The sequence below is a fragment of the Mytilus trossulus genome, chromosome 3 (assembly GCF_036588685.1).
Source record: "Mytilus trossulus isolate FHL-02 chromosome 3, PNRI_Mtr1.1.1.hap1, whole genome shotgun sequence".
Classification (NCBI taxonomy): domain Eukaryota; kingdom Metazoa; phylum Mollusca; class Bivalvia; order Mytilida; family Mytilidae; genus Mytilus; species Mytilus trossulus.
This window is the reverse complement of record NC_086375.1, coordinates 24,474,855-24,596,750: the sequence shown is the minus strand read 5'-3', so window position 1 is coordinate 24,596,750 and position 121,896 is coordinate 24,474,855. Positions and strand designations below refer to the sequence as shown.

General features: G+C 31.2%; 4 protein-coding genes across 11 annotated transcripts; 3 read left to right on the top strand and 1 right to left on the bottom strand.

Moving 5' to 3' along the window:
* The first annotated feature begins 10,490 nt into the window (after positions 1–10,490).
* Positions 10,491–15,801, top strand: LOC134710835 (uncharacterized). Of its 2 annotated transcripts, none has more exons than XM_063571238.1 (2): positions 10,491–10,887; positions 11,726–15,801. In XM_063571238.1, the coding sequence occupies exon 2, from the start codon at positions 12,146–12,148 to the stop codon at positions 13,433–13,435; it is 1,290 nt and encodes a 429-aa protein (XP_063427308.1). In that variant the 5' UTR covers positions 10,491–10,887; positions 11,726–12,145; the 3' UTR covers positions 13,436–15,801. The 2 variants fall into 2 exon arrangements, with proteins under 2 accessions (XP_063427308.1, XP_063427307.1); XM_063571237.1 differs by lacking the exon at positions 10,491–10,887 and adding an exon at positions 10,939–11,293.
* An 11,508-nt stretch (positions 15,802–27,309) lies between these two features.
* LOC134710564 (muscle-specific protein 300 kDa-like) lies at positions 27,310–55,850 on the top strand. The gene is made up of 20 exons (XM_063570940.1): positions 27,310–27,517; positions 36,292–36,410; positions 37,055–37,262; positions 38,156–38,482; positions 39,077–39,197; positions 39,886–40,091; positions 40,608–40,750; positions 41,619–41,808; positions 46,224–46,529; positions 46,904–47,227; positions 47,583–47,732; positions 48,339–48,512; positions 48,970–49,182; positions 49,674–49,790; positions 50,075–50,257; positions 50,707–50,850; positions 51,234–51,379; positions 52,609–52,789; positions 53,236–53,544; positions 55,434–55,850. The coding sequence occupies exons 1-20, from the start codon at positions 27,440–27,442 to the stop codon at positions 55,848–55,850; spliced, it is 4,056 nt and encodes a 1,351-aa protein (XP_063427010.1). The 5' UTR covers positions 27,310–27,439.
* A 1,457-nt stretch (positions 55,851–57,307) lies between these two features.
* LOC134710833 (nesprin-1-like) lies at positions 57,308–108,624 on the top strand. 7 transcript variants are annotated; one of them, XM_063571230.1, is made up of 41 exons: positions 57,308–57,608; positions 58,218–58,526; positions 59,336–59,932; positions 61,374–61,520; positions 63,466–63,630; positions 65,956–66,138; positions 66,728–67,237; positions 67,874–68,080; positions 68,353–68,625; positions 69,272–69,484; positions 69,731–69,832; positions 70,364–70,384; positions 71,810–71,956; positions 72,472–72,642; positions 73,024–73,496; positions 73,919–74,081; positions 74,493–74,819; positions 75,154–75,495; positions 75,963–76,295; positions 76,653–76,786; positions 77,408–77,600; positions 78,061–78,693; positions 79,081–79,407; positions 79,803–80,123; positions 80,590–80,904; positions 82,697–82,863; positions 83,293–83,455; positions 83,926–84,113; positions 85,033–85,183; positions 85,616–85,936; positions 87,417–87,614; positions 94,691–95,072; positions 95,441–95,643; positions 96,461–96,575; positions 96,947–97,152; positions 97,588–97,611; positions 100,179–100,508; positions 101,110–101,328; positions 101,861–101,995; positions 103,824–103,879; positions 107,111–108,624. In XM_063571230.1, exons 1-41 carry the CDS (start codon positions 57,429–57,431, stop codon positions 107,328–107,330), a joined length of 9,864 nt encoding a protein of 3,287 aa, XP_063427300.1. In that variant the 5' UTR covers positions 57,308–57,428; the 3' UTR covers positions 107,331–108,624. The 7 variants fall into 7 exon arrangements, with proteins under 7 accessions (XP_063427300.1, XP_063427305.1, XP_063427303.1 ...); XM_063571235.1 differs by lacking the exon at positions 59,336–59,932; XM_063571233.1 differs by lacking the exon at positions 61,374–61,520.
* A 6,359-nt stretch (positions 108,625–114,983) lies between these two features.
* Positions 114,984–116,282, bottom strand: LOC134710805 (tubulin-specific chaperone C-like). The gene has a single exon (XM_063571204.1). It carries the CDS (start codon positions 116,193–116,195, stop codon positions 115,203–115,205), a length of 993 nt encoding a protein of 330 aa, XP_063427274.1. The 5' UTR covers positions 116,196–116,282; the 3' UTR covers positions 114,984–115,202.
* Between the last annotated feature and the right edge of the window lie 5,614 nt (positions 116,283–121,896).

Genomic DNA, 121,896 nt, shown 5'->3' with positions numbered 1-121,896 from the left:
TAAGGTTTTTTGTTTTGGTCTTTTTTTATACTGTATGCATTAGGTTTACTATATTTGGTGTATGGAATGATTGTAAGGTGTACATGTATAGCTGACAAGTGTTTTCATGGTTCAGTGGTCAAAGTTATGTTTATGAAATTTGGTCTTTTTATCAACACTATATGCTATAGGTCAACTATTTTTGGTCAATGGTATATTGAAATATTTTATTTGACCTTGACCTCAATTTTAATGTTCATTGCTCAGTGTTAAGTTTGTGTTTTGGTCTGTATTTCCTTAACTATAAGCAATAGGTCTACTATATTTGTTGTATAGAAGAATTGTAAGCTGTACATGTCTGATGGTTCATCTGACCTTGACCTTATTTTTATGGTTCATTGGTCAATGTTTACAGATTTGGCCATACAGTGCAAGACATATGGACGATTTCCTGCAGTTTTGTAAACTATTTGTGTAAAACTTTACATTTCTGAAGGAGGTGTAAGATCTGGATACTCTCTACCTTGAATACATATTCCTGATGTTCAAATGCAAGTCGGTCTTGACCTCATTTCTGCAACTACTTTCAAAATTGATAAAATAACAATATTTGGAATGAGGGATCCTTGTCAGGTCTTCCTGTCCTTCTGCCATTTGTACTAATTATATTGATCAATGATCAAAATTAAATTTTCAGTGTCAAGACCATATCACATAAACTATTAGCACTATGTCAACTATATTTGGTGAATAGAATGAATTTAAGATGCACATATCTGACTGGCAGGATTAGTTTTAAACATATTTATTTATAGTGGATTGGGAAACAAGTTTTACAACTTATATTAACCCCTTTCCACTTTGCAGGTGCAAGTGCTGCCTTGTAGCGGCATTAGCCTTCTCTTTTTCGAAATCTGCAAGGGTGTCTTTTACATGCAAGATATATGGGCTCTCTTAAAATGGATCAGCCATTTATCGTCCCCTTCCAACAGACTATCATCGTTTCCTCAATACCATACTTGCAAATGGTTTCAAGGGAGAGCTGAAAATTCAATCCCTTAAAGGGAGTCAAACCAGGAACCTTTGTGTTAGTAGTCTGATGCACTAACCACTACAGCACGGCAGGATTAGTCTGACTGTGATCTGATTTTCAAATTTCATTGGTTAATGTAAAGTTTTAGTGGTTTAGTCTATACCATATAGGGTATATCTGGTACTATATGCAATAGGTCAAATAAATATTTGTGTATGGATAGGATTTGACATGGTTCATCTAACCCTGAACTCATTTTCATCATCATTAGTTTATATTAATTTTATGCAATTAGATCAGTTTCTCAGATACAATAAGCAATAGATTACCTATATTTATGGTATGGAACTTTTTTTATCAGTTCATGTCAGTCCAGCAGTATTCATCTGACCATGACCTTATTAAATGGATAGCCAATAATGTTAAGTTCATGTGATATTTATAGTAAAATCTTTATCTTAAAAGACTTAAAATAATCATAATCTATAAAGCAGGAAAGACCTGAAAGTGTGTGCACTGTTGTTGATCTGGTAGGTGTTTGTCTTTCCAGAAATGAATGTATAGCAAATTCTGGGCTGTTGTCTAAACTTTTCTTCCGTTTGACAATGGTACATATAGCTATTATAGGTCTGCATATCTCGTATTATGATATGGTATTGTCCCTGGTATTGTCTTGCATGTTCTTATATGAACTATGTAACTGTGTATCTATTTACATTGGCTTTTGATACTTTGCATGTTATTATATGGTCTTAAGACAATTTGTCACATACCATTGCAGATGTTCTCTGACCTTGATCTTTCTTCTCAAGCTTGAATAAATGACTTGTTGGAACTTTTGTATCATTTAAAATTGGCTTTGATATTTGGCATATGCAACATCTCAAAACACTTCATGTTTCACAGTGGCGGATCTAGGAATTTTCGTAAGTGGGGGCCAGTGATCTGGAAGGTTTTTTTCACTATGGGCCCAGGGCCCCTCAAAAATAAATTCAATGGGCCATTTTAAAAGATAAGATGTTGTCAAATGAGTGGGCCATTCGAATTGACTTATAAAAAATAAAAAGTATCATTATTTTCTCATGTTTTGGAAAAGAGGTGTTGGTACAAGTTTACCTTTATGATTTTAAATAATATTGTTCCTGTGATTCTGTAATTTCAATGAATATACAATTACTTCTTCCAAAACGGACAATATTAAAGATAAACCTTTATTTACAATGTTTAAACTGTTACTGTTGCCTTGGCTTGTTCATGTTCATGTTTTTTTAACATTAAATTTGGATCTTCGTCGATACCATACTCATTCCAGACGTTCCGTATTAGAGGTCATTTCAGGAACGTTCTCTGCATTTCTTGTATTATTATTATTACTTCATCAAGGTTCTATTATTACCATAGGAAAACACCCCAGACGTTAAACCGCATGGTTCTATTACCATAAGAAAACACCCGAGACGTCCTAAAATATATAGGTGCTCCTATGATTGGAGGAACATTATACAGTTGTGTACACACACATGGCGGCACGGAACACGATCGGAAAACTATTTGACGATATCTAAACGTTTCGAAACGATGTGAAAAATATCGTGCGCCACGTGGGCGCTTACATTTGTCACTCTATGCGCCATTTCTGGTGAATATGCGCTGTAGGCGCAGGGCGCACGTCCTTCCTGATCACTGGGGGGCCCACTGACTGACCTAAGAGGGGGCCCACTTCAGTCACGCTTCAGTGATTCCATATATAAGCAACCAAATTTTTTCCCAAAAAGGGGGGCCCGGGCCCCCCCTAAATCCGCCTCTGTTTCATGTCAAACACTTTCAATACTAGAATGTCTTTCTTGTGCATTTTCTTTTCTTACGATTGATAATTTGCTGAATGGGAACTATATGGAGAGTCCTTAATGAGTAAATAGGTGAATTATATTTGAATTGTCAAAGGTGAGCATGTCAGATTTTATACTTTCATGGTTCATATTCTATTCACTGCCTCTGTTCTGATAGATTTCAAATGCTTTGCATTTGATTTAGTTTAAAATATTTTAAGTGTATTTTCAACAACATTGTAAATTTCAGTCTTATGGATGTTAAAGACCTTGGCCTTATTTTGAAAGTCTAGTTGTCATGGTGATACACATATTACTCTATTAGTTGAAAATATTTGATGTGAAATTTCAACGAAACATGTAAAATTCATTCTTGTGGATATTATAAAACTTGGCCTTATTTTGAAAGTCTGTTGGTAATGGTAATAGAAAAAGTTGGAACCAAACTTAGATATAGTGTCACATAGAATAATAGGAATATTCCTATTCATTGTTAAACAACTGTGTCCATGGTCAAGGTTACAAAACTTTACATGGGATTAGAACCAAACTTGCATATATTCTAGTAAGCAAATATAAGCTTAAAGGAAGATTCATATAAGTTCTTACAGTAAGATTGTAATTAATTACTGATCATAAATATAACAAACTTGGATATGTGGTCACCACAAGAAATCATTTGAATCTGGAATAATTTTGAACTCTGGAAAATTGATAAGAAATGCATATAGAAAACTAGCCAAATTAAGGAGAGTTAGCATTGCATGCATGGATATGTACTGATTGTTATTTCATACTGAAATATCAGTGAAAGTTAACTAATCTTTTATCATGTGTATATGGTTAACCCTTCATAGTTGGGTTAGTTTTCATCATACATTTCTTATCTATTTTCCAGAACTCAAATTTATTCCAGATTCAAATAATTCCTTGTTTCACATATCAGGAAAGGAAATCTTGATTGTGTAGCTCAATTAATTTGAAGGCAAGATCACTTAAACTATAAATTAAATGAACATGAACAATAGGGACATTACCATTCAATGATAGAAACTTCTGATTCATTTCATTAATTTTCTAATATCCTCCTAAGCAGAAGTTTGAATATCAGAGTTTGCCTCTTTTTGGTTGGATAATTTCCTCACTAAGGTTTATATACCCTGCCAACATAATTGAGAGATGCATATTGTTTTTGAGCCTGTTTGTTGGTCAGTACGTTCACATTTTTATGTCTTGTATATGATTAAAGGTTTAGGAAAAGGTGGAATCATGATGTGAGCTTTTAAAGATATATGCCAAATTGATGTTTTGATCTAGATTTTGTGGTTAACTAAATATGGAAATGAGATCTATTCCACCAATTAAAATCTGCAGTCAATTATTGAAACTATGTTACCTAGATATTTTGTATTTGAGGTTTCTATTTCTTTAAGCTAACAATACCCTAATGCCAAAATTGGTTTAAATACAAACTATGCATTGTTTACTGGTTTAATTACTGGTACCCTTACTGTCCTATAGAAATTTGGTTTGTAATGATACTAATAAACATTTTATGTGAAATTTAAAATAAACAAACACGAGATAGGATATAGTTTTAATTGTTAAAAATGGGGAATAAGTCCTCAACGAGGAAACAGAAGTCTTCTACAAAATTGAAAAAAGTGGGGTCTGGAAAAGCCTCCAAACATCGTAAAAAATTAAAAAGATCAGTCAGCTTTCAGGTAAGAAATGAATGTCTGAAAAATGAAATCACAAATTTTTATTTAAAAGCATTTAACCTTTGATGAAGGTCAAAGTACCATATTGTATGTCTTTGAATAACTTTGAATTGTTATTTGCACCTTTTTTTAGCCCAATTATTTGTCATTTTGCCTTATTGTACAAGGCTAAATATCTTTCTTGTTATTTTTTTCTTCTCTTGAGAATTTTATTTAATTATTTATTGTCTTTTATAGACACAAGGTAAGTAAAGCTTATATTGATAATCAGCTAAGCACTGTTTAAAAGACCATTTGTCAATTTTCAAGATGCATTTGGTACTAAAAAATAAAATAGTTCGTTGTTGGCACTTTTGTTTTTCATAGAGTTAACTTGGCTATGAAAAATATACTGTGTGAAAACAAAACCCTAGAAAGCATTTTGCAAAAGTTACAAATCCCAGTTTAGCATAAATATGTTATATTTAAGGTGGTACCCAACACTTGCACTAAAATTAATTTGGCTTGTTTAATTTTCATAAAATTTTACTTTGACACTTTAACAAAAATTTCAAAATTTCAAAAATTTTGAACCAACCGTTTTGTCAGAAAAATTACACTGGTTATATAGCAGTTTGACAAACACCAATTTTGTTCATTGAGAAGCTTAATATTCCTTTTATAACACAACGTAGTTAAAATGTTTAGCTGACATTACAGAGTTATCTCCCTGTAGTGTAAGGTACCACCTTAAGGAAAAAATAGGGGAAAAGGAATTCAATGACCAAATTAAAACATGATGTGACAGAATTTAGTGTTTATTTAGTTTTTTTTCTGGTAGGTCAATGTCATTCATAACCCCTGTACTTTATCTGTGTCAGAACAGATCTGTAATGCCAAAAAATGACAAGAATAAGCTAATTTTAAAAGATAAAATAATAAAGGTAAACTGAAAAAGAAGGAGCAGAACAGAAATGCTTCAATCTCCCTTTCTTTTATAATGATTTTTAAAAATCATACAATGGTGGCTTTGTTAATCAGAATGCTCTTTTCTTTCTTTAGAATCGACTACAAGATGTTCTACAGAAATGGCAGGATTACAAAGACCTACTGGACAACGACATGCAATTCCTTACTGGAGAATTCACCCAATGGATGGCCGACTGTGATAAAGATGTTCCTGATAATCTACAGGAAGCTCAAAGAAAACTGGATAACATTAAGGTGAGCTATTCTAGAAATTTTGTGCAGATTTATGCAGAAACACAGATTTATGGAGATATTTGACATGAAATTGGGAAAGGAAATGGGAAAGTGTCAAAGCAACAACAACCTGACCATAGAGAAGACAACAGCCGAAGGCCACCAATGGGTTTTCAATGTAGCGAGAAACTCCTGCACCCACACAATGCCTATTTTTTAAAAGCGTTGTAAATAGTTACTGATCTTTGATATGGGTATTGGTGAGGAATGGGTATTTGCATCATATGGGTTGCTGTTCTCTTTAGTTTTTTGATAATTTCTGGAATTATTGAAGGATCAAATAATTTTTGGGATTCTTTTTTCAGATCTTTTTTTTTTTACCTTTCTTAGTGAAGTCAAACAAGGGGAGGGGCATTCTTTTATTTGTTAGTTTGTTGATCTGTACCGATTTGTACATTTAATTCTAAGCCTCGGAAGGGAACTGAAAGAAAGTGGACTTATTTCATTTTTCAATACAATAATTTTAAAAGTCTACGAAATATATATGTAAAATAAAAGATATGGTTTGAATAGAACAAAATTGTTATCTAGCTACTTGCTGAAATAGACATTTTAAAATTCTCTGATTTTAATTAGGCTATGTGGGAGAGGATGTCTGGTATGAGACAAGAACTGACCAATGCAGCTCACCGATGTGAGAATCTGGGTGGAAGTATGGAGAACCTAAGTGAAGAGGAAGCCCAACAAGAATCTAATGTCAACCAACAGGCAGAGAAAGTGGAAGACAAATTCAAAGAGGCAAATACTGAGGTAGGCATTGTAAAGTAATTATAGCAAGTGATATACAGTGAATCATGTCTAATCTGAAACTCATTTGGGACAAAAAATTGTTTTCTTCAGACTAGACAGTTCTAATTACACAGGTTAAAATCACTGGATAATATTCTCTGTATTTCCTGAAGAAGAGTTCAGTTTATACAGGTTTGCTCTCAGGTTCCATTAAGACAGATTTTATTGTAGATGCATTCTAATACATTAGACCTTCATGTAATGTATTTCTGGCAGGAGTTTGTTTTCATTAAAAAATAGTCATATGGTAATTATGGTTAGTTTAAGTTTTTTACTTGGAACTCACAATTTTTCCCCCCATGGATTTCATAGGTACAGTTGAACCATGAATCTTCAATCTTTTAACAAATTACAAATTTTCTATATGCTTTTTATACTTATGGAATTTGCATTATTTCTTGTGCTTGATTTTTTTAATAAATTTCATGTTTATTTGGTATTATAATGTTTTGAGCGGTTCATAAAACTTTCCTTTCAATGTATTTTGTATAGATAGTGTTGTGCGCGGCACAGTAAAGTACAGAATAAACATGGAATTTCTTTAAAAAAAATTAAACACAAGAAATTATGCAAATTCCATAATTCAAAATAATTTTTTATTGATATTTTCAATAAGAATACCTTCAACTTTGTAATTGTTTATCAAAATTTGAAAAGGATACCTACAACATAAATATATTTTGATTTACAGCTTGAGAAGAGAATGGATTCCGTACGAGACACCATTCACCAGTGGGAACTTGTTGACAGAATGAGAGGAGACTTACGTAACTGGTTACATAGCAAACAGGAAGAATTCCAGGAAATGGAAGAAAAGCCCGCCAAACTTCACGCTGAAGCTGCTGAAATTGAGATAGCCAACCTACAGGTATGTGTATAGTGTGTGTGATATGTAGAATAGAAAATGTTTTTCTAGAACTCTTAATTCATGCAATATAGAAGAAATTGAAATATATAACTTTCAAAGATAGAAATTTACTGTTCTTTTTATAAGAAAATAAATTCAATCATTTCTTAGTATAAGATAGAAAAATCACTCTCTTTTGATCAGATTTATAACCTAGAAAATATTCACTCATTTCTTATTGCTCAAAGAAATTTAACAGTACTTTACTTATGTCTGCTGAAAGTGACCAGGTAGTCTTTTCCTAAACAAAAGAATGTATGCAAAATTTAACTTGGCATATCATGCCTTTATTTGGATGTTTTTCTGTCATTTGTATTCCTTTCTTGGTTTTATTTTCTGCATAGATAGTTTATTAAGCTTTTATTTTTATGTAGTTAGAGTTATCTCTCTTTGATTAAAAATTACAATATGAAGTTAGAAATGATGTATTCATCTTTCAAGTGTTTTTATGTTAGAATAAAAAATTACAATTTGAAATTGACATATTTTATTTCATTCTGGATTAGATGTGTAAGAAAAGAACTTTAATGACTTGTAATAAGTATTTTGTTAAATGTACCTTGTATACCATCAGAGAAGAAAATGTGTATAACTTGCACCCCTACATGTTAAATTTTTAATCCAAAGCTTTTACTTTAATATAACCATGTAAAAAAGAAATCAGAGATATTTACTAGTCTGATTACATGTATATTCTAAATTTGTGCTAAAATTTGAAGCTTCTATTGTTAGGATCAGCATGAAATATATTTTTATTGAATTTAAACATCTTTTGTTGTTGATTAACCAAAAAAAATAACTACATGTATCAATAAATCGATCAAACACTAGTTACAAAACATAACGGTAGAAATGTTCTCTGCTTCTCTGAAATCTTTTACATACATCTCAGGTTAGTTTTAATTATATTTTAATGAAAAAAATATTTTCTGTATAATTTATTTCTTAACTTTCTTAATTTTAACCAAAATATATACAAGAATTACAAATATTAATTTTAGAGTAAATTTTTCATGATTATTCAAAGCATTTTCTGTAGAAATAAGCTCCTTATGCAATTGTATTAAAAATTAAACAAACATTTTGAATTATAGTCAATAAATTAAATAATTTGTTTATTTAAAAGTCGGGAAACACAAAATATTGATATTTTGAAATCTAATGGAAATCAATTGAATATTTATGTAATTGGAAAAACAGGTACTAAGGACCAAATTTCTTTTTAAATGAAAATAGTTGAAATCTCATGATTATATTTAAGTATTTTATGAATAAATGTATGAGTTAATTTTGGTTTCTCAATGAAATTTGTGCATGTTCTTTTTTTTTTAATACAATTTTTTCATTTTGAAAACAAAAGCTGAATAAAAAATTTGATAAATTTTCAAGTAGTTCCTGCTGTTCCATTAGTCAAATAATCCATTATTCCACAAAATGAATTCTAAAGAATAATAATCAGTACTTGCAATTGTGACGAAACAATTTTACATGCAGTTATATTATTTTGACATCTGAATTGCAGAATAATGCACAAGGATTTATGAATAACTAGGTGGAAATCAGTTTCCGCTACATTTAGTTTTCAAAATTTGGATGAAATGAAAAGTGGAAACATTTTATTTTTAACCAGAGACAGAGAAACATTTTTCTAAGCCTTCAAAGATGCAATGAAAATCAACGTTTTTTCACAATGTTTTAAATGAAGCAAAAACCTCATAGTGTCTTTATCCTGTTCTTAAGTCTGGTTTTTCTTCTTAAAAATGATACCACAATATGAAGGACACCCTTTATTTATAGGCTCTGAGAGAGGAGGTACAAGCTAAAGGCCCAGCCATTGATAGTTTCCTAAACAAATACAGAGACCTGACTCAACATGACCCGTCCCTTGTGGACCCTGTTATGAGAGCCGTGAGAGAAGACTGGGAAGAACTCCTCGGTCAGATAGAAAACCTACTAGAGGACCGTGAAAACAACCTCCAGGCCAGCCGAGAATTACAAGAGGCCCAAAATACCATGGATGATGACCTTGAGAACTATGTCAAAGAATTGGAAAGGATAGAGAAAGAAGATGTTGCAGTCCAGGAGAAGTCCCTACAACTCAAGGTAAGTCAGACATTTGACCTTTGTAACCTTCAAATATCTCAACTTATACCGAAGTCATCAAATTCGAGTCACTAAGGCTTTTGGAAGATTATGATATTAATTGAAATACTAAGGAGCTATAGACTTAACAAATTGAATGAATTAGATTGTGTTTAAGTAGGGTGATTAGTAGTAAATAATTGAATTTAACTTTCGGCAATATTTAAAACACTATTATAAGATTATTATATAATGCCATAGTAGACTAAAACTAAGGTCATATTTTTTTGCTTACTAAGAAATTTTTCATAACTTTTTATTTCAAAACGTTTAAACTGACACTTTATTGTCTCATGTTAACCAAGTCTGTAAGGTCAGAACATTAATTTGAAGAAAAAAGTAAAGAAATAAAAAAATCATAAAATATAAGAAAAAGGTAAAAGATAATAAAGAATGAAAGAAAAATATAAAAGAATATAAAAGGGAAAAGGGAAAAATTTCTGAAAGGGATAGAAAAAATAAATATATGGAAACAAAAAATATACATGAAAGAAGAAAAAAAAGTTGATAAAAGAAAAACAAAAAAAGAATTAGAAATGAAATAAAAGAAAAAGGACAAAATAGGTTGAGATATTGCAGTGAATGTAGTGTGTAGCTCTTCTAATATCTTGTGGTTTGTAGCATGTAATATTGTGTATTGTGTTGGGTCACTGGTGTAACAGAAAATCATCTTCACAGTTAAAAACTAAAAACAGTAAGGTCACATGTACTTTTAATTCACAAACTTTTTGAGAGAAAAAGAATTGTTGCCCACTTGCTTTGCATGCTCTAAAAGCCACAAAATGTGTAAAAAAAATTAAAAAGAGTTTCTTATTTCAGAATAATATATATATATGTTCTCCTCCAACTCCAAGGTATTTTTTTTTAGAAGGCACTGTATTGTAGAAGGCACTTTGTTCCAAATCTGTATTTCCTTGCGGCTATGCATTGTAGTTTTTTTTCTAGTATTAAAAGACTATCAGCTATTCTGACATGCCAATTTGAATTAAACTTTTCTATGGGATTAAGAATTTGTAAACACCTTGGCTCTGATTAAAAAGAAATTGCTTACCTAGGTTTTAATAAACCAATAGAAAAATCTGCGGTAAACAGGCCGTGTCATGTCTGACTGGGATAACCGTTTATAAACGTGGCCATTTAACGTGCTATCGGACAGCTGTTTATATATATAAAATTAAACCGGTACAATCTGGAGGAATTGGCAGATATTAAGTTATACACATCAGATTTTTACGTTTTAATAATGTAAGTATGTATACTATTCAGATTGCTATCCTATGTATAATGTATTAACTCCCTTTGTTTTTCCCCTGTTAACTTCCACTGTCTGTCTATCTTTTTGTAGTGCTTTCATTTTTCTAACCCCTGTATATGTACGTTAAAAAATCTGGCGGGATTTTATACATTACAGGTCTATACACGTCTAATAAATCAATGAAGAACTCTACTTGTTTTTAAATACCTGGCTCTTTAAACTTTTTGATGAGATCACTATAAGGTTATTAAGAACTACTGTGTCAATAATTGCTCTCCTTTAAACAATACTTTACTATGTAGTTATCCCAATACTAACATTCTAAGCTAGATCTTCTACCTGTGCACATCATATTTTTACCTGTGCTGTTTTAACGGTGACCTCTGATTTTTGCAGGTAAATTTTAACTTCTTATTTGGTTTTTTTATTTTTTTTCCACTTTTCTCTTATTGATAATAACTTCAGGCTTTTTCATGCAAAGCAAGTCAGCAACCCCATTTATCTCCATGGTTTGTCTGCTAACTTGGCTAGCTTGTTTGTGTGGCTAAAAAAAGTGTGACCTTTTTAAAAATAGAGCAATTACCGGTAAATGACAATTCCTTTTAAATTTTTACATAGAAATAAACATTAAATTAACAACTCATCCAAACGATAACAAAACATACATTTGTAGCTCTTTCTGACTATATTTATTGGTTTTTTTTGTATTGATGTGTGTGGCTATAAGGGGTTGTGTGATTTTATGCTAGTTTTTTTGGTAATTGGTGATTGTTTTTATAAATGATGTGGTAACATAATTAACTGCCATTCCTCCCATTGTACCTACAGACTGAGTTGTTTAGAAAGCCCTGCAGATCTACACAGACACCCAACTCATCAGCCAGATTTGGTAGTCGTCGTAATTTGCTTGGACTTGGTGGATCAGACGACAGTGGTGACGATGATGACGGAGATGACAGTGTCTTCAAATGGCCTCATTCCAGACATGGTACATCAAGGAGTCAAAGTCGACAGTCATTAAATCATAGTAGACAGTCACTTAATCATAGTCGACAGTCACTGAACCAAAGTCGACACTCACAGAAAAGAGGACCGAGTAGTTCTCATCCTCGTACATTTTCACCAAATCCTAGATCAAGATCTCGCAACAGTCGACATAATCAATCTAATGATGATTTGAAGAAAGGTGCCGCTGCAGCTCTTGAGTCGGAAAGTGAGGAATCTGGATATGGTGAAACTTACTATACTATGCACGCATCGAGTTTTGATAATGTACTAGAAAACGAAACAATCGACACAATGAGAGGCACACCACTTGGATTAGATATGACTCGTTATTCCGATAACGATTCAACTGTTAGTTACATAACAGGAGAATTCCCTCAGGCCAACCCTGAGGATCTCCGTAATACTATGACACAGACACCAGGTCATGCTAGAACCCAGACTGAGCCTGATAATGACTCACCAAGAACAATACACACTCAGACAAGTGGACTAGCTAGGAATATGTCCATGCAGACATCCCGCATGTCCATTGCGTCCCAACGATCCACTGGATCTCGTGGATCCCGTGCTGATTTATTACGTAGTATTCTGATGGATGTAAAAGAAATAAAACAACAGAGAGGGTTAAATGATAGCCCAGGACTATCAGAGGATTCAATGATATCTAATACATCAATGAAGAAAAACATGTTACAAACAATTCAGTCGGATGTTCAAGCTCTCAAAAATGAGGGCAGGCAAGGAACTGCAGGAACACAGACTATTTCTGAACAAGGAACTCAAACTGGAATAAAATTGTTCCCAGAAGGGGACTCCGCCCGTAATTCCCGTCATGGACGTCTCCGTGACTTAATGGATGATGTGAAGAATTTAAAGGGAGGAAGCCCTGATAGTCCTAACGATTTAAGATCTCGCCAGAGTTCTCGTACTGGTACACCATATGAAAGGCGACCAGTGTCAAGTGTACAAAATCGACCATCCCCCGTTCGATTTTCTACACCTGGACCAGCCACCAATGGACCAGTACAGAATGGTGTACATGAACAAAACGGATATGACTATCCTCAACAACCTTACATGAGATCGTTACCTGTGCCACCCAATCCTCAGCCACAGATGAACGGATATCCTCAGTATCCAGGCAGGATGGTGACACAGGATGACATTAATGCCATCAGTGATAGAATTCAACGATTATCAAACTACCAGCTGCCACCAAGGCGTACGCTTCCACAACCTCCTCCCCCTCCTCAGCCACCTCAGTATATTGTACCAGTGTATACAGCCCCTCCACGACGTGTACGCATCAACGAATTTCCTCAATCATATAATGATGAAGATGGATTTATGTCTGATGAAAGTGAATATGAAGGTGGTCATGCCCCTAGGAGAGGGAGAAGGCGTCGTAATCGCTTAGATCATTTAGACATCGAAGATGCCTTAGACGAAGCTGTCAAACAAGGTCGTCAGCTGAAAAATATGTCAAAGAAAATGAAAGATTCTTTGAGAGAGGATCTTTTAGATTTATAGATATTTTATTTATTTATTATCGTCTGTGATTTAGGATTTTTAAGCCTACTGTGATATTGAAATATTTGTACGCAAGGTGTAAATGTGTATGTTGTGAAGATATTTGACTTTTCTCCTAAATGATTTGTGCAGAGATGTGCAAAATTTCAAGCCTTTATATGTGTGCAAATGTGTGTAAACATTGACATTTTGAAATTGAATTGGTAATTCATGGAGGTGCTTTAGAAATTCTAAATGGATCACTTAGGAGAAGTTTTTAAATGAATATTTTACCTCTTTACATTATTCATTTTCCATTGATAATTTTGTTATTGAACGAAATTTTATTGACTTTCAAACAAACCAATTTAAATATGGAGCTAATCTGCTATTTAAAATTTTTATTTTACTTGGCTCAGTTTCATAAGAGTTTGTATAACATATTTTCAGATCAGAATGGAAAAGCGAGATAAGATTTATCCTGAATTTGATAAATTCTATGTCAATATCATATCAAACATACAGATTTTTAAATCCAGGGTTTATATATGCATTTATTAATGTTTGTCTCGACTTGTGAGTTTTTCATTTCAATTTTTTTGTAAACGTTAAGCGTTATTTATTTATTTAACAGTTATACTGTATGACTTGTTTTGCACATCCACTAAAAGACAATCTAAGAGATATATAGAATCTTGCCTAGAGACCATCTGTCCAATACTCATTCAGGGATTTTTCATTGATATATGAATAAAAGAAAGAAGAAAAAGTTTCAAAATTAGTTTGTAATTTTTTTGCAGCATCTCAAAGCTAGCAATTTTTGTGCTTTTAACCAATGTATTCTGAAATGTTCAAATCACTTCAATTTATGTACAAAAATTTAATCTAAAATTTATTTACCAATATTCTTATTAAAAGGAGGTAGTGGGTCAATCGGCATCAAAGGAAATTATGTTTTTGATTTTTCTTCAGAACATTAGATTGGTATTGCCCATATAAAGATAAACTTGTAAACAATTGTAAGCAAAAGACTAATGCATATTTTAATGAGAAATATTGGATTCAATTTGATTTCAATGAATTGCTTTGAAACATCTTTGAAAAATCCCTGAAACATTGATGATCTCAATAAGAAAACTTTCAAGATTAATTCATAAAGTATCAGGATCAATGAAATCTACCGGGTTTGTGAGAGAGATAAAATAATGTATTGATTGGTTTATGTTAGTTGTTGAGCGAAGTGGAGTGCAAATATTAACAGTATTGATTGTAAAAATATGAAATTGCATTTAATTTTTATATCAATCAATAATATCATTTTTTTGTACTTTTTTTTGTACATTTTTATGTGATAACAAATATTTTTATGTTGCTTTTGCAAAAAAGAAATCCATTATTTTCATTTGAAGTCGTAACTTGTCAGATGATAGGGTAGATTAGTTCAAAATAAGATAAACTGGAATTATATAGGAGCTAGGATTAGAACAAAAATTCAGTCCATTGGTTGTACTAGTAGAAGTTTTTTTTATCAATATCATATAAATTTTAAAGTATTTCTTTTCATTTTATGATCAAAGTCAAATTTGAAAATCCTTCACTAGTTGACTCCACACTAAATTAAAAAAAGTGTGGTACCAGGATGAGAAAATAAGAAGTTATCTCATGGCAGTTAAAACAACACTTTATGTGCTTTTTGGGTTACTTTTATGTTCTTTTGAAGTAAAATTAGAAAAATACCTTGTTTTTGATACTTTTAAAGTGAATTAGTGGTAAGATTTTCCAATCTGTTTTTAAATTGTCAGCTCAAAAGAGGACCAAGTCTCCATTTTTTAGCATTTTCTACATATAAATTATTGAACATGTTGAACACTTTGCTATAGTTCTAAGAGTTTGCTTCGAACACTAAACATATTTATATATTTCCTGTTAAATGTATTATTTGAAATTTGTTTACTAGATAATATATTTAATTAACAGAACTACACATTCCATCCAAATTTAAATTTTTCTACGAATTTATATATTTTTTATCTGTGATAAAATAAGATTGAAGATCTGATATGGTTTTACAGGGAAAGCTTTATATTTATGAGATGAAGCATTTATATGTGTTATTTTCTTGTCTTAATATTTATATATATATATTTAACATATTTCAATTTCTTTTTATACTTTTTTAATGTTTTTAAAGTTTATTCCATCCAATTTTGATTCCTCATGTTAGGCATTAGAGATGCAACTATATATAGTAACAAGTAGTGCATGTGATATCAAAATCATGTGATCAGTGATTTTTAGTGAAAAAGTCACATGATAAATTTTAGTTAATGACTGCAACTAGCAGACGAGCATTTATATTGTTATGAAAATAAATTATTTATTATAAACTTGTATATTTTCTGCCAAAACCAGGAAACACATTGCAAGTTTTCAAAAATACACATAATTTAAACTTCAACACTTACACACAGGAGAGTGAAAATATTTTTTTTCAAAACTGTGCATGTAAAAAACACTTAAAATCTCTATGAATTTTGTCTTTTCACTGATGTGCATGTTACAGGGCTATAGCTTTACTTCTTGATCTCTTTTGTCTTTTAATAAGTTTTTGGTTTTTAAAGATTTTGGCCTCAAGCATCTCTCAAAAAGTGCATCAGGTGCAGAAAAATTGGTAATGTTAATGTTATAAGAAATTAAGAACAGATAATCAACACAACATTGAACAAAAATTTGCAAACAGGGTCTTCTGTAAATAAAAATGATCTAGGATAAACAGAAAAGAGACAGCAACCCAATTTATAGTAAGCTGAAATGAAGATCTAGAGAATCACATGCTTCAACAATAGGAAGTTGTACACAAATAAGTTACTTAAAACGCAACCCAACAACACAAGGAAAACATCTTAGGGTCATAAAACATTCAAGATACAATTGGCTTTGTCATGTGTGAATGGTTGCTATGGTTCTCTGCCATGATAGTCCATCTTTCTTTTTTGCTTTCTGCTGAAGAAAAAGTAACATTTACCAAAATCTACTGAAATTTGCTTAAGGTACCAGCATATGCAAGGAAACACAAAGTTATCTGTGTTAAAATGAAAAAAAAGGGATAACAAATAAATTTTACAGCAGAGTCCACTCATCTTTTAACATCTTTTATAGCAAGTGGTCAGTTCCATTTATATTTTTTCATACTGAGAGAAGTTGTATAAAAATTGGTCAGTTAACAAAGTTTTATCATCATTCATTCAGAGCATTTTTATTTGAATTTTTCAATAGCATCTTTGATTATCTAAGATAACTTTGGATTTGGAAAATACTTGAACAGATGAGAGGAATCTACTGTCAAATCAAACAGCATTTATCCAACATTTTCTTCCAGATAATTATACATTAACTATAGTACCTGGTAACTAAAAATGATACACAGTGGAATGAGCATATGATCCAGTCAAATCTGCATAAAGCATGAACAAATGATTTCCCTTTGTATAAGTTTTTTTCAATAGAGCATGTCAGAATAGCCAGGTATATAGTCCATATGGAAGTCAGTTGTCTTTATAACTCAATTTAAAGAAATAGCAGCCATTTTGGTTTGTTTGCTGTATCCTCAGAAATGAATAAAAGTATTGGGTGAACATGTATATGACAATAACAAGTAATATACAAAAGCAACAGTCAAATGGAAGCAACTGTTTTGAAATACTTGCTGAGTAACATTCACCAAGGAAAAAGAGGCTTCTATTGAAACCTTAAAAAGTCAAAAGGCTTTGTTCAAAGACGATGGATCTGGCAGTAAAATAAGGAGTGTTTATTTTATAGGTAAGTTTTCCATTCAAAAAAGATCAGTGCCATGTTAGGATTTTGTTTACCTCAGTGGAACACAGTGCCCTCTACATCATGGAATGTTTGAAAACAACCCCATAAGGACTGCAGAATAGAATATTCTTTTTCTATGTTGATTGGGAAAAGTGCCTTCTACAGTAGCTTTACTAGTGCTGAAAAATGAAACCTTTTTCATTTACAACTGGGTATAAATGTTTGCCTAATATGAGGTCTATTTGTATTTTCATGATTTATAAAGAAAATAAAGTGCCTTCTGCAAGTTTTACTAGAACAGCAAAATGAAATCTTACTCATTTACAACTGGGTAAAAAAAATTTGCAGAATAAGAGGTCTTTTAGGATTTTTAATCTTTATAAAATAGTGCCTTCTACAAACTAAATACTTGTGCTGAATAATGAAACATGTGCCCTTTACAAGGGTAAAAATGTCAATCGTCAACTCTGTTTGTTTGTCAGTGGGATACTACATATTTGAATGACTTTTGGAGAACTACTACAAGTATTTGTCAAGTGTGAAGTCAATACTGGCAATGATTCAAAAACCACACAGTAGCCCTTCTATTACTAGTTCTTAGGACTTACTTGTGTACTGTGAAAATTTTATGATTAGAACACTTTGTACCATTTTGTGGCTATTGTGGTTTGTTAAATAAGGTACATGTATAGTAAATTATAGGTCACTATATGAAGAAAAATATTTTTAATTGTGTTCAAAAGTCTGGACACCATACAAATAAATATTTTAAAAAGCATTAATCAGCATTTTTTTGTCCATACTTATACATAAAACTTCTTTCAAGGTACATGTATGAAAAGATTTTTTTTAAATCTGCATGTCTCTTTAAAATTTTCAACTCTCTTATTGTGTAATTTTAATTCTTATTTATTTGCTTGTAAAAAATTTTAAATTAGGTGAAATTTTATTACACAATGAAGCATGGGATATTAATTCCATCTTATTAAAACCCAGCGGTATTTAAAACTCTTTGTAAAACATCTGAATGTGATCAAATGTTTTGACTTCTGCATTGTAAAATAGCGGACATTAATGACATCAATATCTTTAAATCTGATTGTTTGATAGGGTATATCAAATTATCATTGGGTGTGAATAAAAGACACTTAACGGCAGATTAAACAGATCTTTAAACCATTAAAATACTCCTTTAAATAGATATTTCATATTGGAGTAGGTAATAAAAATGTTTTAATTCTGTTATACAGGGGTTTGAATTGCTAATTCAAGAAATTTTTATGTGTTTCAAATCGGCAGAAAATTCAAGTTTCAATGTATGAACCTTATTTGGTTTCTGAACAAAATTAGATTATCTGACTTTACACTCTTTTATGTAAGGTTTCATCAGGATTTGTTTCAGTAGGAAGTTTAACAGTGTGAATATGAATTCTATTAAAAGCAGGCCAACTATGATAAAACATTTTTACAAGGTCAAATATGAATGAATGTATACAAGTATAGCAGATCAAATATTGAGTTGAATCATTTGTAGATGTTCCAGTATGAATATGTTCTGAAATGAAATTTATATCTTTTAGCAGGCCTAAATAATAAGTATATTATATGCAGTTCTAATTTGAATATATAGATGTTTCTCAGGCACAATATTAATAATTTCATGTTTAAAAGACTTGATATGAATGAATATAATAGCAGGCCCAGAATGAATAAGTTCATTAAATGTAGGCCAAATATATAAATATAATTTAAAAAAAGCTACCATTCATAAAGCAGTTAAAAAATTTCAGCTAGACTTTGTCTTAGTGCATTTGAAACTGTGTTTCTACAAAAATTTATAAGTGCAACCTTACAAATCATGAGCCTGCCCATGCAAACACTGATTGGATGATACTCTCTAAAATTAGCTAACTTGAAAGTCAATTTTATTTTTCAAAGAAACAGTAAATGTGATGGGAATGTCCCACAGTTAATGTTTGTTGTTGTTTATATCCTTATCTTTTGATCTCTGGTGTATAGTTGTCCCATTGGTAATCATGCCACATCTCCTTGTCTCAATATTATAATGTGTAAAAGAGCAAAAAAGTACAAATTGCTTCTTTAAATGAGATTTTAATTAGAAAATCATTGATTACAAATCTGTTCTGGAAGATACTAAGGAGATTTTAATTACCGGTAAATTATAAAAAAAACATTTTGAATCAATACCAGTTAATTGAATATGTAGGACCTTTGATATAGTTCTCTTTAACAGGCTGCATAAACAAATGCAAAATTTGTGGATTCTCTTGTTTAGACTAGGGTGCCTCGAAGCTGAGTGGTCAAAGTAATCCAACTATTATATCACAAGCCTGTCAGCACTGAGGTTGTGAGTTTGAACCCTGTGTGTTGCAGGCTTGTTCAACTTCAATCGTAATTGACTAGGTTCTCATTTTTCCAATAAAAAATTGTGATTTTCTCGTGGAAACTGGTTTCCTCCATCAATGTAAAAAACTGAGTGTCAAGAACCTCAATCAATCAATTGTATAGACCAAATTATATTAAAAAAACTGGTGACTTAAATTCATTCTAGATGCATGCATTTACAGACTAAAGCTAAATAATAACAGGATCTGTGGGAAAGAGTGGATATGTTGGTTTTTTTTCCCTACCTCAATATTATATACTTTATACTGAATGTCCCTAAGATTATTGGGGAATGTTTGTGTAAACTGCTATAATTGAAGTGAATTAATCTGCGTCCTTATTCTTAAAAAGAAATGTAAAATTGCATAAATCAAAATAATAAACATAAAACAGGCTATTATTTGAACTTGGAATTATTATTAACTATGGAATTTTCATAATTTCTTGTGTTAGAAATTTTTAATAAATTCCATGTTTATTCTGTACTTCAATGGTCTGTGCTGCGCACAACAATTTCTTTAACAAAAAAGATAGTCCTTTTTAGCTCACCTGGCCCGAAGGGCCAAGTGAGCTTTTCTCATCACTTGGCGTCCGTCGTCCGTCGTCGTCCGTCGTCGTCTGTCGTCGTCCGTCGTCGTCCGTCGTCGTTAACTTTTACAAAAATCTTCTCCTCTGAAACTACTGGGCCAAATCTAACCAAACTTGGCCACAATCATCATTGGGGTATCTAGTTTAAAAAATGTGTGGCGTGACCCGGTCAACCAACCAAGATGGCCGCCACGGCTAAAAATAGAACATAGGGGTAAAATGCAGTTTTTGGCTTATAACTCAAAAACCAAAGCATTTAGAGCAAATCTGACATGGGGTAAAAATGTTTATCAGGTCAAGATCTATCTGCCCTAAAATTTTCAGATGAATCGGTCAATCGGTTGTTGGGTTGCTGCCCCTGAATTGGTAATTTTGAAGAAATTTTGCTGTTTTTGGTTATTATCTTGAATATTATTATAGTTAGAGATAAACTGTAAACAGCAATAATGTTCAGCAATGATCTACAAATAAGTCAACATGACCAAAATGGTCAGTTGACCCGTTTAGGAGTTATTGCCCTTTATAGTCAATTTTTAACCATTTTTCGTTAATTAAAGTAATCTTTTACAAAAATCTTCTCCTCTGAAACTACTTGGCCAAATTAATCCAAACTTGGCCACAATCATCTTTGGGGTATCTAGTTTAAAAAATGTGTGGCGTGACCTGGTCAACCAACCAAGATGGCCGCCACGGCTAAAAATAGAACAAAGGGGTAAAATGCAGTTTTTGGCTTATAACTCAAAAACCAAAGCATTTTGAGGAAATCTGACATGGGATAAAAATGTTAATCAGGTCAAGATCTATCTGCCTTAAAATTTTCAGATGAATCGGTCAATCGGTTGTTGGGTTGCTGCCCCTGAATTGGTAATTTTGAGGAAATTTTGCTGTTTTTGGTTATTATCTTGAATATTATTATAGATAGAGATAAACTGTAAACAGCAATAATGTTCAGCAAAGTAAGATCTACAAATAAGTCAACATGACCAAAATGGTCAGTTGACCCGTTTAGGAGTTATTGCCCTTTATAGTCAATTTTTAACCATTTTTCGTAAATTAAAGTAATCTTTTACAAAAATCTTCTCTGAAACTACTTGGCAAAATTAATCCAAACTTGGCCACAATCATCTTTGGGGTATCTAGTTTAAAAAATGTGTGGCGTGACCTGGTCAACCAACCAAGATGGCCGCCACCGCTAAAAATAGAACATAGGGGTAAAATGCAGTTTTTGGCTTATAACTCAAAAACCAAAGCATTTTGAGGAAATCTGACATGGGATAAAAATGTTTATCAGGTCAAGAACTATCTGCCCTGAAATTTTCAGATGAATCGGTCAATCAGTTGTTGGGTTGCTGCCCCTGAATTGGTAATTTTGAGGAAATTTTGCTGTTTTTGGTTATTATCTTGAATATTATTATAGATAGAGATAAATTGTAAAAACAGCAATAATGTTCAGCAAAGTAAGATCTACAAATAAGTCAACATGACCAAAATGGTCAGTTGACCCCTTTAGGAGTTATTGCCCTTTATAGTCAATCTTTAACCATTTTTCATAAATCTAAGTAATCTTTTACAAAATCTCCACTGAAACTACTAGGCCACAATCATCTTTGGGGTATCTAGTTTGAAAAATGTGTCCGATGACCTGGCCATTCAACCAAGATGGCCGCCACGGCTAAAAATAGAACATAGGGGTAAAATGCAGTTTTTTGCTTATAACTATGAAACCAAAGCATCTAGAGCAAATCTGACAAGAAATTAAATTGTTAATCAAGTCAATATCTATCTGCCCTGAATTTTTCAGATGAATTGGACAACTGGTTGTTGGGTTGCTGCCCTCCAATTGGTAATTTTTAAAGAAATTTTGCCGTTTTTGGTTATCTTGAATACTATTATAGATAGCGATAAACTGTAAACAGCAATAATGTTCAGCAAAGTAAGATCTACAAATAAGTCAACATGACCTAAATGGTAAATTGACCCCTTAAGGAGTTATTGCCCTTTATAGTCAATTTTTAACAATTTTCATTAATTTGGTAAATTTATGTAAATTTTTACCAAATATAGTTCTCTGTTACTAATGGGCAAAGTTCATGATAGATATAATTGTAAGAAGCAAAATCGTTCAGTAAAGTAAGAACTTCAAACACATCACCATCACCAAAATACAATTTTGTCATGAATCCATTTGTGTCCTTTGTTTAATATGCACATAGACCAAGGTGAGCGACACAGGCTCTTTAGAGCCTCTAGTTCAATAGAATGTACTGTGCCGCGCACAACACTATGTATACAAAATACATTATATGGAAAGTGTTATGAACCGCTCAAAACATTATTATACCAAAAAAACATGGAATTTATCAAAAAATTTCCAGCACAGAAAATTTTGCAAATTCCATAATTAAAAATAATTCCAAGTTTAAATAATAGCCTGTTATAAGTTTTTTACATACATTTTAAATTGCAAGATTTATATGTGAAAAACATTTTTTTAAATTTTTGGCAGTTAATATAAAATGATAATTAAATGAGATCCCACAAAGTATATTCACATTCCATTGTGGTTCATATTTAGTCATATAAATGATGTTATACAAACTTTATTTATAAACCAACAAAGCTTATGGGTAAATGTAACAATGCTTGTTTTGTGGATCCAGAAACAAATTTTACATCAGATATGCTATTTAAATCATATTACGGTACCATTTTACACCAACTTGGTTAGGGGAAGGTAAACTACATATCTCTGGAATGTTTATCAAACATCTTAACCCTAATCCAAGAGCAAATAACTTTGTGACACTATTGTTTACTGTTTCCTTAGTGTTGTGATAAAGTGTTTATAAAGATTCATGAATTTTTATTTTATAGTTAGACAGAGTTATCTTTCTTTTACTATGATTTTCTGTCTAAAGAAGGATAACTCTAATTTGCCTCTAGAGAAAGTGTTAAAAATGATCATTCAGCAATATATTTAGAGTTGGAACACAGGTGTGTGAGGACCACCTCATAATCACACCAGCATCAACATAAGCATACCAGTATCAATTACTATTGAGTCTAAAAAGATAGACAAGGGCATCTTGTAATGAAAGAGAAAGAAACAAGATAAAAAAAAATCACCATGAATTAAAAAAAAATCAAAGAAAGTCAAAACACTACACAGTTAGATTAAAGATTGATTAACATATACACAAATGAAGAACTGGGGGTTATAGCTTGGGTAATTTTAAAGAATGAGCAATTTCTGCTTCATATTTGGCAACTCATGTCAATGAACAATTTTGTTATAGGTCGCATTTATTGAGGTCAAATTCAGGAAATGAGGATAGAATTGGGGACATATTTATGGTCACTTACACCACAGATATATGAAAAATTAACATCATATTTGTATGGATCCTTTTCAGTCAGTTACCAAATTTATTGTGACATTTTTATGCCCCACCTACGATAGTAGAGGGGCATTATGTTTTCTGGTCTGTGCGTCCGTTCGTCTATCTGTCTGTCCGTTCGCTTGTCTGTCTGTTTGTTCGTCCGTCAGTTCGTCCATCTGTCCCGCTTCAAGTTAAAGGTTTTGGTCAAGGTAGTTTTTGATGAAGTTGAAGTCCAATCAACTTGAAACTTAGTACACATGTTCCTTATGATATGATCTTTCTAATTTTAAAGCCAAATTAAACTTTTGACCCCAATTTCACGGTCCACTGAACATAGAAAATGAAAGTGCATGTTTCAGGTTAAAAGTTTTGGTCAAGGTAGTTTTGATGAAGTTGAAGTCCAATCAACTTGAAACTTAGTACACGTGTTCCCTATGATAGTATCTTTCTAATTTTAATGCCTAATTATATTTTTTATCCAATTTCATGGTCCATTGAACATGGAAAATGATAGTGCGAGTGGGGCATCCGTGTACTTTGGACACATTCTTGTTTAGCTGATAATACTTCAGAAAGTAAATATAACTCTTTTATTAATGAATTAAAAGAGATGTGAAGTGATATAAAAAAGAAAAGAAGAATTGAGCAAAAACAATGAGAGTACAAACTTTTGTTTGGCAGACTTAAAAATCAGTTGAAAAAGACTTTACTCATCAGAAGATACAAAGACAAATATATCTAACAAAAACACAGAGTGGACCTGGCCTTTTACTTGTATATCCCAACAATAAAAAGACACCAAGTACTGATCTGAGAGTACTTGTAGTAACTGACAGCTAGCTATAGTTCAAAGCCACTAACAACTAATAAGAAAAAAATCATGCATCAAAGACTAAATTATCAATTAATACACATCCAACATCCAATGGGTTAAGAGTTTAAAATAAAGACATCATGATGTCAATTAACTAGAAAATATTAAAAGGTCAACATACAGTCATTCAGTAGCACAATATGTCTAGAAAAGCTGTGAATGATTTAAAAAATAATACATGTATAATGGAATTTTTACAACACAACCAAATGATATGGCTCTGAAATATTATGTGCAGCTCACACAGTTTTTGCTGCTTCTTATACAATAAACTTTTATATACAAATGTCAAAGAGTTCATGTTTATACACATGACTGAGTGAATAGAAAAGGGCTAATATATTTGCACCTGTCCTAAGTCAGGAATCTGATGTACAGTAGTTGTCATTAGTTTATGTAATTTATATGTGTTTCTCGTTTCTCGGTTTTTTATATAGGTTAGACGGTTGGTTTGCTCATTTGAATGGTTTTACACTTGTAATTTTGGGGCCTTTTATAGCTTGTTGTTCACTGTGAGCCAAGGCTCCGTGTTGAAGGCCGTACATTGACCTATAATGGTTTACTTTTTTTTAAATTGTTATTTGGATGGAGAGTTGTCTCATTGGCACTCACACCACATCTTCCTATATCTAATTAAACAATAATGTGTTACAATCGTAGTACATTTAATGGGCAATAACTCTTCAGTCTTTATGAAAAGTTGGTTAAAGGGAGATAAACCTAGTGAAACTTAATTCAAAGTTTAAACATGTTTCATAAAATATTGATTTATTTTTAAAAATGACAGTTTCTTTACAAAGTAACTTAATATTTACTTTTGCACCATGTTTAAAAGATAATATATGACATTTAAGTTAATATATGATATTTTATTTCCTGTAAAATGCCTGTCATAAATTATCTACCTATAGATCTTAAAAGATTTTACTGCACAATACAGCAAGCATATACATGATCGTATTGATTAAATGCACCCAATTATTCAATGGTTGTCAATCAATTCAGAGTAACTGTTGATAAATCTATTTGTTTAACTTAAGTCGAAGCAATAAAATACATGTTATAGAAAAATTACCATTGATATGCTAAATAATTTACAGACTTATAGTTTGAATACATTGAAAACTATCCATTAAAATATAGATTAATTTATAATTGTGTACAAATAGCCAGTGGCAAATATTTCATACATATTCAGGATGAACACATAGTAAACAAATGAATATTGATTCATTAATATTCATGACATAAAAGTTTTTATGGTAAAGGGAAACCACAAATTTAAATATTCATTGAAATATAAATTTTAATGACTTTGAAAAGGTACATATGTTTTAACCATAAAATTACGTAGCTTAGAAAATCAAATGTTTTCTTCTCCAACCTTTCATTGGATATTGATACTAATTTATCAATAGATAAATCCAAATCAGGAGACCAAATTCAAATATTTAACATCTATCTTTTTTTTATTTAAAATATTTTCAAATAATGTTGCATCACATGAACAATTTCACCCTGAAAATCTCTTGATACTGTGGATTAATTTGTTTTCATGGGTACCAATTTTAGTGGATAAAGAGAAAGCTACATGTTCTTGTATACTTAATTTCATGTTTCTGACTATGTCTGCATATAAGCCTACAGAAAATTTGTTATTTGTTGAGCATTTATTTTCGTGGTTTACCAGTACCAACAAAATCAACGAAAATTAGTATCCAACAAAAATAATGAATCCACAGTAAGACAAATTTAGCTAAAAAGCCAGGACCCGTAGACTAACAAAAGCTGACCTGGTCTTCTATAAGAACTAAATCAGCAGCCAAAAAAAAAACCCAAAAAATCACAATAAATTAGATTGACTTTTATAAATTGTTACAAATGTCTGTCCTTGAATGTAGATTTTTTGTTGCCTCTTGGGAATATCTTTTGAAAAATTGGAATGTTACCAACAGAAACAAACATGAAATAGCTTTGCATGAGATTTTCTTAAAAAAAGATTGTTTACTATCTTCACAAAGTCATTTAAATGTTTATCAAAAAGCTTAAAAGAGATATTAGATTTGATTTACATTAAAGGTAGATGTGAAATCACCGAAACATCAGTTTTTCAAAAAGTGAGTTCGACTGGAAAAAAATATTGTTAGAAAATATAGCTGTAAATATTTATAGTACAAAACACACTCTCAGATTTTCTTTAATTTATTTATGTCTAAATTAAAAGCCCATAGGTCAAGTCAATGGTGGTCTGGCAGACAATACCATTAAATGTTAACCGCAATTATCGCCTGCCATAACAGATTATAAGATACCCAAACAGATATTATGTTGGATTTAAACCACTGCATGAACTGTCATTAAAACATTTATGAAAATTATCGAATTGTTTATTCTGTCAAATCATCAATACATAATCCATAATCGGAAAGATTTTGTGCATTTTGGTTTTAAAATGAATGAGTTATTGTCCCTTTGCCAAGATATTATTTAATAGACAATACATAATTGTTAAAGTATTAACACCCTGTTTATAAAAAATAAATAAATATTGAATGCAGTTTTAGTAATTTAAAGAATAGTAGGTAAATATTGTCCCATTATCAACGTTAAAAATCCCAATATTTTGGTTTACAAAAGTTCTGTTAAAGTACTTTTGAGTCCAATACACATAAAGTCATAATTCAAATTTAAATCCTGGTTTTAATTTAAAAGGGGTGGTCAGGTTTATGTTCGATTTAGTTGTAATGTAGGTAATATATAGGTATAGATATAAACAATTACGTTAACCTCCCCTGTAATTAAAGTGGAATGACTGTATTTGGTTCTGGTTGAACAGGTGTTTAAGAAATGAAAGTGAAATGGATTTAATTGAAACTTTAGGACTAATCAACGCTAATTTCTTGAAAGTAACAATTTATATAAAAATTGGAAATGAGGTGAATATGTGAAAAATATACTATCATGGGTGCTAGCCACTCTCTGGATTGTATGAGCAAAAAATCAAAGGAAAGGAAAAAGCAACTAGACAAAAATGGAAAGGTAGCTATATTTTTTATTTTATTGGAAAACAATAAGATCTTGTCATTTAGTATATAAAGCAAGTTTTTTTTACCTGGAACACAAAAGGTGCAAAACAGTAAAATAATGAAAATGTGTGTCCAAATTTGTTGTAAAAATGTTTGCTTAGTAAGTGAATATAAGCACTTTTTTTCAGCATAATACAATGCATAATTTATAAAACTTTATTCATACTTTATATTTCTTAAACTGCAAAGAAAAAGTCCATTTGAGGGGGTTGGAAAATCAGAACTCAGTAGTGTTAAAATTATCAAAAATGCATATAATTTTCAAGATATACTAGGTATTCTTAAAAAATTACATATTCTAGTATAATAAAGGAAATATGGGCCATATAACTCTTGTACTTTCTTACATAGTTTTGTTGATTTGTGTAAAATTTCATCACTAGAACATACCTCATTAACAAGTATATTTTTTCTTTAGAAATGAAGATCTTATCTGAAAGATTTTTTAAAATTCGAAAATTGTTTCCTTTTTTAACGTTAACAATTTGATAATAATCTTTGAATTCTTTTTATCATACAATCTACAACAATTGATACTATTTTTACCTCTGTATATTTTATTTTCACACAAGGTTTCAATTGTCACGAATAAAGTGTAAATATTGATGTTTTTGAAAGTTATGAAATTAATAAGCTAAGAGAAATAACAAAACAATTTTTACTATAAACCAAATATTTGGTCATATTTCAATACCCTTTGAAGATTTGTATGTTTAAATTATACATAACATAATTTTAATCTGGTTTTGTGTGATTTTAAATTGAAAAGGTTAAATCAATTTCAACAGCAATTGGATTGTGTTTAAGTGGGTATTCAAGATGAACTTGATAATGTGGCAGTTGTGGTTCATTATGGTTTTTGGGGATCATTGTGGTTTTTGGTTATTTGTATCCTTAAAGTATTGCGGTTTATTTAATAGAATATACACTTCAAGTCATGTCCTAAAATAATATATACCTGGTTCCCTATAATCTAGTATAGATTACAATATAACAATTACTTTTCCTTACTTGGGAAGATTTTCACGGAACACTTACGGCCAAAGATTTCATTGTAATTAATAAATGTTGATTTAGGCTATCTTTTAATTTTCAGACATGTAAGTCTAATATGTCTACGATTATTGAAGTTAAATCAGGCGCAATGAACTTTTTATTGAATATTTTTAGCGTATAGATTTCAATTTCCACACGATTTTGATAGTATCAAGTCAATATATCCTATGGTGTAATTAGATTGCACTAGAATATTACTCAATTATTTGAAAATTTTCATTTATTATTAAGTTTTTAATAAAAGTATTGAATTCCATTAATTTTTAATTTTAATTCGGATATAACTGTTTGTACAGCAGTTTAAAATTGTTTATTCCACATCACATGAAAGTGCTATAGAACAAACTGAACATTGCTGGCAGCTGTCTTATGTTAGGAATCTCCTGGTTGTCTCACTGGTCTGTTGTCATATCTCTATGGTGAATTTGAAGTTTCTGGCTTATATTAGGTGTTTTCTAGAGTTTATTTATAATTTTTTCATGACTCAAGGAAATTGTTGATAATGGTCTAGAATGCAAGTTTTATAATTGCAATTGCAGGCTATGACCAATCTGTAACTGTAGCTCACAGTAACTGCTTTTGATTTAAGAGTTGGGCAAATTTTTGGACAAATGATGAAAATTCTCTTTCTTTTAAAAATGTTATCCGTATTTTCTGTGATTGTTGTCTCAAGTTCTCCAAAAACCTTTCTCTATTGACAACAGCATTAATCTTTGGGGATTTTGAGTTAAAACCTAATGGTTATCTCTGAACATTTCTTCTCATCAATCAAATGTAAAATATAAAAAAATGCTGAACTTCAAGGAAAATCCAAAACAGAAAGTCCCTTACCAAGTTGGAACATCAAAAGCTTCAATTCATACCAAACTCAATCAACTGTTGTTTGAAAATTTTTTAACAATTTCAACATTTTTAACATTTTTAACTTTTTCTGAAATGAATTTTAAGAGAGAAAAAATATATGATATCTAGAGGTTTTAATAACCCAGCAGAAAAATTGTTCTTTCCTCAAGATAATTCTTAACAAGTGCAATAAACTTGACCATGTAATGGCTCAACTTCAGATCTATATTTCTCTTGTATTACGGAATACTATATAAAAGCAAACCATTAACATTTAACAATATAAGATCAATAAGTGAAAGACTTTTATCTTGGTGTAAATCTACCCTATTGAACAGTTAAGCTCACTGCTTTACAATACACATTTAAGGAGATTTTTCACTGCTTTACAATACACTTTTAAGGGGATTTTTAACACTTATCTTTTCAATTCATTGTACATTTGATCATGTTACGTTTAAAAACTTTAAATGTTTAAGTATTTCTTACAATTTAGACCTATGGCTAATTGCTTTAAAATAAATGTGTTTCTGTTTTAAATATGTTTTGTTTCAAGATTGAAATTGAAGGTATAAGATTATAAAATTTCAGTAAAAAGGGGTGCATATAAAATTATAAAATTTCAGTAAAATGGAGGGACAATCAATGTTCCCTTTCTGTTTGTAGACAAATTAAAACACCAGGAATTCACCAGCTATCTTCTATTTTGATGAAATAAGTCTGATATCTCTGAAAGTAAAAAAATGAAAATAGGTTTGATGTTGATCCCTTGCTAAAGATTTTTGTGCAAATGATGTTGTTGGAAATCAATATGGTACAAAAATTGCTACTCAAGCTGAAGCTTGGAATCAAGGGTTGAAAAATAAACAAGAAATGATATGGAAGAGAACCAAAAATTGACAAATAAAAACCATTATCACTTACAGAGATAACAATCACTTCATTGTAACAAAGATACAAAGCTTTTCATTCATAAAGAGTTACAAAGCACTTCACACATACAACGATACAGAGATACAAAGCACAACACAAATACAAAGATACAAAGCACTACATTCATACAGAGATACAAAACACAACACTCATTCAGAGATACAAAGCTCTATATCCATACAGAAACACAAAGCACTACACCCATACAGAGATACAAGCACTACATCATACAGCACCACAAAGCACTACACCCAAACAGAGATACAAGCAATGCATTATACAGAGATACAAAGCACTACATACATATAGAGATACAAAGCACCACACACATACAGAGAAACAAAGCTCTATATCCATACATAGATACAAAACAATACAACCAAACAGAGATACAAACATAAACACCCAAACAGAGATACAAATCACTACACCCAAACAGAGATACAAATCACAACACATACAACGATACAAAGCACAACATCCATACAGAGATACAAAGCATTAAACTCGTACAGAGATACAAAGTTCTATACCCATAGAGATACAAAGCACTACACCTATACAGAGATACAAAGCACTTCATCCATACAGAGATACAACAAGTACTACACCCATACAAAGATACAAAGCACTACACACATACAACAATACAATGCACAACAACCATATAAAGATACAAAGCACTACATCTGTACAAAGATACAGTGCACTACATCCATACAGAGATACAAGCCTCTATATACATTCATACAGAGATATAAAAAAAACTCTGCATTGATACAAAGATACAAATTGCTTCATCCATACAGAGATACAAGCCTCTATATACATTCATACAGAGATATAAAAAAAAACTCTGCATTGATACAAAGATACAAATTGCTTCATCCATACAAAGATACAAAGCACTTCATTCATAGAGCTACAAAGCACTTCATTCATAGAGCTACAAAGCACTATATCCATACAAAGATATAAAACACTACATCATTCAAAGATACAAAGCACTACACAAATACAACGATACAGAGATACAGAGCACAACACAAATACAAAGATACAAAGCACTACATTCATACAGAGATACAAAGCACAACATCCATACAGAAACACAAAGCACTACACCTATACACAAAGCACAACATCCATACAGAAATACAAAGCTCTACACCTATACAGAGATACAAAGCACAACATCCATACAGAAATACAAAGCACTACACTCTATACAGAGATACAAAGCACTACACCCATACATTGATATCCATAAATGCCAGAAAACAAGTTTTTGTCACCAATTTGAATCTTAGATTGGAGTCAGTTCTAGTCTATTGGACTGCAATAGCCTATTGTTCTAGATATACGCCAGGTGTTGAAGAACTAAGAGACACATTTCTATACTGAGAATTATACACAAGTGCCTGTTAAATTGACTGCACTGGTAGTTTTGAAAAGATTTGTATAATCTTTGGAGAACTTAAATGTTAAGTAATAAATAAGAGGGCTTTGTTGCATAAGAAATCAAAAACAGTATACATATAAACATAATTTAGTTCACAAGAATGTTAAATATAGACTTTTGACATAAAGGAACCTGACTGATTTTTTTGTTGATAAATATAGGTCTTTTTCGTAAAATGTAAACCAAACGCATTATTGGAAAAGAAAGGCACTAACATGCGAAGAAGAATTGCCTACATTATACTACCAGTGTTGGGAGTTAAGGGCCTCAGCATCTACTATACATCTGTAGGTATTAATAAAACACATATAAAGGAGGAAGTAAAATTAAAATATTTAAATTCGATATAAAAAAGAAATTAAGACAGAATATTTTTTACCTAATTTACTATGTTTCAGGTATGGATTATTTTGGTTAATGTTTACATAGTCCACTAAATTATAGATCTTAAGGCAGAATTCCATTTGTGAATAGTGATTATCTTGAACAGGCATCTTAGTTTATAATAATCGACTAGGTAAAGATACATTAGTTTAAAAACATGAATCATTATTTTAAAAAAGTATATTTTTTTCTGTGTAGATAACTGTTTGTATATCACTTACAGTCAGACAACAAAACAATATAACATGTACTGTGAGACCTCTTACAGTCAGACAACAAAAAGACATAACTCTTATTGTTAGACCACTTAAAGTCATACTACATCAAGATTTACCTCTTACAGTCAGATCAAATAAAATTCAACTCTTATAGTGAGAACACTTAAGAACAAAATTCTTATAATGAGAACAATTAAAGACAAAACTCTTATAATGAGACCACTGAAAGATAAAACTCTGATGGTGAGACCACATATAGATATATCTCTGATAGTGAGACCACATAAAGATAAAACACTTACAGTGAGACCACATACAGATATAGCACTTACAGTGAGACACATAAAGATATAAAATTTACAGTGAGATCACATAAAGATATAACACTTACAGTAAGACCAGGTGAAGATATATCACTTACTTTGAGACTGTATAAAGATATAACACTTACAGTGAGATGACATTAAGATATAATACTGATAGTTAAACCACATAAAGATATAACACTTACATTAAGACCATATAAAGATATAACACTTAACAGTGAGACAACATAAAAATAAAACACTTACAATAAGACCACATAAAGTAACACTTGCGGTGAGACCAGTTCAAGATATAACACTTACAGTGAGACAACATAAAGATTATAACACTTATGTGACACCACATAAAGATGTAACACTTATAGTAAAAACGCATACCGGTAAAGATATAACACTTACAGGCAAATCACATAAAGATTCATTCTCCATTTCCATTCTCAATTTTAACAGTTATAGTGAGACCACTTACAGCCAAACCACATTAGGATATATCACTTACAGTTAGACCTCCTTACAGTGAAACCACATAAAGATAAAACACTTACAGTGAGACCATATAAAGATTTAACACTTACAGTGAGATCACATAAAGATATACCACTTACAGTGAGAACCACATTGATATAAGTTTTACAGCCATAAACCATAACTAATACTGTAAAAACTGCATAAGTGAACAAATAAACATAACATGGAAAAGAAAAGCCCTTACAGTCAAAGAAATCTTAACGTAAAATACAAACAGCCAAAACCACATACATATTGTTTGATTTTGAATTGAAGTTTTCATCAAATGTTATGTTAAATTGATAATATTGGTAGAATGGACAAAGATATAACTTGAAACAAAGCCAGAGGTCGGTTCTAGTTCATTGGGTTTCAAAGGCTTATTGTGTATTTATATTTATCAACCAGGTGTTGAACGATTTAAATACTCATTAAAAAACTGATAATTAGGCTAATTAATTAACAATTAAAATATCTGCACTGTTAAGTTCAAAAAGATTTGAATAAATTATGGACGATGTTTACATGCAAAATTTTTGCATAATATTTTGACCTTTGGAAACTATTGCATTTTGTTGTAAGAATAACATTCAGTATTTATTATAACATGGTTGTGTATAAGACAATGGACATCTTAAATACAGGCATGTAGATCATACTTTGATTTTTACAAATTGTGACTTAGATGGATTGACACTCATACCACATCTTCTTACATCCATGTGACTTAATGGAGCCTGACTGGGCAATTTGTTGAAAATTATAGACAACTTTTAGAAAAATTTGAAATGGGGATTATGGACATATGAAGGTGCAAAATGTGAAGATACATTAACAGTTTTAGGAATGAAATGCCTTTGTTGTGCATCTGTAGGTATTCATAGAAAAACAAGTTGAAAATTTAAAGTGTTTTAATCTTGAAATTTAAAAATAAAAATTAAGTAAGTGTATAAATCCCTGAAGTTCTATTTTAGCCAGAGGTCTTATTAGGTTAATATCAAAGAAAACCTAAATTGCAGACCTAGAGGCAGAATTCATTTTGTGAAAATTTCATTTTTTTTTTAAAAGACCTCTGTCCAAAATTTATGATAAGGGTTAATGTGATACATAAGTTAAAAATTATCTCTAAAAAAATAAAAAAATAAAAACAACTTTTGATTAAAAATTTAGAATTTCTTTATTTTATGACTGATTTTAATCAAAAGAGAACTTTTTTTTTCATTCCTATTATTCCCCCCCCCCCCCCCCCCCCCCCATTCCTATTAGTTTCATTCCTATTGGTTTTGGTTAGTACCTGGGGTACAAGAATTTTAGGGATTGCAATTTGGACATCATTTATCACAATATACACATAAATAAGACTTGAAATCAATTTGTTCTGTGTAGATAACTATTTAAATTCAAAGTCATGATTTTGTATGTTGTTGATTTTCCTATCACTTTGATTTGATTACCAAGTAACTGGATTAAAACTTGTTTACTTGTACATTTTCATCAATATCCACTGATATTTACATTATTGGAAAAGAGATTTTATTTCATTTATTGAAATCTACAATAGCTTACAGAAATATAATTGATTGCATAATAAATCATTAAAAATCTGGTAAATTTTGTAAAGTCATTCTTTTATAAATGATTTTGTTTTTAAATATTTTATGATTATTAGACGGTTTCTCCTAGGAAATTTGTTAATGAAATCTACCTAGAAAATTTGTAGGGATTATTTTTATGGTTTGCAATAATATGACATTAAAAAGGCTTGAATGGTTTGTACCTGATGATGAAAAAAAGTGTGTATAGCTAAATATAAAAGAAGATGATTTAAAAAAAAAAAGAAGTTCCAATTTTAAACTTTTTTAGACTATATACTGGTAGTAGGAAAACACTTTCTATTTAAAATTTTAACAAGATTTTGCATAAAGTTCTTGAGATCTTTTTTTTACACAATTACAATGTCAGCCTAATAAAATAGTTTTAATTTTATCTAAATATATCTAGTTTGAGGTCTTGGTTCATAAATGGATTATTGATTAATTTCTGTTCCTATGTATGATTTTAGCTTTTAATCGCAAATTGTAATCGGTCATTCAGAATTAAGAATGCATTAAGTTACATTATTTAACGTAGAGTTAAAGTGGGGGTCAACTCTTATTAAGCCATGACTAACAATAAGACCTATGCAATTAGCATTGACAGTTTAATGTTTAGTCCTTTTATTTATCTTCAATAAAGTCAGCTAGCCATGTGAATATTATTGCTTAACTTTCTATAGTCCAATTGCAAACTTGAATGGACATTGATAATTTAGATTGTTGCTTGTAAATTTGTTTGTATTGAGGGGGCGGTGAAAATTTATATTATAAAATTTTGTAGAGTTGGAGTTGGTAACAATATGAATATGTAATTCTTTGTAAAAAGACGGGAGAATCATGTCACAAGTGTAAATAAAATAGAATTTTTTTAAAGTTTGAAATTAAAAAAAAACATTGACCATTTATTTATACATGGAGTAAAATAGGAGATTTTTGCCATTTTTCATGGGGATGAAAATGCAATCAGTAACTAAAGCTATAGTAGAACAAATGAATTTAAAACAATCCCTTTTACCTCATCAGAAATGAGGAAATTATTCTTTTCTTCTAGAAATCAAGTCCACACTCTTACCAACTGAGCTAAAGAAGCACTTTCCTAGTTAAACTGATATCAACTGGCTAAGTATCTACTGAATAGGGAAGCAATTCTATCACACTTCCCCCACATCAACAGTCATAATGGACCAATACTAACCCTGAATCAATGTCATCTTAAACAACCGTAGTTTTTTTAGTTGGGTGCCAAGTGTAACCAGAGAGCATGATTCTTATCAGAAAATGACATTGACTTGAAGTTTTCATTCATAAATAAATATTTGATTTTCATTTGATGCCAGTGATTCCCTTGACTTTCAAAGTTATTGGTGATAGAGTTATAAAAAGTCAACTATTTTATCTTACAGTCACTAGCTGATACTGTCACCAGTCACAGAGACAATGTTGATGGTCTACAGAGGAAGGGAACCAGGCTGGTGTCCCGTGTCAGTACCAGGGACAGGGCACTTGTTGAAGGAAGGATTGGGTGAGTACAAAATAAGGCCACTAGGTTGGCATCATACAGTGTTAAATTTAATTCCTTGCAGCTAGCCACAGGCCAATTGAATACCAGAAAGCCCAGTCTAATCTTCTGGGAAAAAAGCTAAAGCCTAAAAGTGGTAACTCTTGTCAAAAACATGTTACCATAGTAAAAATGAAGAACCTGATCATAGTACAAGTTTATAACCAAGTTTGTAAAGATGAACTTTTGTACAGAATCATCTCAGACTTCATATTCTATACTTTCAAATGTATGTAGCTCAAAACCTCAGATTGAAAATGGAATGTCAAAAGCACAGCACAGAATAATACATAACATGTATTGAAAATAGATGAAGTTGCAAGAAAAAGATTTAGATGTGTTTTAATATCAAGAGGGCTCGAAGAAGGTGTCTTCCAGAATACCTTGAAAATTAACTCTGAATCCTGAATTCCTGAAAAAAATAAAGCTTTCTTTCCTGGGATGCAGATAAAATCAATCATTATTTCCTAGTCCCAATAATGGTAAATTCGAAAATCCACAAAAATACAGGCTTGATAGGGACATCCAGAAAAAGGTTGTTCACTCTTTTTAGGTATTGAAATATGTATGTAACATGCAGTGCATATATATGTTATTCATTTCTTTAGTTCCTCTGAGAAGAAATTTGGAGACCTTGTGGATCAGGTGGAGAAGACAAAGAGACAATATGACATTATAGATCATAACTTAGATGACATCAGAGAGGAGGTCGACCAGTACCTAGCATGGTTAAAAGAAAAGGAGGACCTCCTAACTAGGGAGACACCTAGAGGTTACAGTGTCAAAGAGGCTGAGGCTAAACTGGCCAAAAATAATGTAAGTGCATTTGTGTGAGAAATATAAGACCTACAATTTTAGCTAGTACTTAAGTTAAGGGGAGGGATGGACAACATCAAAAATATAAGTGACAGAATTAGCAAAAAGATGTCCTTATTACACCCTGACCAATAACTGATTTTCAGTAAATCTTATCACAACTGCATTTTGAAATATACAGTAATGGCAAGATTATGTACTTTCAAATTTGCATAAGAAATTTTCTTCAAGAAAGAACAGCATCAAAAGCAGCAAAGTTTTCAAGTATAAAGAGAACTAAATGCATATTATATTCGTTTCAATGCAATGCTAAAAGATAACTAGAGGTTGTCAAATTATATTCTGACATTTAAATATTTCATGAAGAGATGCTTATCATTTATCAAGTAATTAAAACAGAAAATTAAAAAATATATATATTCCTCAAGAGAATTTATAAGCCTCAGTCTCATATGCTTACATTTTTTTTGCATTGATTATATTATGATTTATATTATCAGTATTTGTGTTTGTCTGGTAAATGGTAAGCATGATTCTGTGACATAAGGGGAGATAATTAGAATCAGAATATGCATCTTTTTGTATTTAGATATAAGACTTGGTATTTATCTATGTGGAACGCAAACAGATTTTTTAAACAATTATATGTCAGAAGCACTTCATCCATGTTTTTTTATCAGATCAATAAGATTTTGATCAAATGAAATGCACACCATTCAATTAAGACCTGACATGTTTTCTGTAATGTACATTTGATACATTTCAAAATTACTGTCAAAATTGATACTAACAAAAAAAGTGCAACTAAAAGATAACAATTTTGAAGCATGTAGATTTGTTTTGATTCTTTTGAATTACTGACAAAATTAATCAATCCTCTATATTTTTTACAGGATCTGAGGAAAGAATTAGAAGAGAAAAGAGCAAATCTTGAAAATGTTAAACAAAAGTCTGACAGTCTTATACAGGATTTGTCTCGTGTGGAACGTAACATGGTGGAAAGATGGATAGCTAAGCTAACTACCGAAAGTCAAAAAGTCATGGACATTGTTGATAGCCAGAATAATGCTCTTGCTGAACAGGCAGGAGAAAAAGCCTTGTTTCAGGAATCTCTTGACAAAGTCAATCTCTGGCTGCAAGATAAGGAACTGGAAGTCCAGAAATTACAAGGTGTCCGTCTGGCATCTGGTGATGTGGAAAAACAGGTTGATAAATGCAAGGTTTGTACATAATACACTTAATTGATTCTTGTTAATCTTTGTAGTCTATTTACTTTATTAGTATTCTATTTTGTTTAGTTCAGTATCAACGGGAAAAAATTAACCTATTCTAAATTCCTTAAATTGATTTAAGGTTTTTGTATCCCTTAAAACTAGATATCCTCTATCTTTAAATGAAGTGTAAAAATATGTTTAAAAAAAATGAGAAAACATTGTCCAAAAACAAGACTCAAGACTTGTTTTACCTGCCACCTTAATTTCTACAAGTAAAATCTAGAAATAGAATTTAATCTAAATTTAATGGAGAAAGTTTTTTACAATAAATTTTTTTCACTGTAATTTGATTTGTCATTAAATACATATAATATATTTGAAGAACAAATTTAACATTAATTAAATTTGATAAATTCAATACACAAAGATTTCCAATTTCACAAATTTTAAACTTCTGCTAACATAACAATTGAATTGATGTTTATGTTACATAACATTTGATATCAATTTTTCAGTCCAAAAATTTGGTATATACACTTAAGTTAAAATGTGTTATTAAATTTGAAAATAATTACAATGTAAAATTTTCTTAATTCACAGACATTACAATCAGAAGTCAATGCATATCAGCCTCATTTAGAGAACCTACGCAAAATGGTGGAACCGTTGTTGTTGGATTGTTCTCCTGAACTAGCTGCTGAACTAAAACACATGATGTCAGGTAAGTTATTTTTTGTTTTCTTTTTTTCCCATGAAACTTCATTTAGTTTTTAGTCATTAAAACACTCAAATATGAAAAATCTACCAAATATGCTGAAAAATGTTACTTTTCAGATGTTTTGTGTCAAAAATGAAAGGGGCCACATCCGTGTATATCCTCAACATTTATATATGTTATGTATTATCATCAAATACAACTTACATTTCAATATTACACGGAAACAGTCTAAAATTTAACTAAAAGGCTAGAATTTTGAGGATTTCAGTGATTTAGCAAGACTTTATGGTGCTAGTACCTGATATATGGGCATTGTATTGTCTAAAACAGCCCATATTTATGTAGCAGAAGCATTTTACTATCTAATAAATAACTTAAAGTTTACATTTTAACAATTTTGTAAAACTGCTATATTTTGGTGCCAAAAAGGGATCTTACTGGGCCTACTCCTTTTCTATAGGCATGTATGCAGACTTTGACAAAACCCCCAAATCAAATATCAATAAAAATAAAATTGTTCCTAAATCTAAGAAATTTAAATGAATCCACAGTGTTGAATTTATAATAATTTCAATTGATGATTATTAAAGAGGGGTTTATATTGTTTTATGTCATTTATAAATACATTTGAATGCATATTCAAGATTTTTTTTGCTTAAATTCTTAAAAAAACATATTATTACTTTTACAGAAGTAGAGGATAGAAATGAAGGTCTCCTCTCTGCCTTGAAACAAGAGCAAGGTCAGCTGAAAGATCATGCAGCAGCTAGGAAATTGTTTGAGACCGATGTCCAGAAAGTTGACCGATGGGTTAAAGAAACGGAGATCTCATGTTCTACAGAACCTAACCTTGAATGTGCAATACAAGTCTTAGCAGAACAAAATAAACATTATAAGGTACATATTTTGTGTGCTACCTGGTAATTATATTTGATGTACAAAGTACCATGTAATATGTCAATGTTTTTCTGATCTGTGCATCCATCTGTCTTTTAGTTCATCCATCATTTGATCTATTCCATTTCAGAATAATGTTTTAGTTGAAGGTAGTTAACCAAGTTGTGTTTATATCAATTCAAAACTAAATACTGTGGATTCACAATTATTCAATGGATACCTATTTTTGTAGATCTTATAGGTACATGTGAACCACAAATTCAAATGTTCAACGAATTCCAAATTTTCTATAGGCTTTTTATGCAAAGATTAGCAAAACCACAAAACCAAATATCCATGTAAAAATGATACTCCACAGTACACATGTTTATTATACCTTTCTAAAATGTATGCCAAATTAGTGTTAACCCAGAATTCATGGTTTAGTTTTCATTGAAATGTGGTAATGCCTAAAAACAAAACTTTGCTTCTTACTTTTCTGTCTTTTAATGGAGATTGGCCTATATTTTTTTTCAGAATTTACAGAACACATCCCAGTTATTTGCTTCACTAGTCAAAGAAGTAGAAGACAGAGGTGCCATATTTTTACCAGATATTTACGAAGCTGACAAAGTCAAACTTGAAGGAACATTGAAATCAACAAGAGAAAAGTATAACAGGTAATACTGGACTGGATCCCAATAACATGTATTTCAACACCTTTTATAATGTCTATCCTGGTTACTATATGGATGCTGAAAAAAAAATTCTTTTTTTATTTCTGTGACAAATTTTGTGATTGGAAACTTTATGCTTCTTGCCAACTTATTGGTTAAGTCAGCATGGGTAGTTTTTCTTTCTAATTTTTTTTTTATGTAATTTAACATTGGAACAAAACAAAAAGCAGTATTTCTAAAGTGACTGAGAAAAACTTGGTACTCATGCAAAAATGTATTAATTAAATAGTTTATTTATACCCCGGCTTTAAAAAAGGGGGGGTATACTGTTTTACCTCTGTCTGTCCTTCTGTCAGTCCGTCAGTCTGTCCGTCCCATGAATATTTTTCGTCGCATTTTTCTCAGGAACTACAATACAAGGATTTCTGAAATTTGGTTTCAGGGTTTATCTAAGTCAGCTATACCGTGTGTGGCGTTTTCAGATTGATCACTTGACAACTTCCTGTTTACCGAACACTTGTATGATTTTACACATGATAGCCAAGTTGAAAATTTTCGTCACATTTTTCTCAGGAACTACAATACAAGGATTTCTGAAATTTGGTTTCAGGATTTATATAAGTCAGCTATACCGTGTGATGCGTTTTCAGATTCATCACTCGACAACTTCCTGTTTACCGAACACTTGCATATTTTTATACTATTAATATTATCCACTTGCGGCGGGGGTATCATCAGTGAGCAGTAGCTTGCAGTTTCACTTGTTTTTTCACTCTAAAAGTATTGTGCTCACACTTTAAAGCCATAAGGGGTATGCATGCTTTTTCAAACTAACAAAGTATGAAATGTTTATATTAAACTATTTTTACAGAGTTGCTGCCCTTATCAAAGACAGAGCTGACAACACAGAGACTGCACTGCAATCTAGATCTCAGGTCCATGACAGTGTGACAGAGGCTACTGATTGGCTGAGCAATATTCAGGATGAAATTAAACAATTACAGGGAACACCTGTAGGTCCAACAACAGAAGATGCCAACTCACTGCTAGAGAAATATGAGGTATATTATAGAAAGTTGACCTTCATAAAACACTATTTTTATCATGCTAGCTATTAGGTGACATATTGTTGGAAGACATATCATCTTCCAGACATATTATTCTCAAACTCAGTGCTCTTACTCCTAAATGCTGGATGCTTCATTGAAGAAAAACATTTGACCTGACTTGGAATTAAGCCATGACTTCTTTGATATTCATAATAATAATAATAATTATAAAAATTATATCAATAATCTCTATTTCAAGAGTTAAGATCAACTACTTCAAACATTTAGGTATTTTGAAAGGGCTAATCTTGTATTATAAGTACAGGAAATATTGATGCATTATTTGGATTTTTATTGGAGAGTTCTCCTCAGTTACATTTGGTGAAGTTGATTTATACTGCAAAATTTTTTGAATGAGGAAATGCACCAATCCAATTGGAAGTAGACAACTGATGTCTTTATCTTCAATTTTATGTGGTCACAGACTGTATCAATATAAGGATGAAATATAGAGAAAGATATAAAAGTAGTTTCATTGATAATTTCTCTGGGTTATTGCCTTTTTGTTATATTAGATTTATAAATGTTGAAATGATAACTCTTATTGTCCATATAAGGCAAATATGATGTATATATAAAACTTTCATTGCTTTATACTTGAAGTTTATAGCTTTCAAGTACTTTTTACAAAAATATAAAAAAAAAAATTCCAAGAAAATTTGTCTTCTGTTGAGTGGGTTAAATTTTACAATGATATTTTAAATTTTAATCTGTACATTTTCCTTGTTTCCATTCTATATTTCATTTTAATTTCCTGAATCCTCTGATCATAATAGGATTATAAATTAGTTTTTTTCCAGGAAAAATTATCTATTTTGTTAAAATTATACACTGTGCAATAAAGGATAAATTTTAATTTATATTTTGGCCTTTGACAAATCTTTTAAAATGTTCAACATGAGGCTGTAAGTGGAAGATAATTTGAACGAAGTAGCACTGGTATATTTCAAATATGACATCCACTGATTTATAGGCTCCTGGATTAAGATAGACGGATAAAGAATCAATCAAAATGGATGGTAGATAAATTCACTGGCTTTTTTGATAACATCCCCATAAAAACTAGGATTTGATATCACATTTTTAATAAATTCTACAGATATAGCCAAACTTTCATGCCAAATTTTTGTATCTAAGAGAGTGTTGCTTACTTATTTAAGATTCAACTGACAGCTAGCCTAATGAATACATGTACTACATTTGTAATGTTAAGCAAGTTTCACAGTCATATACTAACATGTTATTTCTCTGCTAAGTAATTCATTTGTCTAATTAAAATGTGTGTAGACAGTAGCATGAAATATATTTTAAGATATTACGAATTTCACTTTCTTATGGACTACTTTCTAATTTGAACCTTTGTTGCCTGGATTATACTAAATCATAGCATTCAAATGCCATCACATTGATGTCTACCCCATATTTCTCCTTTTGTTTGTATAGGAATACAATTAAAAAAAAAGGTTGATGTTAAATTTTTTGAATTAATTTTGGCAACTTTTCAAAAGGAAATTATCTGTAAATTCCATGCTGTATCATGCCTATTTTAAACAAGGGTGCGTGCAGCTTGTACCAATTTCAAAGTCTTGAGATTACAAAAAAAACATTCTGAATTTGCAAGAACTTGTTGTTTGGGGTAGATAAGCACTCACAAACTTGTTACACAGTATATTATATAGTTCTCCCCATTGTATGTAAGTCTCTGCAGTTCAGTGTGTTTTAAAATGATTGAGGTTGTTTATGATTTCTGAAACTTAACATGTGTACTTTTTATATACAATATGTATAGTACCATTAATTGTTTGTTTTGAATTATACTGATTTGTGTATTTTTGTTTGGGCAAATTAGGACTTGCAATGCATGGCTTGTATTCATTGTTGGAAACCATACTTTTTCATTCAAGTGCTAGTATACAAGCAATCACACACTACAGTATTACCAAATATTTATATGGATATCAAAAGAGTATAACTTTCCCTTTGTTTACTTCAAAATGATTTTTCAGACTTCTCTATTTTTCTTTTAGTCAATAATAAAAAAAAAACTGTTTACAAATAATTCTCTTGTATTATTCTACATGCATGATTACTGTTTTCCAAGTTTTCATTTGTTTCGCTAACTTTAAATCATAAAAACTTAGATTCCAGGATATTCCAACTCATATAGTTTGGCCTTTGCATTGTCTGGACAACCTTTCTCACTTACACATCCTATATAGATAGTACTTGTTGTAGATAGAGCAAGGGAGTATGGATATATGATCCCCATGTCTTGGAGGGTGTAGTAGGTAATGATTTGTCCATGGTCAGTCAGTATGTGCAATAAATGATTATCCATATCTGTTACAATTATATTATCCGATGGTAATGTTAGTATTCCACGAGGTGTAAATGGATCTTTATCCGTGTTGACTTCAGGCAGACCATTGTAAATCCCCAGAATGTCTCCTCCTTGAGACAACACCACCACTCGACCTCTGTAATCATCATTTAATCTATCCACCACAAAGACATTACCATTACTGGTACTGGTGACACGTCTAGGGTAGGAGAATAATTTTTTATTTATGGTTAGAAATCTACGCAAACTCTCAAACGATCTTTTGTTTTGTTTTTCATGTTCATATTCCTCTAGTTGTTTTCCTTCCTGATCCAGTACGATAACGGCACGTCTTCCTATAGCAGGAAATAACTTTCCTGAAGATTTGGCACCTATGATAACTCTGCGATCACTGGTCACATGGATACTGATCGGATACAATGGTTTTACATCATACACAGAATCTGTTATCTGTCCTGTTATGGTGTCGATTAATTTGATATTAGTCTCATTATACATTGTAACAAGAATGTTATTTGAATGAGTTTTAGCCATTCCATCTGCCTTAATGTTTAAACTTTTTATAACTTCAGTATTATTCCCCCTAAGTGTGAGATGTTGTAACTTGAATTCAGAATTATCCCCTATCCACATGGAACCATTGGAAAGTACTACTATGTTAGTAAGATAAGTTGTATCGAATGTAAATTCTTCAGATATCTCAAACACAATCTTACTCTGCTGTTTTGGCGTTATTTCTACCTTGCCTTTATTATTATAGTCTGCCTCTTCTTGTAACACATGTCCATTGTGAACTTTAGCACAGCACTTAAAACAGATAAGTGTATTACAAGTTGTACAGTAAAGGCAACAAGCCTGGTCTAAATGTGCTTCACACTGGACATCACTGAATCTGAATGTTTTATTTGACCCTTCCTGCTTTTCTATACCTGTTATGTCTAGTATCTTACGATCATTAGTAATCCTTGAATGGACGGTGGCCTTACATTTGTCTTTGCCTTTATTTAAGTCTTCTTCTTCAATTAACTCATGTCCACTATGAACTTTAGCGCTACACTTAAAACAGATAAGTGTATTACAAGTTTTACAAAAAAGGCAACAAGCCTGTCCTAAATGTATTTCACACTGGACATCACTGAATTTAAATGTTTCATTTGACCTTTCATGTTTTCCTATATTTTTAATGTCCAGTATCCTATGGTCATTAGTAATCCTTGAATGGACCATTTTACATTGGTCACATATTAAAAGGTCACATTGTAAGCATTTCCATTTTATCATTTTCTCACTTTCACATAACTGACATCCAATTGGAATTTGACTTTTTTGTATTGATGTTGCAAACGCCATTTCTGTATTTGAAGATGTCTAATTTTTATATACATGTATCTTTTTCAGTTTGTCATCATCTGACTTTATACTTCCTTTTTAGCTTGAAAAGGAAGTATTCTAAAATGTCAAATAAAATTTAAGTATCTATTTGAATTTTTCCTTATCTACATCTTTAAATTGCAAACTTTCCAGGAATTTACACCCATCATATTTATCATAGTAATAATTACTGTAGAAGCAATCAAATTCAATGTGCATTCATTTATATACTACAAAAATAAATGAAAGATAAGCCATTTTAATATTTATTTTGAGCTTTATTGCAATGAGTTGTTTTTATTTTGGTCAATCTTGTACCACTGATATGTTTTGGGGTGCACAGTTTGCACCTATCTTTTATACAAACAAAAAATTAAGTAAAAAAATCTTGAAACCATTTGATGACTGACTAAGAAGTTATCATCCTAAAATCAAGATTGTTTTACTAATTTATTTTTTTTGTATAAAAGATAGGTGCAAACTGTGCAGCACAAAAAATATCAGTGGTACAAGATCGACCAAAATAAAAATGGCTGATCTTTTCTAGGTGAGCAATTCAGCTTTTAGGAGAAATAAAAGTGCTCATTTATGGTCTTAATAATTTGATTCCAATGTCAACTTCACTTAGATATAGATTCAATTCATATATTTACAGGATATCAGTGAAAAGATTGCAAACTTCCAACCTTCAATAGCCCAGCTGAACCAGGCAGTAGAAAGATTAAGAAGTAATGGTCAGAATGTTGAGGCAGATGAGATATTACAGCTCACGTCACAGTACGAGATGGCCATGGATAAGGTGGAACAAGAAAGTACAAAATGTAAACAAGCTGTGGCATTCAGACAGAACTATGCCACACAGAAAGCCCAGTTAGAGGCTGCTGTACAGGAGTGTGAGGATGAGATAAACGAGGTGGCTCAGTCAGGCATGCCTATTAGTGAAAGGATTGAAAGATTCAAGGTTAGTTTCAGTTACTGTTTCGTAGAAATGAACAGTATTTTCAGAGACGATCAGTTACATGCTTTTTTTTATATTCTTTGAAGTCATCAGTTCTCTCATTATTTATTTTAAGGTCAAAAAGATATAGTAATATACGGCTCTGTCTCAAGCCAAAATTTGGGTTGGAAGGTAGGTAGTATAACTAAATTTTGAAAAAAATATTTTACATAAATAAGATACAGAAATGTCCTGGGCTAAAATTGTGCTGTCTTAAAATTTAGTAGTGCTAAAAAAAATGTCAAAGAACATTTTTTAGCATATTCATAAAAATTTTGTCATAGGTTTTATATATATTCTTGTTATTAATTTTGAATTATGTTATTGTGCTTATACAGGCAATATCAGAGAAACTGCAGTCCACAGAACCATTGTTTATGGTCGTCAGTGACAAAGCCCAGCAACTGAGTGTTGAGTCAGGTGAAGATGCTCGACCAATCACAGACAGTGTTCAGCATTTGAAATCTCACATGGACCAATTAAAGAAGGCAGCTGGTCAGAAAACAAAACAATGCAACCAAGTACAAAAATCCCGAGTTGAGTTTGATAAATCTATGGATCATGCTATTTCATGGTTAGAACAAAAGGAGGATATTCTAGCATCTTGTACCGCACAGGAAATGGAACCTGACAAGGTCATGGGGTCATTACAGAAACATAATGTAAGTGATAATGTTCTCTTCTGTATGTTTAGTTTAATTGAACGCATTAAAAAAAAGATCCCATATATTTGGAAAGGAAGAATTTTTCTATTTTGTAATTTATAATAGATATAAGAAATTGGAAATTACAGTTTGTAAAAAAAAAAGAAATGTTATCATCTTTCATGCTTAATGTGCTAAAAAGTATTCTAGAGAAATAAGTTATATTTTTATTGCCTTAATGCTTTGAATTTTTAAAAGTTACATTTGCTGTCTTTTCTTCTAAATACATATAGATTCTTCATTGGAAGTATAGGGGATGTGTTGTGAAATGCATGAGACAACATTTTAATTACCTCTGTTTTATACTTTGTAGGCCTTAGCAAGGGAGGCATTAGATAAGATAGCTGCTGTTAAAGACCAGGCTAAGTTAGAGAAAGCTCATTACGAGAAGATGGGAGAACCTATTCCAGCTACCATGCAGGATAAACTCAACCAAATACAAAGTCTGGAGGATTCTATCAAGGTAAATGAACACGAATGCTGGGAAAAGCACAAATATGAAATGATGCAAAAACAAAGAAATAGAAATCTAATAAACTGCATGCTAAAACTGACAGTCAAAGATATTTCAATGAGGAGAATATTCTAAATTCTCTTATTTGTTTTCTGAAACATTGTACATATTTCCCGATACTTTTTTGTTGTTGCCTCATTTTCTAAAGCAATTTATAATTTATTTGTAGTTTCACGTGAAACTAGAGTGAGTTAAAATGGTTTAAAAAGTTCAGAGTTTTTTTTCATAGGCCTTAATTTGGGGTCTCATTGGGGGGTTGTGATCACTGTTTTGTCAGATTCCTGTATCCCGCTTCCACTATGTACATAAGCAATTCTAATTTTTTTTGTCATTTCCCGGGTCCTGCTAGACCTCATTTCCTGTTTTCACGACACCATAATTTGACTTACACGCTTACATAAAATTGGTAATCCTGGATCATGCTTAGACCCCAATAAGACCCACTTATTAACATTATTTTCTACTGTAGAGTAAAAATATTCAGAGTTATTTCCCTTTGACTTCTATAAAATATAAAGCACTTTGTCTACATCAGAGTTTTTCCTTGTATTACAGGAAGCAATTGCAAAGAAGGACAATTACTTAGAAGAGGCTAAAACAGACAGAATGCAGTTTGAGATGTCAATGAAACAGATAAATGATTGGACAAGTGGGGCTGAGGAAATGTTAGACTCTGGTTATGATGGACTAGATTATGACACCTTAACAGACACACTCAGTGAACATAGAGTAAGTTTTACTTGAACATGGAGGTTGCTATGAATAAATTAAGCTTTTAGATATACTTAAAATTAAAATATAACAAAAAAAACATTATGCCATTTTAGTATTCAACAATAAACAAGTTTCCATACCAATTCAGATGGGTTATTTTATAAACTGAATGAAAATAACTAGATGTTGTATGGATTAAGAATACACAGAATGCTTTCCAAATATAAATTGAGATGAGAGAGGGCAAATATGAGAATTATAAATTATCATTATAAATTTATAAGAATTTACATACAAGGGAAGTTTAACACAATGAAATACAAATTGTCGAAAGATTGAAAACTGTTATGTGTTGTAAATTTTAGAAAAATACTACAAAGAGATTCAAAGAACTTTGTTAAGCTTTTAGATTTCATATAGACAAACAATATTTGTTTATTCTCATTTATGATTTCTATATTATTACTTTTAGGACTACTTTTCTGAAGCCAGCATGTGTCAGGATGAAATGGAACAAGTCATGGAGTTATCAGAGCGTCTCCTCCCCACATTAGATAATAATGATAAGGAGACATTACGACAAACATTGAAAAATACAAATAAAAAGTTAGCTGATGTCATGGCGGCCTCACAGAGACGCCAACAATCATTAGAAAAACATGCAGAGGACTGGCAAGACTATAAGGTAAGTTAAAACGCCCAAACCTTCTATCCCTCCCCAAAAAAAGCAAGCAAAGAGTGAAATAAGGAGTTAAATCTTTAAAAAAAAAAAGGTAAAGAAAAAGATTACATATGTGAAATGCTTCAACTCAAATTATGAATAAAGTAATGAAGAGTAAACGGTTATCAATTGTTGAATTTGGTTATAGGCAAAATTTGCTTTTTTCTTTTGGCAGTTACTCTCAGCTCTAAATCTATGTGAACTACTACAAATGTAGGATAATGTTTCTTTGGTCTTATTGATGTGCTTTATTGAAATGAAAAAGTTTGATTAAATGAAATCACACAAGATTTTCTTAAGTTTTGATTTTGCTCTTCTAATAGTTGTATAGAATCTTCAACCCAAATCTAGTTTGGGATGTAAACAGCCTTCTATTGTGTTAATTTTTGGTTGTTATTTTCATTCTCTTGAAATATACACATTATTTGATTTGAAATTATTCTCTTATTTTTAAGGACATGGTATTTAATGTGACTGAACAACTACAAGACTTGGAAGAACAGTGGGCCACATGTGAACAGCTACCTGTTGCTAATCCAGTCATGGTCCAACAACAGCTGGCAAAGTCAAAAGTAAGTAACCATGTACATGTACATGTAATGCAGTCAATATTTGATTAGCTAAACACTTTTTATAGAATGATGGTTAGATATTGTATCCATTTTGAATTTCAATTTATGTAATATTATTGCTAAATTGAAATATGAGATATTACTTTAATATTAATTTTTTTCCGAACATTTATTTTTGATAAAAGCAATAACTTTCTGCTATTCATCACTTCAGTTTCTGCACTAATTTACTGAACATATTGAGAACTTTCATTCTCTGATTTTCTTTTGATACTCTTTTGTAGGATTTCCTCGCCAAAGTTGAGGAAGTAAGAAGTGCAATGAGTGAAATCAATGACAAGTCACATGACCTAGACAAGGATGGTAATGCTGGTAGCCGATCCTTTATAAATCAACTAGTTGACGATCTCAATGATAGATATAATACATTAACTACTACCACAGAAAATAAACAAATGACTCTACAGGTATAATTACAAATAATTTCATTAGGTGTTACAAGTTAGCCTGGGTATTATGGTTTAAAAAATACAAAAATGTGACTACTCAATAAACTGTATTTTACAAGTTCTAGTAATTTTGTTCTGGGCAAAATTTAAATTATTTGAATTCTGAATTCTCAATATTTGAAAGAAAACAAAGAATGCAAATAATTATGCAATCACAGAGTGAGAGGTGAATTTTCTTTATTTGTTGCAAATAACTGTGACTATGGTAAATGACCTGTTTATTTTGTATGTGACAATACATTGTTTTTTAAATAATGTTTCATAAATATTCAATTGGTATTTTTCACCTGCATCCTTGAAAACCTCTTTAGGAAATACTGATGTTACACAATTTCATTAACTGTTCATATTAGATTGATATAGAAAGAACTTTGCTCTTAAAGTGTGTATAAACCTTATATTAACAGAACTTGAAGGGAACATGGGATGAGTACACCACCCTTTTAGAAGATGTTGAGAATCTAGTAAACACCGCTGATCAAAGACTACCTACCATAGAGGTAGAATCAGCTCCTAACCATGAACTACTGACACATCTCAATGAAACAAAGGTTGGTTTCACTGTTAAAGTGTGAATTATATGTTTGGAGAATATTTTTTTGAACTATTATAGACATCAGAATAGATTAACCAGGGAGAAATGGGAGACAAAGGGATAATTATGTAAACATCTACAGGCCAATGTACAGCTTTCAACAGTGAGTTTTCCAGTCCTGAAAATAAGATTATGAAAGTGAAATAAAAGATAAAAGGCTCAGAAAAATAAAATACATATGTGTAGCACCAGTGTAGCTTCTAAGGGTCTGCTTCCCTCCAAACCCCCTCCTTACAATTTTTTTTCAATGGCTATGCTGCTGAAGAAGCCTCTTAAATATAAAACTATTTTCTTTTTCTTTGGCTATAGTCATAAAAAGTCTTGTATTGTATTTTATAGAACATCTGCACTCAAATCCAAGTGAGTGAGCCAAAGATAGAGGCATTGAAGAGATGTACAGAGAACTTACAGAGGAGTCTACCTACTGCTGAAGCAAAGATTCACACACAAGAGAAACTCATGAATTTACTCGAAAAATTGGAAAGGTAAATTCTATTTTTAAGAGGCATCTATTATAGAGTAAAAAAGTCACAATTAATTTAAGGACTAATCATTGATAAACATAAATGTGTATGCTTTATTTCAGTCTTGAGTTATATCCCTTTGAATATATGAATTTTTATTTCCAAGTATTTAACTATGTGAAAGTCATATTTGCAATTTATTCCATATTCAAGTGAACATGAAAGTTAAACCCTTGAATTAGTGGCAAATAGAGGCAAAATCAATAAAAGTTAATTTCTTTAAAGAAAATTAATTGACATTATGCTGAATTCTAAAATTCCATTCTAGTTCTGAACCAAGAAAAGGAATGAAGTAATTTTCTCTCATAATAGTTTGAGCTTGTGTGTAAAAATTCAAGTGAGCTGCCTTAGCTTTTCCTCTTTCTTTTCAAATAACTAATCAGTATTCACCTCAGAAACTTACAAAACCTTTGAATAGACTTATTAAGAAGGGATATAATTACGATACTGTTGTCAAGTCATTAAAGATTGCATATTTTGGCGTTAATATTGAGTCACTGATAAGGTGTTTGCGTCGGAACTAAACACATTTATTCTAAAAACAGTTGTTGGCATGACACGGGTTATGTTCTTCTCATATATGTTATGATGGTATGATACTAAACCCCTAAACGGGAAGGATTGTGCCTGATGTTCATATGATGAAATCATAATCTTTCAGTCAGTTTAATTGAAATCTGGAGCTGGCATGTCAGTTAACTGCTAGTAGTCTGTTGTTATTTATATATTATTGTCATTTTGTTTATTTTCTTTGGTTACATCTTCTGACATCAGACTCGGACTTCTCTTAAACTGAATTTTAATGTGCGTATTGTTATGCCTTTACTTTTCTACATTGGTTAGAGGTATAGGGGGAGGGTTGAGATCTCACAAACATGTTTAACCCCGCCGCATTTTTGCGCCTGTCCCAAGTCAGGAGCCTCTGGCCTTTGTTAGTCTTGTATTATTTTAATTTTAGTTTCTTGTGTACAATTTGAAAATTAGTATGGCGTTCATTATCACTGAACTAGTATATATTTGTTTAGGGGCCAGCTGAAGGACGCCTCAGGGTGCGGGAATTTCTCGCTACATTGAAGACCTGTTGGTGACCTTCTGCTGTTGTCTTTTTATTTGGTCGGGTTGTTGTCTCTTTGACACATTCCCCATTTCCATTCTCAATTTTATTTTAATGTATTCAATTTTATTTTTAGAATACAAGATAATGCCAATGAGTACCATGTAGCCTTACAAGATGAGGTAGATGACAGAGGAGCATTCCAAACTGAGGCTGATCAGACTGTTCAATGGTTGGCTGAGGCTAAAATGGAGCTAGAGAGACTGGATCCTGGTAAAGAGGTCGCTGATGTTGTAGAAAGAATAGAAAAGCAGAAGGTGGGTACCAGATACAGAAAATGTGTTGCATACAGTTTTATTTGTTTTTGGAGAGTGTTCATTTTTAAAATAAATATGATTGGTCTGAATACTTCGAAGCTTAACCCATACAACTAGCACCTGTCGATTGTTGATTACTGTATGTTGATCACTTGATATCTTTTTGTTATTTCTATTGTAGGGTTGCTTTCTCATTTGTGTTTAGCCACATCTTTTATTATTAATCCTCCTGAATAAGCATGAAAAAGTTGCCACTGAAATTTATAAAACTAGCATTAACACATTAAACAGAGTACCAAAAAAGGCTGTTATAGTAAGACTTCTTCATTGTTGCAGGTTCATTTTGATAAAAGAAAAGGATAGAATTATGTAAATTTCCAAGAAAAAGTTCTGACATTAATCACTTTATTTTTAACTAACTAAATCATATTCTTTTTATCTTTCAGGTATTACAGCAAGAAGTTGCCATACGCATGGACCAAATGGAGCAAGTTGCCCAACAAAAGAAGGCCAAATACAATGCATTAGGCAAAGACTTGCCAGAGGAACTTCTCAGACAAATAGTAGATATGAAAGCACTAGAAACAGATGTTGCCACTGTGATGAAGACAAAAGGGGAGGAGTTACAACATATCAAGGCAGATAGAGAGGAAGTCACTTCCTCCCTGAAGGATGTCTCCCTATGGCTGACTGATGCTGAGCTCAGACTACAGGATAGAATCATAAACATTCCTGATAGTATTCATAATTTACAAGTAAGTTGCTTACAGTTTATAATTTTCAAATGATTTTTCATAACTGATGAAGCAACTATTTTGAAATAAATTTAGAACACTAGATTAGTAACCTGTGAAAAAGATACAACTGGTATTACTGTCCTTTGTGTGTTCTTTTTGTGATTGTTTGCTTTCTAATGACCGCCTTAGTGGGCTTGTGTTAGCATGCTAACCTAGAATGTAGGTTGTTATAGGTTAGATCCCAAGAAGAAGAGAGACCTCAAAACTATTTATATTTGCTGAGCAGCCCTTAATCAATCAATCAATTTACTTGTATTGTCTTAATTCTACATTTGATGACAATTTTAATACAGTTAATAAAATTGAGAATGGAAATGGGGAATGTAAAATAGAAAAAACAACAGCAGAAGGTTATCAACAGGTCTTCAATGTAGTGAGAAATTCGCGCACCCTGAGGCGTCCTTCAGCTGGCCCCTAAACAAATATATACTAGTTCAGTGATAATGAACGCCGTAATAATTTTCAAATTGTACACAAGAAACTAAAATTAAAATGATACAAGACTAACAAAGGCCAGAGGCTCCTGTCTTGGGACAGGCGCAAAAATGGGGTGGGGTAAATCATTAGGGGCCTCAGTGGACTTAGTCTGACTTTTTGTCATGGTCAGTGGTTCTCTGGAGCATTTGGGCTTCTTTCACCAATAAAACCTTGTAGCCATGAAAAAAACGAAAGTGCTGAAACCATTAATAAATAATATTAACCAATGAGATATTCAACTAGTTTATTAACCTGGGATATCACATACTGACACAGTTCCATTTAGGATTATTTGGGGGTATTTTTATACAAACATTATGATACTTACTAGATTTTTGGGGTATAAATCTAGCGGTTAAAGTGTTGCCTAATTGACCACTGATAATCTTTGAAGGCTATATAGATTACCATTTTTATTAGTTCAAACTGACCTATATATTTATTAATAAAAATTGAGAAAATTTCACATTCATTAATAGGTTGTGCATACCTCCATGGCTTTCAAATACAATAGTTTTTAATTATCAAAGATTGAACTAACATTTGTCCTTTTCTCATAAATTAGATCACCTTGACCTATTAATTTAAAAGGTTACATATCTTACAAATGCATTGTGAAGACTTCACTTTGAAACAATGGGGTCTTTCTTAAGCACAGTTCAATTAATTTTTTTTTATGATTTTATATATTTTATGGATTCTTTTTTTTTCTTAATATGATTTTTTCCTATGCAATTTATTTTCATTCATGTTGAAATGGATCAAAGTAAAACAAATATCAGATTTAAATTGAATTTTGAACAAAAAACAATGTTTTATTTATAATTTTTGAGTAGAAAGATCTCAGGTTTCAGTTCTTTTATTAACCATGTAATTTAGTACTGAAATTAAATGAGTCGTACTTTATATATTTCCTCCATTCAACGGAACATTTATTTGAACAGTTTATCTCAAGATAATGTCTCACAAGGAAAAGTAAAATTTATGATAAAAATTAAAACCTAGTTAATTAATTAATTTACAGGTTTTAAATTTAAATAGTAAGTTCTTACGAAGGTTCTTGTGTATTGGGGATATTTAAATATTTCAAAGGATTTTTGTTAGTAAAATAACTGAATGTCAGATTTTAAATTTTATCTCAAATTTCACATTGGATTTAAAGAACTGTAACTTTTGTTGTGTTTGTTTTTCGGTACTATATGTGATAATATTGTGATTCCATTCTTAAACTATAGTAATGGTTGCTATAAACATACATTTAAGTGACCGTCTGCCAAAAGAAGATGCAGATATTTATCAACAGATTATCAGCATCATTTGTCTTAAGAAATTTAAATCTTTTCATTGACAATTAACACTATTTTACTCAGGTGTTACAGTCTGAATTTGAAGATATTAAACCTGTCTTGGACAAGTTACGTAAACGGGGGAGTGATTTGATTCAACATACTCCAGATTCTATAGAGAAGCAGCTTGTCCAAAAAGCTTTAGCTGATACTAATCGTCAGTGGCTAGCAGTACAAGGCAGAACTGCCGAAAGGTCACGAAGACTTGAAGACGCTAAGGATCTTTTACAGAACTTTGATGAAGTTGCCGATTCTTTAGAGAAGTGGTTACCAGGGGCTGAATCACTTGTACAGAAAGATGCTTCTTGGAGTAACTTTGATACTGTGAAAGAACAGTTGAAACAGCAACGGGTAAGGATTTTGATTGTAGTAGAATTATTAGAAAAGATGCAGTGTGAAGTTTTTGCTCAAAGTCTTATAGAACTGTTTAGGATGGCTTAATGACTCCCGTAAGGGGATTTATGTATGATAAATGAATAAGCTGTTAAAAAGTATTCATGTATCATCCCAACATTGGCTTGACAGGGCCACCTTTTTCATAATCCTAGATCGGCACCTGGTTTTATATAAAATGTATTCAAGATTGAAGTATCATTTTGTAATAATAGATTAAATATGGTAATTGAAATATCATGCCTAGCCTAGCCAGTGTCCAATAATGAGCAAATTTACAGAAACCCAGGCATATTCCATTATAATTTTCACGGTTTAAGCAATTAAATCAGCAGACATATCAGGCGTATCATATTCTTGGTATTGAAAGTAACATTCTGAAATTGGTAAATAATTCATGTTATACATGCTACATTTTTTTATGACATTGCAAGTTGTCCTCTTTTTCAGTTTTTAATTTTCTCATGATAAAAGTAATGTTTATATAATTCTGCTGACTTTGCACAATTTTCTTTTCTAAATTTCCTTTAAAGCATTCAGATTTGTGAGTCTAAACACTTATGTATTTAATTGTTTTGTTTTTGTAATACATTGTAAAACACAAATTTAAACAATTTACCAATAATAATTGTTTCATTACATTGTCGAAACAAATTTTTCAACATACTATTTAAATAACTTGAATACCTATGTTGCTTAAAAAATAGTTTATTAGTTACCTGTTTAGAAATAATCAAGTTTATGTAAAGCCCTCAGAAACCTGGTTGACCTTTCTCTTTTGAATATTTATTCCTGATGAAAATTCATAAAAAAATTTGTATATTTTTTAATTGGTTTAAAGGAGGAACTGTCAAATTTATTATCAAATCAGAGATTTAACTTGGCTTTTGATGTCTTATCAGAGATATCAAAGATTTGATTGAAATTAAAATTATACTAAGTATATAATTTGTAATTCAATTTATATGTTTCAATGGAAATTCTAATTAAGTTATTTTTCATTATATATGCATATATTGACACACATTGTGTATGATCTATTTTAGATTCATATATACAAGAATGCTGCAATCAAGATTATTTTACCAATTTTAATATTGAATTTATATTCTAAAAGTCTATTTCACTGACAATATCTAAAGAACTTAAAATGAATTCATCTGTTGATATAAACATGAAGTTGAAATGTACAAAGAAATACTTTTGGACTCTAAAAACTGGACTGGAATATTTTAATTGGAACCCCCCCCCCCTCTTTTCTGGACATCAATGCTTTTGAATGGGGACATGTAATTGGGCCCCCCCCCCCCCCTTTTTAAAACAGCTGGATCCGCCCCTGAATTGCCTTACATAAAACTAATGTTCATGCTCAAGTCCTTTTAGTGCATTTAACCAGCTACAACTATTTTTCTTTAGACTGAGTGAACGTCTTTCAGAAGATTATTATGTCAAAATATGAAATATAAATATGACATTCATGTCTTTCTTTTTATTTGACAGAAACTGACCAAAGATCTTGACCATCAGCAAGATAAACTATCTAGTCTTGGAACAATCAGTAAGAAACTAGATCAGCTTTGTGACGCTACATCTGCAAGAGATAGACTATCAAAACTGAACAAAAGAATGTTTAATTTACATTCCAAAGGATCAGAGAAACTTAACACATTAGAAGAAATTAACGATGATATTGATGACTATGAGGACGAGCTTACTCGCCTGAGACTCTGGATGGATGAGACAAGATCCCATCTCACTATGAGAGATACTACACTGACACTAAAAGAACAACTAGCAATACAAGAGGTAAGACAAATCTCATTACAATGAAATTTAAAGAACATCAACAAATTTGAGAAATAAGCATAATTAGACTTATGCTGTGTTCACATGTAATTCAAATTCGATTCGCATTAACTAATTCCAATAAGTTTAGTTCGCATTCGAAACGTTTTACATTCTAACGTCAATTAGCATTCGAATTAGAATGTGCGTCAAATTCGCTTTACTGTCCTAACGACGTTAACAAAAACGTAAACCTAATGCGAATTGGTTATTCGAATTACCGGTAGCCAATTCAAATCAATTCGATTAAAACAGAAGAGTGTGTGAACGCAATTAGCGAATTTGATTCGCGTTTGATTCAAATTAAATGTAGGTGTGAACGAGGCATTAATTGAAGCTTCTATTAACAAATAGCAATACAGGAAATAGATAAAACCACTCTACACTGAAACTTATAGAGAAATCAGCAATACATTTACAGGGAAAAAATAAATCAAAATTTGACTGATTTATTTGATGCAATAGTCCATCAAAATATGGATTTTTTTTAAATTATTATTCTTAAAGCAACTTCAACATTAAAATATATAATTGAAATAACTAAAAATGGTTTTCTCACATTTTTTTCAGAAAATTCTGGAAGACATTGATAGCCACAAAGGCAAGGCTATGCTGGTAGAACAGAAGCAGTCAGAACTGAAGTCTTTAACTGGCAAGGAGGAACCTGAGGCCGCTTTAGCCACTGAAATGTCTGAACTGCAACATATGGCACGGCAGCAATGTGAAGAGTTACAGGAATCTATCATACAACAGGAACAATATGAATCAGACATACGTCATTTGTCGTCTGCTATTACAGAGGCTCAAGACAAGCTTCTCAGTGCTCCTGTACAGGCTGCTGATGTAAACACATTGAAGAAGCAGATTGCAGAACATAATGTAAGTCTTAGTTTTAGTCTTTTAAATTTGCTAAATTATTTGGATGAAAAAATGTAGAATTTATTTATTTATGAATCTGAATTATGGAATTTCACACACTTATGTTTTGGTTTGTATTGCACTCAATTTGCTTTTTTTTTTTGGCAATTTTTACATTTTTTAGTCCTAAAAGTAAATAAATAATGAATATTTTAAAAAAAGCAGCTATCAAATGAATCGAAATGAGACCCAAAAAAATTGGGGAAAATTCCATTATATGTGTGAAATTTCATGTATAAATTTGTGATAAATGTTGGTAGATTGAAGTTATTATATATTTATTTAAAATGCCTATGTCATTTGAGTCTGTCATAAAATAAATTTTGGAGAGGTTAAAATAAGATGATATGTTATCCTTCATCCCAGTGGGCAAGTTTCATTGTAAATTAAGTAGTTGCTTTTCAAATAATGTGAATTTTTGAACTTTCTGGAAAGAACTTGCCTGTTCACTAAATTTTGAGTTTGCAGAAAATATGGCATGTGCATGATTCTTTCAAAGCCCAACCACTTTGTATTTTGACATTAATCTGTCTCATATTCTGAAATTACAAAACTAAAATTTTTGACTGCATGTGTCATCGCAATGTCCAAACTAAATCTTCTCCATTTCATAAACTAGTAGCATTGTTCTAAAGTTATTGAAGTAATTATTAAAATCATTCTGTAGTTGATGCAATTTATAATTATCTACTGCTAATTGGTATGCCAGTTCTTGTACATATATAAAATATAGTCTGCATGTTGCTTTTATACATGTACTAAAATTTCAGGCTCTTGCGTTTCAAATCAAATCATACCAGGACAAAATCAATGACATCAATGAAAAAAGTAAACATTTAAGTGAAAGAAGTCTAGGAATGAGACCTGCAATGGTAGAAAAATTATCACAAATGGGTTATCGCTATCCATCGTCCTTGCCCTCATTGAAGGTCACAGGAGAGGCTGATAGATCAGGACCTGATAGTGGTATCTTCGTTTCACATGAAGGTTCGTTAAATGCCACACAGAGATCTGTATCGGACGCAGATTTTTCATCATCAACCATGCGGTCAAGTAAATATGGACGCTCATCTGATAAAATGGGTCCTCGTCACGATGAACCAGGAAGTTTATCTGGTCGCTCTGACGACACAGACATCACCATAGAGAACTATCCTGGTCTGTTTGAAACCATGGATATGAGAAAACCAAGAGGGCAAGGTCACCCACAGAGAAGTAGGTCACCTTCACCCTTCACTGAAGAGAAAATGGCCAGACAGCATCAAGAACCAGTCAAAATGTCATCGCTTTCACAGCCAGGTCGTGCTGGTGGCATGAGTCTTCACCGGAATGTAGCTAGTCCAAGCTTGCAGCCTTTCTCTGAAATGGTAAATTGTTTATATGGAATCGTGAGGGTTACGATAAAATTGATTTTGTTGCATGTGTTGTGAACTGAATGTTATTTGCATGCACTTTGAATGAAATTTCTCTTTTTTCTGCATATTAGAATTCTCTCCTTAATTAAAGATAAAGGTGAAAGTTTCAAACATATTATTATACTTTAAAAGATATCTAAATCTGGTAGAAAAACTACTATTTTTGACAAATGCGTAAATATTAATCACAATGTACAAGTGAAGCCTTGAAAGCACAGTACATAAATGTAATGAAACCATTTGGACTTTAAATTATTAACCCTCCCCTTTAAATTTTAAAATTGAAAGAAAAATGTGTTTGAGAATATTCTGTTACATTTTGGTTAATTTTTCTTATTCATTTTGCTTGTTTTGAGTACTGGGGTCAATTTTACTTTTCAAACATTCCTTTTAAACAAATATTTTCTTTTTTGTTTTGTATTGTCATAAAATCATATTTTGTCAATTGTTAATGATAAATGCAGATAACAGAACAATTTAACATTTAAAAAGTTCATTTTCTCAAAGTATTGAAATGCAGCATTATTTTTACCGATATTTAGGTTAGTGCTTGTACACTGTGATAAAATTTAAAACTGAAAAATTCATTAGTTGGGAAGGAAATTATAAAATAAAATGTAAAGGTAATTTGGTTACATTAATACTTTGGGAATAGGAATTTAGATTTGTATTTTGATATTATTACTTTATAGCTAAAGCACTGTTTGTTGTGTGGTTTTATATGTAGGCTTGCTGTTTTGTGTTGCATTATTATTATTATAAACTAGAACAAACAACTTTAGTGTCATGACTTTGGTATCTTTTTTCAATCAGTAGATGTTGATATGATGCAGCATGTTATAGTTTGAGGGTGTATAGCAAAACTTTCCCAGCTCAAATTTTCATAGATTTGAAGATGGACTATATCAAAATTTGACATTTTTGTAATTTCCTTTTTTTTTGTTGGTTCTAAGTTGGGAAGTAGTCCTATAACTTGTGGTCTTTTTTGCAATTTTTATTTGGTCTGATTATTAAGTACCATTGAATATTTTTGTTCAAATGCCCTATCATTTTGTTTACAAACTGATTAAAAAAATAATGAAGAAACAATGTCTTGGGCAAAAGCTAGGTGCTGCCTTGAGGCCTCATTTGGCACTCGCAAGGTCATGCCTCGAGACAAAGTTTGGACTGAAAGAGTTAAAATTCAATGGTGCTTAATCAGCAGTTCAGATGTAAGGGGTCACATACCCCGTGCAATGGCAACAATTATAAAAGCCCAAATTTCAGATGTGTAACTTTATTGTAAGGGAAAGTTTTCTATTACACTTTTTGAATAAAAAACAAAAGATTATTGTATGTACTATATGTATACACAAAGTTGTTTGTTCTGACTTTTGGTGCTTGTTATATCCAGGAGGTCTCAGCTAGTGTACCTAATTTGCTACAGCCAGAATTACATGGTCCACCCAGAGAAAGAAGTGCATCATTTGGTGCCAAATTAAGACCAAAATTAGGAGAATTAGCTCTGCTGAATACCTCTTGGAATACTCTTCAACATCAGGTACTGGACACATAGTCACATTTTATTTTGTATCATCTTAATTATCGTGAGTTTTATTCGCCGTTTCAGAATCAAAGTCATTGTGGGTAATTTCATTGTTTGTACCCTAAAATTGAAATAGTGTCATGTCATTGGTTGATTTGACATTATTTACAATGGTGTTAGCCAATCACAATGTTCTGTTGTAAACTTCAGAAAATTTTACCCAGAATTCTTTAAATTCTGAAACAGTGAATTGAGTGTAGGTATTCTGTTGTAAATTGATCACCGAAGTTTGGCACTTAACTTTCACTTACATATTTGCAATTTTAATGATACACATATATAAACATGCACATAAATTTTTAAATTAGCACTCATTGAAAATACTTTAATATATTTAAAAGTAAATAAACAATGAAGACAATTTTTTTGATATTGCATATACATGTGCATTATTTTTTAAATAATCACCAGTTGAAAATACTTTAAAAAACTTGAAGCTAGATAAACATAATACTGTGCGAGAACTTGCTGACAGGTGATTACCGCTGCATTTCTTTTCATCCATTATTTGTATCCATAACGTAATTTAAAAAGATTTGTAGCTTTGGTATTTGAGGCTTTAGAATATAACAAATAAACTTATTTAAAATTCATATCACATCATTTAGTTTGGACTAAAAAGACCTGCTTTTAATAGGGCAGTAGCCATAGTTGAATAGTTGAATAAAAGTGACATGTTCTACTAATTTTGTCTTATCAAAGACTTTTTGTAACATACTGCACTACACACCTGAAAAAGATTTAAAAACTTTATCATTTGTAAGCACAAATTTTGTAAACATCAAATTTTATCAAAGCAAATTTATATAAGCGTTATTGATAAGGTGAAAATATACAAACCTTGCAGATTTTCTTTTTAAATGATATCTAGAGGTTCTTGCATAGGAACTGGCCCCTTTCCAAATTTCTTTTGATAAGATATTTCTGTTTTTCTGATAGTTGAGCAAATTTCCTAATTGAATCATTGAATTTTTTTTCAAATGTAACCAAATTAAATTCATAATTGACTTAATTTGGTAGGATTTACCAAAATAATTTTTTCCCCCAATTCTATAAAATTAGGTTTTGTATTTTCAACATGGAATAAGAATTAGACTAATCATTGATATTTCCATCAAGCTTATGAAATTAAATAAATTAAAGACCATATTATTCAGCCGCATAAATAAACCTTTTTCAAATTATTCATCCTTGAAGTGAAGAAGTTTTGATTCAGCAGTTTGAACGTTATTTCTATTTATGTTCATTGAGAAAGAAAACGACATAACAGTACTTTTTTAGCATGACACGAGGGTGATGAATACATATACCTGGGGAAGTTGCCAAGGTCTGTCCAGGTTTACGCTGATTATAAATTCAACCCCGTCAAATGACTTAATGTTCACTATAAATGTTTTTTTCACTCTTGAAATAACGCCAGTCAAGTATATATATTGATGTATTAATATACGACTATGGTAATTTCAAAAATTTATATCTATATGGTCGTCCCATTAACCTGTACATTCTAGAGTATCTCTCGTTCATTTAACAACATTGTATTTGAGATATGCCGACTTCAAAGAAAGGGAGTTTAATTCTACTTGTGATATGATTATTATAGAGAGGAAAATTCACTAGGTTGTTCTAAATCATTACATACAATGGGATTTTGATTGTGAAAGAAAAATCATTAAATTTGTTTAAAATTTTTCTAATGGCGTAATTTATGTCTTAGCTCATGCTTTAAAACACAATAGACTTTTATGATGGATAAATTTTCAATAGCATGAGCCAACAATACAAATACATCACCTGGGATTATAAATATTAAATAAACATGCTAAGCACATTCCAAAATAAGGTCAATAAACCGAACAGTGCATCCGCAGTATATAGAGCTAAACTTGTTTCCCAACAGCTCGGAGCCAGAGAACATGAACTCCAGGTGGCGCTGCAGAAACAGGAGAGGTACCAGCAATCGGTGCAGGACGTAACACTTAAAATGGAGAGGACCCAAAGTAAATTGGCCAGGACTTATCCCTCATCTCTGGCGGATCTGGACAAACAGCTTAAAGACTATAAAGTAAGGAAATACTTAAAAACAATGTTAGTTGGGGTTTTGGGGTTGTTTTTTTTTTTAGGGGGGGGGGGGGGGGGTATATGAAGTAAAGATATTTTGATTGGTTCAGGAAAATATTTTTTGAAGAAATGTAAAAATAAAAAAATAAAAAAAGATAAAAAATACAAAAATTTGTTGTTATTCTATTTTGCAATGGATTTAGGAAAAAACTTTGAACGAACATATTGGGATTTTTTTTTTAGAAGTGTATATCTTTAAGATGAATTTCTACATTGACTAAAGGGAGTTCATTAAAAAGATCAAATGAAAAAGTTCAGCCCAATGTTATGAATAATAATAAAATTATTTCAAAAAGACAATTTTTTTTTAAAGTTGTTGTAAAAAAGTACAAAAAGTCTTTCTACAGTCATTATAATAGTATTTCTAAAATTATGAATTACATTATTATTCTTTATTATGAAAGATTCTATTGTTTCATGTTTTATGTTATTGTTTCATTTAAAGAATGTAGTAATTGTTACTCTTTCAAAAACTTAAACTTTTAAAACTTAGAATATATTATTCAAAAGTCATGTCCGGACAAGCATATCAAAAACATATTTTCACTTTTAAATTTCCGATACACTACAAATAGAAATGTGTATTGGGTTTATTGATATGAAGTGGGCCAAAACATACCCTTCAATGTTCAGGGTGGTATAATTTAAATGAAGATCACTTGTTTCATTGTTTTATGACGGACGCAGATGATACGATACCCTAAATCTGATAATTGTCGTCTGTCATTGTGTTTAAATATCGGTTTAAATGCTGGATATTTGTTTTTATTTGTAACTCTTAAAAGTACTTTTAAATACTTCAAATAATTATGATATGAATTTAAGAATTTTTGTCAATATTTATTTTAGAATTTGAAGGATGTAACAAGCTTATTGTAAAATCAATGTGTCTGTCACATTGTAAAGATTGTTATATATCTTTACATTTAAATTCAGGAAAGAAGGGAATTATTGAAATAAATGTTCTTGGTGAATTTCTATGTAAATGGGTTTTTGATGGAAATAAATGTTTGCGTCATTTTTCAATGTTTGAAAGTGTTATGTCTAAAACAGAACAAAAATTTCTCTGTTGGATTTTTCTGCAGATAAAATTTATAAGATTTTTTCTTGCTCAAATACATCTTATTTATATTCTGAATGTTTTTAAAAAAAAATCAACTTGAAGAGAAGATTACATGCATTTTACATTGAATCAAAAATATTTATTTAACCTTTCACATTTTAAAGCTAATTGCTATCAGTACAGTTTGAAAAATGATTTTAACTTTTCCCTGAATATTAAGCTTTTTTTAAAGAATTTAAATACATGTATATTGATTAGTGGTATGTTTAAAACTTATTAAGGCCAGGTATAATCAATTCTAACATACCTATTCAACTTACTTTTACTGAATGTGATAGAGATGACATTTACAATAATTAATTACACTTTTACTGGCCTATATGTAAAGGGTGGAATCAATGTAATTTGATAAAATTTGTGCTAGGAAATTAATATGAAAAGAAGATGTGGTATGATTGCAAATGAGACAACTCATTACAAGATATCAAATGATACAAAAATTAACATCTACAGGTCACCTCAATGAGCAAAGTCAATACTGCAAATTCAGCTGTAAAAGGCCCTGAAATGGCAAATGTAAAACAATTCATATGAGAAAACTAACAGCCTAATTTATGTACAAATAAAGGGGAAAAACACAAATATGTAACACAGCAACAAATGACAACCACTGAAATATAGCGTCCTGACTCTGGACAGACAAATACAGAAAGTGGTAGGGTGAAACATGTTAGTGGGTGCCCAAACCTCCCTTTATCCAGTGCTATTTTAGTTTACCTGGTTACCTGCCCTCATTAAAGCACATTTTTATTATTATTTTATAGATTTGTCTCCACTTTTGAAAATACTTGACCAATTTTAACCAGACTTGACAGGAATAAGTCCTTTATATTGCTTTCTCATTTTATTTAAATCAAATTGAAAAATATGTCTGCATGGGTCAAGTATCAATTTCATTGATCAGTACCCAAATTTTAATCTTCTTAACATTGAAAATCTTTTAAAACATTTTGTGACCCTTATAAAGATTCCTCATTTTGTACTGTCAGATTCTGTGACAATTATAGATGGCAATTTCTATGGTAACTAAAATTGTCACTGTTTTCTCTGAATTTTTCTTAGTCCTCATGTCCAGCAAAAATGTTGTAAACTTAAGAATTAACTATTCTTTTATTAAGATATTCATTTGAGAGTCTATTTTTACAGGAGTCCTTAATAGATATAGAGTCTTTAAGAGAGGACATAGCCAGAGTGAGGGAGAGAGGGAGACAGATTGTTGAGATATCAGATCCTGAAGGCTATAACACCATGCAAGCCACCCTCACCATGCTAACAGACAGGGTAGATAATCTACAAACCTTAGCTGAAACAAAGGGCAAACAACTCCAGGTAAGATTTTTTTTTTCTTCAATCAATACAAGTGCTTTAAGGTTGATTGATAGTACATGTACCACATTTCTGCTGATAGATAAAAAAGGACATCAAAGTGTAATATGTAGATTATTAATTCAAAAAAGATAATATCCAATGAAAAAAACATTTAAATGAAATGAAATGCAATGAATATTACTTTAAAAAAGAGCAAAAGGAAAATGAAATCAGCCTTCTTGAAATATATTTCTGCTCTTCTGCTTGATGCTTGTCAATAACAAAGATATATAAAATATCACACTACACATAAGCAAAAGAAAATTATACTCATAGTGATTGATTGATGTTGCTTTACGATGCCTTAGAGCAAAAAGGTTATGTCGTGGCAAAAGCTTTTTATATACTCATAGCGATATATTCATGATAGTTTCTGTATATATCTTTGGAAGGAACATACTTATGCATCATATTTCATTGATTCTAATATTTCTGGTTTGAAGAAGGATGATTGGTTGGTTGGTTTTGGGATTCATGACATTGTATTTTGCATATATCAATTCAATTATCCATTTTGTTGAAAAATTTTATTTTTATGTTTTTTTTATAGAATGCTGTGAAAGATGAAGAAAAGCATGACATATCATTGACTGCTTATAAAAAGCACCTGAAAGACCTTGAAGACTGGGTAGAAGAAATGAAGATCAGACAAGCTGCCACACCCTTACCTACAGATAGTGTTCAGTCTCTTCGTCAATATCTCCATGACAACCAAACATTGCAGGAAGAATTGAACAATCGTCTTCAGGTCGTGTCCGATCTTGCAGTGCAGTGTGATGCTTTATGTGAGAGGGAAACTCCCGCCAAGGCTGACAAATTACGATCTCAGTTAACAAATCTTCAAACACAGCTAGGAAATCTTAAACTTTCAGCCATAGAAAAACAAGGCCCAATTAGGGCTGCGATCAAAGAAAGTGAAAAACGACATAAAGAAATGGATGAATATGAAAAGAAAGTTAAAAAGTTGCAAAACTGGGTAGTTGACACTAAACAATTAGCCATGGTTCCTCCAAAAGTAGAAGCCCTAATTTTACCAGAAAATCGCCAGAGTCTTCAAAAGGTATGCTGATTTATTTCAAAAATTGTTATGGTTATTTTTTATTTGTTTATTTCAATGAAGGGTATATTGACATTTTGGCATTTTTATATGCTTCTAGCAGTTTCTATACATATGAGTTAATTATTGCAAATAAAACAATAGACCACTTTCGAGTTCATCCGTCACTGGAAAAAACTCGTCAATTATACATGCCTTTATGACGTCATTTACCAGATTGAGGGGCTCGCCTGCATCCCTACACTATTTACGTTCATCAAGCGTCTTAGTGATCGTCACTGTGTAGGATAAACTAGAAATAATGGTTGTTCTGTAGGTACTTAATGACAATTCCCTAATGACAGCAGTGCTGGTTGTCAATTTTGAGAATTCAATTTGCCGAATAATTCGTACAATATAGAATTATAGTTTTCCAACCACTCGCTCAACATTGGAATGGAAGTGACGACGCCCCTAAACGCACAAATGACGGTGATAAAGGCGCGTATAATTGACGAGTTTTTTCCGGTTACGGATGAACTCGAAAGTGGTCTATTGGTAGATGTGCTTTGCTTGATCAACTTTGTAATTGAATAACACGTCAACTTGAATCTTACTTGATTAACTTTTAGTATTAATGATATTTATATTTTTTTGTAGCAACTTAAATCAGATTTATCAGAACATAGACAACTAGTGAAACAACTTTCTACTGATGCCCCATCATACCAAAGTAGGGGACCAGAACTGCCAATAGCTCCACCTATAAGTGAAGAAGAACTGGTTCACAGGTGGCAAGAACTTAACGATGAGCTTAACCAGAAAAAGGAACAGTTAGAGGACCTACTGAGAGGCAGGGGACATATGGTAATTTATGCTTTATGATATAATAAAAAAATGAAGTCTAAACTGTAGTGTCTTAAAGTACAAAATATTATAATATCATAAATAGTTTTTGGAAACTTGTTGAAATTTAGGTATTTAAATTTAGGTATAAAATGAAATGTTCGATTTATAGCAACAATTTCCAAAAGGCTTATTCTGGTATCATACTTAAAAGGTCTTTCCCTACAGTCTCTTTATCCTAATTTCTGAATTCATTCAAGCATTAAAAATTATTTGTTAACTCTTGTTTGTAGGAGCCTAGAAGTAGTTATAGTTGGTTGTCACCATCTGACCCTCAAGGTCAACTGAATGACATCAGACATAACCTTGATGAACTCAATAACCTTTGGCAGCAGCTCAATACTCAGGTAGATGATAAACAGTTGAGATTGGACCAAGTATTAGATTATCAACAAAAGTACCAGGATGCATTGCAAAATATCTCACAATGGCTGGATCTGGCTGAGCAGAAGATACTGTCTCCAGACAGTGATAAAGACTCGCAGCAAAAACTTAGAGAAAATGAGGTAATTCATTGTTTTTCTGTGCAAATCTATTAGATACTAGTAATTTGTTGCTTTTTCTTCACCCAAAACATACTTTGAGCAAAATTTGTGTAGGTGATTTTGTTTATTTTGTTCCCTCATCAAGAAAAGCCTCAGATAATGGCCTATAATAAACAATGTTTTGAGAACCTTGATTATCAAAATTTTATGCTTTTATTCAAAATTGCAGAGAAAAAAAATTGTTATCACATACCTGCCAACTGTCACTATTTGCGGGGGATTTCCCCCATGGAGGCTCCCAAATTGAAATTTTGAAAGAGCAATTTTGTCCACAATTAAAACAAAACAATTAATTTCACAATGAAATTAAGCTTATAAAAGTATGAAGAAGCCAAAAAACAACATTAAAGTGTATTTTCAGGCCCCCTTGAAGTTTTTTTAGGACTATGTCAGCCATCTTGCATGCAAAACCCCCATGGGCATTATGAAAAGTTGGCAGGTATGTTATCAAGTTTTAATTACCTTTGACATGGTTTTCAATTTTGGATTATTTTTTTTCAACTTGTGTAGGCCTTAAGTCAAAATATGAAAGATCATTTGTCATTTGTTTATTCTAAAGAAAAAATACTACTATTTTATTGTATACAAACCTTTTTTTGTTTTTCAGGCCTTACAGAGAGACATTAAATCTCTTCAAAATGAAATATCAGCAATGGCCAGGAATTCTCAGGACCTATTGACCTCAACAAACAGAGAATCTCAGGAACTGGTTACTTGTAGCTTGTCTAACCTAAATGAAAGGGTTCAGATGTTAGAAAACCAGGCTCAACTCCAAGGGGAGAAACTCAGACAGGCTGATCGTAAATGGAAAGAATACAGGGTAATATTTGTTCTTTATTGTTCTTAAAATACAGATTACAGTATATGAAATTCTTAGTTCTGTTGATTAAAATTCTTGCACAATTCATAAGGATTTCATCTGAAGTTCTATTTGAATATGTTTAGAAATTTGTTTGTAAGGTTCAAATTTTTTAGTGTATATTTCTATGAATGCATTAATATTAAAAGTTGGTTAAATGCAAAATAGTAAAATTCATTCACTTAAGTTTGACTCTTTTTTGTAAAGGATGAAGTTCAAAGTTTACAGAGGAAGTTGGCAGAAATCAGATCTGCCATGGCAACACAGAGTCCGTCTGCTTCATTGGATGAACTTGTTTCGCATATGCAGGTAAGGTGTATTGTCTGAAAATTTACACTGAAAATTAAGTAACACATTATAAAAATCTTATTGATAAGTTTTACAAAGAAAATTTATGTTTTAGTAAAATTGAAATAAAAAAGGGAGGCTTCACAGTATCAAATTTGTCAGCACATATGCAGCATAAATGTTTGGCATTTTGCTCATTATTCATAAATTATATATACTAGCTTACTAGCTTAAAAAGTCTCTTTTCTGGATGAGAATAATATATTAAAGGATATTTTACATTTTAATAAAAATTTAAAATAAATCCCTATAAATTTAAAATGTTCAAATCTTGTTGCAAGCATGACATTTTAACAAATTCTATGCATATGAACTTGGCATGTCTTATAAATATATTAACAGGACTAAGAAATAATGGAATTTGTAATTCAGTTGTTGAATTGACTGCATTTTGTTTAAAATAATATTTTTGAGTTGCTTGCAATAGATATTAGTAAATTACATCTTTATTATATTTTATAACATAACAAATGATGTATGATTCTGTATTAGGATGCAATTTTTCGTACACAGGTAATTTTAGAATCAATGTTGTCACCAACTTTTGAGCAATTCTTGCCATTTCACTATTTTAGCTTACATCCCCCAAAAAAATTTACAAAAAAGACAGAAAACTTCAGATATACCTATAAGAAACTATTGATTTGAAATGATAAAACCAAATAGGAAATCGTAGTAAGAAAAATAAACAAAGAGAAGCTTCATAGATGTTTTTTTGTAAGATGACAAGGCTATGCTCAATTTGAAAAAAAATATTAGACATCCAAATTTGCATGTTACCTCCCTGATAGCAAATTTGTTGTTTAACCTAGTGCATGAAAAAAATATGAAGTAAAACGATAGAAAACTTACTGTATTGAGGGTCATACCATGTATTTTCAATCACCTTCAAATTATGAAAGGAGCTATTCCAACAATTAAAAAAATTGTCTGCAAATTTATGGTTTCAATTCATGTGAAGTCAAAAGAAGTTAAAAAGACACATTTTTCATCTAAGTAAATGAGATTTTCACATCTAGCAAATCTTTAAACATCATGTAACAATTTTGAAAACAGTTCTGGTTTGAAAATTAACCAAAATATAGCAACTGTAGAGTTGTCTTTCATGTTAATCAAATACTTTTTGCCAACTGGTATCATTTATTTCTCGGTTTGGCTTTTCACACAACTGCAGCTAGCATGGTTTCAGAATTCTCTTGTTTTGTTTGAATGCACAAAAGCATGATACCATTCCCTTGTTACAGAAACAATAGTGCAAGAGGATAAGGAATTTCCCAGAAGGCACCATCTTCATATTGAAAAAAAATATATAACAAAAATACTTTGTTGGTCCTTCTATTTACTTTCTCATCAGCTGTCCCCATTTGGTGTCAATTTCTATCATCACTGGTGATTCAAAATAAGGTTAATAAACAAATGGCCAAACTTTATCAATATTTTTATCAAAACAAACCCTAGCTAAAGCATAGATAGTGGCTGCATGTATGATTATCTCCCTTCCATTGTAAATGTTAGTCTTAATTGTTGCAATAGAATATTGTTGCTTTAGCACATTTTTATTTTGCAATAATGGAAGTTATTCAATTTCTGTTGTAATATGGTTGTAAGACTGAATATTTTGCTATCTGTGTAAGTAGAAATTCTTTGATTTGCAAACCACAAAACTTTCAGTCATAATGTTGGGGGTGGGGGGGGGGGGGGGGGGGGGATGGCAAAAAGGTCAATTACTACACACAAATTTTGATAGGATTTTGAAAGAGAATTTAATTAATTTTCGAGGTCAAATTTTCAAAATTGAAAGTAAACATTCATTTTGACATTGAAAAACAATCTTAGATTTTTAATTCAAGAAATTAAAATTTAACAAATTAAAAAAGTATTAACAATCTAATGTTAATAAATTTCTGTAAAGTAATTCCAATTATGAATTTCTTTTAGAAAATGGAGGCGCAGTTGAAGACTTGTGAAGGACAATTAAGAGATCTTCGACAAAGAGGTGAAGAGTTATCTGTTGTTGCTCCAAAGATGATTAATCCCACAGAAATCAAAGCATTACAAACTAGCTATATGGAACTACAACAAAAGGTAATATTTTATATACTTGAGGATTCAGCCTCTTTTTGAAAATCCTGAATTCACTGATATTAAATATTCTAAAATTTACTTTTTAATTAATTCTGGTATCGTAAATTGTTATATTTCTTGGGTACCAATTTTCATGATTGAGCAAAACTTTTCTTTTTACTGTATATTTGATTTTGTTGATTTAACAAAGTCTGTAAACAAGGCTGTAGAAACTGTGTACTTCAAGAATAAAAACATGGTTAGCCTATACCCTCAAAAACAATGAAAGTTGGTATCCCAAGAATAATAACTATTCACATCACTGGCGGATCTAGAAATTTCCGTAAGTGGGGGCCCGCTCCAGTCAGGCTTCATTGACTCCCTATAGAAGCAACCAATTTTTTTCCCAAAAAGGGTGGGGCCGGGCCCCCTGGGCCCCCTCTAAATCCGCTTCTGCACAGTAAGAGGTATTATGCTTATAGAATTATGAAAATAATTCATATCTTTCATATTTAAATTTTTATTTTATAATTCAGGTGATGGACAAGAAAGCTGACATACTGCAGTCAGTGTCAGTACAAGATCAGTATGAGAAACTCCTACAGGACTATGCTGAATTCCTGGAAACAGCCAATGAAAAACTGAAAACTGAAACTGTTAACGTCAAGGACCTTCATCAAATCAAACAACAACTGGCGGCTCATAAAGTATGTATGAATTATAAATGAGGGTTATAAGGGGTGATTTGTGATAGGAAGAATGTGAAAAAATATAGATTTTAAAGATTATTCCTTTTTGGACATAATACCATGAGTAGCAACCTTTTAGCACAAATCTTTCGAAATAAAAACAAATAAACTAATAAAGGATGAATCAAGACGGATAATGTCCCTTGATGAGCTACAAGATCAAACGGACCTAAGATAATAGCCTAATCTTTCTGAGGTCAGTTTTGCCTGAGGGAGTTGTAACCTATGTTTCTTAATAATTTCTAAAATAATTGACAGACAATTTAAGAAAGGTATGTTATATGTCATGTCAATACCCAATAGCGAATAACTGATAATTGTAAATACATTTTTTTGCAGGATTTCTTCAGCGATTTAGAAGTCAATAGAGCCATGTTAGACACTTTGTCTCAACAATGTGATAAAAATACCCAGCAATCTCATCTCTCCATGCACACACGGCTCAATAACCTGACGTACATAATCCTAGACAAAGCCAGTTTACATGGTCAAAGACTTGAAAGACTGGTACGACAATGGACAGAGTTGTCCGAAAAACATGACCAATTACATTCCTTCCTTGAAGACATTGAACGGCAAATGCCAAGACCTGTTGCCAGTAACGATTCCATAATGGCAATTCAGGAGAAGATAAGCACATACCAGAGACTACAAAGGGAATTGACTGATGAGAAACCTATGGTTTTCCAAGTTGTTGATAAGGGGAAACAACTCTTGCATAGTGTCAATTGTCCTGGATTAGAGGCAGAGGTCACAGAATTAGCAGAAAAATGGGTTAACCTGAATACAGCATTATCTTTAGAACTAAAGAGGTAAGTGAATCATTCTGATATTCTATATAGTCAAATTAATCATGTTGTTATAGTGCTGTTGTATCAAGAATTTCATCATAACTTTACCAGAAATTATAGATTTACATATTTGACAAAGTTTTAAGGATTTTTGGTGTTCATTACTCTTCAACTTCAAACTGATTTAATCATTTTGCCTTCCAACTGTTTAGATTTGATTGTGACCCATGGCCAATAATGAGTCTTATGTAGAAAAATTACAGGATATGTGAACTTAACTGTAAGCCTTGTATCTGATGACATATTTTGAATATATATATACTGGTACATAAACAATGTAACTTTTTTCTCCTTAGGTATCCTCTTCTTTATTGCTTAATTTATGCCAATAATTATTCATTTTCTTGTTACATCTGTTTTATTATTATTCACTTTATTTCCAGAACTGAGAAGTTAGGGGAGCAACTTCAAGCTTTTGAGGCTGAGGCAGCTGTGTTGAGAACATGGCTCCTGACAGCTAAGATGAAACTTACTGATATCAAACATTTGTCTGACCAAGATCAACAGAGTATTGCCACCATCAGGAGTAAAAATGATAAACTCTTGGTAAGTTTACAAGTCAATGTCATTCATAAAAAAAGAGATGTAAAGCCATGTTTTCTTCCTCTTTTGTAACTTCAAACATTTAATGATAAAACATTGTGTTCTCCATTTTTTCCAGAACTTTTCAGTTAAAGAGGATTGTGCCAAAATTGTCAGGATGAGAGCAGAATATCAGACATTTATTGTCTTAATCTTGACAAAATGAATGATGAAATGGTGTCTCAAAAATCTATTTAATTCATTTAAAAAATAATGATCATGTCAGTATGTTTTTACTTGGGCAAGTTTGAGATTAAGCATTAAGGACACTTACAGACTTAAAGAATCAATTGAAATACTGAAACACATTCTGATGATCTGTTAATCTGCGCAAATGTGAATTTAAATCATAGAAGTTATCCTGTTTTTTTCCAGGAATTCAGAAAAGAAGTAGAAAACCAAGAAGGTCTGAAGAGTAAGATTATGTTTGTTGGTAAACAGTTGTCAGAAAACCAGACATATGATACTGCAGGCCTGGAGAGAAACATGGCATGGTTAGAGGAACAATGGGGCTTACTGGAACATGATATAAACAAGGCTGAGGAATACCTACATCAAGCTCAGATGGACCTTATGCCCTCACGTCAAGCTCTGACTGAACTTGCCACATGGCTGAATGAAATGGAGGAAGGGGTCAAACAGGAGATATCAAAACCTGTCAGAAACATGGCCGACATTGAGATCTCCCTGAAAAAGTTCAAGGTATATTTCTGTTTCAGTTCATTGAAGAAACAATTTGGCAAAAGTTATGAAAAGTAAATTAAATTTTTAAAAACGCTTTCAATACTTAGAAATTGTTCCAATCTGATGGTAATGTCATTCTGGGGAAGAGCTCTGATTCAGTTTTTGCACTACGAGGTATACCATGAAAGGGAACTGAATTAAAATTATTTATTGTGAGTTGACATGTGTTAGTTTGGTGGGAAAAAAAATGATTTTCAAATTCCGATATCTTTAATCTTTGATTGGTTTCAAATATAAAATTATGTGTGGTATCTTCAGGTTGCCTTAACTGAATTATAATGTTGAATTGTAGGATTTCAAGATTGAGCTACAAAATAAGCAACTGACCATAGATTTTGTAAACCAGTCATCTTTACAAATTGGTACCCAGGATTCAGAATCTACATCTCACATGTCATCTGACAAAACAGAATTTGCTGAACGTCTTGGCAGTTTGAACAAAAGATGGCAAGCTCTCAGCCATGATGTAAATGAACAGTTGAGAACATTTGAGATGCTACAAAAGAAATGGGAAGAGTATGAATCCAGTTTGTCACGGTTACAAGACTGGTTCCAGGAACAAGAAGACAAAGTTAAACACTACCGTCTGATTGGTCATGAGATCAGTGTCAAACAAACTCTGAAGGAATCTAAGGTAGGACGATTTTTAGGAATATTCATAGAATAAGCATTTAAAGTTAGATTTGTAAAAAAATATGTAGGTGTCAAAACATTTGAAAAATTAAGGTGTACATAAGGTGCTGTATTGTTTCAATCAATGCCTCAAGGAATTATCAGAAAATCAGAAAGTCAAAATTTTTCAGGGAAATGTGTTTTTTTTGCTCTAGTTAGAACCTGGCAGTTGATTTTATATTGAAAATGATGCTCTTCCATCATTCTTATAATGATTGAAAAATCTTTACTTTTTTTGAATGAAATTGGTTGTATTTGTAGTTAATAAAATTAATAAAAGTTAAAACAAGGAACTGTTTCATGACAATTTTCTTTTAATCTTGATTAATAATCGACTGTCCTTGATGGACAAAATAAAGAGTTTTGATTTCGACAGTTAAAATGTTTTATAGACAAATTGAATTACATATTTGATTAATATGATTTTAGATGCTGCAGCAAACTTTGAAAGCCAAAGAAGAAGAAATAGATCATGCTCGTAGTCTTGGAGAACGATTAGTTGAATTAAGTCATGATTCTCCTGGTTGTCAACGCAGCATTCAATCTAGTCTAGATCACCTTAACAAAAGGTGGCAGCACTTGTTTGATCAGGTTCAGGATCTCCAGAGCATTTTGAATGAACTTCTGAGTCAGTGGGAAGCTTATCATAAAGAATTACAGGGAGTTAATCAAGTGTTGTCTGAGACAGAATATTGTCTGAGTAGATATTCAACTGTTGGAGCTGATCTCATCACACTGAGGATGCAAGTAGAAAAATTAAAGGTAAGTAGATATTTTGCTGTCTACATTGTACATGTGTTCGGTCAGTGTTTGATTAAGAATCCTTTTTCAATGATTTTTTTAGCCTTAGTACTTAATGTCTATGATTAAAGGTTTATTTACCTTTCTGTAACAGACTTATATCTGTTGGAAATTTTTTTTTACAGTAAAGGAAAATAAAGATTGATTAATTTGGTGTTTCCAATGTGCTTTTATGAATTTATCTTCAGTAGGGACGTTCAAAGCCAAGCATTTAAAAACCAAGGTTATACAAAATTAAAATACTTGGAGAGCTGTGTTACCAAAAATATTGACAAATGTTGATTGGAAGTGCATCAAAATTATCATTCTGTATTACAGGGTCTTCAAAGTGATGTGAATAAGAATACACAGAAATATGACAGATGTTTAGCTTTAGGTTCTCAGTTGATGCAAGTTTGTGAGACTCCAGCCAAACAAGACATTCAGAAGGCTCTTGCAGAATTACAGAGCAGGTTTGTTTTTTATTCTCTTAAATTCTCAGTGTACATCAATAAAAAATATTGGCATTTGTTTACCACCATAGAATATTAGAGTAAAAATCAATCACCCTTTGTGCTGCTGCTGCTAGCATCATGCAGTAACTAAAAGTATATGTGTGATATACATCAAATACAACTGCAACACAGTGACAAAATTAAAAAAAAAAAAAAACATCGTCGGCCATGGATAAAAAAAATAACCTAAATTTAAAATTTGCTCAGATTATTTGAAAATACTTATTTCACCAGAGACATCATTTATTGTAATAGAAAGAAAATATTTATAATTCTAATCAATTTGAAAATTTATGCTCTGTCTGTCTTTTGATTTGAGATTTCGATGCAATGCATGCTATATACATGTATAGTGAATTCTTAGGATAAATGACAAAAGTTGGACTGGTCCCTTCCACAACAGGTTGAAGAGATCTAAAGAGATCAACGTTAACATAAACACACCTTTTTACTTTTACAAATTAAGTCTGAGATGGAGAGTAGTCTCATTGGTACTCAAATCACATCTTCTTATATCTACTCATCAATGAACTGTTATTTGATGAAGACCTCTAAAAAATGTCTTATTTCCGATCATAGGTGGCAAAGCATGACAGGTGATCTCCGTGACAGGTTAGCCATGTTTGAAGCATGCTTGACTCAATGGCAACAATACGAACAGGAGTATAACAAAGCCAGGAGATGGCTTGATGCCAAAGAGAGGCTCTGTAATGAACTAGTAGCCATTAGGGAAGATAGCAGCAGGAGGGATGAATGTCTACAAGAAAGCAAGGTTTGTACAAATGCTATGTTATGATATTGAAAGAAAAAAACATTCAAACTATAAAACAAAAGCAGCAATTTGAAAGTCCAATTTTCTGAAATAACAACTTCAAACATCATTCTTGCTACTGTTTACCAGTTTTTCTTTCAAATTTTACTTATTTTTACCAGTTGAGTAAAACAGACACAATTTTGCCTCATTTATTAAGTAAAATGCCAAAAAATGTTTCTAGGCTGAATTCACAATTTATTTCTGTGCAATATTGATTCATCATGAATAAAAAAATGCCATAAATAAACATTTTTGACAGCACCATGCAAGCAAAAATTTGTAGATGCAGATCAAAATTGCATTAATTATATGGTAGGTATTCTAGACAGTATCTCCTTAAACATTGCTGAAAAAAAGAACATAAGAAAGCTGTTTATTATGAAATTAATTTATTTATTGTTTGTATTTTTATTTTTAGACTCTACAACGAGATCTGGACAACTTCCAAACACAATTATCTAGTCTTTACCATCTAAGTGATTCCGTTACTAAAAACATGGACAATTCATCAATCGTAAATCTTACCTCGCGTCTTTCCTCATTGGAACAAAGAGTCATGGCATTAAGACAAATCTTATCAAAACAGGTAGAAGCATTACAAGGTGATTTATCACAGCGCCAAAGATTCAAAGCATTATTCGATTCAGTGACGGCATTCGTTAATCGTGCAGCTAGGACACTTGGTGAAACCGAACCAGTAAAGACATCAGATACATTAGTGTTACAAAATCGACATGCCAAACTTAAACTTTTAACCTCAGAATTTGCTGATAACATGACCGAACTAGACAATTTGAATGATCTTGGATATAGACTTGCCCTCGATGAAACTAGTGCGATTAATTTACGAGAACTGAACCATAAATGGCATGAGTTATATAGTGAGGCCAAAGAAAGGAGTAAGGACGTGCAAGGTCATTTACTTGCACAACAAGATTTTACTGGAAAATGTGACACTTGGATGACCTTCTTAGCTGAGACTGAGCAAGATCTGTCCACTGATATTGGCAGCAATTTACCAGAACTAGTCAGTCAGCTGAGGAAATGTGAGGTAAGTTAGACTAGTTCTCATAACTTTAATTTCATGATTCTTGAAAAAGTTGATTATAGAAGAAATTCAGCAATTTTCTTTCTCAATCTTTTTAATTATAAAAACTTTTTCTCGTTGTTGAAGGCAGTACAGTTGCTGATATCAACATTATTTAAACTCTAGGTGATAATTATCTCATTGATAATCATACCACATATGTAATTTTTTGGGGTGTTTTAAACATATAAATATTCTAAATCTTTAAAAAAAAAAAAGTATTTAACCTGTTAAAATTATATTTTATTCAAGCTATTAAATTTAAGTGGTGCAAAACTTTCAAACTGTGTTTAGGAGAGTTGTGCATTGGTCTAATCATTCAATAATTTCCTTCATTTTTTTGCTTTACAGAAATTTGAATCAGATATGTACAGTAAACAACAAATCCTCCATGCCATTATCAGCGATGGTCAGAAAATGATGAGAGATGGTGAAGTAGAAAACAAAAAAGAATTCCAAAATAAACTCCAACTATTGGCTGAACAGTGGCAGAGTGTAGTCAGAAGAGCCAATCAGAAAAAGGCTATGATTGAAGCCTCCATAAAACAATGGAGGGATTTCAATGATCTTACAGGGAAGCTTCGTGATTGGTTGGCCAATAAGGAGTATGCAATGACAGCATTTGATGTGGATTCTGTCTCGCTGCAAAAAGTCAAGAATATACTAGAAAAAGCCCAGGTGTGTAAACATTATATACCAATGATAAGTATAAGTTTGTCTCGCTCTTTGACCAAAGGGGGATCCCAGTATATTTTCCCCTTGGTCTTCAATGAATGAGTTTACTGGATTGTGTGAACAGATACTTTTTGATCAAATTGGTGATGACTTTTAGTTTTAGTTATAAAATTAATATCGTGAAGTTTATCAAGAACAGTATAAAAAAGAATTTAACTATTCAAAAATAAATGTGTTTTTCTTTATCTTATATATTTATTACAATGCAACAAAATTATTTTATCCTTATATGTGATAAAAGCTAAAAATGAGGTGAAATTTAAGGACACAAAGCTTACTCAATATGTATCCCCTTGAAAAATATTTCATTTCATTGAAATATTTTCCATTTAAAACAGAACATGCAAAATGAATTCAAACTGCAAGAAGAATCACTGAATCAGATTAAGGAACATTCAAAGCCACTGTTACAGAATGGCAATGATAAAGCCAGGGAACAAATCAGAGTCAGTACGGCACAGTTACAACAACACTGGCACCAACTTAACACCAAGTTAGATGAGCAGTGTGAACATCTGGAAGGAGTGTTAAAACAATGGCAAGAGTGTGAAGGAGAAATTGATGATATTCTGTCCTGGTTAAAGGATACAAGATTGACCCTTACGGCAGAGTTACCTACTGCATATGATCAGTTGCAGGCTGAACTCAGTAAATGCAAGGTGATTATAAAGACTTTTAATAGATATTATTTTTCTAAAAGATTATAAATGTTCAAATTCTTCTATATATAATTCTAATGACTATAATCATTTAAGGAAATATTTTTAAAAAGGTTGAATAAAGAAAACAAACTTTACATGAATAAATTTAGTTATGAATAAGTTGATGTTTTAATGAGGTCAAAATGACAATACATTTTTTGTAATACTATTTTACAACAACAATATGTAATGAAAAATATTGGAAAATATGAAAATACACTTTATATCAGATAGATTCAGAGTTAGAAAGTCTATTTAGGGTCTTGAACTGTAAAAGGTTTGAGCTTTTTGTGAAGAATTTACTGTTACTTTGAAAGGAAAAACTATAATAATGAGCTTTTTTCTTAGTGTTGTTCATTTAAAACGGATTTCTTCATATTTACTAAAGAATTTCAATATAATTCTATATCTTATCAAATTTTAGGACATTGAAGCTGAATTTGCTAACAGTGAATCTAAAAAACAATCTCTATTGGAAAAAGAGCGAAAACTAGGGGAGATAATTCAACCAGAAGATTTGAATGTTTTGCATCAGAGGATAAGGTTACTCAACAAACAGTGGGATGAACTACGCAATCAAGCACTGTTACGACAACAGAAAATAACTGACAATATGTGCCGATGGGGAAGCTTCAGCGATCGTGTCAGAGAAATGCATGACTGGATGGAAAAAATGGAAATCAAGGTCGTTTCTAGTCAAGAATATCATATTGAAGATTTGTTACGCAAACTGCAGCAGGTAAGAATTTATATGTTACTATTTAAAATGTATATATTCATCATACATATCTTAATTACATTTTGATATCATTCATACAATGTGTTATTTTTCAATCATGTGACGTCTGCTGAATTTTGTTTCATTTGGTTGAGTCTCTTTTCATTATCTTTTACATTTTCATTGTACTGATGTTATCATTTGCTTTACTTTGTCATTCTTTATAGTGTAAATCTCAAAAGCATTTTATGATGATTTATTTTGATCAAATGATACTTTAACTATAAGAATTGACATTCCTTCAGATACATTTTAATTCATTATTTTTTATTTGCTGTATAGAAAGAGGTAAGGATTGAATGAGTTATGTCACAAATGCATGTTTTCCTCAAATCTAAAATGATGTAAGATTGTCACAAGCTTTTGCCCTTTTTTCACTTTGTCCTATAACTTCACTTTGTGTTTAATGTATCCCCATGGTCAGTCACTGCCATTCACAAAATATAGTCAAAGGTCTCAAATTCAAAATGACAAATAGTAAAAAATCTTAGTCACAATTTACAAGTAGTCAGAAGCTAATGTCACAAAATTACAAGTAGAAATCAGTCACAGAATTTGAAAATGATTTAAAGTTTCAACCATAAAATTTTACTATGAGTAGTAAATCTCAATCACAAGATTTGAAAGATGTAAAAAGTCTCAGAATTTTGAATCCCAAATTTTACAATGGTCCTGGTTTAAATTAGATAAAAAAAAATTGTTTGAATAAAAATCTTTTGAAAGAACTAGTTTTAATACTATTGAGTATATTCTGATAAACAGTTATAGGTTTCGGCATCACAGTTTTATAAATAGATAATAAATTGAAAAAAATATCCTCCCACAAAAGTAAATGAATAGTTGGTGCCTTTAATGTTTTAAAAATTGTTTGTTAACTTGTAAATGCACAGTCCTTTTCATACCACTGGATTAACAAATATGTTTATGATATAAGTAATTGTAGACTATCTATAATTAATTGAAGAATACCTTTTAAATGAATTATTGATCTGCACTCATTCATAGCATACCTTTATTTACCTGTATCATTTAATTATTGAATAACCACCAAAGGTCAAAAGGTACTGTATTTACAAATACTATATAGAATATATTTTGTTATACCAGAGAGTAAAAGATGCACATTCAGTCAACACTGACAAAATGGTGAGATTATGGTTGAGGTGGTGTTAAACGAATAACAAATAGTGTAATAAGATATTAGAAACTACTTTTTGATAGTCTAGGTTTATTCGATCAACATTGATATAATTTCTTATGACTATAAAATCTAACCTGGACCTTGTAATTTGTTTAAAAAAATTGATACTAATACCATGTAAAAGATTATTATAACATTTTGTAGAAATCAAATAAGTATGGTATCATTAATGTAGATATTATAGATTACTAGATCTAATAGGGTTTTGGTGATTTAATTTTATTGCCATATGTATATCTAGTATGGTATGTTAAGATTTTTGTCCATATTCGTGAATGGAAAGAAAAATGGTCTTTCCCATGACATGTTATTTACTCACAGACACAAATTATTCATCTGTTAATAAATCATTGAACAGCTTTAAATCTCTATTTCATCAACTCTGAAAATATTAATTGAAAGTAGGTAACTGTTTTCAAAACTGAAAAAAATGCCTGTCTTGTTCTCACATTTATACTTATTTCATTATAAAATATCATCATCTTTTCATTTTTCAAGTATTTTATATCCACCAGTGAAAGAATTTTAGATTTTTTTTTATTCTTTTAACAGGATTACAGAGATGAAATGGCTGACAAAGAATCTGTGAAAATGGAACTAGTGAACCAGGGTCAGCAATTAGCTAAAGTCAGCAGTGAAGTACGAGCAGCCGACATAGAGGGCAAACTTCTGAGGTTAGAGGACAAATGGCAACATGTCACCTCTGTTATGTCCTTCAGGTAGGTTATCCTTGTGTAGTAAATCAGACAATTTTTAGTGATGGGAAATGACTACCCTGATGTCTTTTGACTTTATAAAAGGGTTTTATTTTCAAGCAATACTTAATAATGTCCATACCATTTATTTTTCTAAAATTCACTCAATTTATTAGAATTTTTTGTATACAGCAATACTCATTTGATTTGTAATATTAAACTCAAGATTAACTGTTTAAACTAACAGTAATATGGAAGACAGTAGCCCCTCTTATTTTCTACTGTTTCATAAAAGTGATAGTTATAGAAGTTGGGAAGTTAACTATACTCTTCTAAAATTGGCAAGTTTCAAATTATTCATCAACAAACAAATTTTGAAAAAAATAATTTATACTACAAATTAAATTCTTTGAAATAAGTGATATTTAAATAAGAATGTTATTTGTTTTTCAGACAACGAAAACTGCAGGAAACATTGTTAGCAGTCCAACAATTAGACAGCAGCATGGCTAACTTGAGAAAGTGGCTAGCTAGTATTGAACATGACTTAAGCACCCCTATTATATACAGAGAATGCAGTTTACTAGAGATTCAACAAAACCTACAGCATCAACAGGTATGGGAAATAACTCTTCTAACACTTGACTTTTATTTTTAAGAAGAAATCTGATGAATCATATATACCGTAATCTGATTTTTGAAAATCTGGTTCTTGTTTGACTTTCTTTTAATTGTAGTCCTCAACACAAGTAAAGTATTTATATTTATTACAATCATTTGATTGAAAAACACTTTGTTAAAAATTGAAAAAAAAATGCTTCACAATTAGGTTAATCATCTATCTGACCTTGCAATCAAAAATAATTATTTTCAACAGTTTAGATAGAAAAAAATATGATAACACATTTTGTCATGTCCATTTTGGTAATAACACTTTGTATGTAATAGACTTCTTTTCTGTCAGATCTTTTTGAACTAAGTCCTCTTGATGACAGTCTATCTAGAAATACTTTTTAAATGCAGTAAAAAAAAAATTGTACCTTAAGTTTCAGCACTAATCTTATAGCACATTATTTGATATTTAAGGAGATACAGAAGGATATAGAACACCACAGTGCTGGAGTAGGATCTGTTCTGAATCTCTGTGAGGTGCTCCTACATGATACTGATGCCTGTCCATCAGAGAAAGAATTTGAAGCCTTACAAACTGCCATGAAATCTCTGGATAAAAGGTGGAGGACCATCTGTAAACTGTCACCTGATATGAGAGTCAGGTGAGTAAAATGGGTCATGTGACTCCTGTAATAGAGAAATCAATTACTTGTCTATTGTTAAAGACTTTATGTTGACCTTATGATGGATATTTGCTTGTTTTTGTTATTGGGTTTTTGTGTCTATGGCATACACTCTGCATCTCTTTAATTACTTTATTTTTAACAGTATTATTGCACATGCCCATTTGGATTCAGAAGACTTCAAGAGCCTTTATTGTTTGAACACATCAAACCAGGAAAGTTTGATCTAATTAGTTAAGCATAAATTATGCAGTTTCATTTCAACAATCTGATTTAAGCAGCTAGCAATTTAAAAAAAAAATTCAGTTCCCGTCTACATATTTTCTTTCTTCTTGAAATGAAAAAACAAACAATAAATTAGTTAACACTAGAAGGCTTTATGTTTTAGTTTTGTTTGAAATCTTTAAATGCAGATTTTATCTTGCAGTGTGCACATAAACTGTAACACTTAATTTAATTAATTTTCATATCAAATTTGAAAAAAATTGTATACTTTAACTGATAAACAAATATTTAAACACTTATCAACCAGTTCAAAAGGTAACAATCTTTGTTTTAAGTCATCAGCTATCACAATTCTTAGATGAGCAGTCAATATTCTAAGTCTATCATTATAGCAAATGATTTAACAGACAACACTTTGAATACATTGAAACCTGTCACATGTAATTCAATGAACTCTTTTGGTCTGAAAATATTGTTTCAGAATTGACATTTTCTCTGTTTTGATAGTGATAGTTGTTCTGTTTAAATAGAACAATTGTTAAAATTTTGTAAGAATATGTGTTGAATATCTTGATACAAGTGTTCATTTTATGCAGAGGGACTGATTTTGAAGGTTCAAGTTTGATAGGTTTCACTGTACAAACTTATCAAGGCTATTTTATTATTTGAACAGAATTGAAGAGACATGGGGATTATGGCAGAACTTGTTAGATGATTGTAAGAGGTTCTGTAACTGGTTAGATGACAAAGAGAGAGACGTCAGTGATCTCTGTCTAGATACCCCCTCCATAGGACCAACCAAAGAGGAGGTTGTTAGATTTGAGGTAAGAAATGTACCAAAAAATAACAATTGTAGAAATTTAGTTGGGTCCTAGGGGCTTTTTTCCTATCTAAAGGTTCTCTAGAGGAATGAAAATAAGTTCATGAGATTCAAATGACTGTCAGTTTTCCCGTTTTAACGATGTTTTTCCACCATTGTTATTTTGGTCTAAATATCTGAAATGATTTTAAAAAAACTTTTCATGAAATGAAATGAAATTTACCAATACAATAACAGTGAATTTATGCTGGTATGATTATATCTATAAAACATTATGATTTTATACAAAAACTTTTATTTTTAAGCTTTTGTTTAAGGGAGAGTCAAGTTCTATTAATTATGAAATTCAGTAGAAGACATTACATTGAAACGAAGATTACTGAAAATTTTGAAAAAGATATTTTTTTATTTATTTTATTTTATTTTTCAATTTCAGTCCTTACAGAAAGAAATCCATGAAAAATTATCCACATTAGAAGACATTAACAAACAATATAGAAAATTGGCGCGAGAGGGCAGAACTGATCACTCAGGGCTACTCAAACAAAATATGCAAGACGCCAATGACCGATGGGACAAACTACAACAGTATGTCTCATCGATCATGAGAGGAATGAAACAGTCCGCCAATTTACGACAAGATTTCAATCATAATCGAGATTTGATGTACAACTGGTTGACACAAATCCAAGTTCAGCAGACCAACATAGAGCACCTGTCTTCCATGGATGTTCCAAACAAACTCAGGGAAATTGAGGTTAGTTGGGATTTACTTTTCATACAATATAAAAAAAAAATAAGATGTAGTATAATTGCCAATGACAGTCTTCAAACTAAGCCCAAGAATTTGCATCAAAATGATGTTGAATAAAAAGTGAACTTATCTCCTGCACCACTTAGAAAACACAATATTTTCAAATTAAACTGTCACATCAATTATATTATGTTAGTTCACAGATGCCACATGGTTTCTTTCTCAATTCATAGGTGACAATTACAAGAAGAGATTAAAATAAATACACAATACCAATCAAGAAATGTATCTTTTTTTTCTTATATATATGTGATTTTGATTTTTTTACAAAATTTATTAATTTCAATAAATTGCAAGATCAAAATATTAAAAAAAAAAACATATTTAAAAATAATTGGGTTTTCAAATTAATCTTAAAAGTCAGGATAAACAACATCAAGAACAATTCCAAAAAAAAATTTAATTAAACACCAAAAATTAGGAAAAAAGGGGGAGGGTCAACCCCATAAGTGCCTGTGCATTTTCCCTAAACTTTAAAAGTTTAACAATTTTGTGTTTTAAACATCTGTTTGTTGTAATAATATCAGTCCCCTTATCAGTATGAAATGACAGATTTATAGCACTACTTAACCATTTTATAATTGAGAGAAGATATGAAATTTTCACTTTCTTGTGCATGGATGTTGGACTGATGAGACAACTCTCCACAAGAGACCAAATGACATAGAAATTAACAACAATAGGTCACTTCAACAATGAGCTAAGGGAGCTACCATTTGATTTTTATGGGGGGCTAGGATGAAAAATTTTGTCCTGCATTTTTTTTTAGCTGTAATCTCTGAACTGCCTTTTTATTTTTCACTCTGTTTGGTCCTGCCTATTTTTTTGGTTTATCCTGACTTTTTTTACCTAAATTGTCGTCCTGACTTTTTTTTGCAAGTGTCTCATCCTGCCTTTTTTTTACTAAAAACTCCTGTCCTGTCTATTTTTTTCAAATTTCATCCTAGCCCCCCCCCCCCCCCCCCCCCAACCCCCTCCACCTAAAAATCAAATGGTAGCTCCCTAAGTCCATACCACATAGTCCGCTCCAAAAGTCCCTGAAATGACAAATGTAGAACAATTCAAACAAGAAAACTGTTCTTTTAATTCTTTTCAAATTCAAGTAGTTATTTTTTTTAAACCATGAAAATAATACCAGCCAAAATACATAAATCCACAATAATGTAAATTATTTTGATTATTGTATTGATTGTCATCAAATTATGCAATTTCAGTTGCCATATTTGTTACCATGGTTTAATTTTTGCATTTTCTTTTCCTTCATCCTAAGATTCAGTAAAGATCAATTTACATGAAGAATTATTTTAGCATCTTCATCTCAATTACAAAATATGTGAGAAAAAAAAACCTCTTTTCTCAAAATTTCCAATTTTAAGGTAAACAGATAAAATTTTCAACAATATCATATTTTTGTACATTTTAGAAACTACAAGATGAAATAAATAGTAAGCAAAAGAAGTTAGACTATTTAGAACAGGCTGCTGTTGACCTCATGCAGAAAGGAGATAGCAAAGATGCCATAAGGGTCCAGAGAGAGCTTGATGACTTCAAACAGTTTTCTTCCCAGGTCATTGGCAAGGTCAATGATTACCATAGTGAATTGGAACATGTCATTGCTAAGGTACTATATTCTTATTCATATTTCGCCTTCGGTCTCAAGTAATGAATTAGCTTAACTTCTCTATGAGGGGTGAAGCTTACATATAATATCTCTGTTTAAAGAAACAAACTATAGCTGGCCAGTGACCTTGACCCTAGTATATAAGCACCTGTTCCATAATAACTTGTCATTATTTTTCTAGAGGGTTGAAGTGAACACTTCACATAAGTTCTTTTTAGTTATTTTATTTTTATCTTAAATTTGGCAGAAAGTTATTAAAGTTACATTAACTTGTCTACGATGTACGACAAGTTCTAATGTTATTTTGTTATTTACAAATAATAATTCCTCAATTGTCTACGATGTATGACAATTGTTGATGGAAATGAATTTAAAAATTTCTTGTCTACGATGTATGACAAGTGTTCATGGAAATTAATTAAATATTTTATTGTCTACGATGTATGACAATTTTATATATTCATTAAGTTTTTGCCTAATAGCACATTTGTTACTTATTTCATACTCCTGTTTGTTAAACAGGTAGATATTTAAAAGTATTTCTATTCACCTGAAGGTCGTGAGTACTTTTCACAATTTACACGTGTTTTACCTGCACAGGTACACATTTTTGTATTACAATGGCTGAATTTGTTTATGCAAATGTATTGTTTGTGCAAGATGTTTAGAATGATGTTTACACTTACAAGGGTGATGGTTATGATTTTCATCACCTCTGGAATGTTTTAGAAATTAAAGATGATAAATTTAATAGGAATACGTATTTTGAATAAATCCTCTTCTTAAACAGTTATAAAACCTAGTAGTTTTATAATAGATCATAATGGCATGGCAATTGGAAATAATTGACAAAGCAACAGAACCTGTAAAAAGTAAGTTTTAAAATCTAGTGTTACTTGTATAACTTCAAAATCTACTTGATTTGTGATTGTTTCTAACGAAAGTGCTGTTGAGATTTAGATAGGCATGTATATTGATACATTTACTATTTATTATTAATGTAGTAAAGAACCTGTATGAATCATGAGGTTTGAGACAGTTTCACTGCCTTCAACTCTAGCAGAGTTTGTAGAGAAACCTGCTGCTATATTTGAATTTTGCCATTAGAGGCTTACTTTAATGAAGATTTAGTTCTAAATTTTGATCTTATCTACTGAAATGATACGGTGTATGTACCTCCTTTTGGAGTATGTGCCATGGCTGATGATAGTCCAGCCGGAGTTGAATTTGATACGTCTTTTGATCCTGCATTAAGGTCTTTTGATCCTGCATTAAGGTTTTCAGAAGCCTTCAAGGCTTCTTTTAGTGAGATTAATGGTCCGTTATCTCATCCTGTTTGTTGAACAGTTTAATCATGATTTTGATAAAATCAGGAATATATAGTTCATAGAGGAAATACTATCACACTGAGAACTGTGACAATCCTAGTGTGTCTAGGATAATTAAAAAATCGAAATGGCAATGCCTAGACAGGCCCACTCTGTGGTTTCAAAGATGCAGGAAACCCAGAGATACTTTATTAAGGGGTTGATCATCACCCCTATTGTTGAGTTGGCTATTTCTTGTTGTAAGAATGAGCCATTGGATCTTGATAATACAAGGATTTTATTGTAAAATTATATATGTTTGTTTTACTATGGTTTTCTGGTTAAACCCATAGGAGATGCTCAGAAATATTTAGATGATAAAACTTATTTGTAATTCTGTTGTGATAGTTGCTTTATCACATTTCTAGTTATGATTGCAAAAAGCAAACTTAGTGTTTATACAAAGATTCTAAAGCAAATTATAGATTCCTTGGAAGAGGTTCCAGGTCTAGCAATTAATTTACTCCCAGCTGTTATGGGAAAGGCAATATCATTTTTTTAACTGCAGAGGCTCTGTTGGTCAACAGGGCGACTATACTAGTAGGCAATTCCCTTCATTAAGAGGGAGAGGTTTCCAAAAAGAGAACAGAGAATCTTGAAGAGGTCACATTTCTCAACCAGTTGCTATATATACAGTAGATAACTTAAATATTATGATTTGGAAAATGTTACTAATGATCTATTGATATTAGATTTATTACGAAATGGTTATAAAATTATTTTTAATGATGTACCACAAGGTTTATCCTTTTTGAATTAAATACATTTCACCTTTCATAAGGATGAATTAATTTCAGAAGTCCTAAAATTGATAGCTAAGAGAGCTATTTAAAAGGTTGATCGATCATTGGAAAATCAGTTTATTTCCTATATTTTCTTGGTTCCTAAGAAAGATTGGTCTTCAAGGCCTGTATCTATTTGAAAAATTCAAACAAACTTAGTTTGTGGTTTATCAGCATTTGGAGCAGGACCATTTATCTTTTGTTTAGATGTAATTCTTAAGGATAATTATCTATATATATATATATATAGATAGATAGAGCTAACATCTACACAGATGCATATTTAAGTATCATTTATGATTATATCACAATTTCCTGATTCATGTGGAAAAGACATTGATATGATATTTATGTTTTTTGTTTTGGATTGGCTTCTGCATCAAGAGTTTTTACTAAGGTTTTAAAACCTGTCTATGTATTTATGAAATAATGTCACTTGAAGTATATACATGCTATAGTTTATACATTGATGATTCTTTTATTATGGATCAGAGTTTAGATGATTGTATTGTGAATACAGAAGAAGTGGTGCAAATGCTTGATAAGCTGTGCTTCAGAAAAATTTTGAGAAGTTGGTACTTATTCCTTGGAAGCACATTGTTTTCCTTTGTCTCATTATTGATACTGAGCTATTTAAGTTTTTTCTGACAGATGAGAAATGTTAAAATTATCTCCCTTGGGAAATTCTTTTTAAATAGAATTGTATTATAGATGATTTACATCATATATTGGTCTTGTGATGAATGCTTTTAATGCAGTATCTGTGGGAATGTTACATTGCAGAAACATGGCGAGAAATAATGTTGAAACACTGTATAGTTGTTACAGTGTTTATTATCATCAATAGGTGAAATTTTTTAACAATTTAAAATCCGAAATTAAAAATTTGATTTATAGACCCATCCAAATAAGTTTTTGGGTTGTACCAGATTCCTCAGACATAAGGATTTGGGATCCAAATTTGAAGAAAATGTTTCTGTTGGTAGACGGAGCTTCTTTAAGAGTATGCACTCATTTCATATAGATTTCATAGTATTGTTGGCTATAATATTCTTCTGGAGAAAAAGATTTAGTCACAGAGAGTTATACAATCAGAAAATACAATTTCAGTAGCTTTTATTATGCAATAGGAGGTGTAACCTCTTTGTCACTTAACATGCTTACTACAAATATTTCATTATTTGGGCTTGGTGTTCAAGAAAGAACATTTTTATCACAGCTCTTTATATTCCTGGTAAGAAAATTTTTGATGCTTATCATATGTCGAAAAAATTTACAGATTCAAAAGGATGTCAATTGAAAGAAGATATATTTGTTTTGTTGTTATTATGTTTTCATTTTCAATCTGTAGATAATTACTTCGTTGTCTTTTGACCAACAAGCTCCTTTCAGAGATGTTTTTATTTTCATGATCAGAATTAAGACCTTATATTTTCCCATCTTTTTCATTGTTGGGGATATTTATAAAGAAAATTATTAGTGATAAAGTTCAGAAGGCTCTTTTGATTATCCTTTTGGCTTGCTCAGAGTTGGTTTTCTTTGCTAAGACCAATTTTAATTTATGTGCCAGTTAAACTGTTAGGCATAAAAATTAGTAACAATGTTACATACTGAAGATAATGTCTTTCCGTCAGGAAGAGACTTAATTTAACTGTATATTGTAAAAAAAAAATTAAGTGAACCAACACCTGAAGGGTTGATTTGCAGTAGGGTAAAAACGTGTGTGTTATACTCAGAAATCACTTTAATATAAACAGGAGATTTCAGAATCATTTGTAAAATATATTTACACTTCATCTTGGAGACCATGCATCTATAATCAAGCATTATCAATATTTTTTTGAGAAATTTCATTATTTGGTGTGTTCAATTAGAGAACCAATTCCTTATCACCATCTAAAAAGGATGTTATTGATTATTGAAATTTTTGTAAAACACAAGCTTTTCATATTCAGCATGTTTAATGTGAATTTTTCTTGGTCTATGTTGAAACAGACTTTATCCTTTAAGAAATAGATTTTACTGAATTTGTTTGTTTACTACATGTATTTGTGGAAGGTTGCTTAAACCTGAATCTGCAATTGAAGAGTTAGATACTCTTTCACTTGGGAGATGAATTTAGTACTATCTTTTTTAAGTTCTTAGTATTCATTGGAGTATTTAACATTGAAGACTGTCTTTTATACTTGTGTCTTTATTTGCCTTGACTACATCTGCCTTGAAGTACTATCTTTATCAGCTGTAGATTTACATTCTATGTCTTTCATTCAGAGACATGGCACTTTATTTTTTCATATACATGAGTTTTTGAAAAATACTAGATATGTTAGTTAGTTTACCTAATGAGGTGATCAAAGGTTTTGATAAACCAAAACTTTGTGTTGATTAAGACAATGATTTATCATGTTTTGTGTACAAAATAGGTGAGAGAATTCATCTAAGTCTTTTCGTAAAGTTTAGATAGTTAGAGAGAGTTCTAATTTTATCCGAGGTTTTAAGATTAACTCATTTAGAGGAACCTCTTCATAAGTGCATTTAGCTTCAGGATGTTCTATTAAGGACATTATGGCAACAGTTTTGTCTGGACATATGGTAAAACTTTTTACAAGTTCTATAACAGGAAAGAAATAATATCAGTACTAAAACACTTTTCTTTAGTTGTAGTTACTGGATGATCTTGTGATTTTTATCCTTTATTAAATGTTGGCATTTATATAAAAATTGTTTTTAGTTTGTGTCTACACTTTAAACAAGCTAATTCATTACTTGAGACCGAAGGCGAAATATGAATAAGAATGTTCCTTCATCCAAGCATATCTTGGATGTGCAGGATGAAGGTCATTCTTAGAATATGAGCCTGAGGCTCGAAAGTAATTAATTCCCACCCTAGGGATTATCAGTCAGACCCACCCTTTTCCACTGGGTTTTATATTTGGTTGACACAAACTTGCTTTAAATTATGACAAGTTATTATGGAACAGGTGCTTATATACTAGGGTCAAGGTCACTGGCCAGCTATAGTTTGTTTCTTTAAACAGAGATATTATATGTAAGCTTCACCCCTCATAGAGAAGTTAAGCTAATTCATTACTTTCGAGCCTCAGGCTCATATTCTAAGAATGACCTTCATCCTGCACATCCAAGATATGCTTGGATGAAGGAACATTCTGTTCTAAGTAAGATTTAATGTACAGAAGAAAAAAAACAGGAGAAAGGAAAAAAAAATTCTTGTAAATTTTAGATTGAACGTGTTAAAATTGTCTTCAATTGATTAATTTACAATTTTTCTAGACTCTTGGAGATATTGAGTTCAACAGTTGATAGACTAGTTTTAAAAATAAATCATATTCTGTGTCTTAAAGAATTTTTGACGTTTCTAAATGTAGCATAAGTTTAATAAGAAGCACAAAATGGTAATTGAAAAAGAAATGAATTTGCACGACTGGGAATATTTTCTTTCCAGTCCAATTTGGATGAATAATCTATTCCAAATTGATAACAAACCAGTTTTTTTCAAAGACTGGCATAGTAAGGGTATTTTATATGTAAATGATATTGTGGGGGAGAATGGTACCTTTCTAAATTTTTATCAATTTCAGGAGTGTTTTCAGATGGATATAGACATCATGAAATATAATAGCATAATTTCTATGCTAACTAAGACTTCCAAAAAAATTAAAAGGGGAGATTATAAATTAGTATCTCCTTTCATACCATCAGTTATAAAGACCATTCTCAAAAGCAAAAAGGGATCAAAAGATATGTATTTGGTGCTAAACAAAAACAACACTGTTCCTACAGGAGTAAAAAGATGGGAAGCAATTTTAGTTTTAGAAAATCAAAACTGGAAAAAGATTTTTCAACTACCATTTGCTATTACAAAAAATACTAAGCTACAATGGCTTCAGTATAGAATTAATCATAAAATTCTGGCAACAAATATGTTTTTAAACAAAATTGGGATTGTGCAAAACCCATATTGTACTTTTTGTAAGACTGAACTTGAATCAATTGAACATATACTGTGGGATTGTTATTATGTACAACAATTTATTGAGCAAACTGAAATGTGGTTTCTCCATAACGGTATTAGTATACCATTTACACAGGATATTTTTTTGTTTGGAAATTTAACACGAATGTACAAAGGTGACCCTCAAAACAATATTTTTCTCTGGATTAAACAATATATATATAATACACGATATTTTAAAGGAGAATTTAGTTTAACAGCATTGATTGAAAAAATAAAGCATCATTATATTTTGGAGAAGAAGATATCAGTTAAAAATAAATGTTTTGAAAAGTTTAATCAAGCTTGGTGCATTTACCAAGAGGCTTTACAGGATACTTTGGTGGATTAGCAACTATGAAAAAATTGGCAGACATCAAAATGATTTTTGTTTTTTTTATATTGGTTTTTTGTTTTTTTTTGTTTTTTGTTGCTTTTTTTGTTTTTTTTCTTTTTCTTTAATCATCTTTTAATTCTTTTATTTATTATTAATTCTCTATATTTTTTTTTGTATGTCCTTTTTAATAAGATACAATTATAAAATCCAAACAAAATGTTATTTTTCAAGTTCTATACATTTTCAAATAGGTTGTATTATATTACATTTATATATATATGAACTTATTGCTTGATAACTGTACTGTTGTATATTATATATGTTGGATAAAAAAAAAAAAAATAAAAAAAAAAAAAAAAATCAAATTAAAAAAAAAAAAAAAAAAAAAAAAAGAAGCACATTTCATTTAATGGGTACTTTGATAGCTGATAACTTGAAGATTTATCTTTTAAGACCTCTCTGATAGACGCTGAATTCTAAAACCCAGAATTGAATTTTGTTTTAGAAAGCTTAATTAATGTTTACATTTTTCCATGTTGATGCTAGAATCTTAAGTTCTGTGTTTTCATTTCAAACAGCTAACAGAGGATGCAGTACGTGCAGACAGACAGCTTCCTGGTGATGAGCTTGACGAATTAGAACGTCAGCTCAGATTGGGGAAATGGGACATGAAAGAACTTGAGGATTATTTAGAGGCTTCACCTCCAGAAAGTCCTCCTGAGAAGCGACGTCACATTCAGGAGAGATCTGCTTCTCCAGTTCAACTTAGATCTACCTCACCAATCAGAGCTCGCACACCTCCACCAAGGTCAAGGTCACCACAGAGATCAAGGTCCCCATCAAGGTCAAGATCACCTTCCAGATCACGTTCACCTAGTCGTTATGCTTCTCGCTCACCAGTCAGGTCACCAACAAGAGTGTCAACAAGAAGAACAAGATCACCAATGAGAACTAGAGAAGGTAAGGAATAGTTATTCTACATTGTATATATGATGGTGGACTTGTGGTCCCTGAGGAAAAATGTCTATTTTTTTATTGGTCAATATCTATGGATGAGAACAGCCTTCTGTATATACAAGGGCACTTCTGTTTTCTGAGCTGCATAACAGCTGTTAAAGGGTCTAAATAAGTCTCAGCAGAATTTGAGAAATGCAAGAAAATTTATAATTACAGAAATAGCAAAAGTTAATTAAGAAAGTTTAAAAACTGCCCTTTTGTAATTCAACATTTTTATTATTATATTGTATAAAATTCCATAAGGTAAAGCCAACATTAACAAAAAAAATATTGTACTGGAAAATATATTATCTATTTACTTCACATTTTAGCTCTAGAAATTTCAAGACAAGAAAGATGGAGAAGATTAAGAGAAGAACTTTCAGAGAAAGGTCGTGAAGCTGAGATTGAGGCTCTGTTAGAAAACCTGGTGGATGCCATAGAGGATGCCAAAGATAAACTGTGTGATGCTGAAGATGAGGTCATGGCTGGCCCTCCATCAGAATCAGGAAATAATGACTCCTTTGAGGACTATGTGAGTTTTTCTCTGTTTTATCTCAATGATTGTTATATGCAAAAGATACCAAACAGAAATCATATTATGATTTATGAAAGAAGAATTTTCAACATTCCATGCAAAATTCTTGTTCTCAGAACACAAAATTAAATGTTATGACTTACAAAAATGTATTAGAAATAGATGGAGGTGGTCCCGAAGGGTAAGCAACTGCTTTTCTAATAAAAGCTCTTGAATAATTTATTTAATCTACTATGGATTCATTTATATTCATGTGTACCAAATTTCGTGGATTGAACAAAACTTACACTTTCATGGACATTTAGTTTCATGGTTCTGCCAAAGACTGCATTCAAGTCTATAGAAATTCGTGATTCTCATGTACAAACGAAATCCACGAAAATTGATATCCAAAGAAAAAAATGAATCCACAGTATAAGAAATTACTTACTCAAAATAAATAATAGCAACATGGAAAAAAAGTCAGATCAGCCAATGGACACAGCTATCTAACAGCACAAAAATATAAAATCACAAAGAATTAATGTCTGTGGTCTTCTTTTTGATGCACATTGATGAACAGAATGATAAATGGCGTACTCTTAACATGATATTCTTTCTTTCATATAATCATGCTGTTAATCATAATTGAAGTTTCACCTTATTTTCAATTTCAAAGTGTATTGACTTTTTACAGTAGACATTGTTGAAGCACAGTAAAATGAAAAGCATTCAATTGAAATTAAAAAAAGCCGCAAAATATTGCAAAAAATAATGTAATCTTGAAATCCAATTATTTATCTGTACTTTGACTAAAAGGCAATTCTGTTTTCAGTTCCAATGTATCAGGGAATGTGAGATGAGTATAGATAATATGAAGAGAATAGAACGATTGGTCAAAACAGAAACAGGAGTCTATGGCATAGCTAGTGCTGATGTAGAAATAAAAGGTATGTTAACACAAGATATTAGACACAAATTTACAACTTACCCCACATTAGTAAAGATCAATTACAAAAGTTTGAAAAGAAGTTTTATGGAACTTATTGAATCAAAGAGGGCCTAAATTATATGTTGAAGATCAATTTAAATACATGAGTTAGTTATTTCAGTGTACATTTTTATGAAAATAGTCATAAGATGCAATTTATTTGGTATGGTTGATTTAGTTTGAAATCTTATAATTTTCCCAGACTTCCAAAATGCTGTGCACGATTATAGTTGATTTTTCAGTCATCTAAAAGGCACTATTTTTTTAGGGATTGCTCAATACATGTCAGCAAGTAACAAATTCAGTACATTTATTCTTTATAATTTGTAGATGTTCTTCAAAGATGGGAGATATTGCAAGCCAGAATGATGGATAGAAATTATAGAATGAATCAACATCATCAGGACTGGGGTCAATTTAAAGCTGACCTTGATCACATGTTAGCTTGGTTAGATGAAGTAGAGGCTAATCAGGCCACACAGATATCAGCACCAAGAGACATAACTCAACTAGATTCTATAATTAGACAACATAAGGTATGTCTCTACTAAGAATTGAAAGTGAAATCATATCTCAATATACATGCATAGTTACAGTTTTTTGGATGAAGATATCGTGGTATATAATTTGTATCAAAAGTGGAAAGGGATTCACAACCAGGACCATACTTGTATAATATCTTTGTTGTAATTACCAAAAGAAATGAGGTTTTTAGCTACACTATAAATTGTGTGCATTTATTGTATTTTACCCAAAAGTTATGTGGCTGGACTATTTTTTTCTTTAGAGTTAGTTACAACAAGAATTTTTCAGCATGAACACTTCATTTTATTTGAATGAAATCTGCTTTCTTTTTTTATGACTGAAATTATATGTGCTCTGTATGTTTTGTCAATCGAAATCAAAAACACTAATTTTCTGAATAAAGGGAGATAACCATAGATATTTTATCAATGCACATTACTTTACAGATAATAGCTGCACATAGATTGAAGGTACAAGGTCTAACATTATTTATAGAACAGGTGTGGAGCGTAATTATTTGTCAATATTTTCCATTTTAATTCATGAAAAATCATTCTTTAAGAAATAGACATTCCTGTAATACAAGTATGCCTTTTGCTATTTTTTTTTTAAAACATTTTACCAAAAGAGTCAATTTGACAGCATTTTTTTCCACTGACTATCTTTGGTAGTATATATATATTTCAAAAATATACAAATGAAAATTTTGAATATATCTAATTTGATAAAAAGACTTCATTTTTTGTTTGAAAATTATTTTATGTACTGAAAGTGGAAAACAATTGTAATTACAAATAATTGAGTTCCAGACTATTTTGCATGACGCTTAATTGTTTGTATAAAAACAAATTTTACAATTTTTTTTATATAAGTTGTACCAGTTTTCCTTACATACATATAAAACTGAACAACTAAAATTCTATATTGTAGTAGGCAAAGATATATGAATCGCTTTGAATTAAATTCACTTTAAAGGCATGTGTGCACAAATTAATTAGACATATGAATATTAATGCACTTTGATAATTCATATAACTAGCATTATAAAACTGAGTTGTTACATAGATACAAATTTAGGGATTATCTCAATAAGACAGCAACCAAAAATATGCAATTAAACAAAACAAACAACTACTATGGATACATTTATTTTCATGTGTACCAATTTTCCTGCAAATTTGTGTGTATTTATTTTCCTGGTTTTGGCAAAGTATGCAAACAAGCCTATAGAAAAAAAAATACTCATTGAACATTTAATTTCATGGTTCACGTGTTCCCACAAAATCCACAAAAAATGGTATTCAAGAATAATAATGAATCCACAGTAGTAACCTTTATGTTGATCTCTAAATCCCTTAAAGCTTGGCAAATTGTAAATATATGTAACAAGAGACTACCATATAACCAGCTTCAACATGAAAGGCATTAAAATGAAACCAGTAACTTGGGAGAGGATCACTCTTGTATACTCCCTGACTCTGACTAAGTTGCAGGGGCAGATCCAGCCATTTTAAAAAGGGGGGTTCCTAACCCAGAGTGAAGGGTGGGTTCCAACTATAAGCTCCCATTCAAATCCATTGATCAGCCTTAAAAAAGGGGGGTTTCAACCCCGGAACCCCCCTCCCCACTGGATCCTTTGAAGAGAAGCTGACAACACCATATCAATCTACAAAACACTACATATATATAGAAAACTAAAGACTGAGCAACACAAACTCTGCACTTTTTTTTATCTATTTTACAAAATAGTATATGGTACGAGACCACAATTGTCGTCCCTTGATTTTCGTTGTTCACGAATATAGTCCCTAGTGTTAACAGTGGGTTACTTGCCATTAATTTTTATACCCCTTCCAAATTTATTTCTCCATGTTTAATGCCTCAAGTTGTAAGTAGGGGGGTGAATTTACACTGTAAAAAAATTTGGGTCCAGAATTTTAAAGGAAAGTAGTGATTCGGTCCATGTGAAAAAGGTTGAAAAATAGCACTTCAGAAGCTGTCGAAAGATTTCAAGACGCCCTAAAGATAAAATTGTCCATATTTTGAGTAAGAGACGATGAAGTTTTCTATAATTTTGATTTAATTTGTCCAAAAAGTAGTACAACACACTGTAAAAATTTCATTGAGAAAGCGCAGGTGGGATTTTTTTAATTTTCATTTATGTTCTAAAAGAAATGCACTACAAATAAATTGTGTTCTCGGACCATATATCTAAAAAAAAAACAAACACAAAAAACATCACTTTTGAATTATGCTACATGTACTAAGAAAGAAAATAAGAAAATTCTGAATTTTTATTTTAGAATGTGAGTATATTTTGTGGTAAGGTCTCTGTGTTTTTCATATGTAAAAAAAATCATTCAGGTTTGTGTGAAAAATCACCTGTTTCATTTCATCATCTAATAAGTCATTTGAGTTTCACACAGTGATTTGTAATAGATCATAGATGCTGATAAACTCTAATAGAATTTAGCATGATGTGCCACAATAATTTGTTATTGCTAACGATATGTTTTTTTTGCATTGCTCAAGAGTTATCTTAAAATATGTTCCAAAATATAATTTCAAACTCTGAGGTCCAGGTACAAAGAGGGAAACATTGAATGGGTATAAATAAATTTAAGAAAGAGTCAGTTTCTTAAACAAAATGATTTGATGGACATGTTATAAAACCATGAAAAAGATCATTCTCTTAACAATAAATTTTCCTCCTTCTAGAAAGAGAATGAAATAATTATCCTTAATCAAAAGAGAAGAAGGAACATGGAGAAATTGGGAAGTGGGATTTATAGAAACCTTATCCATCCTTCTTAATTGGGATGCTCATTCTGTTGCATTTTATAACATTAACAAACGTTTCACAATAATTTCTGAATTCACAGAACATATTCATACTATATATAAGAGAACTATATAGAATTTACTCTTGATTGCTCTTGGTTATATGTGATATTTATTTCTTTATTCATTTATTTAAAATACAGCTACTGTATACAGAAATTTATATTCCTTTATTAAATATTTAAATCTTTTACAGGATTTTCTTGTTCAGCTAGAATCCAAGAAAGCAAGAGTTTTATCACTAAATCTAACAAGTAAAAACTTTACAAATCTACGGACACAAGAAGGGAGAGAACTCCGTGATAAATTGAGACATATGAATAAACGCTGGGAAGCAATATGTGATCGTGCCAATTTAATGCAGAACGATTTGAAAATTTCTTTAATACATTGTGAAGAATTTCACATTACTATTCATGACTTGTTACTCTGGTTAGAAAGTGTAGAAACAAAAGTGCAGCAATGTGAACCAATCAACAGAGGTGCCGATGAGAGTGCTTTGTGGACAAAACTTAGAAAATTAAAGGTTAGCAAACTGAAAAGTGGCATGATCTAAATTTTGGAGACTGATTTAAGTGTTTTGAAATTTTTCAGTAGATTAATATTAAAACTTTTCATCATGTTTAAAATCAAAATTCAGATATCAAAGGAGCAATCAAAAACCCATACTATAATAAGATACACAACATACAGCAAGGGTCAAATGAAAAAAAGAAGGTAAAAATGTATAAAAAATTCAAACAGAAAACCACAGATTGAGCTACAGAAAACTCACCAAAAACAGAGAATTAACCAAGGTCTATGGTTACTGTCAGCTAAATGCTAAAAACAACTAACAGTAAAAACCATATGATACTGATTGATGTGGGCACAATGCATGTTTCTTAAACAACCTTCAACATGGATATGTTTACCATTACAGCTTTATAAAAATAAGAAGATGTGGTATGATTAATAATGAGACAACTGTCCACCAAAATTAAAGTGAAGTGGATGTGAGCAATTATAGGCAACCATTCATATTTTCTTGTTGTCCAATCAAATTCAATTGGTTTTGAAAAAAAATTATACAACCAAAAAACAATTGAAGAAAGAAGAGACATTTAAAAGTCATTTTTTTTTTTCAGGAATTAAAATTAGACATGGAAACAAACCAACCCAGAGTTCAATCATTAAAAGAGACAGCAGACCAACTTCTAATAAATGACGATTCTGCAGAAATGCTCAATGCTAAAGATAAAACTCACATCATATCAAATAGACTAAGAGCATTGTTACGATTATGTAAATCATATATAGTCAGTCTGGAAGAGCGACTCAATGTATCACCTGATGTTGCCTCTCCGGTAAGGAATTTTTACAAAAAATAAGAGATTTAGCAATAAAGATCATCAAATTAAAATAGTATCCAGCTATTCTAATGAATTTATGATTGGTAGATTTTCTATACGCTACTGAGTTATGTTTGTTACAAACATTTTATGATAATTGATTTAAAGAAAATAAGTTCAAACACCAAAATTACATATAAACTTGCCAGCCAAAGGATGGTTATATATCATGATGTTTTTTGCATTGTAGAGAATTTTTTTCATATTCTTGTCTTGACATTGAATTATACAGAGTTGTTTACCATATTTACATTAATTTTAGGAGTTCTTGCATAAATCCTGTCTTATCAACAAAAAAAGTTTGTGAGGTCTTGAAAATTGTTTTAATTAAGTTTTTATTTTTTATTAAACAGTCACTTTGTATAAAACTCTCAAAAAATTGTGATAACATTGACCTTCCAACTTGTAAAATATATAGCAAATACTTCCATGACTTTTGTTGTAACTCTCAAAATAATATTTTACAATTAGATTTTAATTTTTGTAGCCATTATCATTAGATTTAACTGATAGCCGATTGTCCAGTTATTCTGCAAGGACAAGTACACCACGAACTAGGTATACACCACTCCGTCCAGGGTCATCCGTCCGTACAAGATCACCGTTTGCTGTCACTCGTCAGGTATGGTACAATAATTGATACCACAAAAGTGCTGTACAAATTTAAAATTATCTACCATTATTTATTTTGGTATTTTTAGAGGCTAGATTGCAGATCAGTCATACATTTATGAATTCTTATCTCTCTGTAGTTCCATAAATAATGTATTGACTGGTTATTTTGTGCACAGCACATTTAATTGACAATTCCAAAATAAATCATTTTGATGTACATATTAAAATGTGGCAATTTGAGACATTTCATCAACTTTTACCTGGTAAAAATAATTTTTTTAGGGATGCAGTAAACTAATTATGATAATAAATATGTCTATGAAGTTTTTTCATAATGTTGACAAATTCTTGCTTTTCAAACAGACTGATAGAAACTTTCTGTAAGCTATTCCTAAAGTTTATTTTCATGTAACACTTGGCTTTTTTTCTGATAAAAGCACAACACTTTTAGTTAGTAACTACATCTGGCCTATTGCTATTCTTTTTCAATATTTCTCATTTTTATTTATTTCAAATGTAAATTTTCAACAACTAATTTTATCTAGTTTTTATTTGTATTTTCATGCATATTTTTTTAATTAAGTAAGTAATGAATTCTCTTTTTTTTTTAAAATCATTAAATATATAAAAAAAAAATGTGTTTTATACATATTGTGTTCTTATGATAATGAAATTTCAAAATTAATAAAAAAAAAAAAAAAAAATGCACAACAGCTCATATAAGATTTACTAATAATTTTGAGATTGATTGTGATATATGTTCAAATAATTGTTTATTTTTAATCAATGATTTATAGAGAAAAATTGACAAAGAATAATTTTCTTTATGTAAGGGGTTGATGATTTGTCTTATGTTTTAAAAGTACAATGTATCAATAAATGTACCACACAGCACTGTACACTTTGTTGTTGTTGTTGATTTATATGGTGCAAAGAAAAAATGTTGTTAGTGGCAATTATGTATACTCTTTATGTATATTGCACTTCAGCTGTTCCAAAATAACATTTAGTCGTTATTTCTTTGATATTTGACATCAATTAAAAGCTATAGTAGAATTTTTTTTTATTTAATTCAATCATTACAACAGTCATTTTTAAACATCCAAATAGGAATTATGATCCCTTTTCCACTAAATGTCTGCCACTGAACATTTTCTTTTGGAACAACTGTTGTATATGGCTGTGTGCCATTTATGTAACATTGTTTCTATCATTCGTATTGGTACACATAAATGTTTTAAATCGCTGGCAATTATCGTGTCGAAAGTTGTTACTCCAGAAATTAATCACTATCTTCCAAATAATATATAATTATTTCCAGCTGGGTAAATATTTTGATTTATAGTTAAATGCTGTTGATTTAAAAGTTCACTAATCATTATAAAACATGGATTCTTTGTACAATTTTTTTTTTATTAAATTGACCACTGCTTTATGTAAAACTACTCAAAGAGTTTCTTTTATCCTTTAAAGTTACATTGTTTAGTAGACTTTTTTTGGCAACTTGTTAGGTTAGAACAGTTACTGGTAAAATGGATATCTTACAAGAAAAATTGAGAACAACAGTGTTTTTATCTCTATTTTTATTTATCTTTATGGTCAGCTTTTGCCAGAAACTTCCCAAAATAAGTTTCTTGAAATAGTTGGCCTAAAATCACCTGACCTTGGCATTGGTAAATAGACCCCCTTTTAATCTCGTAAATGAATAGAGAAATTTTATCTAGGATTTCTTTTTATCATACACAATTACTAAATGATAGAACTGGTAAGTATGGGAACCAGATCAACACTATAAGTATATATAGAATATCTCACATGTTTTATTGATTTCACAGCTACTACGGTGGGTGAGACCCTTTTGGCCGGGCGGCACTTGTCAAGATGACATCACGTAATATGGCACTTTTAATTTACTGTTATGATTTTTACTATGCATCGTAGGTGGTGGCCCGAAAGCCATGCATAACTGTATGCGTCTTGTAACAATCCTATGCTTCGTAACTTAAAGCTGAACATCCCTCGATCTACTTTCGATTCTTTCTACTATACAATTATTGCCTTGTTCTTATTAGAAATCCCTGGAAATGTAAGAGTGTTGGTATACAATTGTTGTTAAATGTGTTGTCCTGTGTGTAATGTTTGTTTTTTGTGTCGTATGATAGCCTGCATCTTAACAAATTATATGTTACTGAAAACTCTTTGGGGTGCCATTTTATAAAGTGCTTAAACTTAAATTGGAAAAGAAATGAGAGGGGAAAAGGGTAGAAGGATACAAAAATAATTCTTTTTATGTTTTTATTTTATAAAATGTCTGGAAAGATACCCCCTCCAAAAAAATTATTCAGCTTTATGTTCATGACCTTATGGAGATAACCATGGGAGATAAATGCATGGGTTTGCATGAAGATTTATGGTGCATTACTTCCCATTGTTATTCAAGATGTAACAGGTCTATTATATTACTTACAAATTATCCATATGTTTATGTACCAAAAGGCCTGCATAAAGGTTACACTTATACATAAAATGTATAAAGCTATAAACTCATATAAATGTGATAAGTTATATTGGTTTAAACTGAAATAAATTGGTGTACATGTTATATAAATTGTGTACAGTCAAACATGAACAAATAAAGGGGTCTTGTTGGATGAAAGAAAAGTATTTGTTTTTTATGAGCAAGTGTAGTAAAAATGAGGTTTTGATAACAAGCTTTGTTTACAGGTTACAAGTATGATTCAAGTAATTTTTTATGGGGGCATTAGAAGTTATGTCTAGGAAAAGAGATGCTGTTTCACTTTATTTTTGGGGCAAATCTCAGAAAAAAAAGATGGTACATTCTTGTAAATTTCCTCCTGAAATTCATGCCACTGCATGTACATGTTTTAATAGTATGTTTTTCTATTTCTTGTAAGTTGTTATCCTGTTAAAGGGGGCTTCAGGCAGGTTTGACTGTATTCGTGTAAGCAAGAGTGAAACCCTTTGGAAGAAAAACATTTCAATAGATATCTCATTCATTAATCATCATTCATAGTAATTTTACTTGATATCATAAAACAATTTTATTTTCATCTACATTCATATTTCATAAAAAAAAAAATGGTAACCATATTCATTACCATTTTTTTTCACATTGTATATTTCTCTTTTCTGTCTGTGCATGATTCATTGTAATGGTTATGAAAGCATGATGTATCTAGGGCCACCCAGTACTTTATATGTAATATATAACTATATTTAGTTAGAATTGTAGCATTAGATAAAAGTTTTTTTGTTGGATGCTTGCAGCATGTAAATTAATTCTTAAATTTAAACTACATTGTGGTAAGACTGAAAAGAAGAAAATAAATGTTGCACATATTCTTGTGTTATGATAAAGAATCAAAAATAAAAAAAATCTTTATTGAAAAAAATAAGGCTGAAGATATTCAATCTCAGAAGTCAAAGATAAATTGATAAGGGAGCTACCATTTGATTTTTATGGGGGGGGGGGGGGGGGGGGGGGGAAATTTGAAAAAAAGGCAGGACAGGATTTTGAGTAAAAAAAAAGGCAGGATGAGTAACTTGGCAAAAAAAAGGCAGGATGACAATTGTTGTAAAAAAGTCAGGATAAGCTAAGAAAAAAAAAGGCAGGACTAAATATACTGAAAAATAAAAAGACAGGACAGAGATTACAAATAAAAAAAAAAGGCAGGACACAATTTTTCATCCTAGCCCCCCATCCCCCCCCCCCCCCCATAAAAACATAAAAATCAAATGGTAGCTCCCTAATGCCAAACAAAGTTAAACAACATTCTACAAAATACAACATAGAACAATATCAAAATAAGAGATACCTAAATATTTTCATGCTCTCACATTTATCTACAAGATACAATATCTAACTGATTGAAAAATCTGTAATGCATTGTTGTTTTTGGCATGAAATGGAATACTATTTTATTTATCAATTTCAAAACAGATCATGTGGAACAAATAATGCAAAAAAAAAATTTAAAAATAAAAATACTGTGGATTCATTAATATTCGTTGGGTACCAATTTTCGTGGATTTCGTGGATACAGGAGAACCATGAATTCAAATGTTCAACGAATAACAAATTTGCTAAAGGAATGAGTGTATACTTTGCCAAATCCACGAAATTAGATATCCACGAATATGTAAATTTTCCTCAAACCACGAAAATTAGTACCAACGAAAATAAATGAATCCACAGTAAGAAGATATGGTAATGATTGCCAAGGAGACAACTGTCCAACACAGACTAAATGGCTCCAAAGCTTATTTGTATGTTTTTACTATTTTGCTTTTATTTTCTCATACTGCTTAAATAATATTCAAGTACTGGGTCAAATATTTTGGCATTAGATTTTAGAACAGTCCTAGACAAATAGTCATAGACATTATTTGTCTCTAGAAAAGTTAATGCTTTTTACAGATAATCAGTTTTAAATATCGCTTACTATAATCAGGCTATATTTATAACAAATTTTTGTTGTATTAAATATCTATTCCAATCATACAATACATGCTGACTTAAAATATGACATTTTAACAATATAGAATTAATTTGTCAACAAATGTCTGTTTAAGAGCTCTTTTAATTAATTGTCAATAAATTTCTATCTGAAAAATGTCTTATACTTGTACAATTCTTTGACAAGAAAAATAAGTGTATCAGATTTATATTAAGGACAGACATTATCATTCGATCTATTCATCACTCAATTTTAAATCACAGAAGCACACCATTTCATTCACACACTAGTGCTAGTAGTTATCATTCTATAAAGATTAGTAGATTTTGAATCATTTTCTCCATTGATACATCACAAATCATGTAATAGCTAGTGTCTTTAATTGTGAATACTGGCCTACCATGATGTAATTTCTTCTGACTATTGCTGCAGAGATTTTTGATTCAGTTATTATTTATTGTGGTTAATTTCAAAGTCTAAATATGTCCTTTTAGTTACAAAAACACATATTATGTATGATAAGCCAGTATTGCAATAAAAAAAACTTTTAAGTAACGATCTTAATATAATATTATTCATTATTTTAAAGAAATGACACACATCTTATTTTCATATATTTAATTGCTTATTTATTTATTTTATAGCTCAACAGAACTACATGATGTGGAAAGTCAAAGAAGACCGTCATACTTTCGTCGGGCTCTTAGAACAGCTCTACCATTTCAAATCTTTCTTTTACTGTTACTTGGTATAGCCAGCTTAGTTCCGATGACAGAAGAAGACTATAGTTGCGTACTTATGAACAATTTTGGTCGATCGTTAGGTCCAATGTTACGATATAACAATGGACCACCCCCTTTATAACAGTCTTTGAACATTTTTTACGTCATGTAGTGTTGAGAATCAAAATACTCTCGAGTGGACGCAATGAATTGACATTATATACTGCCATTCCAGTTTTTATGTTGAATGTTGACATTTTTTACAAATATAAAGGATCTCCATATTTGTCTGTGATAATATTTGATTTTGTACTCTCATTAACGAAACTGTGATATCGAATCACGTAACTTGCCATATATATTTACTCGAAGCATTAAATGCTAGACATGTTTGTAGGGTAATTCTGTTTTGCTTATATATAGTCCCAATGTGGCAAGTTTGTTTGTTGTGTATAAATATATATGTGTAGCAATGTATATATATTGAAAACTTATAAAATTTTTGTATATAAACATATTATGTTTTTGTATTTGTTTGTGTTGAAGATAATAGAATATTGTCAGTGATTTTATAAAATTTGAAGAGATCAATTGCAGATATATATTATACTATGTCTTGTGTTTGATTTTCTAATGTATCCAAATTTACATAAAATATTTATTTTGGAAAAAATCAAAGTATAAAAGTGTGTGTTTTAGTAAAATTTATTTTTTCACTTTTGTAATTTGTAAAAATATAATGGTGTATATATATTTAACATAGGTGAACTATGTTTCACCAGACAAGTTAGTGCTAGTTCTTAATTTATTCAAGAAAATGTTATAACATTACAATCATCTTTGCAATTTTTGCAATTAACCAAAAGATTGCAAATTTTTCATCTTCATTCATTTATTGTTTATCATTTAGCACATCATAACAATTTTAAATGCACATGTTGACACTTTTTTGTGATTTGTGTTTTTGTAAAAAGTTTGACAAGACTGTTTTTTAGTTATAGCAATTATGTCCCCTTAAGTATACTACTGATGACTGATGTTAAAATGGCAGCTTTGATAATTATCAGTGCTGCATAAAATATGTCAGTTTTATGGAAATTTTAATTAAATTTTGTCGTATATGCTACAAAATCTCTGATAAAGAGTCTCAAGTTCTTTACAAATTTTTAAGTTTTATTTAATATATAGTTTTTTCATAATCCTAGTGTGTTGATATTTTATCATGTTTTCAAGCCTGGTGTTTTTATTTTGTAGCTTTTAAATGTTTGGTCCCAGTTAAGTTCATAATAAGTCTCATTTAGCTTGTTTGTATGTATTTTTAAGCGACATTTTTATATTTGTATATATTTGGCAGTATTTATGCATGCATATAGTTGTTAGATTTTACATAAAGTTATTTGTTATGTTAATGATACATATTATACACTTCCAACTTTGATTTGTCTTGTTATTATTATAAACTAGGATTGATTGTTTGGTGTTTACAGCGAATTTCCTACAGCATGTAGAGCAAGACTTTAGTTAGCTTGCTTGCTTTGTGTTTATATTGTACAATCATTAGGATAACACCCATTTAAATTTAAATATAATATATACATGTTTAACTATGCCTATATATATTGTTTAAAGATATCAATCTTATTCAAAAAGCTTGTATAGACAATTATACAAACAAAGCAATCAAGCCAACCAAAGTATTGCTTTACATGCATTAGGAAATTAGCTCTAATACTTATTTCAACACTATTGTGCTGTTATGTGGTGGACAGATTTTATTGATAAATGGAAGCCAAATAAAAAAAAATGTGGCAATATTGCAAATGAGACAAATGTCCACCAGAGACCATATAAGGTAGAAGATTGCAACCACAGGTCACCTACATGACTTCAACAATGAGCAAAACACATACAGCAATAAAAGGCCTTGAAATGACAAATGTAAAACAATTCAAACTAACAGCTTGATGTACAAAATAATAAATAAATAACAAATATGACAAACAGATACAAATAACTACCACTGAATTGTAGGCTCCTAACTTGGGACAGGCACATAAAAAATGTGGGAGGTTTAACTTTGCAGACAATGATACATGTATTACTAGTATCATGCTACCATTTGCATTTATTTGTTATTCTCTTCCAGTTGACAGGTTCATTTTTAAAAAGCATTGACTTTATGTCACATTATTTTGTTGACAATAATTGATTACCTGAAATAAGATGAAAATTTTATTTCCTTTTCCCTTTGGAATATTTAAGCCATGGCAGTCAGGTTCTTTGCTTCATTTGAATTTGAGCATTCAGGCTCCCAGTTTTACACTATGAACTCTGGACCTGTTGTCTTTTGCATATAAGTGGGCTTCTTATTGCCCAAACATAAAAATTGATGGCTACACAGATAGGGCTCTGAGCTCTGAAGGTATGGATTTGATGTACAATGAACCTGGTGAATCCAATGTTATAACATGTACCACAAATTAAGCAAATGACAGCATTCAATGTGAGTTTTTTCAAATTACAAAATTACTAAATTCCAAAAGTGAAAAATGGTATGCTGATTATACATGATTATTCATAACAAGACTTTTTTTACAGCAATAATGATACTGGAAAGCAACAGGTAAAAATTACAAGAGTGCTCAAACTGAAACTTCTTATAATTGAATTTATGTAGAAAGTCTGTAAATGAAGGTTTTACTATAGGTATCACATAAACTTAACATCTATATCTTTGATTAATGAAAATAAAGTCACATGAAACAGACATGGCTGAAGCCCACCTCCAGGTGCAGGATATTCTTGCTGTATTGAAGACTTATTGGTGGCCTTCAGCTGTTTTCTGCTCTTTGGTCAGTTTGTTGTCTCTTTGACACTTTCCCCTATTTTTATTCTCAATCTTGTGTACACCTCAGAATACTTCTATACAACAAATACACTGGTCAAATTGATAATAGTGCCAGAAAAAAGACAAAAGCTCAAAATTGACCAATATACCATGGAAATGAGATCAAGGTCATATGAAACCTGCAAGACAAACTGGCACTTTAATAAGACAATTTTACATTTATACTTGACTCAGTGCTCATAATCTTTAAGAACTCCAACCCGATAGCATCTTTGCCTTGCAATATGTACAAGTTTGCATCTTAGCTCTCTTTGACAACCTATACAAGTATGAATCTCTGCTCTCCATGTCAACCTGTACAAGCTTTTATCTTTACTTTCTATGGCAACATGTACAGTTATTTATATTTGCTCTCAATGACAATATATACAAGTATGTATCTTTGCTCTCAATGGCAACATGTAAAAGTTTGCATCTATAAAGCTCTCTTTGACAACCTATACAAGTATGTATCTCTGCTCTCCATGTCAACCTGTACAAGCTTGTATCTTTTCTCTCTTTGACAACAAGTACAAGTGTGTATATTTGCTCTCAATGACAACCTGTAAAAGTTTGTATCTTTGCTCTCGATGGCAACATGTACAGATATGTATCTTTGCTCTCTGGCAACATGTATAAGTATATAGCACTTCTCTCTATTACAACATGTACATGTTTGTTTTGCTGTTCTCTATCACAACCCATTCAAGATTGTATCTCTTATTTCTATGACAATATGTTCAAACTTGAATATCTGCTCTCTATGGCAACCTTTACAAGTTTGTATCACTGCTCTCTATGACGATAAGTACAAATATGTATCTTTGTTCTCAATGGCATCATATAAAAGTTTGCATCTTTGCTCTCTTTGACAATCTGTACAAATTTGTATGTTTGCTCTACATGACAACCTGTACAAGTATGTGTCTTTTCTCTCTATGGCAACATGTACATGTATGTAGATTTGCTATCAATCTCAACATGTACAAGCTTTTATCTTTGCTTTCTATGGCAACCTGTACAAATTTGTATCTTTGCTCTCTTTGACAACCTTTACAATTGTGTATCAGTTCTCCAAGACTAACTGTAAAAAAATTGTATATTAGCTCTTCATCTCAACATGTACAGGTTTGTATTTTTGCACTTTATCCAAGCCTGTACAAATTTATTTATTTGCTCTCTATGGCAACGTGTACTGTTATGTATCTTTGCTCTCCATGTCAACCTGTACAAGTTTGTATTTTTGCTCTCAATGACAATATATACAAGTATGTATTTTTGCTTTCAATGGCAACATATAACGTTTGCATCTTTTCTCTCTTTGACAACCTGTACAAATTTGTATGTTTGCTCTACATGACAACATGTAAAACTATGTGTCTTTTCTCTCTATGGCAACATGTACAGGTATGTATATATGCTATCAATCCCAACCTGTACAAGCTTTTATCTTTACTTTCTATGGCAACATGTACAGTTATTTATATTTGCTCTCAATGACAATATATACAAGTATGTATCTTTGCTCTCAATGGCAACATATAAGAGTTTGCATCTTTGCTCTCTTTGACAACCTGTATAAATTTTGTATGTTTGCTCTACATGACAACCTGTACAATTATGTGTCTTTGCTCTCTATGGCAACATGTACAGGTATGTATATTTGCTATCAATCCCAACCTGTACAAGCTTTTATCTTTGCTTTCTATGGCAACCTGTACAAATTTGTATCTTTCCTCTCTTTGACATGTACAAGTGTGAATCTGTTCTCCATGACAACCTGTACAAGCTTTAATTTTTGCTTTATATGGCAACATGTAATGGTTTATCTTTGCTCTCTTTGACAACACTTACAAGTGTGAATCTGTTATCCATGACAACTTGTACAAGCTTTAATCTTTGCTTTCTATGGCAACATGTACAAGTGTGTACCTTTGCTCTCTTTGGCAACATGTACAAGTGTGTATCTGTTCTTCATGACAAACTAAAAAAATGAATATTAGCTCTTCATCTCAACATGTACAGGTTTGTATTTTTGCACTTTATCCAAGCCTGTACAAATTTATTTATTTGCTCTCTATGGCAACGTGTACTGTTATGTATCTTTGCTCTCCATGTCAACCTGTACAAGTTTGTATTTTTGCTCTCAATGACAATATATACAAGTATGTATTTTTGCTTTCAATGGCAACATATAACGTTTGCATCTTTTCTCTCTTTGACAACCTGTACAAATTTGTATGTTTGCTCTACATGACAACATGTACAACTATGTGTCTTTTCTCTCTATGGCAACATGTACAGGTATGTATATATGCTATCAATTCCAACCTGTACAAGCTTTTATCTTTACTTTCTATGGCAACATGTACAGTTATTTATATTTGCTCTGAATGACAATATGTACAAGTATGTATCTTTGCTCTCAATGGCAACATATAACAGTTTGCATCTTTGCTCTCTTTGACAACATGTATAAATTTTGTAAGTTTGCTCTACATGACAACCTGTACAATTATGTGTCTTTGCTCTCTATGGCAACATGTACAGGTATGTATATTTGCTATCAATCCCAACCTGTTCAAGCTTTTATCTTTGCTTTCTATGGCAACATGTACAAGTTTATCTTTGCTCTCTTTGACATGTACAAGTGTGAATCTGTTCTCCATGACAACCTGTACAAACTTTAATTTTTGCTTTATATGGCAACATGTACAAATTTATATTTGCTCTCTTTGACAACACTTACAAGTGTGAATCTGTTATCCATGACAACCTGTACAAGCTTTAAACTTTGCTTTCTATGGCAACCTGTACCAGTTTGTACCTTTGCTCTCTTTGGCAACATGTACAAGTGTGTATCTGTTCTTCATGACAAACTAAAAAATTGTATATTAGCTCTTCATCTCAACATGTACAGGTTTGTATTTTTGCTCTGTTTCCAAAACTGTAAAAATTTATATTTTTGCTCTCTATGGCAACATGTACAGGTATGAATCTTTGCTCTCTATGCCAACCTGTATGAGTTTGTATATTTGCTCTCAATGACAAATATGTACAAGTATGTATCTTTGCTCTCAATGGCAACATATAAAAGTTGGCATCTTTGCTCTCTTTTACAACCTGTACAAATTTGTATGTTTGTTCTGTGACAACCCTTACAAGTATGTGTCTTTGCTCTCTATGACAACATGAACAGGTATGTAGATTTGCAATCAATCTCAACCTGTACAAGCTTTTATCTTTGCTTTCTGTGGCAACATGTACAAGTTTGTATCTTTGTTCTCTTTGACACCATGTGCAAGTGTGTATCTGTTCTCCATGACAAACTGTAGAAAATTGTAAATTTACTCTTCATCTCAACATGTACAGGTTTGTATTTTTGCACTTTATCCAAACTTGTACAATTTATATCTTTGCTCTCTATTGCAACATGTACAGGTATGTATCTTTGCTCTCCATGTCAACCTGTACAAGTTTGTATTTTTGTTTTCAATGGCAACATGTAAAGTTTGTATTTTTTCTCTCTTTGAAAACCTGTACAAATTTGCATCTTTGCTTTCCATAACAACCTGTACAAGTGTGTCTTTGCTCTCTATGGCAACAGGTACAGGTATGTATATTTTCTATCAATCTCAACCTGTACAAGCTTTTATCTTTGTTTTATATGGCAACATGTACAAATTTGTGTCTTTGCTCTCTTTGACATGTACAAGTGTGAATCTGTTCTCTATGACAACCTGTACAAGCTTTTATCTTTTCTTTCTAAGGCAACATGTACAAGTTTGTACCTTTGCTCTTTTTGACATGTACAAGTGTCTATCAGTTCTCCAGGACAAACTGTAAAAAATTGTATATTAGCTCTTCATCTCAACATGTACAGGTTTGTATTTTTGCACTTTATCCATGCCTGTACAAATTTATATCTTTGCTCTCTATGACAACCTGTACACGTATGTATCTTTGCTCTAAGTAAGTGTCTCTGACCTCAGTTGCATGTGTTTAAGTTTGTATATCTGCTCTCTATGGCAACAATTACAAGTTTGTATATCTGCTCTCTATGGCAACAATTACAAGTTTATATATCTGCACTATTTGGCAACATGTATAAATGTTATCGCTGCTCTCTATTGCAACATGTAAAAGTTTGAATATTTGCTTTCTATGACAACATTTACAAATTTGTATCTTTGATCTCCATGACAAACTGAACAAGTATGTATCTTTGCTCTCTATGGCAACATGTACAGGCATGCATCTTTGCTCTCAACGGCAACATGTATAAGTATGTATCTTTGCTCTCTGTGATAAATTGTTTAACACATCTTGACTTTGTTTTGTAGATATACTTCTTTCCATCCAAGTCATTTGCACTTTGGTGGATAGTTGTCTCATTGTCAACCATACTTTTGTTATTGCCAATTCTGGATATACAAGTTTCATCTGATTTTTAGTTCGTTCTTATTTTGTACTGTTACACCACTGTCCAAGTTAAGGTGGAGTGTTGGGATCCCCCTAACATGTTTAACCCCATTAATTTCTGATTGTATGTGCCTGGCTCATGTCAGGAGTCTGTAATTCAGTGGTTGATGTTTGCTGACGTGGTACATACATGTATTTGTTTGTCGTTCAATTTTTGTATATAAATTAGGCAGTTTGATTTCTTGTTTGAATTGTTTTAAATTCGTCAATTATGGATCTCTTATAGCTGACTATGCGGTATGGGCATTGCTCATTGTTGAAGGCCATACAGTGACCTATAGTTGTTAATTTCTGTGTCATTTGGTCTCTTGTGAAGAGTTGTCTCATTGACAATCATACCACATCTTCTTTATTTATACATAAGCCACATGGCAACTTTATCCCCATTAACATTTTTGTATATACATGTATAAATACAAGATAAAATAAGAGCACATAAATAAGACTTTAATGCAGAACAACAGCATAAGCATATATAATGTATGTTAGCTGACATCAATACATGTATATAGGTTTTTTTTCTCAAGAATTATGTTTTTTTTATTTATCTATAAAGAATGAATTTATATAATGAAACATATTGATTTATCAATATCTAAAAATGTACATTTGTGTGCACTCTATATCAGCCAAATCTGTTTATTGTTAAAACTTAAAACTGTCAATGCGATCTTGTTCTGCCAAAACTGACCAGTTCGGTGAATGTGCATCACTTGCCAGCCAATTGAAATCATCAACATCATCCCAATTATTTTTACTTTTGTCCAGTCCCGATTCTTTATAATGTTTATCTAGATCATTATATTGCAGATTGTAAGGTGCAAAATAAACATTTGAGCAATCTTCAATAATTGCCCTACTAGTAACATGAAGATAAAATTTTGAATGTTCTGTGCTGTGTGTCCTTAATTGCTGGCATGCTATAACAAATAAACAGTTTTTACAATCGGAAACAAATATTGAGCTTGAGACCGGACCACAAAATACTTTGCAATTGTTCAAATTTTTTATATGTACAGTTGATGGTGCTCCAAATAGTTTAATACTACAGTTTGTTAATCGCGCTAGCGAAACATCTTTCTGGTTTATTTCTTCATCTGTCTTCATTAAAGTAACATCCTGACTATCCACAAATTTGCAGTCCGCTAAATCAACCTGAAGATCACTTGCAGGTTTGGAAGCTGCTTTACCGTTGCTTATATCACCTAACACATTTGATTCTGTATTCGTTTGTTCACTTTTTTTCTTTGACCTAAATGCAAACTTTTTCTTTGGTACCAGCTGATCACGCTTCTCCTGAATTTGTTGGGTGAGATTACCAATGGTTTCTTGTGCTTGTCTTATTTCATACTTGGGTAAGAAAATTGTTGAATCAGCAAGATATTTTTGTAATTTCATGACATTTTTCGACATCTGATCTAACTGTGTTGTAGTTTCTAGTTTGTTTTCAGGTTTACAGTTATTTATTCCACTTTCAATCATTTCTTTCTCTTTTGAAAATGTATCTGTGAATATTTTGACATTTTCTTGAACAGACCTGGAAGAATCCTTCTCATCATTTCTGCGCTGAATCTCTGACTGTCTTTCATTCTCACGCTTAGACAGTCTGTCCGTCATCTCGTTCATTTTGTCTTCCATTTTCACACAAAGTTAGTATATATTTTTAACGATTACCGGGAATGTCAAGATCTCACATGTTGAGTCATTGTAAACAACCGCTTATGTCGTTAGAAATAAAAAGGGGGATGTGTTTAGAACTTGAAACAACATTAATTTTCAAATGAGATGATTAATGTTTGAATTAATGAGGCAATTGCAGTTTTATTTAAAGGTAAGTTGTATGTGTGTAGTTATTTTTTATTGTGTTTTAAAATGCTTTAAGCGACTTCTAATGAAGTCACGAAGACCAACGAAAAAGTTTCTGAAGTAACACACAACAACGAACCATAATTTCTATTGGACTCTCCAGGCTGAAAAAAAAGCTTCGATCTAATCAGAGACATATATACAGATATATATGTCTCTGATCTAATCAAATTAACCAAGTGTTGTTTCTTATTTCTTATTTTCCATTTTTATTCATCACAGAAATGTATAGGGCAATAAGTTAGAAATAATTTGATGGCAATCTTCTGATAACATAATGTCAAAGAAAGATATTGAAAAATCTCCCTTTTTTACTTTTTTTATACACACCGTGACGATAGAACTTTCAAAAGTATTGCAACACGGCCTTGATGACCTTGATCTTTTATTAAAACCTAGAAAAATCAGTTCTCTTTTTTTGATAAAATATGATTAATATTTGAATAATAATATTGAAACATAGTCAATAATAACATTGGCATTAAAACTGACGAATAAAAAAAACACAATTTTGATAACGGCGGAAGTATTTTTTGTACAAAATCTTGAATGCTTTTAACAACTTTTACTGTAGTCGAAATTTACAATGTCAGACATTTGAGAATTAATCATGGCTTAAGATGATTTTTGACATCATTGTTCATCGTAATACCCAAAGAATTAGTACTTGGTGCAGCCTCCATTCAAACGCATAACCACCTCTTAACGTCTTCAGCGAAGTTCTGAAATTTTCAAATTTTCAATAAATTAAGGAAATATTCGTAATACTTAAAAGTTCTTGTATAAAAAGATGTGCAGGTTGTTCTCGTATTATATATCCTACTGTTTTAAAACCGAACTTGAAGTGTTGGCAAATATACTGTGCTTTTTTCAATAGATATAAGAAGACTGTGGTATGAGAGCCAATGAGAAGTTTTTACTCTTTTCTCGCGTCGTGTTTATTCATCATAATTTTATATAGTCTGTGTATGAGTCGAAATATCTAAGGTGAAAGAGGAGTATTCATTCATTCATTCACCCTACAATCGGCCTTAGAACGTATTTCAGAATTAGAACGTTTAGAAACGGAAAACCAAAAAACAATCAAACACATGAAAACCGAAAACAATAAGTTACAAACTGATCTCGAAAATGTGAATGACATATTAAGTCGACACTGTGTTGCGAACGAACGAAAATTTATACAATACGATGCTAACCACAAACTATTTAATCAACAAACCAAAGCAATTGGAGAATTCAATTTTGATTCTTATACGACCAGCGTTCAAAAAATAGGAGCTGAGATAGAAAGGTTCAACAAATTACAAGCTTCTCTACAAAAACAAGTTAACGAGTTAAAACTATCAACTCAAAAATCATATGCCGAAAAAGTATTAACGGAAACCCCGGCTCGAACCTCTAATCAACCGTTTCCAAAACAGATGAACTCTATTTTGACCAATCAATTGGTTCTTTATGTCAGTATGTTAAAAATAAACTATGTAAAAGTTATGTCACTTTTTGGAATAAACTGAAATATCAAACAATTAACTCTGAAAAAGGGAAGCTTGGTACTTATTTTTCCATAAAAAATTGTTTTAAAAAAGAAAAATATTTAGAATTGCAGGACTTCAAAAAAAGGCAGTCAATTTGTAAATTAAGAATAAGTGCTCACTCTTTAAAAATTGAGACAGACAGATATTCAAAAAAGCATATAGAAAGATCTGAGCGTCTTTGTACTAATTGCTCACTTGGTAAAGTTGAAGATGAGCTTCATTTTTTATTAGAATGCCCTCTTTATGATATTCAAAGGGACGATTTTTTTCAAGACATTTCTAACAATTGTTATAATTTTATAAACTTAAATAAATCTTCTAAATTTTTATGGCTCTTGACCCAAGAAAATGTTACTCTTATGGAAAAACTGGGTTGTTATATTTGTGACTGTTTTGAATTAAGGAGATCAGGCATGAACACTGACATTTAGTCAAGTAAATAATTTGAAAATAAATACATATGCATGTATTAAATAATTTTATTATTTTTTTATTCACAATATCTATATATGTGGGTTTTAGCTTGATTCTGACCAATGCTTATATTCCAATTATATATGTATATGCCTCTATTATTGCTGTTGTTACTAATTATGTAAATCAATTGTATCTGATTTTATGCCCTTTATGGGCCCTGTAATTTGGGAAATAAAAATATTCTATTCTATTCTATTCTATTCTATTCCGAATAGAAGTAATCAGCAGACAAAAATATACATTCCAATGTGCTCACCCGTAACGGACTTACCAAGCGAAGTAAACAAATCGACTAACGGTAATATTTCACCACTGTCAACTCCGAAGTCTTACACGAATACACACTCGGACTCGCATAAAGATAACGGTTTGCGTGAAATTGATAAACAATCGAACACGTCTTATAAAATACCTGTACGATTGGATGGAGTAACCGAGAATATAGATACCGCCCCCGCAGAATCGGATGAAAACTTTTTTTACTGGTGTTAAAAGAAAGAGAACGGCGAGATATTATCTATCGGGCATTAATCCTAAATCCACGAGATCAGGGATTCTAGCTTATCTCGAGAAAGAAAACGTACATGTGACTTACTTAAGATTGTTTAACCCAAAACATAGTGCACAGCGAGTATCTGCCAAACTCAATGTTGTTGAAAATTGCGCAGATTGTGTTGAATCGTATAACTTTTGGCCGGATGGCGTACAGTGTAGAAAGTGGTTAAGTAATTATGAGTGGAACCATCGTTTTTCAAATGAAACTGAAAACGAACAGCACCATGAATAAACTCTTTTTCAAAATGTGTAAAACAAAACTTAACTATTGTATTTTGCTTCAACTAGGTGTTAACAATAAATTATGGGTAATAGTAAATGACTTTCATACAAATACAAAGAGTGCTATAGTTGTTAACCAGCACCAGTCAACTTTTTTCCCAGTGTTAGAAGGTGTAAGACAAGGCAGTGTGCTGTCTGGTTTACTGTATTTAATTTTTATTAATGATTTAATATGTGAAATTGAGAATGCAATCAAAACACAGGTATATACAGTATCAATTGTGGTGCACCTGCTCTTGCCGATGACATATCATGTATTGCCACGACCCCACTGTCTCTCCAACGCATGCTTGATGTGTGTTTCGAGTACTCTAGAAACTGGCGGTTCTGTTTTAACGCAAGCAAATCAAGTATTATACAATTCTCCATAAATACGAGAGAAAACAATGTTAACTTCCACTGGTATATTGGAAATAAGAATATTCCATTATCTAACAACTATACACATTTAGGTATTGAACTTAATTCTCGATTCAAAACAAAGAACAGAACTATAAATGCTTGTAGAAAAGGTAAAAACGCATTCTTCGCATTGAAAGGAGTAATGTCAAGAGCAACTAATCCGTCTGTATTAGTCAAATTGTACAAAACTGTTGTCTTACCAAGCGTTCTTTATGGCTGTGAAACATGGTGTAACCTCAAATCCTTTGATATAACGACGCTTAATTGTTTTCAGCACTTCATTGTCAAACACATTTTAGCTTTAAAAACTTCTACCAGATCTGATATGTGCGAGAGCATTATTGGAATTCATCCGATTATGAGTTTTATTCACAAAAGAAAACTGCTCTTTTTTCAAAAACTGTGTACGTTAGATAACAATTATCTTTCAAAAAGAATATTTTTGGTTCGTCTATTTTCATTCCTCATAGACCCTCACCGCCGTCACTATGGATACATCCCGGATATCATTGACATTCTAAGAACATATGGACTTATTCAGTATCTTACTGAATATATTGATACTGGTAGTTTCCCATCAAAAAGTCAGTGGAAATCGATTGTTCACAAAACAGTTAACGAACAACAGTCAGTCAACTGGTTAAACCGTATTGCGTTAGATGACTATTTTACGTTTTAGAAATATTCATAAAACAGTTTCTATGACAAACTTCTGGAAAAAAGCACAATCGTTTGCAGAAATACGAAATTCATATTTTATTACAAAACTGTTAGCTGATATACCAAATTCACCAGGAGATAAGTGCGTCGAATGCGAAAATGACTTTAGTGATGTATATGTACATGCATGCTGTTCCTGCATTTGTACTTTAGAGCTGCGCGAATTGTGGTGGGATATTATCATCGAGAATTTTCCGCTACAACTTTATTCTGAGCTAAGTGAATATGACGATGAGGATATATATCAAATTTTGCTCGGAAGAATTCCATTAAATTTAAGTGTTGAACATTCTGAGTTTGAGAGACTATGTCACGCCCATGTGGTTCAGTGCTTAGCATTATATGGCCGTTGTGTCAGGCTATGCAATACATGATATGTCATCAATCGAGATTATAGAAGGCCTTAATTCTGAGAGACCAAAGTGTATATATTTGTCTGTATATGAGAAAAACTGTTGTGTACCTATTTCGTTTATTTTTTTGTTGTTGTCTGATATTTAGTTAATTGTATGTATTCATTGTATCTCAATTATGAGGAAATAAAGACATGAATGAATGAATGAATGAATGAAAAGTTATGAGACTATAGAAGATCGAATGTTCCATGCAGCTTTTACATAATTACATAATTTGATCGTAATAGACTTACTAGAAGCTGGTAGTAAACTTAATAGTTTGGTATTATTAGGACAATGGCAATAGTACTTTGGTAAAAATTGTGTTCGTACAGATCTATAAGATGGACACACAAGAACAAAATGGTATTCATCTTCAATAGCACACATTTTACAACATTCACATAAACGATTTTCTCTAGGAATATTATTATAACGGCCAACTTCAATATTTAACTTTAATGTTCCACTACGTAACTTTGTTAACTTTGTTATTATTTGTTTAATATATGTTTGTCCTCTAATCATTTGTTTATTTATGTTCAGTTAATGCAAAAGCATTTACTTATATGCTGATTGCAATTAACTTATTTCAATTATATTTACAAATAACAACAAACCATGTAGAAGTAATGATGATTATAGAAAAGGGTAACACTTTTAAAGGTTGTTCAGAAACATAATTCTGGATTAAACTTAACATTATGTTTAAGAATCGTACCGAATTTTAGTTATAATATGTATTTTAATTACATAGTTTTATTTTAAAAAGACTTTTAAGTATTTCAAATTCCTTCTTATTCTTTACAACCTAATTAAATCCATCAATTTATGTTATTGACAAGTGTACAACAGATTTATGTATTCTGTATTTAATCTACAACAATATATTGATGTTTGAGTTTTGATAAAAGAGCCAATTGAAAATTTCCAAAGGTCTAATTTAGCAGTAGTGATGAATGTAGTTTTTTGTTAGTGCTATTATATCAGCCTAAAAGAGCTTTACAATATTTATTCTGGAATATCCATGCCTTGAATGTGTATACTTTTCTTCTTTGAACCTGTAAATTAATTAAGCAATTCAAAGGGGGGAAAATGGAAAAG

What these genes read in the sequence shown, in the direction of transcription:
- LOC134710835 (XM_063571238.1), top strand. Translation starts at nt 12,146, where the DNA reads ATGCACGCATCGAGTTTTGATAATGTACTAGAAAACGAAACAATCGAC.
- LOC134710564 (XM_063570940.1), top strand. Translation starts at nt 27,440, where the DNA reads ATGGGTGCTAGCCACTCTCTGGATTGTATGAGCAAAAAATCAAAGGAA. An exon ending in CACTGCTAGAGAAATATGAG is followed by an intron (nt 41,809 to 46,223) that starts GTATATTATAGA and finishes ATATATTTACAG; the next exon opens with GATATCAGTGAAAAGATTGC. An exon ending in AAAGAATAGAAAAGCAGAAG is followed by an intron (nt 52,790 to 53,235) that starts GTGGGTACCAGA and finishes TTTATCTTTCAG; the next exon opens with GTATTACAGCAAGAAGTTGC.
- LOC134710833 (XM_063571230.1), top strand. Translation starts at nt 57,429, where the DNA reads ATGTTTAATTTACATTCCAAAGGATCAGAGAAACTTAACACATTAGAA. An exon ending in AACAACTAGCAATACAAGAG is followed by an intron (nt 57,609 to 58,217) that starts GTAAGACAAATC and finishes CATTTTTTTCAG; the next exon opens with AAAATTCTGGAAGACATTGA. An exon ending in CAAAACTTAGAAAATTAAAG is followed by an intron (nt 100,509 to 101,109) that starts GTTAGCAAACTG and finishes TTTTTTTTTCAG; the next exon opens with GAATTAAAATTAGACATGGA.
- LOC134710805 (XM_063571204.1), bottom strand. Translation starts at nt 116,195, where the DNA reads ATGGAAGACAAAATGAACGAGATGACGGACAGACTGTCTAAGCGTGAG.